At 43.9% G+C, this 106897-nt stretch overlaps 3 protein-coding genes and 1 long non-coding RNA gene across 5 annotated transcripts; 1 reads left to right on the top strand and 3 right to left on the bottom strand.

Moving 5' to 3' along the window:
• Positions 1 to 24765: 24765 nt before the first annotated feature.
• On the bottom strand, positions 24766 to 34368 carry KLHL38 (kelch like family member 38). Of its 2 annotated transcripts, none has more exons than XM_066624843.1 (4): positions 34115 to 34368; positions 31780 to 33384; positions 29405 to 29510; positions 24766 to 25407 (listed from the first exon to the last, which is right to left on the bottom strand). In XM_066624843.1, exons 2-4 carry the CDS (start codon positions 33127 to 33129, stop codon positions 25085 to 25087), a joined length of 1779 nt encoding a protein of 592 aa, XP_066480940.1. In that variant the 5' UTR covers positions 33130 to 33384; positions 34115 to 34368; the 3' UTR covers positions 24766 to 25084. The 2 variants fall into 2 exon arrangements, with proteins under 2 accessions (XP_066480940.1, XP_066480941.1); XM_066624844.1 differs by having other exon boundaries at positions 31780 to 32846; positions 34115 to 34366.
• A 14062-nt stretch (positions 34369 to 48430) lies between these two features.
• On the bottom strand, positions 48431 to 62844 carry ANXA13 (annexin A13). Its single transcript, XM_066623480.1, has 11 exons — positions 62830 to 62844; positions 59275 to 59350; positions 57976 to 58070; positions 56646 to 56816; positions 55627 to 55660; positions 55453 to 55532; positions 54339 to 54407; positions 53726 to 53827; positions 51378 to 51453; positions 49721 to 49833; positions 48431 to 48613 (listed from the first exon to the last, which is right to left on the bottom strand). The coding sequence occupies exons 1-11, from the start codon at positions 62842 to 62844 to the stop codon at positions 48494 to 48496; spliced, it is 951 nt and encodes a 316-aa protein (XP_066479577.1). The 3' UTR covers positions 48431 to 48493.
• On the top strand, positions 61686 to 74529 carry LOC136647741 (uncharacterized). The gene is made up of 4 exons (XR_010794297.1): positions 61686 to 61753; positions 63904 to 64045; positions 74027 to 74151; positions 74249 to 74529. It is a non-coding gene; the product is annotated as an uncharacterized lncRNA (long non-coding RNA).
• Positions 66177 to 106414, bottom strand: FAM91A1 (family with sequence similarity 91 member A1). The gene is made up of 24 exons (XM_066623479.1): positions 106235 to 106414; positions 102342 to 102426; positions 101109 to 101260; positions 99851 to 99908; positions 98202 to 98269; positions 97241 to 97354; positions 94490 to 94580; positions 92587 to 92649; positions 91416 to 91522; positions 90139 to 90177; positions 89939 to 90051; positions 88692 to 88810; positions 87711 to 87823; positions 87373 to 87459; positions 86260 to 86392; positions 82572 to 82720; positions 81089 to 81223; positions 80326 to 80439; positions 78850 to 78922; positions 75304 to 75453; positions 74838 to 74945; positions 71715 to 71838; positions 71519 to 71588; positions 66177 to 70685 (listed from the first exon to the last, which is right to left on the bottom strand). Exons 1-24 carry the CDS (start codon positions 106304 to 106306, stop codon positions 70482 to 70484), a joined length of 2541 nt encoding a protein of 846 aa, XP_066479576.1. The 5' UTR covers positions 106307 to 106414; the 3' UTR covers positions 66177 to 70481.
• Between the last annotated feature and the right edge of the window lie 483 nt (positions 106415 to 106897).

The raw sequence follows: 106897 nt of genomic DNA, 5'->3' as shown, positions 1-106897 counted from the left end.
ATGAGTGTTCCTTAATCTTGGAATGATTCACAACTCATCTCTGGTGTTAATTTACTTAGCTGAGCTCCTGATAGTATCCAAGCAGTTTTAGAGCACAAACCTTTGCATGTCTACTCAGAGATAAGTCCCATGATAGTCAATGGGGCTTACTTCCAGCCTTCCAGGTAAGTGTTGATAGGATTGTGGCCTAATTCTGCACATGATGGATGCTTAACCCAAACAGCTTCTCTAGGGTTGTGAAGCAGCCAGTATGTTACTGTTCCAGTCAGTACAATTGTACATTGTCAATCAGTAGTGTTCATTTATGAAAAATGATACAATCCAGATTCTGCCAAGTTCCATCCCTAATCCATCTGTTTCTAGCCAGGCTCCACCCCTGATCTGTCATATCTTGTCCAGACTCCACCCTGACACAAATTCCCCTTGGCTCTGCCCCAGCCTGCCTGATATAACCCTGGCCGCATCCCTGAACCACCAAGTTCTGATTTGGTTCCACCTGTCCTGAGGTCCTCAACCTAGCCTGGCTTAGAGGTGAAACATGATATTTGAAGCAGCCACATTTTCTCCTTAAAGGCTGACCTGAGTTTTCCATTGACCAGGCAAGGGAAAGTATTGTGAGTGTCTGTCTGGATTGAGTTGAGTTGGAGGATCAAACACATTACCAAGGTTAGCACTCAGTACAGTAGGAATGCAAAAGATATACCTGCATAAGGTATGTGTGAAACATGTCCCTTTACAGATATTTCTGCACACTGGTGTAACATGTTTGGGTACTTGTGTCCAAAGCAAAAAGGCACTTTGAAAATTTGTTTTTGCAGTATGAATGCGAATTGCTGGGAATTTCATGTATATTGTCACTTTTATTAGGTCCAATCCTATCCCGATGTTACAACAACAGAACTTGTGTTCCGCTGTCATAAACAGCATGGCACTGCCATAAATGGCATACTGCTACTGGGCACAAGGAAATCACCAGTAGAAACAACTGGTGACTCCCCTATGTACCAATGGCCCACTCAGGTCACACCTGAGCTGGTAAGGCAGCAGAGGGGGTAGTCATGGGCAGGAAGGGGAAGGTTTGGAGTGGCAAGGGGGAAAGCAGGGGTGGGGAGTAGGCTGGAGGGGGATAGATCTTGGTGGCAAAAGTGCATGCCAGATTCTAGCCTCAGTATTCCATTCCACCACCACCCCTTCCTTTCCTCAGACATTCACCAGCAAAATAGCTGACATGGGTCCAAGAAGACCTAGAGGTGATCAGGTGGCACACTGGGAGGTAAATAAGCAAGGTTTTTACTTAGCTCTTGCTGGCTATCTGATTGCTTCTCCCATAGCATGCAGCACATTCATGCAGCGCATGCATGCTACGGAGTGGAAAGAGATAGAATTGGGCTGTAGTTTGTGTATCGTTGTTCTCCATTCAAGAGCACAGTCAGCAGTGTAATTCAGATCTGAATCATTATTGCTAATTACATGTGCAATTTTAATGGTGCAACAGCTTATGCAATTAATCTGGTGCTTCTCAAACTGCGGATTGTGACCCACTTGGCGGGTTGCAGCTCAAGGCTAGGTGGGTCATGAATTGAACCCACCTGCCTGACTATGGCTCCAAAATGAAGCTAAATGGATGCAACTGAAGGGCATTCTGGGCTGTGACCCACCTCCAGAAGCTGTTCCTGTTTTTGTGCTGCGCCCGGTACAGCCTCCAGAGGCCTTCGTTGGCCTCAGAACGCCTCAGTGACTTCTGGGTCACTTCCAGTTTCACCAACGCATCCAGAGGCATTTCTGAGGCTTGTTTTAGGTCACAGCACCAGTGCCAGAGGCTGCGGTGGGTTGTGGCTCCAGTAAGTTTGAGAACCGCTGAATTAAGCTATTACTTTCCCCCTGCTGTTCAATAGCAAACATATGAGTTTTGGTTCAGGAGTGGAAAAGCACAGATAATTTCCGCATGCTATAGCTGCTATATATGAACACAGAACATAACTTAAATGTTTGTTGGTACAAAAATGGGGAATGAGCCATTGCCATAGCCACAGGTGGGTGGTAATCACTTTTGTGGAGGGCTGTAGCTCTCTGCATTTTCTCCACCTGCCCATCAAGCCCACACAAAATGTAAGACTTGCCTGGCCTTGTCACAATACCGGACCACACAGGTGACAGTAAAGAATCAAAGTGTTGGGACACCTCATGCTAACTTACAGCAGCTGCTCTCTTTGTCCAGCTCCTCTTGTGCTCCTCAAGAGTTGTGCAAGAACACTGTGTTCCAGACCCAGGAAAGGCACCTGGCATGTCTTTCTTGGAGGAGGATAAGACAAGTCCATCACAATTAGTAATAGGCCCAGACATCAAAGCTCACATCCCAATTGAACTGCCCCCAAATGTCAAGGGTATTTGGATGTAGGTTTGTGATTCAGGACTGATTCTAAATGCCATGGATTTCTTCTAGCTAGCATTTCCAGTGGTTGGAATACCACACACAGGACGAGCATCTGAAGGCAAATGCTTGATCAGTATCTTGGCTCTAAAAAATATGTGGGGGGGGGGGGAGAAATTGAGCAACTGTCCACACTGCTATTTTGTAAAACTATGCTACCATCTCTGTTCTCACCTCTGAGGACACTTCCTGCAGAGTAGTGGCCTGATCTGGCCGACTGGGCTAAGTTGATACATTTATGGCAAGTGATGGGCTAGAACAGCAATTTTCAGCCTTTATCATCTCATGGCATGCTAACAAGGCACTAAAATTGTCAAGGCGCACTGTTTTTTGTTTTTTTTTTACAATTGACAAGGCACACTGTGCTGCTTGTGGGGGTCTCACATCCCCAATGGCCCCCGATCATCTGGATTGGCCATGGATAGCAGTTTTTTTACCTACCCCAGACCGGTGAGGAAGGGAAGGTATATTCAGTAGGTTTCATGCATTAAAAATTGGTCACTATGTTTGGTAATGTAGCACAAGTTAAACCCAAGTGCAATCTGGTGTCTTTGCTGGGATATGTGAGTGTAAATAAAATTTAGATGCAGGGAGATGGCAGTGATATGCAAGGATCTTGTGGTCTTGTGTGTGCTCCCTGAGGCATCTGGTGGGCTGCTGTGAGATACAGGAAGCTGGACTAGATTGACCCCGGGCCTGATCCAGTAGGGCTCTTCTTATGTTCTTATGGCTCTACTAATAAATGACCCTCCCCCAACCTCCTGTGGCACACCAGCAGACCATTTACAGCACACCAATATGCCACAGTGCTTGCAAATCGCTGGGCTGGAGTGTCGGAGACACCCTAATCCACCTCTCTCCTTGGACATTTTAGATAGTCACTGGCTGCATGAAACAGGTCTTTTGTTTTTAACTTGGATGCTTTTGGTTTTCTGTTTCTTTTGCTTGTAGTTAATTTCCCTTGAACATTAAAATAGAGTAGGTATCTCTAACTAGGTACACATATCCAGAGCATAATTCTACAATTCAAGTTCAAAAACTTGCCAAATTGGCTCACCTGTTTCTGAGGTGGTGAGGAATGGTGTAAAAAATACCTTTTTTATTTATTTTATTTTTTTACAGTATCTCCCTTGAACATTCATAGCTATAAAATTTGGTATGCACATTCAGGACAGAAGCGTTTTACCCATTTTGGAGAGGAGGGAGCAGAAAATATATATAATTGATTCCTTGTGATTACTTTGCACGTGTTCTATTAACAGAGGGCAACTCAGCCAAGTGATCATAAGACCACCCTGTTGGGATGGCAAATAGAAAGGCAGGAATGATATTACTCTGGATTTAAGGCCTCTTGAACCTTAAATCACAAGAGGGTATTGAAGGGTAAATCTGAAGCAAACATAGTTTCTTGAGAAAGATGAGAAAAGGCATTTATCAACAGCATTTTCACATCTTTTTTTGTTCTGTTTTGGCACTATGGAAAATACTCCCCAGGTTCTCTAGTCTCAGGTTTAAAACAACAGAGCACTCTCTTGCCTTTCACAATGAGTTGCTTTTGCATACTGCCCTGCAGCAGTGGCATAGCAAGTTAGAAGGGATTCACTCTGACATGTTGGGCCCATAATTTTGCTTAGGACTTCCATGGAGAGAACTGCCTTATACTGAGTCAGCCCTTTGGCTCGTTTAGCCCAGTGCTATGTACCTTGATTGGTAGCTGATATCTACTATCTTTTGCACATGCCACACCCAGTCCTTCTTTCTGAAATCTTTTAACTGGAGGTGCCCAGGAAAGAGGACTCAGCATGCCAAACAAATGCTGCATCACTGAGGGATGTCCCCTCCCTTGCACAGGTCATGCAGGAGTTAAATTCTACATCCAAGAGGTAACTTGTAATTGGGCACTGACAAAATCCACTTTCTTTCCGCCAAACCACAGTGTTATCCCAAGCATCTAACTGATGTGAATCCAGTGGAAAACAACACTTGCCATATAAAACTTGGGGGGGGGGGGGGCGGGAGAACCACACACAGGTTTGTCAATGTACATCTCAGCCAAAGAAAAATAAAAATCTACAACAGCTAAAGTGATTTTTGGGGATCCGCTTTACTGATCTCACGGAGGAGCCCATCTCTGAGGACAGCAAAGCTTTGTAAGTTGTGCCAGAGGTGATTTCCCAAAATAGAAAGCAAAATGAGAAATCAGAGACTTGTTTTGCTTGTCTCTCCTTCAAGCTTTAACAGCCAACCATCTGTGTGAAAAACTACACCAAACCCCTTTCTTCCAGTAAGCTAATATTTAATACTTTTTAAAAAATACGCTAGGATCAAACTGCAGGCCAATTCTTATGTTTCCAGGATCCAAAGAGCTAGTATTAATTAAGCCTAACAGGACAATCCTGTGTGTCTACTCAGAAGTAAGTCCTACTGAGTTCAATGGGACCTACTTCCAGGTAAGTGTATATAGCGGGGGAGGAGGGTCAAACTTGTTTCATACAGTGGGTCAAACAGCATTCATGGTGTCTGCTGATGGCTGGAAGTGACATCATTAAGCAAGAAGTGATGAAGCAGACCAAGAAGCAGACCATGGCCTAAAATGCACTTTGTTTTCACGTAGGAACTCATTAGTTACAAATGACCAAAGAGAAAATACACAAATCTTGATTATGTTTTCAAGGCATGGGAGAGCTGAATTATCCCGCTGGGAGAGTTCAACTATCATGCGGGTCAGTTGTGCTGCTGCTGAAAGCCCGCATGATGATTGGACAAGCCCACCACCTCAGTGGCTTCTCCCTCTCTTGCCACTCTTGGTCTGTGCCTTCCCCCATTGTGTTCCTTGCCTTCTGAGGCCTCTTTCTGCCTCTTCCTCTGCTCAGGACTGCTCGAAGGGTGGTACTGGGAGTGCCCAATTATCACGTGGCTGGATAAAGACCTCCCACAGACTGTATCTGGCCAGCAGACCTTATGTTTGACAACCCTGGTGTAGTGGATTGCAGGCAAAATGTGTGTATAGGTGTCCTGCGTTAGCCACAGGGGTTCCATTCCCAGAATCTCCATGGATGCCAAAAACCACGGCTAATGAAATCCACGGGTCTTGACACCTCTGGAGGGCGTTCAGATGCCTTAGAAAGTCACTTCCAGTTTTCCCCTGAAAACCAAAGTGATGTTTTAGGCCTTTATAAGGCCTTCTGAGGGCCTCTGGAGGGTCCATGTTGGGCCAGCCCTGCAGGTTTGGGACCTGCAGTTAATTAAATTCATGGGTCCCAAATCTGTGGGTAACAAGCGTCCACTGCCTTTGAAAGTAACTCCCACTTTGTTCAACTACTTCCAGGTACATGTCTTAGGCTACGATTCTTGTGCCCTGCCTTGGAGTAAGCCCTCTTGAATGCAGTGGGACTTGGGACTTTCTTCTGAGTAAACTTGCATGTAAGCATGACCTGTAATAAAAGCAGGATATCCCCAGCCTCTATTAGAAGTGCTCCTTACTTATATCAGCCATGGGACACTTTATGGCAGGGGTGTCAAACTCATTTCATACGGCGGGCAAATATCATTCATGATGCCTGCTGAGGGTCAGAAGTGATGATGTCATTTGGCAGGAAGTGATGTCATTAAACAGGTCAAAACCAGAAATAAGCACTTTGTTCTTGCGGAGGAACTCATTAGCTGCAAATGACAGAAGAGGAAATACACAAATCTTGATCATATTTCAAGAAATGGGGGATCCCAATTATCATGCGGGCCACCCTTTCAGCAGACCTCAGCATTGCTCAGCAGCTGGGAGCCCAAGGGCCAGACAAAAAGCTTCTGCGGGCCGCATCCGGCCCCCGGGCCTTATGTTTGACACCCTTGCTTTATGGCAACTGATATCCCTCTCCTTGCCATCATATAGTGAGCCTACATATGTCCCAGCTCATCATATAGTGAGCCTTTATATGCCCCAGCTCTGTGTTCCTGAGAGCCTGGAAACTCACAAGGTGATGGTTCCAAAATGATAGTATTTGCAGTATGCAATAGTATGGTAGATCTCCTCTATGGAGAACTCATGCAAGGAAAGCGCCCTACAGGTAGACCACAGCTGTGATACAAGGACATCTGCAAGAGGGATCTGAAGGCCTTAGGAGTGGACCTCAACAAGTGGGAAACCCTGGCCTCTGAGCGGCCTGCTTGGAGGCAGGCTGTGCAGCGTGGCCTCTCCCAGTTTGAAGAGACACTTGGCCAACAGTCTGAGGCAAAGAGGCAAAGAAGGAAGGCCCATAGCCAGGGAGAGAGACCAGGGACAGACTGCACTTGCTCCCGGTGTGGAAGGGATTGTCACTCCCAAATTGGCCTTTTCAGTCACACTAGACGCTGTTCCAGAACCACCTTTCAGAGTGCGATACCACAGTCTTTCGAGACTGAAGGTTGCCAACATGATGATTTGCAGATGTTACAGCTGTGGATGATGCTGATGATAGCAGCATCCCCATGACAAGAGCTAAGTTATGCTTTGGCTCTTTTTGTAAGACTAATAATGATTGGATGGTTGCAATTTTCACCAGGAGATGAATTAACCAAAGTTTTGTAATGGAAATAAATTACACAAACAGGACAAGCCTATGCATGTCTACTTGGATGTAAGCCCCATTGTCTTCAGTGGAACTTACTCCCAGGTAAGTGTGTAGAGCTATAGGTATCGGTGTCTATATAGGTAATAAAGAACCTTCCCAGATAAGTGTGTATAGGATTGCATCATAGGATTAACTCCCTAGTAAGGGCGTTTAGGATTACAGCGCAAGCCTGTTCCTATTACTCCTTACTAAAAGAGGCTTTGGTGATCAGCTACTTGCCTGAGCAAGCAGGAAGACTGCTGAGAAGCAAAATAATAGAAAGTGGAGATGCTGAATAGGTCACCCTGAGTACTCCTCAGCATCTGTTGGCAACCTTCGGTCTTGAAAGACTATGGTATCACGCTCTGAATGGTGGTTCTGGAACAGCGTCTAGTGTGGCTGAAAAGGTCGATTCGGGAGTGACAATCCCTTCCACACTGGGAGCAAGTATAGTGTGTTCCTGGTCTGTCCCCCTGGCTATGGGCCTTCCTTCTTTGCCTCTTTGCCTCAGTCTGTTGGCAAAGAGTCTCTTCAAACTGGGAAAGGCCATGTTGCACAGCCTGTCTCCAAGCAGAATGCTCAGAGGCCAAGTCTCCTGGATTTCTCCAACTGTCTACTTGGATTTATGATTACTTGCCTGCTAATGTATCCCTAATTATCATGTGCTGGGGAGTCCCTTTCAGCAAGGGATGAACCCATTGAACTGGATCAAGAGAGAATGGTAGCTTGAGAGGTAAAAGGGATGTCTAAAGAGATGGGGTTGAGGAAGAGAGCAGAAGCAAGGGAGGGCAACTAGGACAAGCAAGATCTGTAAGTCGTACACCGAAAAGTGGCTTGTTGCACACACAGAGAAAAGTTGCAGAAAGGAGAAGTTTATCTTGGGACAGGAAGGAGCAGGATCTTGTTGTGATAGAGAGGGGCAGACTGAGGAGGAGAACTGTTAAAGCCACTCTGGCCCAGGAGGCCACTGAGTTCTAGGACCTGATTCCCAGCTGAGCCAGACCACTGAGGATTTGAGCTTGCCTGTGGCTGCTGCTTCTGACACTGACAAAGAGGATACTTCAACAAATCTTTCTTAATGAACAGTCTCCTTTGTCTTCTAAGAATGGGCTGAACAAAGACATTTTGTTCCAAGGGGCCTGGATTTGCAGTTGTTTGAAACGCAGATCTACAACCTCTCATCTCCATGGGTGGTGAGAGGTTGCGGGTTTAATTCCAGCCCATATTTGAAACTGACTTTCTTCATTAGTTATATCCTTGCACGCTCTCCATCTCCAACTGTTGAGCCTTTTGCAGGCAGCTGCTGGATAGCTTCCATCTGTATTGGCCTCTGCGCACTCCAGTCTCCAGAGTCACATGGTCCTGTAATGTTCTGTACTCTGGCACTGTTTGTGTACAACCAGATTGCTTTGGCTGCCTTTATTTTTTTTCAGAGACAGATGCAGAACAGAAGACCCTGGTATTGTTGCGGATACGAAAGGACTTACTCATCCTTGCTGATGCTCAATTGTCTCCAGATTTACCCTTTAGTGGCTGATTCCAGTGGTTTGTATTTCACACCAAGGGTGTGTTAGGCGTAATACAGAACGTAGAACTGGGACAGTCCCTGTCCAGAGAAGTGGTAATTCCCATCTGCTGGTTAATGATCCTGGTGGAAGGGGTCAGTGGCAGGCAGATATGTAGCAGAGACGATGTCAAAAGCAAGCGCAACCTGGTTGTGACTTTAGAGACAACACAATTGTATGTTACAGTTACTTGGGAGTGAGTCCCATTGAAGTCAATGGAACATATTCTGAATAGTCAGACATAGCATTTTGCTCTTGCACACATGTTTGACCTAGCAAGTCAACGCCTGTTGTGAAAACTAATTTTGGGTGGGAAGAGAGCAGAAGCAAATTCCCGTTCCTACCCCTTCCACCCACAAACTTTTGTTCTGGGTAGTGACTCAGGGCCCAATCCTATCCAATTTTTCAGCGCTGGTGCAGCCTCAGTGCAGACCCAAGGTAAGGGAACTAATGTTCCCAAACCTTAAGAAGGCCTCTGTGACTGCTGCCCCACCACAAGATGCAGTGCATGCCCCATTGGCACAGCTGCACTGGCACTGGAAAATTGGATAGAATTGGGCCTTATTTATCAGCGTTTTTCATGGAACAGTTCATGTAACATTTAAGCTCAGCTTCCCAGTGAGGAGAAGAAGAAACTGGCAATCTGGGGCCTGTACTGCTTCAGCTACCCTGGCCGCTCTGCTCCCCCCAACAAGGACAGCGGCGGACCTAGTGCTGGGCAAATGGGGCAAATGCTCTGGGCTGTGAGCCCGCATGACTCCAGGACCACTAGGGAAGCCTTACTGAAATCTGAAATCAGAACAGTACTTCCTGTTTTCTGATCAGTTTTTTTGCAGACCTTTGCTCCAGGTTGCCTCGAGCACAGGTCCATTACAGAACAAGGCCATTTAACACCTTTTTGTTTTGAATTGTGTCAAAGGAAAGTAATGAAGTCTACTGTATTGTTTTAAAAGAGATATTGGAACCAAACTTTGGGGATCAATACTGGAGAGGGTACAAATTCAGCGTATACACAGTCCGCACATAGCCGCAGTCTTTCATCTGCTTTCTTCTGCTCAAAGTTCTGCTTTTTGTTTGATGCATAGAATTATTTTTTAACATTGTCTTTTTCATTTTGAAAACAGCTCTGAGAACTACTGGATGAACTACTTAATGATGGACATTAAGCCACTCAGCCACTCAGTGATGTGCACAGCCCTACTCTAATAAGTTGATGGGAGAAGCCGTGAATGAGATAGGGCTTGGCCAATCATTGTTGTCCAAGTTCAGAAGAGAAAAGGTGCATGATGTGTCAAAAAATGTGGTGAATGAGCCTCCACCATAGGCTCACCATTGAAACTGTGGGAGTTTGGATGCACCTTTATTCTCCGTTGTGCCCTCTCTTTCATATTTGTTTTAAAAAAAACCAAAACATTTTCCTTGCTTTGGTTTCTCTATTGGGTTTTTGATGCAATGTTTTGTTTTAATCTACATAGATATTTATTGATTTGATTATAATTGTCTTCTGTAATAAAGATGGAGCCTGTACCCCTTTCTCTTTTGCTTACCAAACTTTTCCATCGTTACAAATAGCTCTGAAGTACGTGGCCAAATTATGTTTATCTTCTTTTTGACTTCTCTGAAGGTCCAATTATCCTAGTTCGGTCAGATTTATTTTCATAAACTTCAAATGTGAACTATTTTTTCATGTTTTATGGAAAGCAAATCAGTCCTGATTTGAGAATGGTTAAAATACAGCTGAACTTGAATTCAAAAGCTTAAACATAAACTAAAAATAACCAGCCTCTGTCCAATAATAATTAAGGCTCTAATCTTCTGCGTGCTTATTTGGGAGTAAGCCTCATTAAATATAGCAAGACTCCCAAATAAACATGGACAGAATTGGGCTTTACATTTTTTAAAAAAAATGAGACAAAATAACATTCAAGATTAATTATTTTTTATAGTATTTTCATCTGTTTTCTTAATTATCTGCTTGTTATCTTTTTTTGTTGTTTCTATGTTATCTTTCCCCTCCCTTTCTCATTCTTTGTGTATGATCTTTTCTTTCTTTCCTCTTGGCATTTCTCAATCTTATATCATCGTGTTAATATTCTTTCCCCTGCTCAGCCTTATGGCCATACTAAGCAAAACTTTAAACACACTATTGTCGATCCATGTTTGTTTGTTCTTTAAATAGCAGCCATCTAGAAGAGATCCCTAATCCAGGTTGGCACATGACATGGAATAGGGGGTTAACTGTCTGATACTGTGGTCCCAACAAAAATTGCCACTGAAACTGCTGTTTGCCCCAAGAGGGACGCTTCCATTGCAACTTGGATGTTTGCTCTCGTTTTTACCCAAACTTCTATGCTTTTTTGTTGTTTTTTTTCTTCTTGGCTTTTAATTGGATATTTTTAAGGTGATTTTATTTGTGATTCATTTTTTAAGGAGATTTTAATGTTTTTAATGATATTTGTAAACCGCTTTGAATGCCCATCAAGGAGATAAAGCAGAGTATAGTAAATTTATACATACATGCTTTCTGTGCATGTCCTCAAGTTTTCCTTATCTCTTCCTAATACTGTCAACTTCACTTCTCCCTTGACATAATCCAAAAATGTGCAAATGGACATTCGTGATGTTCTCTACTTTCTGACATTTTAAATCAGTAAACCTAGGAAAGACTATTAAACAACGTCCTAACTTGTGTGGGGTGTAGGACCTGGTGCTGACTGAGCATAATTTTTTGCTCTGTTCCATTCTGCCCAGATTTCCTCTTCCTGCACCAAGATGTGGAGTGATGCTCAGTGTAACCCCACTCCCAGAGGTTTTATTTCCTATCCTTGTGCTGGTACACAACCCTCAACTACTGTTGCTTGTCTTCAGAATCTCCTAACTGTAGTCTGATAATTGCTCCTGGAAATGGCTTTAAAGATAAATGACATAAGGTTCCTCCCCACCCCCCATAATCGGAATATGTTGAGGGTCCTCCCCCTTATCAACAGGGCCCCACTCTCAACTGCTTTCTAGTTTCCCTTTTGCTGTCCACATACCGGACTTTAGAGAAAACTGATAATTATTGCTTTTATTCTTGCTTTACTGTGTTAACTAACATCTGAAGATGTCCTACAAGTTGAAAAACATCAGATATTCCCTTTTTCACAGGGCACAAAAACATGATAAAACATATCGTTCTTAATGCTGTCAAATATCTTCTGCCAACATGCACAGTATTAAACACTTCTGATATTATTTTGTGTTGGCAACCTTCAGTCTCGAAAGACTCTGGTATCGCACTCTGAATGGTGGTTCTGGAACAGCGTCTAGTGTGGCTGAAAAGGCCAATTCGGGAGTGACAATCCCTTCCACACTGGGAGCAAGTGCAGTCTGTCCCTGGTCTGTCTCCCTGGCTGTGGGCCTTCCTTCTTTGCCTCTTAGCCTCGGACTGTTGGCCAAGTGTCTCTTCAAACTGGGAAAGGCCATGCTGCACAGCCTGCCTCCAAGCGGGCTGCTCAGAGGCCAGGGTTTCCCACTTGTTGAGGTCCACTCCTAAGGCCTTCAGATCCCTCTTGCAGATGTCCTTGTATCGCAGCTGTGGTCTAGTTGTAGGGCGCTTTCCTTGCATGAGTTCTCCATAGAGGAGATCCTTTGGGATCAGGCCATCATCCATTCTCACAACATGACCGAGCCAATACAACACTTGAAAAAGGATTTATGTCTTTCGATTCTTTTAAAAGTTTAATAGGAGAGGAAATACCCTTGCATCAGGAACATCACATCTTCAAAGCAAAGGGGGAAAGTAGAACAAACTCACAAGCCAAATACAGAATGTACTCTAAACAATTAAGGTCCCCAGAGGGTGTAAATCAGCAATAGCATACCTACACCCAGTGGTGTCACTAGGCTTTGAGTCAGGCAGTGCAGGAGGCCAGTGTGTCCATGATGGACCTCCTTCCATGCAGTGATGCACCATTGTCCTGCCCCACTGGTTTTTTGGCTATAACTTTTGACAGAATAGAGGTATTTCAATGTGATTTGTTTCATTGCATTCTGCATGAAAATATGCATCAAATCATATATAACATGATGGTATTATTCAAAAATACCAAGATTTTAAAAATTTTGACCAGTAGTGGTGTTACTCTCCCCCCCCCGTGTGCGTCACCTGGTGCAGCCTGCACCCCCTAGCAACACCACTGCCTATACCATTAGAATTATGATATTTCCACTTGCAAGGGCTTTGTTCTTTACATGAATGTTCTGCAAATATGTCTTAAATTCAAGAATTGTAGCACACCAGAAGAGGCTCCCATCCAACACTATTTGCGCCATGATACCATGTGGTGCCATGTGAGGATAAACAAAAGCTGTATCTAGCCGATTCAGTGGGTCCCAGGTGAGCACTGCAGTCTGAATTTAGTGTACCCAGATGGGCATGCATACCAGTGATGTATTTGGAAGCACTGGCGGACCTAGGGAGGGGCAAACGCCTGAGCACAGACCCTCTGGAGGGGCCTCCACCAGCCTCACACTTTGTCCTTTTCTTAAAGGAGAATCCGCGCTCATTATATCTGCTGGAAAAGCAGCAAAATGCTGGAAGTAAGTCCTGTTGTGTTCAATGGGTCTTACTCCCAGGTAACTATATAGAGCCAAGGTATTCAATCTGTGCATCCTGGCTCCCTAGGGTGGTGTGGCTAGCCTCCAGGGGCATTGTGAGGCATCTAGGAGAGAGAGGTGGCTGTAGCTGCTCTGCTCTGCTGCACATGCTGCCTTGCTGCTTTTCTGCAGCTGTGAATGAGGTGAGTGGGACAACATGAGGTGGGGAGGGCTGAGAAACATGGTGGGGGAGGTGGGAGAGAAGGCTGGCTGGGCAGATGTCTCCCTGGCTATGGGCCTTCCTTCTTTGCCTCTTAGCCTCAGACTGTTGGCCAAGTGTCTCTTCAAACTGGGAAAGGCCATGCTGCACAGCCTGCCTCCAAGCGGGCCGCTCAGAGGCCAGGGTTTCCCACTTGTTGAGGTCCACTCCTAAGGCCTTCAGATCCCTCTTGCAGATGTCCTTGTATCGCAGCTGTGGTCTACCTGTAGGGCGCTTTCCTTGCATGAGTTCTGCATAGAGGAGATCCTTTGGGATCCGGCCATCATCCATTCTCACGACATGACCGAGCCAACGCAGGCGTCTCTGTTTCAGCAGTGCATACATGCTAGGGATTCCAGCACGTTCCAGGACTGTGTTGTTTGGAACTTTGTCCTGCCAGGTGATGCCGAGGATGTGTCGGAGGCAGCGCTTGTGGAAAGCATTCAGTTTCCTCTCCTGTTGTGAGCGAAGAGTCCATGACTCGCTGCAGTACAGAAGCGTACTCAGGACGCAAGCTCTGTAGACCTGGATCTTAGTATGTTCCGTCAGCTTCTTGTTGGATCAGACTCTCTTTGTGAGTTGGAAAATGTGGTAGCTGCTTTACCGATGCGTTTGTTTAGCTCGGTATCGAGAGAAAGAGTGTTGGAGATCGTTGAGCCAAGGCACACAAAGTCATGGACAACCTCCAGTTCATGTGCAGAGATTGTAATGCAGGGAGGTGAGTCCACATCCTGAACCATGACCTGTGTTTTCTTCAGGCTGATCTCAGTCCAAAATCTTGGCAGGCCTTGCTAAAATAATCCATGAGCTGCTGGAGATCTTTGGCAGAGTGGGTAGTGACAGCTGTATATGAGTGCTGTGTACATTTTTGGAAGCATGGCCACTCTGCCAATCAAAGCTCTTTTGAGTGTGTTTGTAACAGATTAGCTGCACCTTTGTTTTGTATCTGATTTAAATAACAAATGAGGGCATGGTCATTTTCTGGGCATGTTTGCCTAGAAGAGTTCTGTGTTTATGTCAAATGCAAAACTAGAAACATGGGGAACTATGCCCCAGAAAAGAAGGTGGTGTTTTATGACAGGCTTGCAGGATTAGATGCACTGATTTTAGTCCTGAAAAGTATCCTGTGCAGATGCACCATTCTGAGCATTACAGATTTCATATTATAATAACAAATAGTATACCTAACTCTATGGACCGAAACACCTTTACCTTGTAAGTACATTTAATTTATTTCAGTGTTGTTTCCAAATAAATGTGCTCAGGCTTATGATTTATGGGCAACTTCTTACATTGCATTTTAAAGAGACAGAACACTTTAGGATGCAGTTGTCTCTGAGAGAATGCTTTTGATCAGATATTTTCAGAATTCATAATGCTATTTAAGACAGAACTGTATGTGTGGGAGAAGTGCCAAGATTGTAAAATATTCACGACCCTGTGACAACTTAGGGCCTAATCCTATCCAATTTTCCAGGGCCAGTGCAGCTATGCCAGTGGGGCATGCGCTTCATCATGTGGTGGGGAGGCAGACACAGAGGCTTCCAGAAGGTATGGGAACATTTGTTCCCTTACTTTGGGGCTGCACTGCAGCTGCACTGGTGCTGGAAAGTTGGATAGGATTGGGCCCTAAGGCTGCAATCCTAACCTTACTTTCCTGGGAGTAGGACCAATTTAATGCAATAGGACTTACTTCTGAGTAGAACAGCTTAGGCTTGTGCCCTAACAAAGTAATGTGGCACAAGTTTTTGTAAGCTAAAGTTATTTCATCTATCATTTTTACATTGCTATCTCCTATAATTCAGTAATAATAATACATTTATTTAATTAATTATTAAATCGGGGGGGGGGGGCGCCAAAATGTTAGTTTGCCCCAGGTGATAGATGGGCTAGGTACGCCACTGTTTGGAAGCCTGTTTCTTCATCTGGAACTCTGTGGAGGGGTTGGGTGGTTCTGTTTTCCCCCTTGGTTGATATATGAAGAGGAAGAACCAGCTGCTTTGGCTGGATCAAGGGGAGAGTCTGGTGTCCTGGCACCCTGGGAATCTTAACTTAAAGAAATCTAATTTCTGAGGCACACAGAATTGGCTATTGGGAATGGGAGAGGGTGGAGTATATTATTATTGTATCTTGTATATCACAGCTGCCCATTCTTTAGCTGTACTTGGCCTTACTTGCTAGTTGGGCCCCACCCAGGGGCCAAGGACCCTGTTGTATTATTATTATTATTTATTATTGAGAATATTAATATGCTACTTTTCAACAAAAAAAACCAAGTCTTTTACAGAGAAAATCAAATAACTAAATGGCCTCTTGTCCCAAAGAGACTCACAATCTTAAAAAATACAAACACCAGCAAACAGCCACTAGAAGACAGCATGCTGGGGTGAAGAGGGACAGCTCCTTTCCCCTTGCTAAAGATAAGAGTGAGCACCACCTGAAAAAAGTGCCTCTTTGTCCAGTTAGTGGGGCATATTATGAGAAGACAACCTTTAAGGCATACTGCAATGCAGTTTGTGTTTCCTGGCCTAGAGAAAGCTTTGTCCATTGCATTCTGCTGTAAAAAAGCAGCAAAGTGTAATAATCAGTTTTCAATAGTTAGAAGAGACAAGGGAAACCTACAACAAAGCCTGGCAGTGCATCCTGATCCCCTAAATCGAAACTACATGTCCATCAAAATGCATCATTAAGAGTTACTGTACATTTCTAAGAGTTTTTCCCCCCAAAAACAATTGTAGAGAGCACAATCCTGACCAGAACCCCAGCATGCAAGGAAGGGGAGGGGGAGGTCTTTCCCCTTGTGCTGTTTTCCTGGAAACAAAATCCCCTGAAGCTGCTGTCTTCTCCTAAAAGGAGATGTTTGCTACTGTGAGCATGAAATGCCTTTGTAACCTGTACATTTGTAAACAAGTAGATTTTTGAAAAAGATCACATGTCTCTACAGAGGACTTCCTCTCTTCCAAAAGAAACTAGCCCTGAATATCTCCCTTCTTCAGGAAAGAGAAGTGGATGCCTAGTCGCATTAGGGACTTCTGCCCCTTGGATGACAGGCACTTTTGAGTCCCTTTAGCAGAGCTGTGAGCACTCGGCTCCTTTCAGGACTGCCAGAGTAAAAGGGTGATGATGTGATTTGTGTCAAAGTTGCTTCCAAAGAGCAGATCAGTTCCCAAACTGTTTACATTCCCAGTTGGAACTTGCTTCCCATGAACTGCCATGGATCATCCCAGCCCAAGATGCCTCTGAGACTCTTGTGGGTTTGATCGGGGACAGAAGCAACAAGGCCACCTGTTACTGTGCGCCCGGCTCTGTTGGAAAACATTTCCCCGTCCTCTCCGGTATCAATTTCTGTGTCTCTGAGCAATCTGTCACCTTTTTTTCTAGTTCCGTAGAAGTCTGGTCAGTCACATGAGGGGCATACAGTGTTGCCTGCACTGCACTGACCCTAGAAATATAAACAGATCTGTTTATTTCCAGAAAGTGTGGATTACATACGTAACGGTTACCATTAATTGTTATTGACTGCAGATACCCTTCAGCCAGACAGGTGCAGCCTAAAAATAGGGTATCATTGAGCAAGCTGGTAGAATAGTTCAATGACTAGAATTGTTAGGTTAAGAAAAGGGGTGCTTAGAATTGTTGGTTACTTTAGCAGATGATGGACTAGACCTTTCACTCTGTAAATTGATTGGTCCCCAGGATATCTTAAGTACTGGTTGCTCCCATTTGACTCTACCCTCCAGTTAAGATGTTCAGGAGAGGTCCTGCTCTACCTGCTAACACATAGAGAACTGTGGATCCCAAACGTTTTCAACTGGTGACTCCCTTGACTTATTGGGCCATTGGCCACGGCCTCCCATTAGGGCTACAATCCTATACATTTTATAGCGGTGCGGGTTTTTCGTGAGGATTCAACACCCTGGCTGGTTTCCACAGCTCCCCAAGGAGCTACAGCTCACAGTTAGGGAACCACTGCCTGTAGAGACTTGAGTGGTGAGCACCTGGGACAGGGAAAGGCCCTGAATGTGGGCCTTTCCCAAGTCCCCAGCCACACCCAGGATCTGGAACTTCCCACTTTGGGAGATTCAGTCTGCCCATCCCTTTTGGCTCTTCACTAGTTGGACAAGATATGGTTAATTTCACTAGTTTTTTGGGAAGTGGATGTGGCTGGGGCACAGGGAATTGTGGTTTTCAGTTCTCCCTGATCACTGTATTTTAAATAGTTTTTACCTGTTTATATTTTCTTTTGTTTTAATATGTTGTACGCTGCCTTGAAGATCCATGCGAAAGGTGGTGATTAAATAGGAGAAGAAGGTGTCTATCATAATTGGGTTTTAAGAGGTAAAAAGAAGCAACAGTATCAATCTGTGCCTGGTAGCTACTGTAAATCTATATTGGTGACTCATCTGACTGAGGGTGCAATCCTAACTGCGCCTTATGCCTAGCCGTAAAGCACGTTTACACCTCCATGGAAGGAAGCAGTGTCGGCCAGCAGAAGCCTCCATGGCTGCTTCCTCACCGCTGCTTGTGTTGGCACGCCCGCGCCAACACAAGCGGCAAAGGTAGGCGTGGGGGGTGGGGAAGAGGTGGGAGTGGGGCGTTTCTGGGCAGGGGGTGGGCTATGGGCGGCCCCAGGGGTGGGTGCGTGGGGAGCTGGGGGCGGGGCTGGGACCTGGCAGTTATACTGGATCCTAACCCCCATCCCCGCGGATAACGGAGCGGCTTCAAGCAGCTCCTCTCTCCTCGGACTTGCGCTACCTCCAGAGGTGGCACAGGTCCGAGGAGGCCCATTGGGGTGAGCAACCCTTACCCAGGGGTAAGGGGAAGAGCTTCCCCTTGCCTCTGGCTGAGCCGCTGCAGCCAACGAACCTGCGTTGGATGCAGTGCAAGACTCCTGGCTTGCCTGCTCTAGCGCAGGTTTGTTTAGCACCCTGCATTGCCTCTATGAAAAGTCCCATCTTGCTTTCCATTACATGCAACTTTCACAAACAGGATCATGCACTGAGGAAGTTATTTCCTAGAGAGTCAGACTCTCAGGGACTCTCAGCCCCATGAGAGGAACGTTTGCTGTAATAGAACCAATTCTCTGACATGCTGTCTTCACCCCTTGTGCAAGCAGTGCTCTCCTGTCATTTATATTTGCTCGTTGCTCTGTTTATACAGGCTTTATAGCTATGTAATCATCCCATTCCCTGGAGATGTGGAAACTCTGCACAGAACACAGCCAAAGTTGGTAGATGTATCTGTGGTGTACATAATGTCTCCTTTAGTGAACCACATGCTTTATTTCATTTCCTAAAAACAAAAACAATCCCCCAAAGTTTTTTACTTTTAATTAAAGAAATATCTTAAATATGGAACTGAGAAATTCATTATGAGTGGTAAAATACTTTTTCTATTTACTAGAATGAAGTATTGGAACCATGTGGTTGATGATGAGATTTCTGTCAACGAATGCCAGGCCACAGAGTGGCACATAGGGATGGATTTTGTGCCCACATGCCTGCGTCCCCAAATGTAGGACTTTTCCCCCCATAAAATAATGACAGCGATGAACTCAGGAATCTCAAGGATGTTACTGAATTGGATCATAACCAAGCCAATAACACTTTCTTGCAGTGGGAAGACCTAATCACCAAGTTCTATCTCCCCACTCCTGTGTCTTGTATCCTTATCTGACATAATCCAGTGGTAGCTACTATCATGTATCTCTGCATAGTCCTGATATTAATTTGCATAGTTACTATGCATTATCCATTGTCTAGACCTGAATCTGCTTCTTGGGTAGTGGAGAAATAATTTATTTTCTGGATGTTGATCAGGGTACAAAACAGCTTCACATGATCAACCTCAGCCTTCAGTGGCCCATATCCCATGATGATGTTTACTTTATTACTCGGAATATGAGCCCTGGCTGAGAAATATTCACAATGACTTAGCACCCTCTCAGCTTTTAGATGTTTTCATAGAACTATATTCATATGTCCTAACACAAAGCAGGCACACACACCCTCGCTGTTTCATACCATCTAGTGAAGAAAGCTAGGAAAGAGAAATAGACTGGTCTACTTCAGGGCCACTGCTGACCTGGTTGATCCCACTTTTCCATTGGTTCAGATCACTGTTGTGATGTTTAAAGTCCATAGTCATCTAGATGGGTCTGATCACTTACTTGTGATAATTGGAATTCAGTGCACAAGCTATCTTCATATATTCTCCCTACATTCAGTGAACCTGGGCAGTGGAGAATGGGAGTGCCCCAGTTAACTATACATATCCCCCCAACACATTCCTTTTCTATATCTTTTGCCCAACACGCTTTCAGTGCACGCCTGTAGAGGAAAGTGCTGAACGTAGGGAAGTTTTTTCACGTGTTCTAGAGCAGGAGTGCCCAAACCCCAGCCCGGGGGCCATTTGTGGCCCTCGGGGGCCCCCAATCTGGTCCGCGGGGAGCCCCCAGTCTCCAATGAGCTTCTGGTCTTTCAGAGATTTGCTGGAGCCCACGCTGGCTCAATGCAAATTGGGTGGGGGGGAATTCAAAGTTGCACACACCTTTGCCTCCTTTGCCCTGCGCTGGTTCAAGGCAGCCCAAAACACTGCAAAAAGGCTCACACAGGCAGGGAAATAGCCCTGGAACCATGGAAGAGGTTCCCCTTTCGAAGGAACAGTAAGACTCCTGGAGCCCCTGAGGCAGCAAAGAAGAGGGGTCAGAAAACCTCTGTAGCCAGAACACATGCAGCAAGGTGGAATGCTCTCTCTCTCTCTCTCTCTCTCACACACACACACACACACACACACACACACACAGGGGCAGGTGTGGTAGTACCAGAAAGGATTGCTTTAAAAAACCCAGGAAGTGTTTGCCCAATCCCCCTTCAGACTGAGATGGTGCAGGCTCTCCATGCTCCAACCTACACAAACAAAACAGCCCAGCAAGCAAGTCTTCCCAGCAAGCCAAAGCAGGAGATTTAGGCTACAATCCAATCCACACTTTCCTGGGAGTAAGCCCACTTGACTAGAATGGGACATTTCTGAGTAGGCAGGCATAGGACTGGACTCTCAGGCTACAATCTGATCCATGCTTTCCTGGGTGTAAGCCCCATACATAGAATGGGACTTACTTCTGAGTAGGCAGGCATAGGACTGGGCTCTCAGGCTACAATCCAATCTACACTTTCCTGGGAGTAAGCCCCATTGACTACAATGGGGCTTACTTCTGAGTAGAAATGCATAGGATTGGACTCTTAAAAGCTCAGCATCCCACCTGTGAAAGAAGTGGGGACAGCTGGCAATGGGGAGGGCTGAGTACGGAGAGAGGGAGGCAGGAGGGGGAGGTGATTGAGAACGTTTGCCTTAGTTTCCTTCCTTCCCCACGTGTCAGGTTACAGTGTATTTGTGTAATTCTATGCAATTTAGCACAACGAGTTTTTTCTTAATCGTGGGTCACGGAACTCATGCACATAAATAGGCTCCACCTGTACTCTCAGCACAAGGGTCAACTGCTTGACCTCTCATGTGAACCGTGGGCTCCCTCCGCTGTTTGCTGCTTCACGTCTGTGAAGCAGTGGCAGCAAATGAAAGGCCAACCTTGCTTTTCGAAAGGTCTTTTATCAAGGTCTTTTAGCTATCATGAGACCATCATTCATTCATATAAGTTCCATGTCTAATATATCCCTTTATGTAAATTTTTTTCAAATTTTAAATGTAAATTATGTTTTTCCCAGCCCCCAACAAAGTGTCAGAGAGATGATGTGGCCCTCCTGCCAAAATGTTTGGACACCCCTGTTCTAGAGCCCTGGCCAGCTAGGCTTCTAAATTGCAGGAGGAAATTCCCTGTGATCAGCGTGTGCCTCTATAGAGTAGTACTGAATGTTTAGAAGGCCATGACTGGGGCATGGTCAAGGAGAGCAGTGGCATTGGGGGTGGACCTAGCTAGCATACTTCCATTCCCTTTCTCCATGTGCAATGAATAGGGGGAGAAAAATATATGAAGGAGACTTCAGATAGGAGATAGATCACTATTCAATTTATTTTCATTTGCTTCAAATATGATGCCAACTTGTTGTCAGATGCAAGAATCTCTTTTGGTTGATCCTCCTGAGCAAGGACAAGAGAGGCAAAGCTGGAATGCTCATTTATCTGTGCATCAATGTCTTTCCTAATTTTTCAGGCATGTTTATTCAACAAGGAATTTGAAATACATTAAAATGATAAACATATTACAGCACAAGGAGAACACTATCCTTGGAACCAGCTTTGCTCTTTGATAAATGCCTGAAGCTAAACAAGACAGGCATAACCTCCTAAGGCTTCTGGAGTAGATCAAAGTGAAAACCTTTAACAGCACAAAATGTTTGTGCAACTGGATGGGAAGAGCTTGAAGTGTGAAAAAAGAAGGCTGAAGGTTTTGTCCTTCAGCTTATTGAGATGGGGCTCATCTCTGCATGTTCCTCCTCCTCAGTCCTGCAAATGATTTGAGGACTAAACTGTGGTTGACATCAGTTGCAACAGCTGCAGCTGAACATATTATATCTAGCATCAGGCCAGTGGCATAGCTAAGGGGATGTAGGAGGGGATGCAGCAATTGCACCAGGCAACAAGCTTTAGGGGGGCAACAAGCTGAAATTGACACTAGTGGCCAAAACTGTGAAAACCTTGGTATGTATGAATAACACCTTCATGTTATATATCATTGGATAAGTAATTTAATGCAGAATGCAATGAAACAAACCCTGTTGGAACTTCTGTATTCTATCAAAAGATATAGAATCATAGAGTTGGAAGGGACCAATTAGGTCATCTAGTCCAACCCCCTGCCTTAGGTAGGAAATCCTCTTAGAGCATCTCCAACAGTTGCTTGTTGAGCCTCTGCTTCAATATCTCTAGTGAGGGAGAGTCCACCACCTCTTTTGGCAATCTGTTACACTGCCAAACCACCCAAACCAAGAGTGCAGAACAGACCTCAAAAAATCATGTAAATATTGTGACAGCAAAATAATATTAAATGATTCAATTTTTTCTTTTCAGTCTTTTCTTTTTGATGAGCATTCAAGTGGAGATGTGAAGATGTGCCCAGATGTATCGCTTGTGAGTCCATCACGCTCTCGCAGTCACAGGTCACAATAGCAACTCCTTCTGGAGGTCTGGTCTGGAGGGTAGAGCCTCCGTTAGCCTGAAGATAACACCAGGAGGTCACAAGAACGGTGAGACCTTGAAGCAGCTGACAAGCCAAGCTGATTTATTCCATCTGCTCTTCCGTGTGTGAGCGAAGAAGCATCTTGGCTGCCCTCCATGTGAGAGATGAAGGAGCTGCTTGTCAGCCTGTGTGGGAGAACTGGAGGCCAGAAGTGAGACCAAACCAGGAAGATCCATTCTGAAATGTTGGTTCTTGAAAGAGAGAACCTCTATGATTGTAAAAATCCCCTTGAGGGATTTAGAAACGCCTGCCTATGTAAACCACCTTGAATAAAGTCAGAGGAATAATCTGATGACCAGAAAGGCGGTATATAAATACCGAGCTATGATGATGATGATGATGAGTTGGGGTAACATCTTGTTTTAATGAAATGTGGAGACTTACGACTTAGGGCTGGCCTTTTGACTTCATGGAACTCCAAATAACCCAGCCAAACAGGTAGGTATGCTGTGGAAACTTTTCTTTATTTGGATAAACAGATGTAAGTGTAATCACAAGAGGTCAGTGGACTGGAGGTGGCATTGCTGTGACTCAGGTTTCAGCAGCTCATCGTGGAAAAGAGTTGAGCCAACTTTCTTCTCAAAAGCCTAACAGACACCTGCTGAGAAAGGAACTCCCAAACCGGCCTGTGAAACTGCCTATATCTCCCCTGAGATATATCTCCCCTGCCTATATCTCCTATCTCCTGGCTCAACTGACTTTTTGCCATTTTTTGAGACTGAACTTAAATGTTGCTTCTCCTGCTACCCTCTTCCCACATCTTGCAACCATACCAGGGTCCAGTGGCTCTTCGTTCCACCCAGAGTCAGTTCATGGCACACCAGCTCCCAACTAGTATTGGTGTCATCAGTTACACCAGACAGACTCCTCAGTGGTGCAGATCCCTAATGTGAACTTGCACTTTCCTCTTTCCCAGTCACAGGATCCAATCCTTCTTCTGCAAAGCACAATATAAAAATAGCTGATCCTTTAATCATAGAAGGGAGAGGCATCTTCTATGAATGCTACACTTGTATTTAAAGTCATGCACACAAAGATGCACACAGAAGGAATCTACAGGCATTGATGGCTGGATGGGTTACCTAGGAAGACTTGGAGCCCAACCCTATGCATGTCTACTCGGAAGTAAGACCCATTATAGTCAATGGGGCTTGCTCCCAGGAAAGTGTGGATAGGATTGCAGCCTTATTCTTTTTTCAGATTTTTATACTGCCCAAAGGATCTCCTCTATGGAGAACTCGTGCAAGGAAAGCGCCCTACAGGTAGACCACAGCTGCGATACAAGGACATCTGCAAGAGGGATCTGAAGGCCTTAGAGATGGACCTCAACAAGTGGGAAACCCTGGCCTCTGAGCAGTCTGCTTGGAGGCAGGCTGTGCAGCATGGCCTTTACCAGTTTGAAGAGACACTTTGCCAGCAGTCCGAGGCTAAGAGGCAAAGAAGGAAGGCCCATAGCCAGGGAGACAGACCAGGGACAGACTGCACTTGCTCCCAGTGTGGAAGGGATTGTCACTCCCGGATTGGCCTTTCCAGCCACACTAGACGCTGTTCCAGAACCACCTTTCAGAGCGCGATACCATAGTCTTTCAAGACTGAAGGTTGCCAATACGATACTGCCCTTCCTCCAATGAGCTCAGGGTGGTGTCCACGGTTCCTTCCCTCCCTTTGCCCTCACAACAACCCTGTGAGGTAGGTTAGACTGAGAGAGAATGCCTGTGCTTTGCCTTGCTCCTTGTTGCCAGCAGGACCCTTGGAGGTTGTGAGGAAGGGCATACATTGAGACATACAAAATTATGCAGGGGATGGACAGAGTGGATAGGGAGATGCTCTTTACACTCTCACATAACACCAGAACCAGGGGACATCCACTAAAATTGAGTGTTGGGATAGTTAGAACAGACAAAAGAAAATATTTCTTTACTCAGCGTGTGGTCGGTCTGTGGAACTCCTTGCCACAGGATGTGGTGATGGCATCTGGCCTGGATGCCTTTAAAAGGGAATTGGACATGTTTCTGGAGGAAAAATCCATTACGGGGTACAAGCCATGATGTGTATGTGTTACCTCCTGATTTTAGAAATGGGTTATGTCAGAATGCCAGATGCAAGGGAGGGCACCAGGATGAGGTCTCTTGTTATCTGGTGTGCTCCCTGGGGCATTTGGTGGGCCGCTGTGAGATACTGGAAGCTGAACTAGATGGGCCTATGGCCTGATCCAGTGGGGCTGTTCTGATGTTCTTATAAGGCTGCAGAAAAGCCAAAAATGGTAAAAACAACATTTTCATGAGGCACCCTGTGTTGTGCTTTCATGGTACACTAAAGCTGCCACCTGCAGGGAACATTTCACTTTACCACAGTTACCTAGTAGGAGTGGACATGTTGGGAGTCCGAGCAGGGAACGGACACCCTCACTCCACTCTCCCACCAGTCAGACCATTTTGGTGGCACCCTTTACAAGCATCTGGGCCTTTGGCATTAGGAATCCAGCATCCATTGTTCCCTGTCGTTGTCTCCCAGGAGGCTGGCATAAGGCACACACTGGAGCGCAAGGCACCCGTGATCAAACAGCCTATGAGGCAGTTGCCCCTTCGAAGTCCAGGTGTCCGTCTTGGGGTCATAGCACTCGAGAGAATTAGAGTCTTCAATGGCATTGTCAATGGTCAGGCAGCGGCCTCCTGTCAAATACAGTTTTTCATTGATGACTGCAGCCCCGTGATGCATCCGCCTGTCCTTCATGTCTGCACACTTCACAAATGTATTGGCCTTCGTATCATAAGCAATGACTCGCCTGGTATACCCTAGGTTTAAAGAAAAAAAAAAATACATGTTTTCTCATTATGCACTACCAGAAACTATCAGTGCAATCCTAACTAAATCCCACTGCATCCCATGGGAGATTTTCAGCTGCTGGAGGTCTCTTTGGGGTAACAGGACATCTGTCCCTTTGTCTTGGGCAAAGCCCTAGCAGCTGATATGGGTCAACTTGGACCTGCAACAGTGGTATCGTTGTTGCAACTCTAACATAAGAACATAAGAACAGCCCCACTGGATCAGGCATTAGGCCCATCTAGTCCAGCTTCCTGTATCTCACAGCGGCCCACCAAATGCCCCAGGGAGCACACCAGATAACAAGAGATCTGCAAGGCCTCCTGGGAATTGTAGTTTAAGAACATAAGAACAGCCCCACTGGATCAGGCCATAGGCCCATGTAGTCCAGCTTCCTGTATCTCACAGCAGCCCACCAAATGCCCCAGGGAGCACACCAGATAACAAGAGACCTGCATCCTGGTGCCCTCCCTTGCATCTGGCATTCTGAGATAGCCCATTTCTAAAATCAGGAAGTTGCGCATACACATCATGGCTTGTACCCCATAATGGATTTTTTCCTCCAGAAACTTGTCCAATCCCCTTTTAAAGGCGTCTAGGCTAGGCGCCAGCACCACATCCTGTGGCAAGGAGTTCCACAGACCGACCACACGCTGAGTAAAGAAATATTTTCTTTTGTCTGTCCTAACCTGCCCAACACTCAATTTGAGTGGATGTCCCCTGGTTCTGGTATTATGTGAGAGTGTAAAGAGCATCTCCCTATCCACTCTGTCCATTCCCTGCATAATTTTGAATGTCTCAATCATGTCCCCCCTCAAACGTCTCTTTTCTAGGCTGAAGAGGCCCAAACGCCATAGCCTTTCCTCAGAAGGAAGGTGCCCCAGCCCCGTAATCATCTTAGTCGCTCTAAGTTGCTCTGTGCAGGCAGATCAAGCTTGGGAACAGGTTTAGGATACTATGTGCCAGCATTGTGATCTGACCCCCTCCCAGGGCCAATCTTCCACCCTGCCCCATCTCCTCCCTGTTCTACCCCTCCCTGCCCCTCCCCCATCCTCTCTCTGCTCCTGTACTGGACTTACCTGGTCCAGCGAATGTCCTGATGACCACCAGAGTGCTGGCTACTAACTTTGTCTTAGGTGCTTTTGTGACAGTGTGTGTGGGCAGAAAGTGTCCCACCAGCACAGACTCTGCCTAGGGGTGGGTTGAAAATTCTTCAAATGTACCGGAGATAAGCTTCAGAGTTATACATGCCTCTGCAGTTGCCGGTTGTAGAATGCCAGGATAATAGTAATTTGTAATTTGAACCTTGTATTTACTAATTACTAATGTGAGCCTTGTTTACATGCAGTCATGCAGCCATGCAGTCAGCAGCATGTCAGGTGCTTGGGCATAGACCTACACAGATGATGCTCAGAGTGGCAAAGGATTAATTTGAATGACTGGAAGACTGTCCGAATGGGAAGACTGGCAGACTGGGAGACTGAGTAGCAAAATGGCAGATGCGTTTCAATGTAAGTAAGTGTAAGGTCATGCACATTGGGGCAAAAAATCAAAACTTCACATATAGGCTGATGGGTTCTGAGCTGTCTGTGACAGATCAGGAGAGAGATCTTGGGGTGGTGGTGGACAGCTCGATGAAAGTGTCAACCCAGTGTGCGGCGGCAGTAAAGAAGGCCAATTCTATGCTTGGGAACATTAGGAAAGGTATTGAAAAGGTATTAGAAAACAGCTAATATTATAATGCTGTTGTACAAATCTATGGTAAGGCAACACCTGGAGTATTGTGTCCAGTTCTGGTTGCAACTCAAAAAAGACATAGTGGAAATGGAAAAAGTGCAAAAGAGAGCGACTAAGATGATTACTGGGCTGGGGCACCTTCCATATGAGGAAAGGCTACGGCGTTTGGGCCTCTTCAGCCTAGAAAAGAGGCGCCTGAGGGGGGACATGATTGAGACATACAAAATTATGCAGGGGATGGACAGAGTGGATAGAGAGATGCTCTTTACACTCTCACATAACACCAGAACCAGGGAACAGCCACTAAAATTGCGTGTTGGGAGAGTTAGAGCAGACAAAAGAAAATATTTCTTCACTCAGCGTGTGGTCGGTCTGTGGAACTCCTTGCCACAGGATGTGGTGATGGCATCTGGCCTGGATGCCTTTAAAAGGGGATTGGACAAGTTTCTGGAGGAAAAATCCATTATGGGGTACAAGCCATGATGTGTATGTGCAACCTCCTGATTTTAGAAATGGGCTATGTCAGAATGCCAATGCAAGAGAGGGCACCAGAATGAGGTCTCTTGTTATCTGGTGTGCTCCCTGGGGCATTTGGTGGGCCGCTGTGAGATACAGGAAGCTGAACTAGATGGGCCTATGGCCTGATCCAGTGGGCTGTTCTTATGTTCTTATATGTTCTTATGACTGTCCATTTTGACATAATTGCAACAACAGATCTATCATGGCACACAAACGCTTCACCACAGGCAGTAGTCTCAACATTTTCAAGTGACTGCCATCCTGATTGTGCATATGAATTGAACCTCTTAAGGTCACCCTTCACAATCCCCTTTCCAATTCAGTCACTGAACCATCAGTCATCTCTACCCCCAATCACTACTTTCCAGTTTCAGGGAACATCTGTGGCAGTGGTTGCTAGCCTAGTCAGTGTTTTCATTGTGTGGTATGGCTGGGGACTGCAGCTTGGCTACATCCTTCTGCTGACCACCTTCATTTAAGCCAAAGACAAGAAGATGTCTTGGGGCCACTATACTACTACATCCTGGGATCTTAAAGTGGTAAGTGACCTTGCTGATGCACAAGTGACCATATTGTCTTTCTGTCTACTTACTCCATAGAGCTGGCTGATAGATGGATCATGGTGGAGGTACATTTTGGGAGGAAGAATGAACTGTTTGCTCTGCCCAGTCCCCCTACCAACTTCTAGGGATCTAGTCATGATTAAGCCTTTGCCATACTCGAGCTGGTAGACACCTCAGTTCTAAGGCCTTTCAAGCAGTCCTTGCAAAATTATCTTTTGCCACAACATTTCCCTTTGAACATTTATGTTTTTCTCACTCAGATTCAGAATAAAGCCAGTGTCACTTCACTTCAGGCACAGTTTCTATTGCAACAGGTGACAACAGCAACAAAAAAGAGACATGATCTAATTAAAACAAAGAATCTCATGACTTAGGCCAATAAACGCTGGCTTGTTTTGATGTGAATTGTCCAAGGACGACTTAAGATCTATTGGATACTTTTTTAAAAACAAGAAACCGTGTTTGTTATTATTGTGAATTTTAGTTTCAGTTGCTGATAAGCCAGGAACAAGTGGGTGATGTTATGGCATGCTGAGTGGTAAATGAAAACTTAGCAGCAGTAAATCTCTCCACTTTAAAAGAGAATGAATTATGCTTCAAATGAGCTGAAATGTTTGTGCACTTCATTAAATAAATCAAAAAGTCGAGGCTTTGGCTCATCAGCTGAATTATTGGCACAAACATGCAGAATGAGTGTGTTTGAAGGCATTATTTCTGTAAATCCTTTGTTTTTGTCTCTTCCTTACTCATGTTTGGGGCTCTCTGTCATTTTTTTTTTTTTTTTTTGCAAGTCCGAACAGACAATCCACCCATGAGACGGATTCACAGCCCAATCCGATGTTGGAACAGCAGGGCAAAGCATATCCTGAGCTGATTAGGAGCAGGCTGGAGGTCTACTCAAGGTAAAGAGACATTGGTCCCCTTGTCCTGTGTAAAGCCCCAGCCTGCCCAATGAGGTTACTTGGATCTGCTGGTGCAAGTCTGAAAAGTCCCATGTAGGACCCTCTTAGCAATGCCACTGCTCCCCAACTTTTGTGGAGACATGACTGTATGAACAAGGAACCTGGAACTCACACATTCAGGAAGAAAGAGTCTACCAGGGAGCACTTGCATTGTGAAAATGGTCTGGCAGTGTTTAAATAAATGTTACCTCCAACAATAAAAATCCGGTCTCCAATCACAACTGCTGGCGCACAAATGTTCTTCACTGTCCTGGTCTCCATTCGGAACCACATGTTCCTAGACACATGGTACACCTGAGAAATATATATGGCATGAAATGATTCCCTGAATTTGGGGTAAAACAGCATCCCTAATTGCATATCCCAATATTTTTTTTCCAAAAGATGACTTATTTACATCCTACTACAACTACACCCACTTACCTAAATGGAAAAATAGGTTTGGTCATCACTGTCAATGTGCAAGGGATCAATGTACATAAGTAGATTTAGGGCCCAAGCCTATCCAACATTCCAGCACTGGTGCAGCCGCATTGCTGCCCTGAGGAAAGGGAATAAATGTTTCCTTATCTTGAGGAGGTCTCTGGTACTGCCTCCCCACCACAGGATTCAGCGCAAGCCCCCTTGGCATGGCACTAAAAAATTGGATAGGCTTAGGCCCTTCGAGATTTACAGCATTTGTTGGATTGGGACCCACTAGCATAAGTGAGACATGCTTTCATCTGAATGCACATCCAAATGAAGAGGACTGCTTTTACAGCCCATTCCTATCTCTTCCTTCCCACCAATACAGCTATGCCACTGGTCTCCTCTGAGTAAGGCAGCGATTTTCAACCTTTTTCATTTCATGCCACACTGACAAGGCCTCAAAATTGTCAAAGCACACCATCAGGTTTTTAGCAATTGACAAGGCACACCATGCTGCCAGTGGTTAGCTCACATCCCCATTGGCCCTACTAATAAATGATCTTCCCCCAAATTCTTGTGGCACACCTGTGGACCACTCGCGGCACACTAGTGTGCCACAGCACAGTGGTTGAAAATGGCTGGAGTAAGGGAATATTTGTTCCTTTACCTGGGTGTAAGCCAGGGGTGGGTCTGGGTGGGTCTACTTGGACTTGTGCCAGCAGTTTCACCAGTGCAAGACCACATGAACCTGAATCAGGATTGGGTCCAGGAATAGGCAGTGCACAGCTTTACATGCCCCAGAGAGGCTTTTGCAACTGCCGTGAACAGTATCTGCTGGCGGAGTACTAGCTCCACCAGTGAATAAGCCCAATAGGATTGGGCTGTTCATGTGATGTGCATTCTTATCCATTCAAATATTCATCTCCATCCATGTTCTTGCTCTGCTAGTTGTTCATTAGCATTGATTTATTCATTACTTACTTGACCATTGAGCATGCCCACAAGAGATAGCAAGTAATCGCTTGCTATCCTAGTCTTAGACTATCAGCAGCTGCCCCATGTACCATAGTTTGAAAACAACTGACCCACGTGACTGGCAACTCTTTTTAGCTAGCGGGTACTGAAATAATGACAGCCTTAGGCCCTGGCAAATCTAGAAGTGCCTAACTTTGAGGTCTTGATGGCAGCAGTCTCTGGATACAAGAAGATCTGATAACAAAATATTCTGTCAATTGCCTGTGTTGGGAAATGTAAGAGAATCCTGTGACTGCATTACAGAAGATTAGGTTGGCTTTTCTTGTTGCCTGTTCATAGCCTGTCTCAAACCACTTCCTTTAAACTTCCTTCTTTCCTCTTTCCCAAGGAAGTGACATTGTCAGCTGTTTTGAGGGCTGCCAAGTGTTAACGTCAAAACTGTCTGCACTCTGGGCAGCATCAAGTGGTAGAAATAAGCCAATAGATGCAGCCAACCCTGTCAGGACTCAGCCTCTAATTGGCAATTGGCCTGACCTGGCCAGAGGGCTTCAGTGTTTCATGTTCCTGCACATGCCAAGAAGTATACAAACTGGATTTCATGCTGCAAAATGGCGCCAGCCACCCTGGTGGGCCCCTTATAAAGACTGAGCAGAACGTTAATGTAGCAATTCATTAAATTATACTCTTAATAATGCAATAATTGCACTGCAAACAGAAATTGTTTTAGATGTGGTTTTTTGGAGAGGATAGTCCCAGCTTAGCAAGTGCACTTGGCTAACTACCCTGTAACGACCCATGAGAAATCGTCAGGGCGAAAGACTGAATGTTATGCAGCTTGCTGAGACTGAGCACCAGTTATTATGTTCTTTGAGGAACACAAGAACAGCCAAATGCAGTCAAAGTTCGGGCAAATCCTAACCAACTTTCCAGCACTGGCATAGCTGTGCCAGTGGGGCATGTGCTGCATCTTGCAGTTGGGTTGCAGTCATGGAGGCCTCCTCAAGGTAAAGCAATGTTTGTTTCCTTACCTCAGAGTTGCATTGCCCTTATGTCAGTGCTGGACAATTGGTTAGGATTGTGGCCTTAATGCCTGGAATCATGTCTTCATGTTTGCCTAATACTATCTTCAACAGAGGACAACTGACACCGTGCAAGTGAAATGGTCAGGATTCATAGTTACCTGTACTAACCGGACAGGGTTTTGCATTATGTCTTCCCCTCCAAAGAGATAGATTCTTTGGTCTTTGGCAGACACAGCAGGATGAAGAACAGCTACAGGCATATTTGCCACCCGCTCCCAGATGTTGTAGATGCTGTCATATCGTTCCATGGAATTTAAGATTTCCTGATTCTCCCCAATGCCTCCAATGGCAAAGATGTAGTTTTTATAGGCTATACTTCTGTGGGAATAGCGTGGAACCAGCATGGGCTCTACCAGCCTCCACTGATTAAGTCTAAGTGAGAAGATATAAACATTGTCAGTAACATGGCTCTTGGAATTACTGATGGGTATGCCTCCAAGGAGATAGACATTACTGTGCAGGTTCACCGCAGAAGGCTTATAGAGACGTGTTGGGCATTTGGCAAGGCTCAACCATTGGCTGGTCTTCTCATCATAGAGCAAGACATCCCTTGTTGTCTGTTGGTTGTCTTTCCGACCACCAACCAGGAGGAGGAATTCTCGGCAGGAATATCGTCGAGGAACATGCCACAAAGGTTTGATGTCAGGAGCACTGTTACTATACAGAGAAAACATCTGCCTGTTTGCCAGTTCCAGGATGTTTCTACATGCAGGTGATGACTGAATGAGAGAGTCATTGGCAATGAAGTGGAAGAAAAAGGTTGGGTGGACATACTGAAGCCTCACCTTCTTGAACAAGTCTTGGATATAGCCTTGCCGGGCCTGGAGGTCATGCCTAACCCAAGTTATCAGAGCCTCAAAAACTTGTTCCTCTTCTCCACAGAGTTCATCATCTCCAAGATAGTCTATTAGCTCCAAAGGACAAAGTTCTTTCAAGTCCTCAGAAGCAACCACTTCAGGGAAACAAGTCAAAGCCATCGCTTTTGCTTTCTTGTTGAGATTCTCACAGTGCAAGATCTCGGAGAGCCTAATCAGGCTGAGGCAGTTGTCTGGAGTTAGCTGATCCTGGAGGTAGGCTGAACAGGCCTCAAACAGTCTCGCATACTGGAGCATGGAAGCCGTCTCCATTAGATACAAAATGTTTTCTGCTGTTATAAGAATCTCACCTGTGTAGACATAAATGATAATACAATAAAGAATGCTCGAGTCGATGCCTTGGAGACTGACCTTTTTCTGACAGCTCTCTTTAAAGTTGTTGCAAAACATTGCCTTGAAGTAAGGGCTGCTTGAAGCAAGGACATTCCTATGGCAAGGGATTTCAATGTCACTAGTGCATAGAATGACATCAGTTAGGATTCCATTTTGTCGTAAACCATTAAGCTGCCTTAGCAACTCCGAAGAGAAGTTCTGGTCTCTGTAGAGCAGATCTGGTGGGGATTTCTTTTCCATAGTGAAATCAGGGTGATGTTAACAGCAGCAAAGCATGAACTCTCAGGGGTGTTTCATCAAAATACTTGACTTGAAGAATCAAAATGCAATGGCCCCTTTAATTATTGTCTGTCTAGAGCAGAAATGGGAAAACGAACTACATACGGCCATGAAAGAAGACCAAGAAGATCACAAAAAAAGGGGATCGCACATCATCTTCTTGCACAAAAATAAACCAGGTAGTACAGAATTCTGGTCTTGCCCACTCATGGCAGCCTGGTTAGTAAAATACAAAATTAAAAAATGCTGTGGAATGATCACATTTGGTGATGCCACAAATACAAAGCCAAAAGCATATTTATCACAAACATTTGTTTAATGGTAAATATGTCTAACATGCATATTAGACTATCATTCCTTTGAAGAAGTACTTATGATTTTGTCTCTTCCATCCCACTCCACTTCCCCCCCCCCATTTAGTCATTCGCAAAGAATGCAACTCTGGCCAGACAGCAGGGCAAACTAAACTCTGCGACTTGAGGAATCTGTATGAAAAATGATATATTTACTCATTATAGGTTTTGCTTTCATATGACCCGAGAGCAAGAGACATAGAATTTCTTGCTACCTTATGCAAGAGTCTGCTACACTATTGCCCACAGCCCGCTTTCTGGCACTTTATATTCATACCCAAAACTTCCTTGATAAACCACACACAATATGCAATTAAAAAAAACAACACACACACACACAACAAACCAAGAAGAGAGCAAGAGTTTTAGCATTCATTACTGCAGGAGGACAACGTTAATTTCAAATCTGTGCTACCCTTGGGAGAAAGAAGCAACTGCTGGCCGGTTCTGCAGACCCCCTTCCCCCCTCCCAATTAAACACAAAATACATAACTGTGTACTTTGTATGGCTGGCTACTACCCACTCAGTTGCACTGACTAAACTTTCTTCCCAATGTAACATTTGCAGCAAACATTATGGCAGTGATGTTTACCTTATTCCTGCCCTCCCTTCAGTCGCTTTAGGTTGTTTATTCTCGGTTGAAACTTTCCATGCCTAGGTCATGAATATAAAGAATAATTTTTTTTTAAAGCTCTTAAACCTCTCAAGATTGTTCTTTCGCTGGTGAAAGATTCATAGGGGGAGATTTCTGGGTTTGTTTAGCATCAGGCACTGTCACTGCTCTCTGAAGGTTGGTTAATGAGGTACCACAACAAGGCACTGTATACATTCCTGAACTAAGAATAGTTGCCCATGTACTTTTCGCAGTGTTGTCCCATGTGACTTTCCAGTTGCCGGCTGCAACGACGACGAGGTGAACGAAACGCTGCGCTACTGAGTATGCCCAAGGGGTGTTTTTCTGGCAAGTGTTTACGAACGAAAATAGACATGAACATGAAGGATGGCTGCTTGCAAGAGGCCTGGTTGGAAACAGCTACAGAGCCCCGAGGTAAACTAGTAATTCTAGAAGCCTGTAAACAGGCTCAAACTTCTAGAAGCTTCTTCTCAGCTCTGTTCATTCCAGTTCTGCAGCTTAGTTTTTGTGCTGTCTGGTGGGCGTGACGTGGCATCCTTCTGAAGTGGTGGATTTTCTATTAAAGCCGAACGCAAAGTCATGCTAGAAGAGGACTACGACAGAATCATTCCCATTATTTTATTATTCCAAGGTCTGGTTGGATGCACATGCACAATATAACATGTGAATTGGACAAGCTTGGATATGTCCAAGAGCAATTACTGTGACTGAAGCATGCTGTGGCCTTCTTCATGGCTGCATGTTCATCTCTGAATTTCTTTGCACTTGGTTACTGCACACTGGATAGCAAGCTGTTGAATGTGTAAACTTTTTCCATTCAAAAGCAATTCTTGTGTCTGAAGTGATGTGGCGATGGTGAGCACTGGATCTTATCCCCCTTTCCTGCAGCTTCTTGCCCCCTTTCTCTCCTTGGATTTGTGCTAGCATGCCTGTTTTTGGCATGGCTGCACCAGCGGGGGGGGGGGGGAATTGGGCTGAATAGCACCACTACAGAAAAGGCTCACGCTTATGCTGCCATCCTCCTAACCTGAGTCAGAGGTGGCACTTGCAGAAGAGCCCCCTTGGATGACCAAAGAAAGTGGCCTGGAATATATGGGAGAAGGTGGTCCCACAGATAACCTGGTCTCAAAACATGGATGAGGACTTATCAAGATCAGTATCAAAACCTTGAATTGGGCCTACAATTAAAAGGGCAGCCTGTGTAGCCACCAGCAGAAGTTCAATAGAATCGAACCATCCAGCTCTAGTAACTGCATAAGCTGTTGCATTCTGCACTAGTTGCAGCTTCTGGACCATCTTCAAGGGTAGCCCCATGTAGAGCCCACCTAGAGATTTTCAATACCTGTATGGGTATGTGTGCATCACTCACAAAATGTAATGTTTAGAACATATCCTAAAGAACCTAGGTAGTTATTACACCAGATCAATTACTGTGAAGAACGCCCTTTAAATAGGGCACTTGCAAATGGCAACATTATATATGGTGTCACAAGTTTCTGTATGCGTTTTTCTTTGCAGGAACATCAAGTCTGAGATGTTTCTAGACTTTTTCCTAGAATGTTCCTAGGGTTCCCAGGGCCACTTTAGCAGCCCTAGCTGAACCATGAATCTGACCCATATGTTTAAATTGCCTTGTGCTACTTTGGACGTGATTCCAAGACTTCTTTGCCCCCTGTCAATGTCCCTGAAAAGGTTCCTTCTAATTTTGGAACTGCCTCTAATGGAATGAAGGTGCTGCTGAACTCAGATGATCCTTTCCTTAAGGGAGACTGTACTCTTACTTATTGCCGTTACAGATTACCTACTGATAATATACTGTAGGGCTGACTTAAAGAAAGACAGCGTGATAAGTGGTTATTGTGTTGTTGTAAGGACCCATGTCTCTTCCTCAGCTATGAAGTTCATTGGGTAACCATGGGCCAATCACCAGGGATGGTAACTTGAATCGGGTGACTTCAGTCAGAGTCACAAAAACACACGTGTTTTGCTGACTTGCATACACTTGAGTCATCCGTGTTGATGACTCCACCACTGATTCGAGTCTGAAGCCACTGACTTGGAAATGAGTCATGACTGTGAATAACTCAAGTCACTCAGGCATATATATAGTCTGGGTGTGCTTGCTTGCTTTGGCGTGCCGCTTCCATGTTGTACAAAAGACCTAGTGATCTGGAAGCTGGGCATTCAGATCTTCTGTTTCATCACTTGATCTCACTGTCCGCCCCCTCCCGCCTTGCCAAGCTGGGACACCTTCTCCCTCCCTCTCTGTAGGTCTGTCCATGTTCGGAGCTCCTTCTGAAGGTGGAATCGGGAGTCATGATATGAACGGGGGTTCATCAGGGGTTCATCAGGACCCTATTGGAGCATTCTGCACTGCTGCCTTCACTTGAAGAACAGCAGAGCTTTTGTTTATTGATGGGATGGGTGGGATGTGAGGGGAGTGTTTAATGAGAACTCCGACACACACATGCACCTGCACCAGCAGCTCAATTTTTTTCACAGAGCCGTGCCTGACGTGTATCGAAAAGACTAGTTACTTGAGTCAAATCAAGTCCCTAAAATGCTCTGGAAAAATCCCCGCTGCTGCCCATTAAGACTTGTGCACGAATTGAGTCAAAGGGAGCAAGTACTTGGGACATGACTCAAATCTAGCTGCAGGGGATTTTCACCTCCCTGCCAATCACTCACAGGGCTGCTGTGAGAACAAAATGGGTTGGGAATAACCTGCGCTGATTGGGGTCTGGGGTTCCCATGGGTACCACCTGACACCACCTCAAGTACCACGAATAGCACTGGTTTGAGAAATGCTGGAATGGAACCAGTGTGTTCTACTGGTGAGTGCCAAACTAGGTGTGGAAAAACAAAGTTGAGATCTCCTTTCAGCCAACAAGCTGACTGATATCCCAGTCCTAACCTGCTTGCTAACACCAATACATCCCCAAGGTAAGGGAACAAATTTTCCCTTATCTTGAGGAGTCCTCTGTGACTGCCCCCCACCAGAGTGCAGCACATTCCCTGTTCACATCTGCATCAGTGCTGGAAAGTTGGGCTGTGACAGCCCAATCATAACCTGTGCTGGCACAGCCAGGACACATGGCCTGTGCTGTAGCCAGTACAGGTTAGGAGGTGGCTGGAGCTCTCCTTGGATAAGGGGATATATTTCTCCTTACCGTGAGTAATGTCCCATCCCTATGGAGCTACTTGAATCTCTGCCAGCTATATAGCTGGAGGACATCTGGGTACCAGATGTGACACTGCCTGGGAGAGGGGTTAGGCTACATCAGAGGAGGCCTCCGCCTATTCCACCCCCTCTCCCAGGCCTGACCCAACCCTGTTCTGCCCTCCCCCTGGAAAACACCCCCTCCCCACCTCTCATCTATCCTCCTGCCACCCACCCTCCTGCCACCCCACCACCGCCTGGTGCAAGTCTTATCTCCAGTGGCGACTGATCTACAGGATATATGTCAGCAGGGTGGTGTAGGCCTCCCCACTGGCACTGCTTACTCCCAAGTTGGTGCAAAAGTGCTTTATGTCACATTTGCAACACCCCCAGCAGGCTGACTGGCTGCTGTGCCAGTGGAATGCCAGCACTGGATTGCATTCTGAATAACTTTAGACACTAGTTGGCAACCTTCAGTCTCGAAAGACTATGGTATCGCGCTCTGAAAGGTGGTTCTGGAACAGCGTCTAGTGTGGCTCAAAAGGCCGATTCGGGAGAGACAATCCCTTCCACACTGGGAGCAAGTGCAGTCTGTCCCTGGTCTGTCTCCCTGGCTATGGGCCTTCCTTCTTTGCCTCTTTGCCTCAGACTGTTGGCCAAGTGTCTCTTCAAACTGGGAAAGGCCATGTTGCACAGCCTGCCTCCATGCAGGCCGCTCAGAGGCCAGGGTTTCCCACTTGTTGAGGTCCACTCCTAAGGCCTTCAGATCCCTCTTGCAGATGTCCTTGTATCGCAGCTGTGGTCTACCTGTAGGTCGCTTTCCTTGCACGAGTTCTCCATAGAGGAGATCCTTTGGGATCCGGCCATCATCCATTCTCACGACATGACCGAGCCAACGCAGGCGTCTCTGTTTCAGTAGTGCATACATGCTAGGGATTCCAGCACGTTCCAGGACTGTGTTGTTTGGCACTTTGTCCTGCCAGGTGATGCCGAGAATACGTCGGAGGCAGCGCATGTGGAAAGCATTCAGTTTCCTCTCCTGTTGTGAGTGAAGAGTCCATGACTCGCTGCAGTACAGAAGTGTACTCAGGATGCAAGCTCTGTAGACCTGGATCTTGGTATGTTCCATCAGCTTCTTGTTGGACCAGACTCTCTTTGTGAGTCTGGAAAACGTGGTAGCTGCTTTACCGATGCGTTTGTTTAGCTCAGTATCGAGAGAAAGAGTGTCGGAGATCGTTGAGCCAAGGTACACAAAGTCATGGACAACCTCCAGTTCATGCTCAGAGATTGTAATGCAGGGAGGTGAGTCCACATCCTGAACCATGACCTGTGTTTTCTTCAGGCTGATTGTCAGTCCAAAATCTTGGCAGGCCTTGCTAAAACGATCCATGAGCTGCTGGAGATCTTTGGCAGAGTGGGTAGTGACAGCTGCATTGTCGGCAAAGAGGAAGTCACGCAGACATTTCAGCTGGACTTTGGACTTTGCTCTCAGTCTGGAGAGGTTGAAGAGCTTTCCATCTGATCTGGTCCGGAGATAGATGCCTTCTGTTGTAGTTCCAAAGGCCTGCTTCAGCAGGACAGCGAAGAAGATCCCAAACAAGGTTGGTGCAAGAACACAGCCCTGCTTCACTCCGCTTCGGATGTCAAAGGGGTCTGAAGTGGAGCCATCAAAGACAACAGTGCCCTTCATGTCCTTGTGGAAGGATCTGATGATGCTGAGGAGCCTGGGTGGACATCCAATCTTGGGGAGAATCTTGAAGAGGCCATCCCTGCTGACCAGGTCGAAAGCCTTTGTGAGATCTATGAAGGCTATAAAGAGTGGCTGTCGTTGTTCCCTGCATTTCTCCTGCAGTTGTCTAAGGGAGAATACCATATCAGTGGTGGACCTGTTGGCTCGGAATCCGCACTGTCGTTCTGGATAAATGCTCTCTGCAAGTACCTGGAGTCTCTTTAGTCCAACTCGGGCAAACAACTTTCCTACAACGCTAAGGAGAGAGATGCCACGGTAGTTGTTGCAGTCACCCCTGTCACCTTTGTTCTTGTACAGCATGATGATGTTTGCATCCCTCATGTCTTGAGGTACTCCACCTTCTCTCCAGCAGAGACAAAGGATTTCATGCAGCTCAGTGACGATGATCTCTTTGCAGCACTTTAGGACTTCAGCAGGGAACTTTAGACACTATGTCTTAGTATAAGTTACCACAGGGTTACTGTGAGGATAAAAGTCTGGAGGCAGGGAAGGAGGTCTGGTCTAGATGGTTGAACCTCCATTTGCCTGAAGATAACATCCGAAGGTCGCCAGTTCGAGGCCACCGGCACTGTGAACGGCGAGACCTTGAAGCAGCTGACAAGCCTAGCTGAGTTATGCCAAGTTATTCCCACCTGCTCTTTGGCCGCTGTCAGCCTGGGTGGGAGGAAAATGGAGGCCAGAATGTGATACCAGATCATAAAAGATTCATCTGAAATGTTTTGGTTCTTGAAAGATAGAACCTTCTTCAATTTGTAAAAATCCCTATTGGGATTTAGTATATCCTGCCTACGTAAACCGCCTTGAATTAATGTCTGAGGAGAAATCTGATGACCAAGAAAGGTGGTATGTAAATACCTGTAAAAAACAAAAAAAAAGGGGGGGGGAGACACCATATATGCTGCTGCATATGCCTGTGCTCCTCAAAAGAAGGGTGGGCTTTAAATGTAAAAATGAAGCCAGTAAAAGACAGATGATTTCCTATACCTCCCCTCACCCCCAATTTGTGATCAAAACTTCAAACTTTATTCTCAGTTCTGTCTTATGAGTCCTGGTTGGCAACCTTCAGTCTCGAAAGACTATGGTATAAGCCTACAGCACCCAGCATTCCCAGGCGGTCTCCCATCCGAGTACTAACCAGGCCTGACCATGCTTAGCTTCCGAGATCAGACGAGATCAGGCAACTGGTTTTTTTGACTTGGGCCAAACTACCAAGCATATTTAGCAGGTCATGGTGTAGTTAGAGGCTTATTTCTTCTTCTGTGTAGTAGCCACGCAGAGCTGCAGTATAGATTGGGACTGCAGCATAGAGGAAGGCTTTTATTTAGTCTACCTTCATGCCATATTCCTACCAAAAATCTTTCCTCCCTCCAAAGCAGCAATCTTTTGCTATAATGGCACTTTCAGGGTTAAATAGCCACTTGGGGGGGATTTTCACTAACATAAATGCAGCAGGTCTTGACAATCTTTTTCATGGTACGTGTTTTATCCTAACTGATATTTAGTTAGTGGAATTGTTTTTGGGCTGTACACTTTTATATCTTGTTGGCTGCCTTTGGCTTCCTTGCAAGGGAAAGATATAATGTAAATGCAATAATAATACTAATGACTTGAGAGTTCTTGCAAAGCTCAGAGAATGTGAAGAGATCCAGAACCTGTATCTTCTGCAGGCAATGAGTAACAAGGAAAAGCATGGGGGCGACTTGCCTTTTCAAAGCTGCGGTTCTTAGTACTATTGGTTCTTTTTGTCTACAGTAATTGTGTTTATAGATACAATCTGGCAAAAAAATAAAATTGCTGGTATTTTCACAGTATTTGAGATGCAATCCTTGCTCCTTGGGTGGTCATGAGCACATCTTCCTGGGCCAAGGAATGTTGATAGATTGAGATGAAGCTGTATTTCGGTCCTTAAAAATCAGGGCAGGAAAAGAATATCTAAATAAATGACTAAAATACATAAATACACCTGGTTATAGTCATCTTCTAGTTGCTTCTCTACAAATGAGGGTCTTTCCAGATGGTTAAATTCACCTGGAGCATGATCTGGACTTAGTTAAGCAATAACTTGCATTGATTTTGGTGGGAGAAATTTCATTGTACGTTTAGCTAAAACTATTGAAATCAATGAGATTTAAAGGGTTTAACTTTGACTGTCTATTTTCTTTAGTACTTAATGTAGGCATAATCCATCACAAGTGGTGCAATCCAGCTTTTGGGCAAGAGTCCCTGTAAATAAGTGAACCATAGACCAATGGTCAGGGAACTATATTTCCCCCATCCATTTCTAAGAGCAACTTGAAGGGCAGCAATTTGCACTGGGCAATCTGCAGGGGGGGGGGGGAATACAGGATAACTCTCCTCCCTGTGTCCTATGGCCTGAATCCAAACTGTACAAATTTATAATGCGGCCTCTCTGCCACAAAAAGCTCTGTTTTGAAAAATTGGAGGATTGTTTGATGTCCTGTGGCTTCTTTTATGTTCCCTTTATTGTTTATTAATTTACAATATTTATATCCTGCCTTTCTCTTTCCCATTGGGAGGTTCCAAGGGTAGCTTACAGTTTTTTTTTTCTACATAGCAGGAGAATATTTGTGTGTGTGGGGGAAGACTCTCTTCCTGGTTTCTCCTTCTCCTTCTCCTCTTCCTCCTCAGGGCCTGTTGGTGTTTCTCTGTGAGTGAGGAATAGCATTGTGTGTGTGTCTGTAAGTGTAAGTGTGAGAGAGAATTAATTGTACACAAGTAACAAAATGCCCTTTTATTGTTAATCCCTGTTTCTGGAGTAGATGCATTTATCACTTAATTTTAAAGTTTTAAAATTAATTTCTCAATTTACACTTCAGCCCTTCTTGGGGCATTTGCACGTTTTGGGAAGCGTGTTTTCCATTTAACCAATTACAGAGCCTCTCACTGTGGTTCCAAGAGACTTTGCTTCGCTTAGCACTCTCCCCAAAGTGGCTTCGAAGAGGGTGATTCATTCTGGAATGTGATTCATTCCAAACCAAAGGCGCACCCCTAGTTTATATGGCTCCTTGACCCAGAACCTGCCCAGGGGTTTTCCTGGGCAATGAATGGGAGGGAAGGAGGAGGTTGGGTGTACCCCAATTTCAGACATCTGCTTCCTATTGTAACTCTTAATTCTGCCCTAGGCTCTGGTGGCTACTCCTAGGAAAGTGTGGATAGGAGGTCTGGTCTAGAGGGTAGAGCCTCTGTTAGCCCGAAGATAACATCAGAAGGTCGCCAGTTCGAGGACACCGGCAGCTCCCTGAACGGATGAGAATGGCGAGACCACAAAGCAGCTGACAAGCCCAGCTGAGTGATTCCACCTGCTCTTGGTGTGAGCAAGAAGCATCTTGGCTGCCCTCCATGTGAGAGATGGAGCTGCTTGTCAGCCTGTGTGGGAGAACTGGAGGCCAGAAGTGAGATCACACCAAGAAGATCCATTCTGAAATGTTGTTGGTTCTTGAAAGAGAGAACCTCTATGATTGTAAAAATCCCCTTGAGGGATTTAGAAATGCCTGCCTATGTAAACCGCCTTGAATAAAGTCAGAGGAGTAATCCAATGACCAGAAAGGCAGTATATAAATACCTAGGTAGTTACTATTATTATAGGATTGCAGCCTTATTCCCCAAGGTTCTGCTCAGTTATTTTTACAATACAAGTAACATTTCAGATTCAATTTTTGAATTCCTGTTCTGCGTCTGCTTGAGGTGCAGTACAGTTGTACATCTGCCACAATGGGATCCATGCCTTGCTCGTATCTGTGTTAAAATGCTGAGGCTTGGAGATCTCAGACCAACAGCAAATAAATGGCTGAGTGCCTGAGTAATTATTTATAAATCAGTTTCAATGTACTCCTGTTGCAGAAGGATTGCTGCAATGGAAGATTTCAGGTATGTGCTTGTCCTTAAAATGGGCTTCTCTTTCCTTGGATTCCAACATGAGAACTACATTTTTCCCCCTTAAAATGTACTGTACCAGTAAATGTACAGCAGCGTACTGTATCTGCATTCTTGTACTTTTTTATAGCAGGCCTCTCCAAGTTAAGAGAAAAACTCATTGGATACTTGAAAAATAAGGGTCCCATCAGTTGTGATGGAGTGTCATGGCTGTAGGAGAAAGGAGATTTATCCATAAGAACATAAGAACATAAGAACAGCCCCACTGGATCAGGCCATAGGCCCATCTAGTCCAGCTTCCTGTATCTCACAGCGGCCCACCAAATGCCCCAGGGAGCACACCAGATAACAAGAGACCTCATCATGGTGCTCTCCCCTACATCTGGCATTCTGACTTAACCCATTCCTAAAATCAGGAGGTTGCGCATACACATCATGGCTTGTACCCCATAATGGATTTTTCCTCCAGAAACTCGTCCAATCCCCTTTTAAAGGCGTCTAGGCTAGACGCCAGCACCACATCCTGTGGCAAGGAGTTCCACAGACCGACCACACGCTGAGTAAAGAAATATTTTCTTTTGTCTGTCCTAACCCGCCCAACACTCAATTTTAGTGGATGTCCCCTGGTTCTGGTATTATGTGAGAGTGTAAAGAGCATCTCCCTATCCACTCTGTCCATCCCCTGCATAATTTTGTATGTCTCAATCATGTCCCCCCTCAAGCGTCTCTTTTCTAGGCTGAAGAGGCCCAAACGCCGTAGCCTTTCCTCATAAGGAAGGTGCCCCAGCCCCGTAATCATCTTAGTCACTCTCTTTTGCACCTTTTCCATTTCCACTATGTCTTTTTTGAGATGCGGCGACCAGAACTGGACACAGTACTCCAGGTGTGGCCTTACCATTGATTTGTACAACGGCATTATAATACTAACCGTTTTGTTCTCAATACCCTTCCTAATGATCCCAAGCATAGAATTGGCCTTCTTCACTGCCGCCGCACATTGGGTCGACACTTTCATCGACCTGTCCACCACCACCCCAAGATCTCTCTCCTGATCTGTCACAGACAGCTCAGAACCCATCAGCCTATATCTAAAGTTTTGATTTTTTGCCCCAATGTGCATGACTTTACACTTACTGACATTGAAGCGCATCTGCCATTTTGCTGCCCATTCTGCCAGTCTGGAGAGATCCTTCTGGAGCTCCTCACAATCACTTCTGGTCTTTACCACTCGGAAAAGTTTGGTGTCGTCTGCAAACTTAGCCACTTCACTGCTCAACCCTGTCTCCAGGTCATTTATGAAGAGGTTGAAAAGCACCGGTCCCAGAACAGATCCTTGGGGGACACCGCTTTTCACCTCTCTCCATTGTGAAAATTGCCCATTGACACCCACTCTCTGCTTCCTGGCCTCCAACCAGTTCTCAATCCACGAGAGGACCTGTCCTCTAATTCCCTGACTGTGGAGTTTTTTCAGTAGCCTTTGGTGAGGGACCGTGTCAAACGCCTTCTGAAAGTCCAGATATATAATGTCCACGGGTTCTCCCGCATCCACATGCCTGTTGACCTTTTCAAAGAATTCTATAAGGTTCGTGAGGCAAGACTTACCCTTACAGAAGCCATGCTGACTCTCCCTCAGCAAGGCCTGTTCGTCTATGTGTTTTGAGATCCTATCTTTGATGAGGCATTCCACCATCTTACCCGGTATGGATGTTAGGCTGACCGGCCTATAGTTTCCCGGGTCCCCCCTCTTTCCCTTTTTAAAAATAGGCGTGACATTTGCTATCCTCCAATCTTCTGGCACCATGGCCGTTTTGAGGGACAAGTTGCATACCTTAGCCAAGAGATCTGCAACTTCATTCTTCAATTCCTTAATAACCCTTGGGTGTATGCCATCAGGGCCCGGTGACTTATTGATCTTTAATTTATCAATGAGGTCTGAAACATCTTCTCTTTTAACCTCTATCTGACTTAACTCCTCGGTTAGGAGGGGCCGTTCGGGCAGCGGTATCTGCCCGAGGTCTTCTGCCGTGAAGACAGATGCAAAGAACTCATTTAATTTCTCTGCCATCTCTAAGTCTCCTTTTATCTCCCCTTTCCCTCCCTCACCATCCAGAGGGCCAACCGCTTCTCTGGCGGGTTTCCTGCTTCTAACATATTTGAAGAAGCTTTTATTATTCCCCTTAATGTTGCTGGCCATGCGTTCCTCATAGTCTCGCTTGGCCTCCCCTATCACCTTCTTACATTTTCCATCTGTTTCTTGATCTTAATTGTACTTCTGGAGTGGCTCTTTGCCCCATGGGAACAAAGTTCCTACCATGAGGCAGCTCTGGGGAGGAGACAATTCATGTCAAGAAATTGGCACGGAGATCATAAATAAGCATTACAAGCAATATGGGGCTACCACCACAATGGACAAGTGCAGAGTCCTTCTACATTGTCTGGTCCCCTCCTATGACATCATCATGCTCTGTGGGTATCCATCCCTATTAGCCAATGATGGGGGTGGGGTGGGTGGGAGGCAAGGAAATATAACACAATATAATTATGTCAGGAGGACATGAGGTTAATTTTACGAGAAGTTGAAGAGGGGCAATGCAGAACCTGACACAGTGTTGCCATTTTTGGCAGCAAACCAGTGTTTTGTTATGTTGCCTAGAGAACGGGTTTAGCCCATAACATTTACTTGTGTCTAATGTTCTATCTGTCCATAACAAACTTTATGGTGTCAACAAAGAAAAATAGATGCTTTCCCCATTGACATGTACCACAGTTTATCATTTATGTGACCAGACTACATGCATGTCAAGCTGAAAGTGTATTTTCTTGGCAGCTGATCCCATTGTAGTCAGTAGAGCTTAAGCTCAGGTTAATGCATACAGGATTAATATATAGGACTGCAGCATTGTCAAGTGCCTTATAATCTGCTTTTGCTTTTGTATCAGCGCTTGAAGACAGTGATCTGCTACCAAAAGGGAGAACTTCCTCACACATGTCATAGTTATCTTGCAGAATTTATTGCCAGAAGATGTATAGGTGCACATTTATGTCATTTTAAAAATAGTCATTTTCATGTAGAGCAGGGGTGCCCAAACCCCGGCCCTGGGGCCACTTGCAGCCCTCGAGGCCTCTCAATGCGGCCCTCAGGGAGCCCCCAGTCTCCAATGAGCCTCTGGCCCTCCGGAGATTTGTTGGAGCCCACACTGGCCCAACGCAACTGCTGTCAGCATGAGGGAAACTGTTTGACCTCTTGCGTGAGCTGTGGGATGAGGGCTCCCTCCACTGCTTACTGTTTCACGTCTGTGATGCAGTAGCAGCAGCAAAGGAAAGGCCAGCCTTGCTTTGTGCAAGGCCTTTTAAAGGCCTTGAGCTATTGCAAGACCTTCATTCATTCATACAAGTTCATCTTTAAATATATTCATTTATGACAACTTATGTAAATTTATTCAAATTTTAAATGTAAATTAATTCTTTTTTTTTCCCTGGCCCCCAACACAGTGTCAGAGGGATGCTGTGGCCCTCCTGCCAAAAACTTTGGACACCCCTGATGTAGAGTACTGTTACACATGGTGGCTAAAATGGGGTCTTCAAGCCTAGTAGAAATTGAGGTCAACTGAAGGGGGAGGGGAACTACTCTCTTCACACTCTTCTTGTGAGCTTCCAGAGGCATCTTGCTAGCTGCTGTTGGAAAAACATTGGACTTGAATGACCTTGAAATTCTTATGCTTATGTGATTATGCAGTGGCTATCACAGAGGTGGGACTTGAACCCAAATACCCCATAACTGAACCTGCAGATATGACCGTCAACATAAGGGCTAGCATTCTGGTTCCTGGCCAAATTGAGTCACATTCTCAGACTGGCTCATGAGGGAGTTCATGCTCTGGCTACCATCCATTGCACTGTTGGGAAGACTGTCCTCTATTTTGAGAACTGCTTGATGTTGTAAGAATTAAGTTTCTTGCCTTAATTAAAAAAAAACCCAACAACCTTCACAATTAAAGTAGCGGTTTACTGGAACTACTGAAAATTCTTTTTCTCCTTCTTTTGAACTTACAACCAAAACACTGCACAAAAGTTAAAAAGGCCAAGAAATCCTGCCCACAGTTTCACTTGTTTCCTTGCCTCCTGGAAGTCATGGTTGTTGCCCATCAGGATGCTAGTGCAGCAGTCACTGAGGATGTGATTCTTTGGGCCAGACAAACTTGCACCTAAATATATCTCATGAGAAGTAAATTTTCTTATAGTGCTGGGGGGCGAGGAAGAAAGCTGGCAAAACTAGACTGGAGGTAGGGGCTTTCAAACTTTTCTCTTTTAATGGTCTGGATCCTTTTTGTGGTTCGTCCGTCCCCCCAATGCATTATTTGCAGTTTTAAAAAACATTCACTGAAAGCCCGTGGAGAAAGTAGCCAGGCTCTCCTGGGCTACAGGAACAGAGCCATACCAACTTGCTTCCCACTAGCTCTTGTACTTTGAATGTCTCAAATATTTGTTCACACTGTTTTTTTTACGATTTAACAATTGTATATTTTGCTTGCTTATATGCCACCTGAGTGTCTTGAGTTGGAAAACATATATAAATACATTGGCATGTATACAGGACATATATTAAACAAAAAACTCACACACTTTTATTTTAATTCAAGACTCTGATAGACGAATTTCACTGAGACCATATGGGATATGCATAATGTATATATACACAAAGAAATACAACAGTTAAAAAAAATGTTTTTACTACATAAGAACATGTAGGGCGGTGTTTTCCCAACTGTGGGATGGGGTCCATCATTTTTGTGCCTTGCGCAAAGTATTTGGAACATTAAAAAAGAAAAAAACTTTTTGAACACCTTTGCCCAGTTTGCAAAAGACAATTGTTAGCTGGAATGCTAACATGTGGTGGTATGAGATAATCTTCATACCCCCAAATTAACATTCACATTTTCTTATTTTCTCTAGTAATTGGCATGCCGTAGATCACGTGTGAGCCCAGTTTCAGACTTCTGTCTGAGCTGGAAATCCCAAACTGCACATCTTGTTCTCCAGTGCAGTCTTCTGGGTACCCTGGAATATCTGTAAAGGTTTGGGGGAACATTCCTTTCTAGGGGAAGTCCAGGAAATATCTACACACATATACCATATGTAAGTTCTCTAGCAGCCTCAGGAACAAAAAATATTTCTTTCTAGGTATCTCTCTCTTTTTGGCCTAGTGAATCACAACAGATCGTCATTTTAAAAAGTGGGTCCCAGTGCTCAAAAGTTTGGGAAACACTGATGTAAGGGGATACCAAGTCATTCATCTGACACATGACCATGGGGCTTGTCACCAATCTTGGAAGCTAAGCAGGGTCAAGCTTGGTTAGTACTTGGATGGGAGACTGCCTGGGAATACCGGGTGCTGTAGGCTTCTACCATAGTCTTTCGAGACTGAAGGTTGCCAACCATAAAGAGAAATAAACTGACAGGACAGCTTTTTATTTTATTTATTTAATTTAAAAAGAATCCCTTCATTCAGAGCAGCTTTTTTTCCAACAGGGACTTAATGCAGCAGTGCCACCAGCAACTTCTTAAAATCTCCCGAAGTGTCCGAGCGGATAGCTTCAGCCAGGGACTTGTTATACATTTGGTGGAACTTCTCCTTGATTGTTTGAAGGTCAATCTTGGAAGACGGAAGAACAGATTAGGAGCCACAATTTTTCCAGCTTGGAGCACCACCAAAATCTACTTAGAATAAAAGGTTTCAGCTTCTCTGAGAAATAACATGGGAAGAATGCTCCTGTGGCTTCCACTTGCAATTTTCCGGCTGTCGTTGCACACCCGAACTCCTGTCCATATATAGGCAGTGCTTGCAAAAATTCATCAAATTTGGGTTCTCCCAGGCAGGGCCAGCCAAGACCTCCTGGCACCTGGGGCAGTGTGCTAAATGCTGCACCCTCCCCAACTCTGCTCCTATGTGCCAGCCTGTGCTCCTCTCACTACCAGGATTGGAAAAAGAAGAGGGGGAGGGAGGAATTGTGGAGATGAGGAGAATCGTGGGCTGGTGGCCACATTTCCTCTTCTACTACACCCTCCTAGTTCATTTCCAATTCAGGGGTGAGAGGATGAGAAGCTAAGGAGATGCGTGGATGGACAGAGGTGGGCAGGCATCAGCAATCTACAACCTGAGGCAAATGCTTCAGTTAGCCTCAAGGGTAGACCGACCCTGCTCCCAGGGATTTTAATACCATCCTGCTTTTCTGCTGTCTGACCAGTTGTTTCCTTCAGAGAACTGTAAGACAGACAGGAAGAAGAGAGGGCTAAGCACCCACCCTGCTGAAGGACTCAACACCCTGGTGTTGTTTGTGTTGGGGAGATAGCAGGTGCAAAATGGTTCCAACTTACTGAGATTCAGACACTATGGAACATGGCCTTCCCATACAGCAGTAGTGTAGGAAGCTAATCTACTTGTACCCTGGATAGTGTCACAATCTCTTTGCTTCTCATAGTGGAGAGGCACCTTAGGGTTTGTTTACGTGACTATATAATTCAGATGATTTTTCTAGTTGAACACATATGGTGAATGGGTTTTATACATAAAGTGCCTCCTTCCAGGAATGGCCAATGTCCAGATTGGAAGGAAAAAAATACTAGTAAGATCAACTTCTTTCTCGCCCATTCCAAGAGGAAATCCTCCCACACATGATTACTGATCTCTCAGACATGCTCTAACACTTAAACATACCTTTTGGAATCTGGTCCTTTGTGTCTAGATCCCCACACAGCTTACCTCAGCCCTCGTCACCAGGATGCGAATTAAAGTCTCCTCATCAGTTCCTACTCCCTTCATAGAATTGTAGAGGCAAGTCGCAAAGTAGGCCTGGCAGTCCCTGGCGCATCTCACTACAGGAGGACAGAGAACCCTCCATCAAAACAACAAGAGGCTGCCCCCCCCCCCAAAGCTCATGAAAAAGGGCAGCGAGTAATCAGGTGCACAAATCAAATTACTTACAACCTTTGCTCATTGTGGAACCAGATCCTGATTCAGGTGTTGTTTTGGGCATGAGTAACAACTGAGGTCCCCAGAGAGGGCCATCTGCAGGTATGAGGGTGGCCTTGGCAAAGTGTCTTCACTATCTCCCGATCTTGTCTGATCTTGGAAGCTAAGCAGGGTCAGGCCTGGTTAGTACTTGGATGGGAGACCGCCTGGGAATACCGGGTGCTGTAGGCTTATACCATAGTCTTTCGAGACTGAAGGTTGCCAACCATCCTATATTAGTGGATTCCTAGTGGGGAGGGGCTTATCATGATAGTGCTTCTCTTTCATTCTTTTAGTTGGTGGGCTGCTGTGGATGGCAGCATCAGTTATGGTCATCAGCTGCCATTTCCCCCACAGTGCCCTCAAAGCAGCTTTATACCAGGGCAGTGGGAGGGGAAATGGTGTTGTCCCCTGGCAATTGCCAGCACTGTGGAGGGTAAAAATGGCACCCACCAGGTGCTGGGTTCAGTCTTCTCCAAGGGGACCCGAGGGCAGGTGTGGGCAAGCATCAGCAGTGGGCACCGCTGAGACCCTGGCAGCTACCCAAGGTTGCCATGTACTAACTCCAGGCCTGCTACCCTCTGTAGATGCACACACACTCAGCCATTCAGTAGGGTTTGAAATGGGTATCATGGGGCAAATGGGAAAAGCTGCTTAGGTAGGCTGAATCAGTATCTCAGCTACATTCATGTGAAGAAATTTAAATAGAAAACGAAGGCAAACAATCTCAGTAAATTAACCTCAGCACACAGTTTTTTCCATGCTGTTACACAGTAAAAGGTTAGACTAGTGTTTCTCAAATTGTGGGTTGGGACCCACTAGGTGGGTCATGAGCAATTTCAGGTGGGTCCCCTTTCATTTCAATATTTTATTTTTAATATATTAGACTTAATACTACCATGATATGTGATGACTGCATTTGGGGACATGTGACAGATCTGTACTTTGACCAGGCTACTGTGTATATGCTTTTAACAATGATAGTAAATGGGACATACTCCTGGGTAAGTGTGGGTTTGTTAAAAAATTTTCTGCTTGATGATGTCACTTCTGGTCATGACATAATTTCCAGTGGGTCCTGACAGATTCTCATTCTAAAAAGTGGGTCCCGGTGCTAAAAGTTTGAGAACTATTGGGTTGGACAATTCATGAAGGATATGCCTACCAATGGCTAGTAGCCAATACAGTCAACATAAAACCTTCATTCAGAGGCAATATACCACCATTCTCTACTGCGCTTGTGACCTTCCCATGGGCATCAGAGACAGAGTACTGGACCAGAGGGAACATTGCTGAATCCAGCAACAGTTTGTATGGTCTTAGCAGGGAGATATGCCAGAATGGTGTACGTCTCCACAGTATGGTCCCATCTCCCTTGTGAGTGTATGTGTCTGACATATATATTTACCAAGAGTTAGATATGCCTTTTCGAGGTCTCCAGAAGTTTCACTCTTAATAGCTTCTTCAATGTCTTTACCAGTTAGCTACAGAAAACAAACAAACAAACAAACTTTATACACTAGTTGTTATGTGAGTACAGAGATGCCACTTTTTTCTTTTGTTCCTGCTCCTGCACTTTTTACAGCAGCTTGAGATGCAGGAATGCATTAGCTGAAACAGCTTTTCCTGGCATGGAGATAAGCAGTGGAAAAAGCCTCACTTGCTTAGTCTTTGCACCTCAGGCTGCTCTTAATGGTGCTGGAATAAGGTCAGAAAGAAGGTGGGGAACGTTAATACCACAAATCCTCCTAAAAATAACACTACACAATTTTTTTAAAAAGGGAGAAACAAGAGGAAATCTATAATTAAAGCTTCCTTCCTTCCCCTAGCAGCACATGGAGCAATTCAGAGAGGCTATTCAAGGGGCAATTGCTCATTTAATCCCTCAGATAGGATCAACAGGAAGCAAAGAAATGGGTTGAAGCTGCAAAGATGACACTTTCAACTGAAAGACACTGGAGCCTTGAACACACTTCATTGTGCTTTGTCTTCACACAATGGTTGGGCTGGATCTGCAGTTGTGTTTTATGAAAACAAAAAAGATCACAATTTTTGAAATGAAGTTTCAAAAACATCAGAGGCAAAAACAGAAAACATTGGACTGCAATGTTTTGACATGACGTTGTTGGACATGCCTGGACAAAGGATGGGAAAAATTGCAGAGTGAAGGGCCACCAGGGTCAAAGATGAAGACATTCCAGTGGTTACCTTTTCCCCCAGCTTTATTTAGTTTCAGCTGCTAGGGCAGAGAGGTAAAAATTAGTGATTCTGTGAAAATATATGAACAGCCCTTCCCATCCTTCCTTCGTGTTGGCAACCTTCAGTCTCGAAAGACTATGGTATCGCGCTCTGAAAGGTGGTTCTGGAACAGCGTCTAGTGTGGCTGAAAAGGCCAATTCGGGAGTGACAATCCCTTACACACTGGGAGCAAGTGTAGTCTGTCCCTGGTCTGTCTCCCTGGCTATGGGCCTTCCTTCTTTGCCTCTTTGCCTCAGACTGTTGGCCAAGTGTCTCTTCAAACTGGGAAAGGCTATGCTGCACAGCCTGCCTCCAAGCGGGCCGCTCAGAGGCCAGGGTTTCCCACTTGTTCAGGTCCACTCCTAAGGCCTTCAGATCCCTCTTGCAGATGTCCTTGTATCGCAGCTGTGGTCTACCTGTAGGGCGCTTTCCTTGCACGAGTTCTCCATAGAGGAGATCCTTTGGGATCCGGCCATCATTCATTCTCACGACATGACTGAGCCAACGCAGGCATCTCTGTTTCAGCAGTGCATACATGCTAGGGATTCCAGCACGTTCCAGGACTGTGTTGTTTGGAACTTTGTCCTGCCAGGTGATGCCGAGAATACGTTGGAGGCAGCACATGTGGAAAGCGTTCAGTTTCCTCTCTGAAAAACGAGTCTGGAAAACGTGGTAGCTGCTTTACCGATGCGCTTGTTTAGCTCGGTATCGAGAGAAAGAGTGTCAAGGTACACAAAGTCATGGACAACCTCCAGTTCATGCGCAGAGATTGTAATGCAGGGAGGTGCAGGGATTGTAATGCAGGAAGGAATCCTTCCTTCAAGCAACTCAGAACTGTATATCTGGGGTTTCTGGCCTGTTGAATTTAAGGGATGGAACAGCATCACATTAAATGCTGTGCTCTGGGTCGAATTGTCACCTTTTGAACCCCAATATTCCTGTAACTGTGCAGGGCCTGGAGGCTGAGTCAGGAACTGGTCAAGCGGTGGAGCCCCCAGTGGGATAGTGCTGCAGAGATTGTGGGCTTGTATGGAGAAAGAGCTGTCCAAGTAAACAGGTGTGAGAGCAATCCTTACTGCTGCAAGGATTGCGCTGTCACCATCGCACTGTGCCTACTTTGGGGGGTGGCTATGGGAGAAGCACACGCATCCACATTGCAAGCCACCGTACAGGAGCACATGGAAGGATGTACTGGGGCTGAGCTCAGCCTCCTGCTTTCTTAGTACAAGCCACACAGAGAGACTGGCCCCATGGCAAGCCAGCAAGAGAGATTTGAACTCAGGTGTCCGATCCTAGATTAACATTCTAGCACGGATGCTACACATTTGGGGATGGACATACAAATGCACAGCTTAGTGCTTTTAATTCATCCTGACTCTTTGTCTTAGTTATAGAAACTGAGCTTCCTAGCCAAAACTGGACAGAGACTTTTAAGCAGGAACTGAGGCTGGCAGCATTGGCGTGGTTGGGGGAGGGCGCAGCATGAAGGAATGGTTGCCACCGGGCAAGGGTACTTACTCGCTTGTAGGCTTCAAAGGTAGCCCTTAGCTGCATGTAGTTTCTCTTTGCCAAGACATCATTGAAAGCCAGTTCATCCGTTCCCCAGCGGCCTTCTCCTGCCTCAGAGAGATTGAACACACTGTCATTGCCAGATTGTGGCCCTTCCCACTGAGGGATAGAGCAAGGAAACATGGTTCAAACTATGAGAAGGCCAAGGGGGTATGTATATGCGAGAGAGAGAGAGAGCACAAAATATGGGGGGGGGAGATTCCTTACTTATAAGGGTAGTTTAGCAATAGAATCAGCTGCCAGGGACTCTTATCTGATGGTGGACATTATGTGTTCACTTAATAGGAATGGATAGGCAGGCAGCTGAGCCAAGTATCTGGAATGCATGTCACATCCTACTGCAGAGTGGGAGGAAGACCATTCTTTTGTCTTGTTTTGCCTGATCTGGTTGAGAAAGAACCAGGAGAGTACTGGGTTTTGGATCCCAGTACTGGCTGGCAAGCTGGCTTAGGAATTCAAGGTGCTTTGGCAACAGCTCTGCCTTCCCATGCACTTGCTTCCGCAACTTCATCAGATGTGCTCAAGCTGCAGCTGTGGGTGTTTGCAACCTTATCGTGCTTACTTCACAGAGATTCTTGGCATCCGTCTCGGCCAAATTTTCATTGATCTCCATCCCTTCATCTCTACTTGCCTGAAAAGAAATTCTGTAGTAATGAGAGAACATTTAAACAGATTGTTCTCCTACAAGGATGTAAGTTTTTTTTTTTTTTGGGGGGGGGGGCAGTCTTGCAAATGGCACACACACAAGAAGCCCTGCCTCCCCAATCTCTGATGTATGGGAACCTTTTCTAGTTATTTAGTGGTGAGGGAAATTGATTCTTCCCCATTCAGCGGCACTTTCATCTGGTCTAACTCAATATGCTTTGAGATAAGCTCCAGTACTGAGACCAGATGAGAGGACTGAGCCCTGGCATGAATTAACCTGGCATTTTCCTCACATAAAATTCAGAGGAAGCTGCTTAATAGTGAATCAGAATGCTAGTCTGAATAGCTTGGTATGTTGTGCTGCAATCCTGGTTGAAGCTGGGGGGAAAAAAAATCACAAATTCAAATTGCACTTGAAAAACAATTTTTACCCTTGTGGGTAAAACAAGGGAACACAATGGTATGGGGACAATGTCATTTGAATACTGCAGAATAACTGAGGAAGTCAATGGTTCTAAACCTGGTGAAAAGGCTAGTGGGGACAAAGTGGCATAGCTAGAGGGGGTGCAAAGCACTAAATTTTGCAGGGAGCCTCTCTTTGGTGTGCAAGTGGACCCTCCCCTCCCCTCCCCTTCAAAGCATACATCTCTGTTTTGCTCCTCCCAACAGGAATGGCTCCAAAACAGAAGGGGAGAGGCTGTTTGCATTCTACAGGGAGGCTCCATGCAAAACGTAGTGCTTTGCACCCCCTCTAGCTATGCCACTGCGGGAAGCATCCTTTCATCTGCATACAGCCTTTTTTGCTGCCCTCTAGTGGGGATTGTCAAATAGCGCTAGGAGATGATAAACAACAAGCAGCTGTGCCTCTCTCCTGCTGTTGCCGTCCTTCTTTGTCCCATGAAATAAATCTTCTGAACTCATGGACATTCTGTAAATGGTTGTTAACTGGAATGCAGATGACAAGCTCTCTGATATGCATTGTGTAGAGTCAGAGGGGAGGTGGCATGATGGAGAAGTAGCCCAATCCTTACCTTCAGCACAGAAACAAGTATCTTTCTCAGGGACCCACTTGTATCACTCTTCACATCAGATTCCAGATCCCTATCAAACACTTTGGAGAAAGGAAAGACTGTGACTTTCAGCATGTGTGGTCCTTGGACATTTTCATTCAAGGAGAGACTCCTTAAACACATCCCCTTACTTACTCCTTTTGTAGGCATCTTTTATGGCTGTGATTTGCTAGGGCAAAGAAAGCAAAAACATACAGAAGATCAGTGAGAAGCCAGTGTTACAAAAAACCACAGTCTGTTCATCACTAAGCAAAAATAAATGTGCATTAACTGAAACAATCACTAATGCTTCTTCAGTTTACCCTTTCCTCCACTCTCTGCTTCGCCCCACATTTTCTGCCTTGTGTCTGTTGGCGTATATAGCAATGCACCTGTTCTAGGCTAGGTAGATAGTGACAGGGAGACAAGGTGTTCTCTCTATCCTCAGGTAATGCATGCTCCTTGGTTACCCAGAGAGCAATTCTCAGGCCTTCCTTCCTGCTCTCTTTCTCTCCTTTCCACGCAGCAAGGCAGACTATTATTATTATTTATTAACAGTATGCATATACCCATTTTCAACTAAAAGTTCACAAAGCGGTTTACAGAGAAATCAAATAACTAATGGCTCCTATAGAATAGATCCTATGGAAAAACTATAGGATCCACAGCTATCCTTTTCTACAGACGTGTTTTTCTTAAAGTTACCCTTGACTTTTGCACAAGCCTCATGCAAAGTAGGCCATCTCAAACCATGTTTCTTGATTCTGGTTTGCTGATTGCCAAACATGGTTTCATCTGTCCATACACAAAGCATTAAACCATTGTTAAGCTCCCTTAGCTCTAATATAATGGTTGAGAGCCTGAACTGTATGTGGAGCCCTAGTGAAAAGTCCACAGAGCTTAAACTTCCGGCAGAGCAGGTGCAGCACTGCAGAGCTAAAAGTTCTGACTTCTAGGATTTATAGCAAGCCTGGCTGATCCAGAGGGACTAGCAGCGAGTTCAGTGTTGAACACCACTCTTCCCTTTCATGCCTTGGCAAATGCAGTCCCAGATAGCTCTTTGGCATAGCTCCGATGTAATGAGGTTCCTAGTACAAACCCTGGTGTCCCTGCTGCTTTTTCCATCCGTTTTTCAAAAGGCACTGAAAAGTGATTCAGAAACCAAACACCCTTACCTGGTTGACCCGCGTACAAAGGATCTCAATCAATACAGATTCATCTGTCCCTGCTCCTTTCATTGCTTTCCGAAGCTCTCTGGCATCGTATTCCCATGGCTGGTCCAGGAGAGCCAATGCTGTCTTCTCAAAATTCCCACTCAGTTCTCCTTTAAGCACTTCTGGCAAGTCCTAGGAAATAATGCACACAGGCAAGACGCTCTTATATCTGCATTATACCTCTGCAATACCAGATGCCGGGCTCTTCTTATAGTCATATTTAGTTTTATAGCTGCTACATTCCAAAGATTCACCACAGGTAATAGGTCCCAATGAAACAGAATCAAATGTCATTGAATTAAAATTCCCCCCTCCCACCCCACAAATGAGTTCCTAATAGCCAGGATGTTCAAATGGTTCTAGCTCTTAAAATACTTGCAACACTCATTCAGGCTTGGCCTGCAAAGGGAAGACCTAACCTAACTGGAGAGGATGTCACCTCTTGCTGCCTGAACTGCAGGCACAGTCGGTGTTATGAAGAGGGTGCTGATGGTGATATTATAAATCATAATGGGACTGTCGTAAGCGTGATGCTAAATGTGTAATTTGTGCTTTCATCTTGGGGACAAATAGCAGCCTTAGGGCAGGATCCGGATCAGGATTGTGACACATGGAGATGGGGTGTTCAACCCTTTCACCACATGCTAAATTGAAAATCCACTAAAAGCCCCTAAAATTGAGTGTTAGAAGAGTTAGGACAGACAAAAGAAAATACTCAGCATGTGGTTGGTCTGTGGAACTCATTGCCACAAGATGTGGTGGTGGCATCTGTCCTAGATGCCTTTAAAAGGAGATCGGACCAATTTCTGGAGGAAAAATCCATTATGGGTTACAAGCCATGATGTGTATGTGCAACCCCCTGATTTTAGAAATGGGCTATGTCAGAATGCCAGATGCAAGGGAGGGCACCAGGATGCAGGTCTTTTCTTGTCTGGTGTGCTCCCTGGGGCATTTGGTGGGCTGCTGTGAGATACAGGAAGCTGGTCTAGATGGGCCTATGGCGTGATTCAGCGGGCTGTTCTTATGCTGCAGTCCAGTGAAAAATCCCTATTTTGAGCTGCTATTGTCCCCAGGAAGGAAGCTTCCACTGACCAAATGTGTGTCTAGTTGCAGTAAACAGCAAAAGTAGAGACCAGCTTGGCAGTTCTGTGCCCAAGTTGTTCAGTTAAGCAAAATGACTAATCAAAATGCAAAATGACTCATCATCAGCAACTTTAATGAATATCAGAAGTATCTCCTCTCAATGATGAAAGATACAGCCACACAGGCCAATTGATCACAAATAAGGTACCTTGCCATACATGTCTTTGTACTTCTGTTTTATTTGTTGCCTCTGGCCTGATGAATGGTTGGATAGGATCTCAATAATGACCTTCTCATCAGTCCCTGTAACAAATTTACAGAAAAAAGACAAGTCAGACTGAAGCAGATTCCAATAGTCATCCATGCAAAGGAGGAAGCAGTAACCAGTTATCTTCCCCCCACCTACAAGCCCATTGCTAGCACAAAATGCATGGCTCCCCTGATGCTGGATAACCTGGTTATGGTTAAGGCAATTGACTTCCAATTATCTCAGGCTCAAGTGACTGAAACCTCTTTTAGTCTACAGGCTTTATGTGTTACCCTATGTGAGCACATGTAAGGGTGGCATCCTACAGTCTTGTGCCTCTCTCTGATTAGCCATATATTGTTGATATCCACAAAATGGTTTCAGGCAAATGAGACTGAACAGTACGCAGTGTTTCTCAAACCATGTGTTGGGACCCACTAGGTGGGTTGCGAGCCAATTTCAGGTGGGTCCCCATTCATTTCAGTATTTTATTTTTAATATATTAGACTTGATGCCTCCATGGTATGTGACTGCATTTGGGGAAATGTTATGGACCTGTACTTTTAACAAGCTACTATGTATATTCTTTTAACAGTGATAGTCAATGGGACTTACTCCTGGGTAAATGTGGGAAAATCCACCTCCTTCCCCCAGCAGCTTGCCACCCACTTGCTCTGCTGCCTCCCCACAGGCCTCCCCATATTAACACCTTATTGGTTCCCTGCTGTATTATAACAACACCTAATTGGGGTCTTGGAACAATCAGTCTCATGGGTCAGTTTTGAGTTAAGAACCAGTTTCTGTTACATAATATAGTTGTGTTTTTATTTTCTGGTTATTTGGCTATAACGTTTGATAGTAAAGAGATATTTTAATGCAGTTTGTTTCTTTGCATTCTGCATCAAATCACCTTTCCAATGATATATAACATGATGGTATTATTCTTACACACCAAGGTTTTCGCAATTTTGGTCACTAGTATCAAGTTCAGGTTGTGGTCCCCAAAGCTTGCTGCAATTGCTATCCCTTGCACCCCCTTAGCTATGCCACTGCAACCAGCATCTTTCCTCCCCAATCACATCCCTGTGTTTCACAGTTGCAAAATAATTTGCTCATTGTTAACTAGAAAACTAAACGATTGGCAGTGATAGGCCCACTTGCTAGTCAAACTCAAGCTCATCATTTTTTCACAAAGCCTCATTCTCCACACTTCTGATGCAGAAGTGTCTTCTGATGCAGGATACGCAATAACATCCTTACCCATCCCTTTGCAAGCTTTATGTAGTTTCTTGGCATCTCGCTTTGCATCAAAATCATGGTGGGGACGAACAGTTGGCTAAGAAAACAAATAAAATAGTTCAGCAATGTTGGCAACCATCCTGCTCTCCCCCACTCATAGCTGTTGTCCTTGCCCCTTCTTTTAAGCTTCAAAGATGCAGCATTGAGTTCTCAGGCAGTTGCTCTGGGAGAACAATGATAGAGCTTGTGTGTGTTGCGTACAGATGGTCCTAGGTTCAGTCTCATCTCCAGCTGAGAAAGACCCCATCTGATACTCTAGAACAGCATTTCTCAATGCTTGTCCCCCGCTGTACCTGGAAGTACCACCGGAATAAACTGGTGATGATGTCATTGCCAGTTATGTCTGGATAGGGAAGTCAGATGCAGTGCAACAAACATCAGTAAGAGGCTCAGGGAGAATGGGAGGACTTTTTTTTTGAGCTTGCAAAAAGCACATGCTGAGCCAAGTCTCCTACTGCTGCTACTGTTGCATTGCTGGTCTCAAGGCCAGGCAGTGGGGGTCTGGGGGTCCCGTGTGTACCACTGTCATCACCTCAAGTACCACTGAGGTACACCTCCTGAATGTTCTGGAAATTGGAGTACCACTGGCTGAGAAACACTGCTCTAGAAGCTTCCACCAGTTAGTTTGAACAACACTGAGCCAGGGAGACCAGTGATATGACACAGTATAAGTTCATTATACAGTGGGCCCTCAGTATCTGCATAAGATCCATTCAAGGACCCCCACAGATACCAAATTCCACAGACAATGAAATCCGCAGAGGGGCCTGCACCACCTCAATACCTTACCTGGAGGTCACGCATGGCCTCCCGGCCTCCTCAAAAGCCTCCCAGATGTGACTGAAAGGCACTTCTGTTTTTTCCAGCAAACCAGAAGTACTTCTAGTTACATCCGAGAGATCTTCTGAGGCACGGGGAGGCCACATGTGGTCTCCCTATGCTTCAGAACATCTCCTGAATGCAACCAGAAGCCACTGCTGGTTGCGTCCAGGAGGTCCTCTGAGGCCCTCCAATTGTGGGCTCAGGCTCTGCAGATATTCAAATCCAGGGATGCCAAGCCCGCTGAAAAGGAGGACCCACTGTACTTATAATATAGCTAGTATGAGTTCATGTGTTTATTGGTCTCACAGCAAACATTTCTCCATGATCACTGGCTATTTTAGTCCTCTTGTGGTTCTGGACTGCTTCTCTGTTAAGAGGATTGGCCAGTCAGACCACTCTCCTTAGTCCCTTTTAGGACTGTGAATTTGGAATATAGAGGCATGGTCTGTGATTAAGCTTTCTCCCACTCTAGGTGTCCCCTATCACACAATTCCTCCATGACAGGGGGTAGCCTGGTTTTCATGGTCAGGGATCCTGCAGAAGATGCAATGTGTCTCTGTGTACTGATCAGCCCTGGAGAAACACTGCTCCTCCGCTGGGATCCTGGAAATATACATGCCCTTCAGCCACACCCTCCACACAGTCTAAGGACAGGCATTTTGATGTTCACTAGGAAGATATCAGCAAGTTAACCAGGAAGTGATGAAGACATGAATGATAGGTACCACTTGTTATGTATGCAAGTTATGCAGGATCGAAATCCTGCATAACTGATTGGCTCAGACTTATTGCTGGCCAATCGGGTTTGAGATCAAAATCCTACCATCCGATTGGCCCTCTATTTAATGTTTCAACTGCACCAATCATGGGAAGTCTGGGCGGAGCTAAAGGGTGTAAAAGCCAGGGGTGTGTCAGATTCATTGCCAGGTTCTGTTCTGAAGATGGAATAAACATATTGAGCTATTATCTCTATGCCTTCCCTTATTCTCATGGACCCACTGTATAACAGCCTCATTTATAACTTTTCAACAAATACACTCCGATAACAGATTAGCTCTCGAAAATCAAGCCCTGCATGATTAAATTATTCATTGACCAGTTGAAATATTCATGGCAACAGTAGCTTCTACTGAGTAAAGTTAACCATAGCTCTGAAGGCTGTGCTAGATGTGAAAGCAGCAATCAGTTGAAATTGGAGTCTACCCCCATCAAGTGTGCTTGAGTGGGTGATTGTTAGAACAAAAAATACATTCATATGTTAGGGGAAAGGTGCTCTCCCCCCTGCCCCCAGCTTCCCTCCTGGTAAGTGACCCCTGGCCCTCATTGGTTTTCTTCTCAGCCATATTTTAGCAGAAGTGAGCCCTGCTGGGAAGAAAATGTGGGGAAAGGGGAAGAACTAAGGTGGCAGTTGAGGAGAGGACTGAGTTCCTCTTACCTGGGCTAAGCAGCCCTACCATTTTTTAAGTAGTATGATTCAAATTTTATATTAATACAGATACGTGATCAGAAAGCAGAAATGGCTTCCAATTATTATTATTTTTAATTTTCCAGGCTTGAAGATACCTGAGGAGATGTCCACAGGGCTTCCTGCACCCCTGGATCCCATCACTAGCTTCAGGTAAGCCAGAAACCCCTCCCCTTTTGCCGCAGCAGCATGATCTTGGGGATAGCATTGCTGCAATCCACCTGCCTCCTCAAGCAGGGAGTTCCCTCTCTTAAGGAGGACTTTGGGAACAACTGGTATAAAAGATCTAAGTTCTCCACAACAACAGGGAACAATAGTACAGGCCTAAAAGCAACTTTTTTTTAGTTGCCAAGGACGTTTGAACAAATTTAGAATTTTTAGGGGGTGCTAAATTCAAATATAGTATCAGTTTTGCCTGATTGGTTGTAGTTTTGGGGTTATGGCATAGCCACCATATGCTGATTGAAGCCATTGCTTCCTCACAAGGAAGTCGTTTGAATCACAGCATATAAGGTGGCTATGCTGTTACCACCATCCCCCCAACTAGAGCCAATCAGGCAAAACCAATGACATTTTTTGATTCAGCACTCCAAATATAACCAAGTGTAATTATTCAAACTTTGTACAGTCCAACTTTAAATTTGCCAATACAATGCAAGATGAGGCACCACGGCTTGTTTTCCCCTCCCTCACAATGAGTAATACTACAAGAATCCACATCACAGGGTGGGGGAGGAGGATAGGCAACAGAAGTAAGGGAGGAACAAGTGGAAGAAGTCATGGCTGCTTATAGCATTGCGGGAGTGAAGATATAGTAGGTTGCAACCTGGCCAATCTATCATCACAACATGGTAGAAGTTCCACTTTGCCTGAAGCTGTGGACTGTCCACCAATATAGGTTTGTAGTTGATTAATCAAGTGAATCAACTGATGGAATTTAGAATAGATGTTAAAATACATGCACGTTCACCAAGACATTTAAGAATACTGAAATAATGTTGATCCTTATAGTTTTAAAAAGGTGACCCCACATTGTTGAATGTGAATTTACTGTTTTCTTTTTTGATCCCTACTACAATAGCACAAAGGAGCCAAAGCATGTTTTTCAATGTCAGCCCCATTGACTGAAATTTGCCCAGTTCAGTGGATTATGCATGCTGCAGATCTAAAACATGGATATATTTAAGCCATCAAAATAAAAAATGGATGGTGAACAGAAGACTACTTACGTGAAAGTTGCCCATTTCCCTTTACAACTGAGAGTTGTGCTTTTCACCAGGATAAGTACTTTATGCTCCTGAAGTTCCGGGATTAATAAATAACCTCTGGCATTATCTCAGTCATTTAATCCATAACTGATTGTTCATGAAGACATCATTTCTCTATTAAAAATTACAGACTAGAGACTTTGTGGGTAATTTGCTAATGGTTGCTAAATTTATTCCTGTCAAAATACAGGGTGGAGGGAAAAATACCCTCCAGAAAATTGTTGATCATTCATTTGATATGGAACATAAGAAGAGACCAGCTGGATCTTGGAAAAAGCCCCTCTACTCCAGAATCTTGTTTCATCCCAGTGACCCACCAACTGCCTCTGGGAAGACCCCAAGCAAGAGACGTGCAGTCCGATCCTAACTAAATTCCCCTCCAATGACGCAGGAGTGGGGGGGGGGATAGAGGGGCAGTTCCGGAGGTCTACACTGGGTAAGGGAACATTTGTTCCTTTTCCCAGGAGGTAGGTCTCCACTGTCTGAATGGGTCTATTTGGACGTATGCCCGCAATTTAGCTTGCACAAGTCTAACTAGACTCAGGAAGGCAGATCGAGGCCAGGAAGGGAGATAGGATATAGATGGAGCTACCGCCGCCAATACCACCCCCTTCCTGGCCTTGATCTGCCCCCTTCCCATCTGTCTCTGATAAGAGCTTTAGTTCTTAGTCCTCACCACAGTTCCAATTCCAATCATGTGTCCCTGCAAGCTACTTAGTTTTTTTTAAAAACCTTAATAAGGATTCATGTGTGCGCCCGGGAAGATCCGAGATGGGTGGTGCAGGGCTAGGTCCTTAGTCCAGGGTGTCTCCCTAACCTGTAGTTATAAATCACCCTTTGAATGTAATTTTCCAGCACTGGCCTTCAGTGAGGCTGTACTTTGCCATGGAGTCTCTCTGTGGCACTTATTCTTAGGCATACTACAAAAATAACCTTCCTCTTAAGAGTTCCTCCTCTTCCACTGTTGTTTCTGCAACTATCATTGAGATCTGGCACTCAAGCACCAAGCTAATGGTTTCTCCTGTTTATTCACAGATGACGTTAATTGGTGTTATCAGAAAAGCAAACAGACAGTGCCAGCAGACGCTGGTACCAACTTTAAGTTTGAACAGCAGTAGGTATTGATTGCCCAGCTGAGCAGGAGGCCCCTACTGCACTGACTTTACAAGTGTTTCATGTAAGTGTCAGAAACAACTAGGCTCAGGCCTTCTGTGATGGGCTGGGGTGGGGCTTAACATTCGCAGTTGACTGTATGCTTCATCTCACAAAAAAGACTTGGGGCCCAGTCCTATCCAACTTTCCAGCATTGGTGCAGCAGTGCAAATGCAGCATGCGCTGTACCCTGCAGTGGGGGTACAATCATGGAAGCCTCCTCAAGGTAATGTTTGTTTCCTTATTTCAAGACTGCATTGCAGCTGCATCGGTGCTGGATAGGTATGGGTTGAATAGGCATGGGTCCTCAGTGGTACGAAAGAGGCATTCATGCCCTTGGTGCGTTCACAGTTCTTTTGCCCCTCAGTGTCATTGCTGCTTGAACATGACACCATCTTTGTAAAACCTGTTTACCTGCAATTATAACTGGGTTTGATGTATACCCCGTAGCAATGATACTGCCAGCTTCGATACTCTGGAAAGACTAGTCATATGAGCAAATTCAGCAAACACAGATGCAAGTTCTTGGCTGGTTCAGGTGAGGCAGAGGAATCGCAACACCACAGTCCACTATTCCTTCTTATGGTACAAACTGTGCACTAAACTCACAAATTTTTTTTAAGGTCTTAAAACCACAACACACAGTAAACATCAAGCAATTTAAAGGTTAATGTCAATATACTTGAATACTTGAATGTTATCAGGGCAGTGATAACAGGGCATCAGGGCAGGAGGTCTGGTCTAGAGGGTTGAGCCTCCGTTTGCCTGAAGATAACATCCGAAGGTCGCTAGTTCAAGGCCACCGGCACCCTGAATGGCGAGACCTTGAAGCAGCTGACAAGCCTAGCTGAGTTATTCCACCTGCTCTTGGAGAGATGAAGGAGCTGCTTGTCAGCCTGCGTGGGAGGAATCTGGAGGCCAGAAAGTGATAACAGACCATAAAAGATCCATCTGAAATGTTGTGCAGTTCTTGAAAGATAGAACCTTTCAATTGTAAAAATCCCTACGGGGGATTTAGAACAGCCTGCCTATAAATGCCTGTATTATTATTATTATTATTATTATTATTATTATTATTATTATCATCATCATCATCATCACCTTCCAAACAAAAGAGTGCCATTCTTTAAAATTTGGATCAAGTTTGACCATCCTTTTTTAATTCAACTATTTCACTTATAGCCCAATCCTATCCCTATCTACTCAGAAGTAAATCCCAGTATATTCAATAGGACTTACTCCCTGGAAAGTGTATATAGGATTGCAGCCTTAATTTTGTTAATTGTGCTGCTTGCCAAACTTAGTGTATCTCTTCTTTTCAAGTAGCTGAACAACAATTTTTCAACGTTTTTGCAGCTACTGTTTTTATTGCCATCAATAGATGCAAAATCACCAGGTAGGGGAGTTTCGTTATATTAGCATGGATAAATTCAAGTAGCACTGTTTTGGGCTTGACAGTAATATCACATTACAGTACATTTAAAGTAAATACCAATGTCTCTCTCATGGATTAGATGAACCTTTGAACATCAGAGTCTATTAAATTAACAAATATTAAGAGACTGAAAAAATCAAGAACAGAAAGTTTTTCAAATAAAATTTAAACAAGGACACACACAAGACCTGTATTATACCTAATAGTAGCTTACAGGGGGTGGAATTCCACAATTTTATTTGTGGAAATAGCATAGAAAGGTTTAAATTCTTTTATTGGCTGCCACTGTCCCAATCCAATATTGCTTCCAACAGTAGAGAACTAGATATTTCTGGGAAATTCACAAGACGGCATGTCCTTTATCAAATTTCACTGGCCTGATGCACACATTCATTTTATTTAGAGCCCAATCCTATGTATGTCTACTCAGAAATAAGTCCCATTATAGTCTATGGGGTTTCCTCTAAGGAAAATGTGGATAGGATTGCAGCCTTAATAATTTACAATCATTTTATTACCACCTAAGTTTCCATGTTCAGCATTTGACCTAAGCAACAAGCATTCACCTACATGTGCTAAAGACCACTACACATCTTACATCTCATATGCAATACTTTTTAGTGGAGCCATACGTTCATACGTTAGGAAATTAAAATCTTCACAGACCATGGCAAATAAACCTGAACAGTTCATACTGCAACACCAGTTCACACAGTCAGCTCCCATTATCAAGCAATCAGTAATCAGTGCATCTTGTGAACCCATTCATAACCAATACCACCACTTCTAGAACAAAGCCATTCTGCAAGTAGTCCTGACCAGCAACACAGCTTTATTTTGTAAACATTTATGTTACATGTGCCAATAATTTAACTGAATACCAGGTTTTGTACATGTCACTGTATACTATCAACATTTTTGTACTAATGAACAAAGCAACTGGGTTGCCTTACAGTTGCTGAGTTCCCACACTTTAAAACCTTCAAAAAAGACAACTGGTGTTAGCAACAAAGGGGAAAAGACCAAAGAAAAATAAAAGCACTATGGAGAGAGAATTTAACCTGTTATGAACTTGGGAAAGGAGGGGGACAATACATATATACATAAAAGGAAAGTCCCGGTGAAATGCCCAAATCTTTCAAGGTGCGTCCAGTTAAATACCATTTCTGGATGTCTTATTTATTCTCAGATTCAAGAAGCAAAATAACATTTCATTAATGTCTGTTGGACATAATTAAAATGTAAGATCTAATGCATCACAAACTTGATTTTTGACAAGAAAAAAGGTGCTAAAAACAATAAAGCTTGAAAGCTCAAGGTGGATTTTTGGGGGGATGAACACAGGTTGCATCTTTTTCACAGTATATTTAACTAATTCAGATTTCATGTCACACTTAGAATGCAGCAGGGGTGGTAAAAATGCTGGAAAGGATAAGCAACTGATTTGCATATCCTCTATTATTAGGGGAGTTTTCAAGGATGGAGCAAAAGTATGGGACTGGAATGGGCCTTTGTCTTTCTCTTCCGACTTGCCTATGGAATGTAGCTATTACTTATCATTTTATGTCCATTCCCCCATTTTACCTTTCAGGACTCTTAAGCAGGTACAGACAGAAATGGCAGCAGAAGCACTGCCTTTTGTGTTTTGCCGTGTTGCAGTTATGCAATCCAGGCACATGGGCAGCAGAATCCAAGGTGGTAACATTCATGCCAATAGCTTTATTGAGACTTCATGACCAGCTGCAAGAATAAGAGGGAGGGAAAGAGGGTGACTCAGCACAGAGAGCGGGGTGGCTTCATAGAACTTGAAGCTCTCCAATTCTAGGGACTTCTGGGTGAAACTCTTGGACGGAGGCCATTCCACACTTTAGCTAATACAAAGCAGAACTGCCAGGCAATGCAGCTGCCCAGCCATCAGCTGCTACTTACTGCGAGCGTTATTTCCAGTCCTGCCTCCCAGGCTCACTTCACTGTTAACTTTTTATTACCGAGAGCCACCTAATGCAGACATCTCTGCTCAGATCTCCCAGTATCTTTCTTTTTACTTTAAAGCAGTGGTAGGAAGCTCCAGGTTTGTTCAGAGCAGTAGCAGGTAGCCAACTTCCCCACTGTGCTGCTCTTTCCAAGTCTAACTTGTCCCCCAAAGCTACAGCAACCTATATTTCTCTAACAGCAGCATGGGGTAGGTTGGGTTAGACCAGGAAAATGGTGCAGTCATTGCTCTGCTCCGTTGTTCCCATTAGGTTGAAGCCTCTGTCTGCTTTAAAACAAAAAAATAGTGGGAAATCCATCACCTTGACAATACACCACTATATAAATAGTGTGCTGTGTAAATCAGCTCTTCTTCAGATCACCATAGACAAAAGTCATTAATTTTTGTACTACCCGCATGCAGCCCATGAGGAAACATGTTAGTAGTTTCAAAAGTTAAATCATTCTCTCCAGTAGATTTCAGAAAAATGATTTCAGAATTCCCAAATATCCTATTGGCTAGTACTGCTGCGGCTTCCTGCAGTATCTTCATATGCCGACATTAGTAGCGAAGAAGCATGTACTTCCATGCCAAAACTGGCTGTTATGGGTATACAAGCAGACCAGATTTCTTCTGGTCTGTTGATAACCCTTGGCTATTTAAAGTAACCACAAGCAGCATTAATCCTTTAATCCCTACCTTCCTTTTGGAGAAGGCAGTGAGGCAACCACTGCTGTAACAACACACACACACTTTTTTTATTAACAACTAGTAACGTGCTGCTCTCCCTGTAAGTCACTTCATCAGGCAGAATTCTATGTTGTGTGCAGCATGAGAGACCTACTAATATTGTAAAAGGAAAAGAAACAGATGCAAGAGATATGACAATATCACTACTTGTGCAAGTTCTTGTTTGTACCAGATTTTCAAATTAAAGGGAAAAACTTTGCATTTCTATGTTTGGTGAGTATTAAGAGAGCTGGGGGGGGGGTAAATTTCCAATAACTAGAATTCAAAATATTTTATACTTTTTCTGTTTCCAAAAATGAACAAATGTTCCTACATCCCCCTCCCTTTTTAAAAGAGGAACCTGTTATTACTGCATTGCACCTGTTATCAATGTGTCACATAGATTCTCCCTGAATTCTTGGTCTCCCAAAACATTCCTACCATTCAAGCCAGCTATGTGCATTTAAAAAAAACAAAAACAAAAAACAAAAACTTCCTACTAGAATGAAACCCTGATGTATCAAACATTTGATATCAATTTTGATGAAGATTCAAACTGTGATACAGTATCATTTTTCACCACAATGATTTGACACCAAATGTTCTAATTCTTAACTTTTTACAGCTGTGTCATTTCATATCAGTTGTTGAAGATCCTGAAACTAGCAGAATATCATGTTCATATAAACTATATAAAGCTAAACTGTCATACAATACTGTATACATTTTCCTGCCCTTGTAGGAAGGGAAACTTGATATAATCTAGAAAGGGTTAAATGTGATCATCTTCAATCAACTGTTTTAAACATTTTTCCATGATGAACAAACCCCTCCCCCCCCGGTCATCACTGGGAAATTCTTCACTGAAATGAAGAACTGTACAAGAATATTATCTACGCTTTTGTGCACTACCCATAATTTCAGTGGTACTTACGCAGAACTTCCCAGTGGACTGTGTAATAAACAAACTGTTGAAATACCAGACCCGTGTATAGTTTTGATAATTCAGTTTTCCTACATGGAAGTCAGAGGTTCCATATGAGTCTGACCTACTTCCTGTGGACATTCACTTTCTTCAATAACCAGATTGGTCACCTGCTGGAGGAATCCACCAAGCACTGCTTCTGTGTAGTCTCCACAGCATGGAACAGTTGCACAGAAAATGCACTTGATGGATTGCATCCAGCCTCTCACAGCCTATCAATGATCCTGCATTTTTGACAGCTATTCACACAGTCACTTTTCCTAGTAGCCTCATAAAAGTGTGCTTTAAAGTCCACGTGAATCTGTCACTACGTGCAGGATTCAGCATTTAGGACACAATTGCAGCTGTTTGTAGGGGTATGCCAAAAGTCAGCTTCTTCACATGATGCTAGATTCACACAACTGGCTGGTCATGAGCTGGAAGTCATGACACAAGAATTTTGTATGGCTACCTCATACTAAAGTGACCACATCAACAAGCTCTCAGTTAACTTTGGACAAAGTGGTTTCAGGAGCAAAAGGCTCTCCAGTTCTTAGGTGCATTGCAAATGTGCCAATAAAATGAATTGGAGAAAACACAGTCTATAAACAAAGGCTTCTACATACAGACAGCACCACATTTATCCCAGTTGTAACTCCCAACGGTGTGGTTCCACCATGGATGAAAACATCAGTCCATTCTCTAAAGTCTTCCATGAGGCATTGGTGGGTGCTTTTAAGTTGCAGATTAAAATCATTTACAAAACAGCATCAACAAACTGATGTCAGTACATCTGAACCTTGCGTCTTGCCAGGTAGGTAACAGCTAATTTAAGATCAGGATTGGTTCCTTAATATCCTCCAGCACTCAGACAGCATCACCAGAGTTACAGATTTTGCTACACTATTTGAGTACCATTTGTGCCTTTCTAATGCCAAAAACAGTTTATCTGTTATGTGTTAATACAATACAAAAATGTAAGCAAGTTTTAAAGGTCTGCATCACTAACATATAAAATTATTGTTATTCATTGCGACGGCATAGAAATTCAACCATGAGAAAGCCTATGAAGGGTGCTTTCAGGTATAAAAGAAAGACCGATTGTCTTGAGATAAAAAGAGACAGGCCGACAACTAAAAAGCTCTCTGTTGCAGCAGGACATGCAGTAATGAACAGATAAGACAAGAAAGGAGGTGTCTCCCCAAGTTAAGTGCAACACTATACACTCAAATAACACTATCATTGCAGAAGTCATGCTGCGGTAGCAGAACACTTCTTAAGAGGTTGGCACTGTAAGTTGAATGCAGTTGTTACCAGGAATAAAAAGGCAAGATGTGAACAATGCATGGTGAACCCTCAAGCTATTTGAGATGTTCAGGCTGTATGGTGGCAATAAGGACAGAGGAAGGAGACCGTCCATTCCATTCCGATAACACACCATCCTTGAACATTAGATTCTTTGCAGGAAGGGGAACACCTGTGTCTGCACAAACTGGATGCAAAAGTAAACTTGAAGATGATGAAAAACTGGTCTCTGAAAGTAGTTCCACTGTTGAAATGCTTTCCTAAATAGGAAGAAAAAGGGAAGCATGCTTCAGTAGGATCACAGGTTGGTTTTCTTTTCACCCACCCAAAATTAATTCATAGTGGCCAATGCAAGTATCTCAGTGATCTTCTTGCACAGGAGACGGGGTGAGGGGAGAGGAAGTGTTGAAACTGCCCAGGCTCCTCTTGTAAGACTGTTCTTCATGCACATGCTTTGGGTAAGGACCAAAGACCTTATTAATATTTTCAAATGTAATGTTTTGATCTTCATGAAAGCCCGTATATCGACCTAACTCTCTCTCGCCAATAGACGCCAAGTGTTTAGCACAGTGCCCTTTCTTCCTCTGCTCTTTCCACTCTCTACCCTCTCTACCCTTTGGTTGTTCCCTCTACTGAACAACCAAAGCCCATAATGGGGCTGGGTCTTAGTAAGCTTAGGAACCAGCAACTGGGTCAGTCACATGAGTAACACATGCCCACCGTGATATCAAAACAGAAACAATGCAGAAGAACAAAAGGAAGGGAAAGTAAAACTGAGGAGCCAAGGGGTATAAAGTCTTTCAGAAAAAGGGTTCGGCAGCAATTATGGCACCTTGTACCAATGGGTTAAGGCAGGAGTATCAAATTCATTTCATACAGCTGGCCAGATAGGATTCACTGTGCCTTGCAGGTCAGTTTTGTACATCACATTTGTATAACATATTTGTATAATAAAGGACTAGCAGAGAGGGTCAGCCCTGTACCTAGCCACTGTAAGTTATTAAGGCTATTTCCATCTACACATATATAGTGCTGATTCAACCCTATGCTAAAATTAACCCAAACAACATGTGATTGTTATGTAAATGTTTACCTGGAATGAATGAACAAAATTGAGAACTTGTAGAGAAAGTTTTCTACTGGAATGTAACAGTTTTTGAAGGCTGTCAAAAGAAAAAAAATATTGATGGTATCCAACATTCATGTATATATGCTGAATATATCCTAAGTTTTTTCATTTGTGGTACAGTGAGGGTTTTGCCAAGCAAACAGATCAATCAAAACCTCACCTCTCTCTGCTGCACAGTCCATGGCTTGCAATTTTTCGGCAGACTTTCTGGTTTAATTCAGAGCTGAAGAGCGGAATGCCAAAGCACAATTCCAGGGGAACCCATTCCATTTCTGTTGTGGGAGCTAGAAATGGTACAGAGAAACAAGGTGAAACCAACTCAGAAAAGAATGACCAACTTAATTATAAAATACAGGTTGAGACTAATTATTTGCGTGAGTTGCGTTCTAAGCACTCATGTGGATGGCAAAAAACGCACTAAAGCAAATCAATTTAAAAAACAGTTTCTTTTCTCCAGTGATTTAAAAACAGCCTTGCTGACCTTTTGACTCTAAGATAAGAGTCATTAAGAAGACAATCCATCAGCACTTCACTCAGCCCCTCCCTTCACCAATACAAAATGATCACCTTTCTTTCACATGCTGGAGGGAAGGGAGGGGTCCGCAGGGGAGAAAAGGATTGATGGATTGTCAGCCTGCTGCCCCCTCTCTCTCTCATTAAGGAGGCTATTGTTAAAGGACTGTTCAGTTTTTAAAACTGATTTTAAAGAGATGAATTTTTCCCCTTCTCTAGGGATCAGCACATTCCTTCTCATTTGCAGGGGCCATTCCTGTTGAGTCAAATCCATGTATAAAAGAATCCATGTATAAATAGGCTGGACCTGTATATGCCTGTTCTCAAACTGTTTGGGTACACTGGAGGCAAATACATTTTTCTCCAGGGCCTTTGAAAGTCAGATATATGAGAGATTTGGCCGCAAAACTGGAAGTTGCAGTCTGCCTCATGCTAGCTGATGCACTGAGATGAGGATGGTCCCCTTCCTTGCCTTATTGCAGGTCGTTGGACCCAACAGGAATTTTGTCACTGCTAAACCTGTGATGGAAATAGGAAGTAGATTTTGGTTTTGGAGACATGAAGTACTACCTGAATGGTACTGTCTTACCTAGCTCCGGATATACACATTACTCACTGGAGGGTGAAGAATAATAGTACAGCTCAAGCAGAAAAGCACACCTTTTGCAGTCAAGAAGATCTAGGTTAAATCCATGATTTTTTCCAACTGAAGCAGCTCAAGTAGGCCTAAGCCTAAACCACACAGAGTAAATGGCTCACATGCCTCACTGGCTGCATTCTGCATACAGCAGTTCATGCTGTCACACCACAGAGAGACAGAGAAATGAACCACAAGATACAGAAAATAAATGTATTGTCGGGCTAATTCTTGGTGCTATTTCAATATGGCAGTGCTTCTGGAAGTCACAATTATTGCACCCTGCTCTGTTTTTTATCTCAGTCAAATCTATAGGCAGTAGCTTCTATGTCAAGAGTAACCCCAAAGATGATGCTGTTATCCCAAACACAAACACAGCATTAAAAAAAATGTAACAACTACTTCCTACATTTATCCCTGCTGAATTTCCAACACAAAAACACCTAGGTTTGTGATTAGCTACCTGCAGTGACAGCTATCCACAGACTACAATGCAGGAAAGCTTTTAAAAACTGAAAAATAATTGCTTCTTTTTTCACTTCAGCTATAGTGATCCTGTACAGCTTCACGACTCCCTGTTGGGGGGGGGGGGTTAACTTTCATGCTGCCACCAGTCCAGTCCCAAATCCAGAGTAATGCTGAATGCTCACCCCATTTCCCAGCAGGGTTCACTCAAAGGGCCAAGGCTCCCTCAGCACTTAAGATGGATGTTATAGGAACAATCCAAGAAGCCAACTGATCAGGCCAACCCTAACCACCTACACTTCCCCTTGAATAGCCTTGAGAAGCCATCAAGAGAAAGAACTCTTCATTCTAGACAGAAAAACTGGACTTGTAAAAACAGAAATTTATTGATAAGAAATAAATAAAGGGAAAAGGGCAATGGTAAAGACAGACAAAACCATACACTTGTAATTAGATAAAAACCGTAGGACTTTGACTTAGAGGCCATATAAACCTGATGCAATTTACCTAAATGTAGCCCTGCCTAGAAAAGGTAACTCAGATGTAATTTCCTTGTTCACTTCCAGAGAGAGCCAATGGGAGAGGTAACTCTTGTCAGTGCTTGAATGAAAACCTATCCAGAGCCAAATGAGATGTCTCCTTCTAAGGACTTCAAGCTGAGTACTGGCTGTTTCCTACCTGGCACTGGTCCACACTATTTGGACTGGCTAACTCAGAAGTTGCGAAACTCTAGGTTAGCACCTTGAACCTCCCCTTGGCCATGGTCAGGGTTATGAATTTGACTGATGAAAAGGTGGATACCAAACTCTACTGGGTGCTAGTTGTTTCCTATCTGACTTTTATTTTACTTTGGCCAGGCCAGACTGTCTGGGATCCCTAATCCACATACTGGACAGGCTGTTCCTGTGGATGTGCCAGAGGCGGAGACAAATATGGCAGGATTGAACCATGCCAAAACATCTTAGCCAAACAGGAGCTTTCCGTAAGTGTGAAGGGGTTTCCATTCATCACACAAATTGTCCATAAAAGATCAACACAGGTCACTGTTGATTTTGTGGGTTAATTTTGTGAACTTGCAGTAAAATGGAAGAGAAAGAACCAGGCACACAGACTTATGAAGAGCCCTGCTGAGTCAAACAAGACATCCATCTAATCCAACATCCTGTTACCCTCAGTGGACAACCAAACGCCTCTGGAAAGTCCAGAAGTGGGACATGTAGACCAAGAACTCAATTTTGCTGCTGCTTCTCAGCAACTGGTATTCAGATGCATGCTTCAGACAAGATAATTGCTTCCATACATAAACTGTGCTTTTTCCCTGAAGTGCCAGCATGTATGAAATATACAAGTAATTGACTTGGCAATAAATATATTTTCTGTATGCTCTGGTGTCTAGTTTCTCTTCTTTTTACTGGGTGGGACAGCCCTCCCTCTCTCTGCAACCATTTCCACCACAAAGCCATGTACCATTCAAGTTACATTTTGAGTGTCAGTCTATCCTATGTAGTGCATCAAAGCTCCAGATACAGATTGCTTCAATCAGTACAGCACATAAAGCATACAGCAGACAATGTAAATGTGATAAAGCAACAGGCAAGAATGAAATTCCAAGATCTTAGACAACACCTTTCTTTTCAACAACAAAATAGGTACCACTTTAAAAATTACCTTCTGGACTTTGTCTAGCTACAGAATCCATTGATGGTTCTTCAATGACCATTTCAAATGATTCTGTACTCCCATTTACATCTGAGCCCAGTGCCAGCTCGGGCTCACCTAAAAGGAAAAGAAATAGGTATTTAGAGTATACTCTTGAGCCATACCTATTATGATCCAGTGGCTCTGAGTATGTCCTCTGCACATGCTTTTCCTCTACCCCAAACTGATTCTACAAGATGAAAATTCTTGGTATGAACCACAGGAGATGTCCTTGCTTGCACAGAGTGCTTCACTCCCACAGGAGACAGCAGAAACACTTTGCACATACAGAACTATAAGACTAGAGTCCTCTAGCTACACGATTCCTAGCAGATACTCAGCATAGTGTGCTTCTGTTCTGAGGTCTTTCATTACACACACATCCAAATGCCCCTAGCCAACAAAACCAATAAGTCAAGATGTATTGTTCACCAACCTTTTCCATCGGAAGCATCACTCAGTTTTCTGACAACATGGTGACTGGAAGGATTCAACATGGTTATGTAGCCACAGAAGTGCTGCAAATCCATCTTTTCCCTTAATATCTTCAATGCTTTATGAACGCCCATATTGATTCGAGAAAAATCTAAAATAACCAACAAAAAACCCAACTGAACATTACCATAAATCACTAGATAAAAGATAAATCACTAGATAAAAGGCTAAGTAGTTTAAGATTATCACTTTTCATCAGTTCAACAACGAGCCATTTGTTTTAAGAAAGTCAGATCTCAGTGTCAGGGGAACCCAAACAAAGAATCGCTATTTGCTCATAAAGAGATGAAGATGCAGAATGATGGAACAGGGAGGAGAGGAAAAAGGATAGCCCCAAAAATGCTTGTGAGTAATGATTATGTTCTCAAAGAGCTATACAAGCCTGCCTAGAAAACACACCTCCAAGCCAGAAGCCCTGCCTCTAAAACATTAGCTTTGGTTTTACTCAATAAAGAAAAGTCACTCTGCACATGTTTGAGTAGCCCTAGTAACAGCAAAGGCAAGAGAACTCAAACTCAGCGAAGCCCTGCCATTTAGCACAGATTAAGGACCATGTCTGCATGACGTCCTTCCCGTGAATTCATAAATAGAGAACAGCAGCTCAGCAGCTTCACTGACAGAGCTTAAGGACTGAACATTCCTGATAAATAACATGCAATGCTGGGTTTTCTGGAATTCCATAAGTAACACACCAACAGGTCACCATGGCTCAGAAATCAAAGGTTGTTGCCTTTTCAAGTAGAATGTGGAACCACAACCAGAGTTAGATTCATTCTTATGTTCCACAAACATCCTCTTGATTCACCTTACTCTTTGGCTTCCTCTGACAGTGGTTCTCAAACTTCTAGGACTGGGACCCACTTTTTAAAATGACACTGTATTGGGACCCACCTAGCTTTATAAGATTTAAAGGTGATCCAGAAAGAAATAATATTTCTATTTATTTGCAAGTGATATTTTATTTATTTGTAAAAAACACAAACCATTTTTCATAATGAGGCAGCCCTGATGAATGGTCTCAAGGTTGAGGGGCTTAGTTATGTGACCCAGCCTTCACCTGACCCCACTATTAACGAACTTGGAAAAAAAGCACATCAGAAAAAAGATGCTCAAATATTCATCTGCCTATATTTACACAAGCTGGCAAACTGCAGAAGTGCAGCTCTTTGCAGGACAGTTAGCAGCTGTCAGGCCTCAGGGCTTGAAGTAATTAGTTATCTGAACTTTTCATCACCTGTACTTTCATTAGGGTCTCTGCAGAACCCACCAGAAATTGAGACCCAATCCAAGTTTGAGAAACGCCATCCTAGGACATATGTGAGAAAGGAGAGCCATTGGAGCATCGTGGAGAGAATGCTAGACTTGGACTAGGAAAACATGGATTGAATTCCTAGTTTAGTCATGATGCACCCTGGGCAAATCACCACCTCTATGCCTCACCTATTTCATTGGCAAGTGATGTTAAGGAGGAGAACCAGGATTAACCAATGGATGACGTTCTCAAGAGAACTTTTGCAGGAGAGATACAAAACGAATAAAGACCAGATTATTTGAATGGAGCCTTTTGTCCTAAAACCTCAGTTTATAAATCTAGTGAGCAGTACTCCAGGAAGTTGTGCCCCTCCCCATCACCAAATACGAGGGTCGCCCAGAAAGCAATGCACCACATTTTTTTTCTTCAACAATTATTTATTGAACACAATGAAACTTGCACACAAGAAAGAATGATGTTTCTTCTACACTCCCTATTTTTCCACGTAATCTCCGTCCAGTTCTATGGCCTTCCTCCAGCGAGACACAAGGGCATGTATGCCCTGTCGGTACCACTCCTTGTTCTGGTCACAAAGCCATTTCTGCACTGTGCGAATCACCTCTTCGTCATCCTCAAAATGTCTTCCGCGAATGGCATCCTTTAATGGCCCAAACAAGTGGGAGCTAGGTCAGGGCTGTAGGGTGGATGGGGTAACACAGTCCAACCCTGTTTAGTGATGTGTTTCTAAGTCCTCAAACTTGTGTGAGGCCGAGCATTATCATGTTGAATCAAACATTCACCTGGGTTGTTATGGCGCCGAAGTTGCTGGAAGCACTTCTTGAGTTTGGTTAATGTCTTCACATAAGCTTCAGAATTAATGGTGCTGCCTCTTGGCATCACATCAATGAGTATGACGCCCTCACAGTCCCAAACACAGTGATCATGACCTTATCGGCGGAAGCAGTTGCTTTGAATTTTTTCTTCTGTGGAGATTGAGGAGATTGAGGATTGAGATTGTGGAGATTCCATCGGCTGTCGTTTTGTTTCGGGCTCAAAATGGTGAACTCAGGTTTCATTACCTGTCACAATCCTGGACAAGAACGCTTCTCCCTCATCTTCAAAACGTTTCAGCAACTCAGAAGAAATGTTTTTTCTGAGAGATTTGTGGTCCACCGTAAGACAGCGCGGAACCCATCGTGCACACACTTTTGAGTAATCAAGAGCACGGATGATTGCATCCACACTTCCTTTGCTGATTGACAGCTTCAGCCCCAACTGCCTAGTCGTTATGCGTCGGTCCTCGTGAATGAGCACATCAGCAAGCTGCGTCTTGTCAGGTGTGACAGCCGTGGATGGCCGCCCCGAACGCTGCAAATCTTGGAGCTCTGCCGAACCGCCTTCTAATGGCTTCACCCTCTGTGCCCAGTGACTAACTGTACTTCTGTCGACTGCAGATTCTCCATAAACTGTACACAAACGTTTGTGAATGTTCCCAACAGTTTCTTTCTCCGCAGTGAGAAATTCAATGACGACACGCTGCTTGTAATGTACATCACTTATAGACGCCATTTTGAAACACTGCTGCAGCTACGCTATCTGTCTGAAGAAACCAAAAATTTGTGTGCGCACTTCTGAAAATTCAAATGATGTATATCTAAAGTTTCGCATTCATACCATTACTGTAGGCTGAGAAAAAAAATGTGGTGCATTACTTTCTGGGTGACCCTCGTAGTATAATGAAATCTAGTACAGGGTAAAACAAGAAGTTTTGCCCATCAAGACTGTATCATAACAAATCAACTGCAGCCCTGTTTGTGTTCTAATGCCATTGTGGCATGTAGTGGAAACAGAGTTTGCTTCTGGAAGTTGGACCCGACTAAATAAAAAGGTACAGCCCTGCTTAATCTCAGCAACAAGCACCGTCCCGGCTGCCACCACTGCTTTGTACAAAGTAGGCAGGACTTTCGACTGAGAAGGAAGGCAGGTCTACACTCTGACACAGCCCCACCACCAAGCTCCTTACCAGGAGGCATGAACACAACCATCTGTTGTGGGCCTTAGCTGAGGAACCTGTCTGTCTCCCTCTTGCTAGGTACCTTCTGATATCACTTTGCTACTTGTGAGCAGGATTCTCTTCCAAGAAATCTAGCAACTATACAAAATACATCTAAATGAAGTGCAAGCTACATTCCTGTCAATACAGGTAAATAATCCTCCACCCTCCACCTTAGTTACCTCCTTGCTGTTCCGTTTCATCAAATGGAAATGGCATGTGGATGGTCTCCCCCATACCATGCATACCGTGTCCCTAAACACCAAGATAAGAGTTAAGGCATGAAATCTGCATCATTGTTAACAATCCTCAGCTTTTTGCTTTAAAGTGTTTCTAACCCTTACTGTAGCACAGAAATGTTTTACAATATAAGACCAGCAAGACTGATTATTTGTCCCCAACCTGATTTCAAAGTCATTCAAGATCTGAAAAGCGTTAAGAAAATCGAACTTTTAAAGATTTAATGGGAAAAGCTTTGCCAGGTTAACCAAAACCCCTGGAGGATTCCCAAGACACTGCAAATTTTTCTGTAAAAACTAAATTATATGGATGGAACCATATGGATATTTTAGCTGCTGTTTGAAATACATTTGCAATTTAATGAATGACTGATAATATTCAGTAAGTGGGTTTGAAAATGAAGAGCTCCAAGTACTGATGAATCACACTTGAAGGTTCATCAAGTTCAATATCCTGATTTTCCATAGTGGTTAACCACAAGCATCTGGAAGGCTCACCTTCCCAACCCACTCCAGGATCTGGTGTTCAGAGTTCATTGCCATTTAATATGGAGGTTACATTTAGCCATATGGGTTAAGAGCCATTAGCAGCCTGTCCTACATTATCTCATCTTTTTTTTTTTTAAACTCCTAAGATAGAGGCAGTCGAAAGATTCTAGGGTAATGAATTCCAAAAAAAGAATGACTAGCTTTAAATAAGAAACTACATTAAGGCGCCAATCCTATCTGTACTTTCCTTGGAGTAAGCCCCATTGAACACAATGGGTCATAAGTAAACATGCATAGGATTGTGCTGTTATGACCCAATCCACACTGAAGGCAGCAGCAGCACAACATTCATGTGCCGGTGGAGACATGGAGACCCTCCAGAGCAGGGGGTGGAAGGGAGTGGGAAAGTGGAAGGGAGCGCATGAAGGGCAGAATGGAGAGATAAGCCAGGGGTGGGCAGATTGGGTCCAGGAGGGGGCTGCTTCAGCAGCAACAGTACATGCTGAATCCAAACCCCCTTACTAGGCTTGATTCATCTATACAGATCAACTCGGACTTCTGCCAGTGATATTGATGGCACAGGTTCAGGTTGACTTGTTGCGGCTGCTGGGGCTTACCTTGGGGCAAGGGGACAAATGTCCCCTAACCCAAGGAGACCTCCAGGAGCCAAAAATCCCCTACAGGATACAGTGTAGCCTGCACTGGTGCCACTTTATCACCATGCTGGGATTTAGGTAGGGTTGGGCTTCCTGTGCAGTTATCACTTCTGCCATTCACTATCTGACACTTGTATAGTGAACAAGCTGTATCGCCAGTCTTATTTCCATACAGCATTGCTACCCCTGCCTGCCCACCCCTCTTTTTAGCAGAATTAACCACTAGAATTTACTTGGACAACCAGTCAAATTTTTTTTTTAAAGCATTCCATACCTGAATCAGAACAGCAGAATGGGTTAAAGCATCATTCAACATGGTGAGCACATTTGAAGTTGGAACTACTCCTGGATCATGCCCCCAAGATGTTATCAATAAGCGATCATATCCCTAGAAGACAAAAGTGAAGATAAGCTAGTCTGATTAACACCACAGACTTCCATCAAGAACAAGAATCTTCCCTATCTGTCTACTTCTGTAATGAGTGCCAGCAAGATGGTTACCAATCTCTTTTTCAGCCCGGCTAGCTGAATGAAAAGGTTTAGTTGTTCTGTACTGCAAAAATATTCAAAATCTTACTTGTATTGACTTGTCATACACAAATGCATTCCATTAATTTGGAGTAAGTTTGTTATAAACATATCTATTGCTCTACATTATTTATTTGTATTCATACTGTCCCTTCAGAATCTACCAAATCAGAATTTTTTAAAATGAAGGAAAAAACCACAGAACACTTTTTTCTTTAAATTGATTGTCAGTGTAGACTTTGAACTCTCATTCTGAAGTAATTCAAATTTGTTTGTATTGCAGTTTCTTGTGTTCCTCAATAAAGTTTACTAAGATCTATTAACACTGTCTGTCTAGTACCTAGAACAACCATTCTGAAGGAGAAAGACAGACAGAAACCTCTATTCAGGATTCAGGATTCCATGTTTTACAAATCTAGTAGCCAACTTGTGTGTGTAGGTAGAAGAAGCCACAATTTCAGAATCAATACCAATACTGAGAGCTTGGATTTCCAATTTACAGTACTTACTTGAAAGATATCTGGAAGCTTTCGAAGTCTTGTTCCTTTTGACAGCAACAGGGATGGAGGCCCTTGTCCAGTAACATGGTAGATGTACAGCTTGAACCATACTGAGCTAACTTCTGGAATAGCTGGTCCAATATGCTATGGGAAGATTAAAAACACATCCCAAGTAATAATTGCTACTGAAGTGAGAATGAAAGAGAACACAATGCTGTTAACCTTGTTTAGTAGCAACAGAGCCTCTTCAATCAGGTGCTGCAGTTGATCCCTGGGCAAGTAGCAATAGACAGAAGAGTACTTTCAGTTTACCGGTGCGCTCTCAGTATCTGCAGGGGATCTGTTCCCAGATCCCCAACCCCACAGATACAGAAACCAGTGGATAATGGAACCTGCAGGACCCACAGTGGCTTCAAATGCAATTGGAACCTTGTTCCATTCATGTCCGGAGCCATTCCAAAGCTCACACAGGTGGCCTGCAGCCTTTCCAAGCCTCAGAATGCCTCCCAGAGGAGTTTAAACTTTCACTGAAAGCCAGAAGTTGCCTTTAAACTCCTGCGTGCCTCAGAAAGCCTCCCAGACACAACTGGGACAAGGTTCCAGTCACATCTGGGAAGTCGTCCTGGGTTTGGAACCCATGGATGATGAAAACCGCAGATGTACAGGGCCCACTGCATAAATACTGATAATGATACTTTCAAAGACAGGGAGCGTGTTCACCATGAGGAGCAATACTAGAAACTTATGACATGTCAGAGAGCTAATGGTCTAATCTGCAAACCTGCATGGAGTTGTAAGGGAATTGTAAGAAAGGTGTCCTCTAACCAGCTAGGCTTTCCAAGAACCCTAGTACTGGAATGCTTTTTAGTGCTGCAAAGTAATCAGATGAATTTACTTGCTCAGTTTTGACTCTGCCTTTTGCTAACTTACAATAAAGAGAGAGGGGGGAAAAATGTACCCATATACTAACACAATACTAAAGACCACCATTAAGAACAAAATGTAATAACTGAGCACCAGGTTTGTAGCCTGGGGAAAGGCAGTATAGAAATCTTCTAAATAAATAAACAATGCACACAGCAACCAGAGAACAACATAATAAAAGCAAGAAGTCAACTGGGGTTCAAAGCCTTGAAAAACTATTTTTCTTGCCTGGTGTTGAAAAGTGGACAGTGTTTGTGCCTAGAAAAAGAGCTGCTGCCAGCATTACAAAAGCCCACAAAAACGAGACCCTGAGGAGGTTTAAGTACTGCATTATTGTATAATTATATTTTAATTTGTCTTAATAGCAGCCCCAGGGTGGCTTGCGCTGTAGAAAACAGCACAGAAACGTTTTAAATATGTAAGAAATGAAATAAGTATAAGGTATGTTGTGAGAACACACATCAAGCCCAAACAGAGTAAGCACACTGTTATTTGAAGATAATGTATAAATAAAACAAGACACAGGAAGCAGTTCTCCAATATCATGCAGGATTTTTTTTTTTTTTACCTGGGGCGTACAGCTGCTGATGGGTCGAATCTCATTGGTGAGAGGTGCCATGGAGACCAGCAGTGTGTAGTTTTTGTTCAGAACTCTACTGCACGTAGCAGGGTCCAGGCCAAGTAAACTTTCACAGCGTAGTAAATCCAAAGGGAAACCTATATTAACAATGGCAAAGACACTTGGAATACAGATAGAGAACGAACATATACAACTGAAAGGGATACAGGAAGGGGGAAGGGAAAAATATAAATTTAGATGGTCTCCTCTCTCACACCTTTTCCTTAATATATTTAAATGAAATGTCAATGTAATTCTTTAAATTTGCTATTCGAGAGGGGTATCAGTTTAAGAAGGACATCTGCCACAATGAATGTAAGTGTAAAATGGAAGCAATGGCTGGGTCTAAAGAGCCATTGCAAGTGGACCCCAAGGGCTGGAGCTTATTTACAGGATTTTTTTTTACTCTCTCCCCCCTCCCTCCGCTACCACTTTCAATGACAGGCTTTTATCCATATCACAAAATGCTTTTGAGCTCTTCTGCTTCAAATTGGGTTTGCTCCCTCATGGTGGGGAGGGGGAGAATAGCTGTTCAAGAAACATCAAGTTCCCTTAGCTACACAGAAGTAGTCACATAGTCCTTTGGATCCTGGCCACATACATTTTGCATAAAAATAAATTATTCCAATAAAAGATATTTATAAGCCAGCTTCTCAGGTTTCAGGTGGAACTTTTACACACACTCTCTCTCTCTTCTAACAGGCTCATTTGGATGTACACCAAGTTTCTTGACTTGTAACCATTTAAATCAGATAATTCAAGTCAATTATCCCCTGGAATTTAGAAGATGTACAGCAAATAAGGTACAAGATAAATTTGTCTGTTAGAAGTTTCTGCAGATCACATAAGGCCAACTTCAAGAAGTAAACCAGCTGCATAAGCTATGAATATAGACAACTGAACTCTTATTTAAGCAAACATCTAGCCCAGGGGTGCCCAAACCCCAGCCTGGGGGCCTCTTGCTGCCCTCTGGGACTCCCAATCCGGCCCTCAGGGAGCCCCCAGTCTCCAATGAGCCTCTGGTCCTCTGGTGACTTGCTGGAGCCCATGCTGGTTGGATACAACTGCTCTCAGTGTGAGGGCGACAGTTTGACCTCTTGCACAAGCTGTGGGATGAGGGCTCCCTCCACTGCTTGCTGTTTCATGTCTGTGATGCAGCAGTGGCAGTGAAGAAAAGGCCAGCCTTGCTTAGTGCAAGGTCTCTTAAGGGCCTTGAGCTATTGCAAGACCTTCATTCATTCATATAAGTTCCATCTCTAATATATTTATTTGTATGAATTTATGTAAATTCATTCAAATTTGAAATGTAAATCAATTCTTCCTCCCCCCCCAGCCCCCAACACAGTGTCAGAAAGATGATGTGGCCCTCCTGTCAAAAGGTTTGGACACCCCTGATCTATAATACAGGTAGTTTACTTCAAATTCTGGGTGTTTGTTTTTAATATTCACTGATAAAGTTAACTGACAATGAAAAAAGAATCCCTGACTAATTAGAGGCTCACAGCCAACATATACTTTATTGTATGCACACTTTCAAATGGCTTCCCTCAGGGCTCTATGCCAGTGCGTGACAGAGATTACTGGATCAAGGACATCCAGGGTGCTCTTAAATGTTTAAAACAAGTGCAAAAAAGGAAAGGCATGAGATATACTTAAGTCCTTTCTCATTAAAACAAAATTAACCTGGCAGATGTTGCAGGTACCTGTCATACACTAAGACCATGGTACTCAAACTGGTGGGTTGCGACCCACCAGTTCGTGTAAAGGTTCCCCCATCCCTTTAAGGGGCAGGGGAGAGGCAGCAACGCAATTCCCAGGATCATGTTGCTAAGGGGGAGCGCTTGTACTTACAGATGGCCAGCGCAAGCAGTAGGAGTGGGGAGCCCCACGCAGGACTCTGCAGGGCTCCCCAAAGTGTAGAATGTTTTAAAAAGCTAGCACAAACCACTTCCAGTTTGCAAACAACCAGCTCATTGTTTACGCTCATTTTTTCTGAACATTCTAAGCCTCAGGGAGCTCTGCAGAGGGCTGCATGGAGCTCCCTGCTCCTCCTGCTGCTTGTGTTGACCTTCTGTAAACACAAGCACCCCCCTCGCCCCCCTTAATGACACTATCCTGGGGAGCACGTTGCTGCCCTCTCCTGCAAAGACTTACTTCAGGAGTAAATCTCCCCAAAAGTTTGAGAACCACTGCCCTAAGATACAGCATTGTGCAGAAGTAGTGATGAACATTAGAAAATTACAGTTATCATATTCTCCACAAACAGGGTGCCTCTGGTTGAAAAGGTGATCCAGGATTATCTTAAGACAGTTAAGTTGTCCCAAACAATTATTTGCATGAGTCCATCTCAGTCCTTTGGATATTCCAAGGATTCTGAGGTGCATTTTCAGATCACAGTCCGCTTTGTGAGCACTGTAACAATGTTATGCAAGATGACTGGTTGGGCTGTTGGTGGCCAAGGGCGTTTGTATTTGTGTAACAGGTATTTTCAAGAAGGCTTGCAGGGGTCTGAATAAATCCTAGTTGAATGGCGTTTTTCCAAGAGCAGCCATCTCCAACCTTGGGAGCGCTGCAGGCTGAAAACACCCTCCCTGGCACAACAAGAGCTTACAATTCCTCAGGGGAGCCTGCTATCTTCATCTCCTATCAGCCCCAAATGTTGCACAGGCCAGTTGTGTCTGCCCGGAAATCCAAGCACAAAGCCTGCTGGGGCGACAGAATAAGGAAGCGGCTGACAAGTGGAAGGTTGGGGGAGATCAGAGATCAAGATAGAACCAGGGGACATCCACTAAAATTGAGTGTTTGGATAGTTAGAACAGACAAAAGAAAATATTTCTTTACTCAGCGTGTGGCTGGTCTGTGGAACTCCTTGCCACAGGATGTGGTGATGGCGTCTGGCCTGGACGCCTTTAAAAGGGGATTGGACAAGTTTCTGGAGGAGAAGTCCATTAAGGGTTACAAGCCATGATATGTATGTGCAACCTCCTGATTTTAGAAATGGGTTATGTCAGAATGCCAGATGCAAGGGAGGGCACCAGAATGAGGTCTCTTGTTATCTGGCGTGCTCCCTGGGGCATTTGGTGGGCTGCTGTGAGATACAGAAAGCTGGACTAGATGGGCCTACGGCCTGATCCAGTGCAGCTGTTCTTATGTTCTTATAGCAGGCTCCCCCATGGGAGCTCCATTCCCATGGGAGAGGGGTTTTCACCGGATCCAGCCCATGGGCCGGGGTTTGGTGTTCACTGTCCTAGAGTATTGCTACAAAAAGAATTATTCTACTCATTTTCTAATATTTACCTGCAAACAATCGGTCTTACTAAAGTTTGTATATCAGTCAAGACTGATCTTGTTTAATGAGATAGCTTCTTTGTGGCCTGGTTCTTCCTGGCCTTTGACATAATATATTTCTGACTCCATAGTCTGCTGCAATGCTAATATCACATCAAGACTGATCATTAGAAGCCTAGAACAGCAAACAACAGACAATGGGATTTCTGTTCCAAAAGGTTATACTTATAAGTACACGTTTACAGTGCTTTTCCAAAGCTGGTGAAGGCATCCCATTAAAGTAGAAAGTACAAAAAGACATTTAAAAAGTCAATTGCTTTCTTCTAAAATAGAGATGTTTTCACCGTACCATTATTAGGTTGTTCAGGCTGTGTAACTTGAGCCACTAGGTCCTTATTGTGTCTCAGAAAGAGGATAGTATTTCGCAGAGTAAGTGCATGATCAAAGTATCTTTGAGCTTCACCCTCTCCAGTGCTTTGAACCTAAATAACAGAACATGAATGTGAATGAGCTGTTTATGCAGATATTACTGACACAGAAAATTGAATTAAATTGTTACAAAAGCAATTCCAAGACAGTAATTATAAACACGCAGTTGCTTTGATACTCTAAAGAAAAGGCATTTGTGTCAGATTAATGCAGGCTATCACATTTCTGGTACTTGTGTGTTATCACATCTTTATAGATAATTTTTTTAAAATAATTTGAAGAGTGATGCATTTTAAAGATCATTTTAACCCATTTCTGCCCAGCCCACAGATATACACATATGATTCCTGTTGTGTATATGCACCGTTGGGCAGAAATGGCTTAAATAGCAGAAGTTAAATTGAAGGCTCTTGTCCCAACTCTAAAGTTAGCTTTCCATATGTACTGTATTTGTGTGTAGTCGTACACCTATATCACGCAGTTTAAAGCTGTACTGCATACAGCACTCAACCAGAGGAAGGCATAAATGTGATCTGACAATTTGATCATTCAGGATTAATGACTGAAGCTTCTAGTTTACTTTCTCTACAATTTGAATGGTCAGATAGATCATAAGCATTCTTTAACAATAAAAGCCATCCTGAATCATATCAACTAAGGGGCAAGTGCAGATAAAAGTATTATCTATAAAGGGGATAGTCAACTGGAGGCATGTGATCCCTGCAGCAGTTGTGTTTGGGCTCTGGGGACTCTGCCATACTTGCAGTGTCCGTTATACGGAAAAGAAAGGGTTTTCAAATTGTAAGACATTTACATGTAAGACATTTGGTAGGTAACTATTACATCACATATTGGGTTTTGTTATGCAAGGCCCCATCTGTAGTGAGCACCTCTGCTCCACAAGTTGGGAAGATAGAACCAACATTATTATAGTCTGTAACTGAGCTGTTTGGAATAAAAAACACTGTTAAGAAAGCAGAAGTTGGCTATCCCTGGCTATTTACCACAACAACCAACCTAAATTTATGCTTACTTTTTCAAGTTCTACAAGGAAACTGTCCAGGGACTCATCTGACAATTTTCCAACTTCAAACATGGTGACTGCATGGCTTTTCAAATTCTGCAACAACAAAATACATGTTCTTGAGACCTCTCATTCTTACACCTCTGTGGCAATAATTTTAAGACATTTCACAGAGAAGAATAAGAATACCTGCAAATATTCTAGTCAGTTGTTTTTGCTTAAAGAAAAACACATGATTGACAAGGTGAAATTTTTAAAGAACACAACAGAGGAGTTTAATATTTAAACTGAATTTTTAAACATTTCAAAGAGGTTTAACACTTTGAAAACTGAGCTACACAACATACCGGCGAGAGATTTCCCATCATTAAAAAGGCAGTGAGAGTTGAATCAAACAGAAAGGCAATGCGCTTGGTGTGCCCAGTAGACAAGCTCAAACTGCTCACGCTGGCTGTATCAGCTAAGAAAGCAAGCACAAACACACACTGCAATTAGTGTCAAAAATCATACAATTTTAACATGAAGCCGAAGTCCAACTGCTGGACAACTGTGGGCATTGCCTCATCCTCTGCCTGAACCTCTGCGCCTTGGTCTGTCTCACACATCATAGCAAGCTTGCACTACACTTGCAAGTGAAATCAGAAGCAGTCACCTGCCTGGCCATAGGTAAATCAGTCCCATTTTGACATCACAGGGGCTGAGGAAGTTTTGCAAGCCTGCAGCTAGACAGCTGACTGCCTATGTAGGACAGGAACCATTTTGATACTGAGAACCTTGACCAACTTTGGCTAAACCAAACAGCAAAGGGATTGACATTTCACTACAAGCTTGTGAGCACTGTTTTGCTGGTACAGATTTGTTGAGCTGCATCAGATCTTTTCACCAGGAACATCTGGATTGTTTTGGACATTTCCAGTCTGCAAAGAAGCATTCAAATTTAATCCAGAAATGGACTTGAAAAATATATACACTTAATAACAAAGCATAAACACAAATGTACTGTTTGCTATTGTGACACTGTACAATAATCTTCAACAGTAAAGATCCCCCAAAAGTCAATTACTTAATTGGTTATTTTTCCAGTCCAGCCTGTAGCTCTCCTTTGAGTTTCAGCAGGGATTCTTTCTTCCTATTCCTAGACTCCACTCCCAGTGGGAAAGACAGCAGGAGGGAAGACTTCAGGGTTCACAACAGCCATAGCAAACTGTGCAGCCTAGCTCTAACCCACAGCAGTGGAAGCGCAGACTAATCTCAAATGAGCAAAACACTTTACTGTGTTGTGATTTATGTCAGCTTATAAAGCCAGTAACTGGTGCTCTAGTGCTCACCTTGATCATCTTGACTGTTTGTGTCAGTGTCTGTAGCAGATGACCCAGCCTCCTGTATAGGACTCCTGCTTTCTGCACTTTCCCATGACAACAGCATCTTTTGGGGATCCAGAGTAGTTCTAACAATGAAAATAAGGGTCTGAATCACTGATGCTGTAACACGGGCAGAAGCTCCCTCAGTCACAGAATAGCTTCTGATCACGGAAGTAATGACAGACTGGCCTGAGTCATAGCTCTGAGATATTTTACCCCCATGCCTACTTTCACTCACCAACTTTAATAGGCTAATCATCAAAAGCTTCCATTGATTAAAATGAGGGGATTCAATTTTAACTAGTTTAACTGCAAATTAAAATCATGTTTATTTTTGAAGCTATTTTGATTCTACTGCATTACTGCAACCAAAAATGAAAATATTCAATATGGCCTTTCTATCTAATAACAAGCAGTGGCTTCCAGCTCAGTCTTAAGCAGATTTACTCAGATGTACATCCTAATAGCAATTACTCCCTGGGTCCGCCCTGGGTCCCGCTAGGGAGAAGGATGGGATAAAAATAAAGTTTTATTATTATTATTATTATTATTATTATTATTATTATTATTATTATTATTATTATTATTATTATTATTATTATTACTCCCTGTTAAGCATGCACAAGATTACACCTCAGTTAAACAAACAAAATTGTCTTAGAAAGACACCTATTTTAAGGATTTGCTAAAATGCAAATGGAGTAAAATTTAAATCTATTTAGAGTTTAGCAAAGGACCAAAAAAATGGTTCACAGTCCTAATGTATCCATCCATTCAGGATGCAAATCTGTGTTTTACTGGAAGCAGATCTGCAAGATTCTTGCATCACTTTCATAGCCACTACAATGACAATTTGTGCCTCAACATGAGAGTCTTGCACTGAACCGAGAACCAAATACTCTATTAGATGTTTCTCTTTCCTGATGCTTAATGCATTTCAGAACTAGCATAAAATCTTTTGATTGGGCAAGATTTTGCTTGCCAAGCTCAGAAAGAAATGTGCAATATTTCCCTTCCAATCTTCACTGATTTACAGTCATGAACTTTTGGAGGAAGGTAAGATACCTGAATCCATGCACAATAGCAAATCAGGGAAGCACTCCATACAAAACGGGGAAAAATTCTGCTAAACATAAAATGGCCCAGGCAAATCAGCCTGCAGAAATTGCCCATCTTTTCTTTCAGTAGATTGAGGAATGCAGCCACATACTTACTTGAGCCTGTTTATAGATGGTACATTCCGCCATGATGAATGAAGATTATCCAGATTTATTACTTGGCCCTTTTTATGGGCAAACCCCAACCGGCAGTACATGGAAACAGCATTCTGAAGACAAGATGGCATCACCAGATGAGTGCTCTGCATTTTATTTATATCTTCTTCCTCCCCCTTGAGCAATGAGCAAAGGCTTACCTTTACCAGTGATAAGTCTATCTCCAGGACATTTGCTAGCTGAAAATATGCAAAAGAAAAAAAGATATTACTACCTCTACGCTAAATGCCACACTATCTCTAAAGGCGTGGTCATTCAATGGGGAGGGAACCCTTTCGTTAACTGACTACCTTCATAAAATATTCCACAGCATTTGACCACAGTCAAGTAACAGGTAATTAATGGAAATGCTGGGCTTGACAACTGGCTGGCTTCCCAGCCCTACTGAAAATGAATTCCCCAAAACAACAGAAAGTCAAATGTTTAGGAGTGAACTTAGCAACCTCAAAAATTTAAGTGCGTGCGCATGTGGATGTCTCTCTCTCTCTCTGACCCTTCTCCTTCTGGACAGCCTGCAGAATACAGGCATGCCCCTGTATCTGCAAGGGATCTGTTCCACGGAACCCTTGTGGATACAGAAATCGCAGATACGGGGGCAGTATAAAAATTAGAAGCCCTGTGCACCTATTAACAATGTTAAAACGCTTACTGGGGCGAAGCTGTTTAAAAAGGTTGCTATAAGCATTTAAGCTTATAGCGCCACAGAACAGGCTGTCAAAAGCCCAAATGCATGATGAAACATTAGTTGGATGAAGTCAACTGCTTCCTGTTTAGAGTTACAGATGGTTTCATCATTCACATAACCACTACACTGCTGTAGCTTCTTTTCCTCAGTGAATATTCACTAAACGTCACCTATGCACTGCTCTTTACCAAATGAGGAACATGCTGCAACATGTTACAATAAAACAGATAATGGGGGGGAGGGCAAGAGAACATAAGAAGAGCACCCTTGGATCAGACCAAAGGTCCATTTAGCCCAACTTCCTGTATCTCACAGTGGCCCACCAGATGTCTCAGGGAGTACACAAGACAACAACACAACAAGATACCTGCATCCTGTTGCAAAGAGAAAGTTGTCAACGAATCATTTATAAGACTGCCCAAACATCATTTCTTTACATTTAGCATTAGCAAAATCGTATATGGAAGCACTGCATCATGAAAAAAAATGCACAGCACTATGCAGTTATACACTGTGCAGTTGAGGAGAAGGATTACGCCTGCCCTCTCTGGTCCAGTTCTGCTTGCAATTTGCAGACCAGAGCTACCTTTTAGACAGAGTTAACTTTGCCTGATTTGTGCCATCTGGGATAATCCTGATTCCCTCACTGTGTGAGGGACAAGTTTGAACATCTGTATAGGGCTCATCTATGAGTTTTCACAACATGGAGGAACATGTGAAAGAATCACTTACCTCTGCCACATTTGTATGCTCGTCTATTGAAACAAATATCTTGTACAGCAAGGTTTCAAAATAATCACCCTGTACTCTGTTCATAACAAAACCTTCAAGCGGGGGCACTGAAAAGAAGAGTTACATTTAAGAGAACATTTTTTTTATTTAAACAAAGGAAACAATTCTTATTCAGTGAACTATTAACACTTATCCCTCTCCTTTTCCCCCTTCTGTTTCTCAAGGAATCCAAGGTATAAGAAAGTGTTTCTCATGGCACGATGATCTCTCATCTTTCAGCTAGTACTTCTCTAAAAGGAAAATTCTAGAATGTTATATCTATGGAGATGATTTACAAAGCATGCAAGTCTGAATGAGTATATTTAGGTATGACATTTCTACTGACAATGTGTATCAAGACAGCTAACAAAAGAAAATTAAAACAAATTTAAGGCCTTTTACCTTGCCCCTACTCCTCTCCTATCATGCTGCCTTATTTAAGTCGATACATCACACATCCTTAGTCTCAATTCTTTTTGTGGAATTAAGAGGCTGGTTATTTGAGACACTGGCTGACAGCCGATATGGCTGGGTTTTCTCCTAAACCACTGAATAGTGGTGAAGATGGTCACATCCATTGTACTGCCGGGGTGGATAAGGAGGTGCCACTGAAGATCCTGTGCAGTCTTTACCCCAGGGCTATAGACAACCTGGTGTAGGCAATGAACCCTTTCCTGGAAAGGTCTTAAAGTTCTACAAATACTTACATTCTTGTAGTGAGGTACAGTAAGTCCTCACTTAAAGGTGTTTCATTCAAAACTATATTGTTATAAAGTCATTAGAGAAAAAAAGCAATTTCCCGACCATTGTCTGTGAGGAATTTTCATGGCTCTGTGCAGATTTTCTCTGGTCCAGAAAGCTCACATTTATTTCAATGTTCAATATTATAAGTGTTTTGGGTCTTTATAAGTTTGATGGCTTTTTTTGTGATCAGAAATATGCTGCAGGAACTTAGCTCTTGGTTAAGTATACCAATTAGCCTATGGTAAAATAAATTATAGATCATTTTGCTTAAAGTGGCTGTTTCCAAGAGCCTATCAACAACTTTAAGTGAGGACTTGCTGTACTTTGTAAAGTGTGCCTGCACTGTCAACAGACTGTTTCATAAAAAGATTTCTCTGGCTGAACTCACCTGCTATACAACTGTCATCTGATATTGGAACATCCAGGTAAATAAACCCCTTATTATACAAGCCTGCAGAAAAGGATATAAATTTTTAAAAGGCCATCATCATCACTATTATGACACTATTATGTTGAGCACAAAAGTAAAAGAGCTACCTACACGAGCGATAGCAAACCAAGTGGAACACAACAGGATGCGTTACATGAAGAATGTCCACAGGCAAAGAGATAATAGTCTAAATGGAAAGTTTATTCCAAATCACCAGGTATTTGAGCAACAAGATTTTCCAGAAGAATGAGGAACCGCCATGTACATGAACTGATAAAGTACTTGGGCAACAAACTAATTTTAATTGCAAGGGCCATAATATGAGATTGCATAGTCTTCTGTACTTCCTACCACAAGCCACAAGCTCAGGAGAACCATCAATGAAGTATAACAGGAGTTGCAATTGATAAAGAACGATAACCTGCAGTTTGTGCACAAAAGTATTTATGCTCACCCCAAAGGGATCTTTGGATCATAGTTGTCTATTTAGTTTTGAATATTTTTTAAAATTGTTGATTCCATACAAACAATGCAGTTGCAAAGTAGGTGAATAAACCCACCAGATCATAGCAAAATTTAACTTATTTCTTCCAAGCCCACAGGTGTACACATTTGATGCCTGTTGTGTACATGCAACACTGGGCAGAAATAGCTTAACACATGTCTCTAAAACTGGCACCCATGTTTTATCCAAAAATATGTTGTATTAAACAGCATCACAATTCTTCTGTTGGACCTCATGGATGCTCCCATTTTCAGATAAAAGATCAAAAGTGTTCATAGCTGAAATTCTGCATAATAAAAGTTAGTAGTCCCAAGACTGCTTAGAAATGCATCCTTCCCAAATGGAAGTTCAAGTATCAAAGTAAGGATTGAACTCTCAGCCTCCTGTGTTCTTCTATGGGGGGTAAACATTTAGTATCTGAAATAGATAAAGTATCTTTAGTAAATATATGCAACTTATGACCTATAGTTGCATTCACATATTAGAGATGGTGAAACATTTAGGAATGGGATGTCTCTTATTTCTATGTGCAGGACAGACATCACAATTACATCAAAATATTGTTGGTTTGAAGGCAAATCACACTTTCCAGATTCAAAGAACCATGAGGCTAGTTCCATGACCCCTCCTGAATGCTTTTAACATTCCCTCCATCACATGGCAAATGGCTTCTGAAACAGAGGGAAATGTCAAAAACAGTTTGTGATATGGTGCGTATGCACGTGATTTTCCAACAAAAGCAAAAACTTCAGTTCTGAGCTTCTTTGCAAGATATCAAAATAGTTCTCTGGATGTCTCCCCTATCACAGAGCTATTCAAACTGGGGCATCTCGACCCCCCATTCTGAGAGCCCTGGCCTCTGCCCCCTTAAGGGGTGGGATAGGGGAAGGCAGCAACGTGATCCCCAGGATCGTGTCGCTAAGAGGGGCTGCAGGGACTGGGATGCACTGGGGTGCAGGGAGCCCTGCGTGAGCATCTGCAGGGCTCCCCAGCCTTCTAAAAGTGAAAGTGGAGCGATCGCACTCCACCTCCACAAAACCAGAAGTGGGGCACTATCGCTTGCTTTCACTTTTGGAAGGGGGGAGACCTGCATAAAGGCTGCTGCAGGGACTGGTGAATACATCCCAGTCCCTGCAGCTCCCCTTAGCGACGCAATCTTCCCCTGCCCCCGCTGTCTCCCTCTCCTCCCCTGCAAGGACTTACTGAGTCTTCAAACTCCCTGAGAGTGTGAAAACCGAAGCCCTATTAAATAAAAGCTTCGAGTCATCTTAACTTGGTTGCTTAGCCCCAACAACAACAGGCAGAAATTACTCTTTTGTTATTTAAAAAAAAAAAATCAAACATTATGCAACTCACTGTGAACTACATTGTAGTCCAGACATCCAGCGAGTTGAGGACCTGAATCAATGATCTTATCGATAGTAGATTTTTCAGAGGTAGTGCAAATCTAAAGAAAAAAGCATATATTAAATCACACATTTGTATTATCACACCCTTTTTGAAAAAATCAGGTAATATTCAGACTGAAGCTTGGACATGCAAAAGTACATTTCAATCTCATTTTCCGATCCTATTGTTAGGCTAATGTACCAGGATATAAATAGTAAAATAAAACTTTCACTAGAAAAGAATTTTCTCATCCTTTCTCCCAGCATCAGCATTTGAATTACTCAGCGGAACGGACTGACAATAAGTCGAAGGCAAACAAAAAGGAAACAATTCTTCACAACACAAATAATCTAGGAAATTCTCTCCTACATGGTGTGGATGTGGTTCATCATGTAGATTTACAAAGGGGGCTAGACCAATACATAGAGGACAGGTCTATCAAAGACTTTTAGACATACCGCAGATACTCAGGTATAAGTCGACTTCACAGATAAGCAGAGGGCATGTTTTGAGCCACAAATAATGGAATTTTCTATGACCCTCGGATAAGTTGGGGGTAAAACTTAGGGGGGTGTCTGACTCAGTGGCATGCAAAGGTCATTTGGCACTCAGGGCCCATAAATTTTTGGCATGTCCCATACAATGAAATAAAAATTAAATAATATATTCTACAATTAATTCAAATAATTATTAAGAAGCATTAATACACTATCAATCTCTTGCTTTGAAATTCAGCATGCTCTGACCTCACAATTTAGTCCAGTTATCTCCACTTTTGACTATTGAAAGAGGGTGATTTGAAGGAAGACCACTGGAAATAAGGCAAGAATTAGCAGCCATCAAAGCACCTATTCCACCTAAAGGAATTATTCTCTCTCCTGACCCTTTCAAAATTTAATGTATTACTAGTAAGGATCAAGAAAATACTCAGAGATAATTTCTCAAGCATAAGATTATTCCCCCCCTCCCCGGTGGTTAATGTAACATCAAAAGCCTCTAGGAACACATATACAAGAATTTAATTTAAAATATTCATATTATAATAAACAAAAGACAACTAGCAAGGTTGCAAGAACACAACTAGTAAAAAGCCAAAGTGCGAAGTACAATAGAGTAAGCCAATAAGATTATTCACACACAACCCCAAGTGGGGGCTCAGGGATGGCAATTAATCCTTTACTTCTCCCCCAGGAGGGTTTCAGTGGCTCCTACATGGACACAGAACATTGCAATGGGATCTCAGAGACAGCTAAACTTTGTTGCATAAATGCCTGATTGCCTGTGGATACTGCAGAAGCAAGCATGCTCTCCTAAAAGCTTACTACATAAGCAGCTGTTGCAAGTTCTTCCTAGCTCCTGCCAGCATGCAGCTAAGATCTCTGGCTAAAATACCTGTTGCTGCAGAATAATTCTACTTTAAATTCTACTCTCTGCTTTTCCTGTGTTTTTCATCTTTGCAAGGTCTCCAGGACTCTTCCACACACAGAGAGATTGCTTCTCTCTCTCTCTCTCTCTCTCTCACAGATGCTCCCCCCTCCCACATACACAAATGCAGGAACTTTTCTCCTCCAGTCCAACTTCATTGGTGAGGATAGGGGAAATGAGGTTAGCAAGGAGGTTTGCAAAAAGCTTTGCAAGGGAGAGATTGAAGTGTGACTGTATACAGTAAGGGGGGGGGAGGTGGAGAGGAAAACCAGAAGAAGGAATAGACTGGGAGCCCAATCCTAGGCATGCCCACTCAGAAGCAAGTCCCTTAATAGTCCATGGGGCTTACTCCCATGAAAGTGAGGGTATGATTGTAGCCTTAACTGTTTTAAGTGATCTCTCTCTCTCTCTCTCTCTCTCTCTCTCACACACACACACACACACACACACACAAACTTTTCCTTTTATAAAAGTTAATACTTCCTCTCCCCCCACCACTTCATCAGTGGTGAATGATTATGGGGAGAGGGGTTAGCAAGCCTCAGCTTTACAACAGAGAATATAAAGTTTGGATTCAATAAGGGAGGAGGGGGCAGAAACAAGAAGGAAAGGGAGATGGACATAACCCTTTCAATGACTTGAGAAACAAAGGTACAGCCTTCTGCAGGCTGCCTCCTTCTCTCTCTTCTATTTTTGTAAAAAGATCACTCTCCCCCCTTCCCCCACCCTGTCCCCCCTTCCCCCACCCTGTCCAGCTTCATCTTTTGTGTATATGCAACACTGGACAGAAATTGTTTAAACCAGGGGTCTCCAAACTTTTTGGCCAGAGGGCCGCATCAAATATCTGGTGTGGTGAGGAGGGCCAGAAAAACAATTTAAATATAAAATTTAAATTAATAAATTAGAGATGGAACTTAGATGAGTGAATAAATGAATGAATGTGCTCATTCATTCAACCTCTCTGGCCCTCAGAACACCCTCCAGACACAATCAGAGCACAGTTCTGGTCATGTTCAGTTGAGTGGGCCAGAGGCTTTGAGGGGACAAGAGGTTGTTCGTTGTCCGGAAAGAGGCTTGCTGTGGGCCGCACCTGGCCCCCGGGCCGGGGTTTGGAGACCCCTGGTTTAAACAAATCAGCCACAAGGCTGAGTGTGTGCTATGGTTTAAAGTATTTCCATTCCATTGTCCAGCTCAGAAATCTAGAATTATTATTTATTTGAGGAGGCACTAGCTATTGTGTCCACAAAACAAAGTTCAGGCTCAGTTAAACCCAGACAATTACTGTACAGTTACCTTTATGTCATCCTCTGTGATATAGCCAGCTTGTACCACCCACCAAGCCTCGACGGCAATCTCCACTGGTTTCATGGGGAGCAGATCACGAGCAGTTTTCCTTCTGAAAAATTTCTGAAGTGGTACAATCCATTTGAGATCATACATGTCAAAGTCAACAAGGAAGTGATCTCTTTGTTACCTTACAATTCAATCGCAACTAACAAATGCTCACATTTTCTGAACACAGTCTACTCAAACTCTTAAGATCGCAAAGGTGTGCTGTACTAGGACAACAGTCAATTTGTGTAGTTTCCAGTGCACAATTAATCAATGGAACTCCTTGCATGTTGTGATGGCACCTGGCCTAAATGCCTTTAAAATGGGATTGAACAATTATAGAGGAAAAGTCAATCAGAGGTTGCAAGCCATGATGATTGCATGCAACCTCTGGTTTACTGAGGTAGCCTATCTCTTAATGCCAGATCCAAGGAAGTGGCAACAGAATGTAGGTATCTTGTTGTCTTGAGTGCTTCCAGAGACATCTGGTGGGCCACTTTGCGATCTAGGAAGCTGGACTAGATGGACTTTTGGCCTGATCCCACAGGACTCTTTTATTCTTGTGAAGAAAGAGCCTTTGTAGTGGTATCACCTGGCCAGTAGAACACTTTCCCCAGGCATGCTCACCTCCTACATAGCTTTAAATCTTTTCAGCACCAAATATCTTTGTTAAATTTTCCCAGGTCTTTTAATGCTGTTACTTTAACTGCTGCTCTTTTACTGTATTGTTCCTAAAGGTTCCAACTAATCAGGCCCAAATTTTGGAAGGGCAAGTTGGATTTCAGAAAGGTTAATCTTTGAGGTTTAAATTAATTTATTTAACTATGTTCTTGTTTAGAAATAGAGTTATGCACTCCTTGACTGTCAGTAATAGACCTGATGCAAAAGGGATAGAAGAGAAATGAAAAAAATGAACACATACTTTTGATGATCTACACTGGTTCATTAGATCAATATATTGGTTTCTTCCTATGCCAAGAAGTCTCAGGCCTGGAAAAAAAAAAATCAAGTCCCTTGAAAAGAGAATTATTTTTGCTGACAAACTATCCTGACACAGGGATACTATTTCCTTACATAATTTCCATGTCTTAATATACCAAGCAGGAGCATTTTAGCAAGGCCAGTGGCAACACCATATATCAGCAGATTAATTCTACTTCTGTTTTCCAAGCAGACACATTCAACTGCAAACACTCTCAATTTCCCTATGCACACTGTACAGAGCTAGCCCCTCATCACATATTTTTCAATGCATAGTTTAACTACTTGAAAACTTTGCCTCTACTTCCAAAGATGCCTTGAATACAAACAAAAGCATTCAAGCTAAATGGAAACTGCATGTGATCAACTTACAGCAAAATCCTGTCCATGCTTGCTCAGAAGCAACTCTCAGTGTGTTCAATGGGATATATTCTCATACAATTTTGTACAGGATAGCAACCTTAGAGACTGTGGCTGCAATCATATACACACTTTCCTGGGGGCAAGCCCCACTGCACACAATGAGAATTACCTCTGAGTAGACATGCACAGGATTGCACTGTTAGAAGACAACTCTTACTGCCTTGTGACTTCAGGCAATGCATACAATTATTATGATTCATAGCCAAGATAACCCATTATCCAGAAGATTGTTCTACAAATGTGGGCTCCAAATTCAAAATCTACATTTGATGCAAGGGGAGAGGATGGGCGAGATAAAGACTCCCCTTATAACAAGATCATCAGAAGTGAATTTTTACCATCTCCTCCCCAGCAATCATTGTTCAGCAATTCAGAAAACTAAGTTCTTTCTTCATGAGAAGAAAAAACTCATATAGCTACATTTGCTCCAGCAGTTGCTACCCTGTCAGTTCAGTCTGCAGAAGTATGTAAAATCCCTTTGTATGACAGATGAATGACACAAATAATCCATGAGTTATTATTATTGCCCTGCTAATTGGGTAAGAGGCACTTTTTCAAGTGGGTGCTCCTTTTTTTAGCAGGGGGAGAGTAACTGGCCCACCGCACCCCAGCAGTGTCTGTTAATAATAATATATAGTATTTATATACCGCCTTTCTTGGTCTTTATTCAAGACTTTATTCAAGGCGGTTTACATAGGCAAGCTTATTAAATCCACGCAGGGATTTTTACAAATTAGTTCTAGTGGCTGCCTGCTGGTATTCATTTGCATCTTTTTAGATTGTGAGCCCTTTTGGGACAGGGAGCCATTTAGTTATTTGATTTTTCTCTGTAAACCGCTTTGTGAACTTTTAGTTGAAAAGCGGTATACTATATAAATAATAATAATAATAATAATAATAATAAGGTTTAGAATCAAGACGATAAACAAGTATACATGAGGTGGCCTTGAAGAATAGTGTTTTATTTCTTCAACTATATAGGTGTTATTTTGCTATCAGTGTTTCTTGCACTCTTAAATTACAAAAAAAATCAGGCATCTTATAATAGTGTCAAAAGCATTGGCATAACTTCAAAAAGGAGCATGCAGCTGTGCTTCTAAAATCACCAGTTGTTTTTCAAATGGGTTGGAATGGACATTTACTTAGCTCACTGAAAATGATACTTACAGTCTGCAGCAGTGAAATTGGGCAAGGAATCATAGCTTTTCTCACTGTTCATGATATCCTTTATAAAGGAAGAGAAAACAAGTTCATTGCCTGTTTGAATCACTTTAGGTCCTAATTTCAGGACTGTGCCATTGCCTTACATCAGTTAAAATGTGGAACCTAGTTTAAATCTAACACCTAGGTTATCATTGTTTACATCTCTTGGTTTTGAAATGTTTGTCGTATAAATAAACTCCGTGAGTTTCCATACTCCATTATATTCTCACAACTGTCTTCAAGATAAGTTAGGTGACAAGAGAAAAGCAGGAGTGGCTTTTTCAAGGGCACTCCGTGAGTTTTATGGCTGAATTTGAACCAGAGTCTCTGACGCTATAATCCACCACACCACTTCAGCTCTTAGACTTCTCCAGATTAAACGGCTTGAAGACTGCCCCAAATATACTACTGTTTTATGTTTTAACTGCAAACTGCTTTAATAGCCCATAATGCTTATAAATGCCAACAGCAAATACAATATTCAGAACTTAGATTGTGATGTGGTTAAAAAAAAGATATTGAAGAGGCAGGACTGGAGATTATTCTCTTTCAATGTATACTAACAAAATATTTCATACAATATATAGATTAACCCTAGTTCTAGGTATCTTGCAGTGTAATAATAAGCTATAATGAGAATGCATCTAAGGGATGGCAGACCAGGATGAAACCACCACCCTGAGCTCCTTGGAGGAAGAGTGGGATACAAATGTGGTAACAAATGTGAGAAGCAGTAACAGTTCAACTTGTCCCATGGAGAATGCTGTGCAGCAATATTAACACAAAAACCATTGTGTGCTCCACTGCAGTTGAACAAATACACATGATGGGAGGCATAAATGGCTTATTCTCTATCATGGAAAGCAGCAGCAATATTCTGATTTGACTAGGTACTGATCAGGGTCTGATTACTGGCAATCATCAATTTATCAGAACCACACTACACATATCTGTGCCTCCCATATGATGAATCACTTAAGTGCTTTTTCTCACTTCCACTGAATAATACAAGTTTGCAAGCTCCTTCATCCAAAGAATGTGGATGAAAGTCCAAACTGCCAGTGCCAGCAGGTTCTATGAATACAGAGCTTTTTGCCAGAGCCTGGCAAAAAGCTAACAATAACAGACATGTGACTCCAGTTGGCAGGCATTGTTATGCTGCAGAGGCAAGAAGTGCTAGGAGAACACAATACACCTTATCAAAGCATATCTCTAAACTCACCTCCATTATTCCTGTATAATATGAAAAGGGTGTTATCCTCAAGCCTTTCACCACAATGTCAGATAAGTGGTATGGATATAACATGAGATGATCTCTACTATATTTTAACAGTTCCTCATAGTATTTGCGTTCATCTTTTTTAACATGTTTAACTATAAGAGAAAAAAAGAGGGCTGTTAATACATCCAAGTCACAATCTCCATAAATGTGTTATGGGTTGGTGAGGCCAAAGGTTGGTGAGGATCCAATGCAAACACAGAGATCAATCTGCTCTGCATGTCAACACAAGAAGAAAAGATAAAGCACAATGGTACGAGATGGATTGCAGAGCAACAAGGGGGTCATCTAGAGACACATATGTAAGCCAAGACTAAACCAGGGCTTTTCAACCTCTGTTTTGCAAGGACTACTTTTTGCTACTACTCCCTCCAGTACAGGCTGCTGTATGTGGAGATGGACAGCTCACTACTTAGCTGATCTTGAAGCAAGGGACAGGCTTCTTCTGTTGCTACTGCCTCTTGGTCTCTCCTCAGCTCTGTGCTCTCCTTCCCCCACGATGCATCTTTTGAAGGGTAGGTTCTGGGTAGCCACCTTACCAGAAATGCATAGCAATCCCAGACATCTCCATATTCAGTGGGGTAAGGACAGGCAGAGCTGTGCAGTTCCTTTGACAGCAGTGGTGCTTCGCACAGATGCAGAACAACATGGTCAAGTACACCTACCAGACTGTGAAGTACACCATTGGTATTTGTTCCACAGGTTGAAAAGCAATGTAAACAAGTTATGTAGAAATAAATTCCACACAAAAAAGTCCCAAGTCAGTAGATCTTTTACATTAAACATTTTTCAGAGTCTTACTGATTTAAAGTTTCTCTCTCACTTTGACTGCCCAGGGTTGTGGCAGCTTACAAACACAATGGTGGGCCCACCTTCTCAGAACAGTTGCAAAGTTTCTTTCCAAGAAACCCAACTTTCCACCTCCCCTTTTCCTTAACTGTTCAAACATGCTGTGCTACTTTGTACAGCATAGTTCATTACAGTTCCTATGAGATCATGCACTTCCTTGTTTTCTTTTAACTTTCTTTTGCATTCGTTCAGCTTGCATGCTCAGGTGTTTCTGCACTGAACAACACAACTAGCACGAACATGTTCCTTTGATGCAATCCTTAGGGGTAGCAGTATTAAACTTTCAAAAGCACCTCCCCATTTCAAATTTCTATTTTTTCTACTCACCTAAGTTATTTCGGTACCGTAGCTGATTGCGGATACTATAGAGTACAACCTGCTTTTCATATTCTCGCTGTGAATTTCCAAGACCCTATGAAAGAACATATATTCATTTAGCCAATGACCTATTCCCAATCCTAGACAAAAATTATGAATGGCAGAAACATTGAATAAATATCTTTTCTGGGCATCTGCAAAATTACTCTGGTATTGACAGCATTCTCTGTCTGATTGTATGTGAGAAACAGGTTGGGGAATCAAAAGTTCCTGTCTGACACAGCCAATACAATGCAGATTGTAAGTAAAGTACTGTGGGATGGGGCAATGGGACATCAGGTGAAAATACAAAAATTCAATGAGAAGGACATAGGTCTGATGTATGTGGTGCTTTCTTAACTGGCCACCCAGGCCAGTTAAATGTCCACCTAGCCACAGATTATCACTAACACAGAATGATAAGATCTACTTTGATCTTGCAATTCCCTCTAAGGTGACAAGTTCAGCCAAAGGCATCTAATGTACTTTTTGATCTATTGATCAAATATGCAAATATTTGTTTTTACAGCTGTTGTAAACTACATTAGTATCCCCTGTGGTAGTGGAAGCTCAAGATGAGTTTTTTGAAATAACAGAGTTAAAAAAATGTGTCTTACAGCCAAATCCTGAGCTGCCTGGCACACTGGGCTGCCGTAGCGCCACAATGGCTACCACGGCATTCTGAGCACGACAGGCAGCTGCCGGTGGCTCCTCAGGGGAACGTTTGTATCCTTCCCCCTTTACTGTAAGGAAAGTAGCCCTGCAATGAAGCTATGCACTACCTATTTAGCTGGCGCAGAGCAACGGAGTCCCGTGTTGGACCAGGAGGCCCGACACAGGGCTCCAGATCCAGTGAGCTCCGCCAGTCCAGGCCCCCTCCCTTCCCCGCCACACCTTCCCTTGCCCTGGAACACTTCCCCCTGCCTCCCTCATGGCCCCACTTACCTCTCTGCCACCTGGCACTCCCACGGAGCATCAGGCAGCAGTCACCCATCCTCTACCTGGCGCTGGCTCAGTGCAGGCTTGAGCTGAGCCAGCGCCCACATTTGCTGGGCAGTACATATCACAGGTGTGCTTCATGGCATGTATGCAACACTGTGCACTCGCAGTGAGACGGCGTGCACAGATGAGGCCCTTAGACAGTAGGGTCTGGAAAGACCAGAAGAAGCCACTGCCCTACAGAATAAATAATAGCTAGCTAAAAGGACCTGCCTTCCAGCAGAGTCAGGCACCTTCAGATGCTTGCTTCTTTAACACAGGTAGATTACCCCTTATCTGGATATCTGAAATCAGACACTTTTGTCCAAGACCTTTTTTTGAAACAAAAACTTTCAGTAGTGTGAACACTAGAAGGTCTTGTATTCATTCCCATGTACAGTGCAGGTACAGGCTGCAAGTTCTATTCTATGCTCTGTGGTCGTACCTGTACGGACATTGTTGAAAAATGTCAGAGGCTAGTAGACACTCAAATTGGTAGCAGTGTAAAGAGCAAAAGGAAGCCTCATTACGTTTATGCAATTACTTCAAAATCCAGACAAATCCAAAATCCAGACACTTCTCCCTTGCCACTTAACCTTCCACTTAAGGACAGACTGCATATACTGTGGTGGTCAAAGCATAACAAAGAGGCTCTTAATGCAAAGAAGAGGCAATCTATCTCTAGTAGTCTGTGGAGACAGCAAGTGTCTGGCAGGGAGTGGCTGTTTGCACAACAAAGGCACTAGATTGGACTGAATGTTCACTTATTGATCTAATCGCATAACAACTGGATCAGAGAATGTACCCCCAATCTCTGATTTCCATTGTTATGCAAAAAGATCATTAAGTGAATGTACACCACTGTATATTGGGTTGTGGCAGGAAAGAGTTGAAGATTGCTGGGCTGAGAGCTTAAGTCAAGTTGGGTGGAGGGGGGAGTTCACATTCAGGTGTGGGGGACAGAACTAGTGGAGCCTAGGAGGCTATGAGCCCAATCCTATGCATGTCTACTCAGAAGTAAGTCCCATCAGCAGAGTTTCTCAAGGTTTGTCCTCCACCATTCATTTCACATGGTTCACCTATTCAAAGTACCCCCAGAAGTAACTGGTGATGACAACTTTGCCAGTTGCTTCTGCGTTGGGATGCCAGATGCGATACAAACACACACTGTAGGAGGCTCAGGGTGGACAGGAGGGCTTTTTCGAGCATGGAAAAACATGCTTTGGAGCTTTGCCTGTTGAACAGACCCACCTACTGCTGTATGTTGTGCCACATTCCTGGTCTCACTGTTGAGTGGGGCAGGGGTGTCCAAGTGTCATGTGAGTACCACCAGCCACCACCTCAAGTACCACTGGTGGTACCTGTACCACTGGTTGAGAGACACTGATCTAGATCAGTATTTTTCAACGTTTGTCCTTTGCCATACCACTTCAGATGGCTCACCTCTTCGATGTACCACAGGAAGTAACTGGCCAGATGTGACATGACAGACACCAGTAAGAGACTCAAGGTGGATGGGAGGGCTTTTTGAGTGTGGAAAAGCATACTTTGGAGCCTGCTACTGCTATCTGTAGCATCATGTTCTTGATTTCGCTGCTGGGGTCCACCTATTCAAAGTACCACAGGAAGTAACAGCCAGATGTGACATGACAGACATCAGTCCAAAGGGGTCCAAGTAGGGGTCCACTTATTCAAAGTATCACAGGAAGTAACCAGCCAGATGTTACATGACAGACCGGTGGTGCCTGTACACTGGTTGAGAGACACTGACCTAGACCAGAGTTTCTATAGGCTTGTCCTCTGCCATACCACAACAGATGGTCCACTTATTCAAAGTACCGCAGGAAGTAACCAGCTAGATGTGACAAGACAGACACCAGTAAGAGGCTCAGGGTGGCCGGGAGGGCTTTTTGAGTGTGGAAAACCATGCTTTGGAGTCTCCGACTGCTATCTATTGAATCATGTTCCTGGTCTTGCTGCTGGGTGGCAGGTGCCCAGGGGTCCAGACAGCATTGGAGGTACCCGTACCACTGGCTGACACTGCCTTAGATCAATCTGTGGGGTGGCCACATTTGGAATACAGTGCGCAGTGCTGGCTGCCACACCTCAAGGTGCCCAGGGGTCCTACGGGTACTACCAGACATCACCTCAAGTACCACCGGTGGTGCCCGTACCACTGGTTGAGAGACACTGAAAGACACTGATTTAGACGAGCGTTTCTCAGGGTTTGTCCTCCGCTGCAACACTTCACATGGTCCACCTACTGGAAGTGCCACTGCAAGTAACGGGGGAATGAGATCATCACCAGCGACTTCTGGGCTGGGAGGCCAGACATGACATGCCAGACACCAGGAAGAGGCTCAGGCTGGCCGGGAGGGCTTTGGAACCTCCTACTGTTGTCTGCAGCATCCTGTTCCTGGTCTGGCTGCTGGGCGGCAGGTGCGCAGAGGTCCCACAGACACCACCTCCGGCACCACTGGCACTGCCCATCCCACTGGCTGAGGCGCAGACCTAGAGCTGTGTTCCTCGAGGCCTGTCCTCGCACACCACTGCCCGCGGTCCCTACTGGGAGTGACACTGTCACCAACGACTGCTGGCTGGGAGGCCACTCTGGAGCCAGCCCGTCTGAGGCGTCGCTGCTGGGGCAGGGGCACCACAAGCCGTCCCGCTGGCCAAGGCGCTGCCTGGGAGGCGTGGGCCACCCTGGGCAGGTCCTGCTCCAGGGTCGGTGTGGCAGGACTGGGGGGCGGGGCGTGAGGAGCACCTGCCCTCGCCCAGGGGGAGGGGCACACCACGTGACCCCCGGAGACGGTTGAGGGGAGCAGTAAGGCGGGGGGCGCTACTGCCTACGGGGGCCGGGAGGAACCAATCCAGTCAGCCGGTACCTGCTTGACGCTGGCGGGCAGGCGGACCCAGGGGTAGTTGTGGCGGATGTGGAACTCCACGTCCACATTCATGGCAGGCGCCCGGCGAGGGGAGGGGGCGCGTCAGCCGGCGACGCCCACCGCCTCAGCCCCGAACCCGGGGTGCCACCACTCCGGACTTCGCTCGCCCTCCCCTCACAGCGCGCTTCCGCGTTACGAGCACCACTCGCCCCGCCCCCTCTGCTCACGTCACTTCCGCCCCATCCCACCCGCGCGGGACGGGTCACAAAGAGTCGGTGAAACTACAACTCCCGAGATGCTTCGCGAGCACGGCTTTGTGACGTAAGAGAATGATGACGCAAGAGGGGCGGGGTTTCACTTTGGTTCAGGCAAAGCTGTTTAGCCTCGCGCGCTGGGAGGTAGGTCAGTGGGCGTGGCTTGCCCAGCAGGCACGTGGTTCGCCTCTCTGACTCAGGATTGGTCTTCTGAGGGGAGTGGCTCTTAAACCTTTGAGCACCAGGACCCGCCTACTAGAATGACAGCCTATCAGGACGCACCGGCAGTGATGTTACCCAAGTGATTAAGCTGAGAGTGACGTCATGGCCAGATGTGACATCATCAAGCATCTTAACACTTCCCTTTGGCCAAACCAAATCAATTAATTAGGACACAATCCTATGCATG

The sequence above is a fragment of the Tiliqua scincoides genome, chromosome 4 (assembly GCF_035046505.1).
Source record: "Tiliqua scincoides isolate rTilSci1 chromosome 4, rTilSci1.hap2, whole genome shotgun sequence".
NCBI lineage: Eukaryota > Metazoa > Chordata > Lepidosauria > Squamata > Scincidae > Tiliqua > Tiliqua scincoides.
Note: the sequence above shows the minus strand (reverse complement) of the source record. Positions and strands in the feature narration are given on the sequence as shown.

Excerpts from the sequence above, each read along its gene's own strand:
- KLHL38 (XM_066624843.1), bottom strand. The coding sequence starts at position 33,129 with ATGGAAAAGAAATCCCCACCAGATCTGCTCTACAGAGACCAGAACTTC. Across the intron at positions 29,511-31,779 it reads ACCCTGTCCGGTTAGTACAG|GTGTACCATGTGTCTAGGAA; the intron begins GTAACTATGAAT and ends TATATTTCTCAG. Across the intron at positions 25,408-29,404 it reads CCGGATTTTTATTGTTGGAG|GGTATACCAGGCGAGTCATT; the intron begins GTAACATTTATT and ends CTTTAAACCTAG.
- ANXA13 (XM_066623480.1), bottom strand. Across the intron at positions 55,661-56,645 it reads TTTGTACGCGGGTCAACCAG|CAAATCACAGCCATAAAAGA; the intron begins GTAAGGGTGTTT and ends TCTTTGCCCTAG. Across the intron at positions 53,828-54,338 it reads ATGCCAAGAATCTCTGTGAA|GCAGGAGAAGGCCGCTGGGG; the intron begins GTAAGCACGATA and ends AATCTCTCTGAG.
- FAM91A1 (XM_066623479.1), bottom strand. The coding sequence starts at position 106,306 with ATGAATGTGGACGTGGAGTTCCACATCCGCCACAACTACCCCTGGGTC. Across the intron at positions 86,393-87,372 it reads TCCTTGTAGAACTTGAAAAA|GTTCAAAGCACTGGAGAGGG; the intron begins GTAAGCATAAAT and ends TCTGTTATTTAG. Across the intron at positions 74,946-75,303 it reads TGATGCTTCCGATGGAAAAG|GTGAGCCCGAGCTGGCACTG; the intron begins GTTGGTGAACAA and ends TTTTCCTTTTAG.